Below are 136,368 nucleotides of genomic sequence, written 5' to 3'. Positions count from 1 at the left end.
CTTATAAGAAACAACCAATTAGCAATACAGGATGGGTGGGTGGTAAAAATATCATGTCCTCGGAGACAAGATTCTCTTGTGTCATACCTCTGTTTAATGGTAAATCTGTAGTTCCTCAAAACTGGACAAGTTTTATGTGTCTGTCATTCACTTGCATTTGCAAACTGATAATAGTTGCTAAATTGCTGTGGTTCTTATGTAGCCTCGGGGGTACTTGTTCAGAATGCCAATGGATGCCTCTGATACATGGAGATAAGTCTTTTTCAGCTGTATAACATTGCACTAAATTGCAGAGCAGTTCAAAGGTGTTCAGCAATGCAGCTGTCTCACCACATCAAAGCTTACCTGTGGTATACAGTTCCCTGGGCAATGATGACTAAACAAAACTAAATGCATGGCAGTTCTTGCCCTTGCGAGATGTCTTTCCGCACGTGCATAAATTCCTCTGGATTGGAACCACAATGTAGTTCAGATAAAGAACCTCAACCTTCCATATTTCCCGGTAAAATACAGGTCTCTTTCACCAAAATGCAGCTCTGGTGCTGCATAAACAGCTATAGCCGCGTGATCAAATGACAGCTTTGGATGTTACAGGAATGCCACCAAAATGCTAGAGAAATGTCTTGTGCACATCCCTAGTGCAAGTGTTCTTTTTAAATGTAGCAAAGAAATGTGTTTGGCCACATGCACAAATCATGCAACTGGTACTAGTGTTTCCATTAATATCCAAAGACACACATTGTGGGATGGGGCTAAACAACTAGGAGCCACACAGTAAGTGCTTAAAGGAATACTAAGGAAGGCCAGAAACTGTGATCAGCCTGTAATATGTAGCCTCTGGCATCATATACAATGCAAACATACACCAGCCATAATCCAGTGGTATAGAATATGGTGCATACAGGAGAACCTGGATTCAGTTCTCAGTATCTACTGTTATAGGTTCTCAGATAGAGATGCTAGAATTTTGTCTGAGACTCTGGACCACTGCTTACATCGAAGTGCTAGGCTAGGTGGTCTACTGGTAATATGGTACAAGGCAAGTTCTTATACCTGGAGGAGAACACCAGACTTTTTTGGTAAAGTTTTTTTTTTAACTATTTCATTTTCTAATGTACAATTTATAATAAACAGTTATAATGACAGAGAAAATTTAAAGATGGGGGGGCATACAATGGACACGTAGAGTGAGTAGTTTGCATGAGTTTAAATAACAAAGCCCATATTGAAAATAGTAGTTATATTGTGTATGTCACGCCAAATCACATAAAATGTATCTGGAGGTTCTAGTCCTTGCTGAAATCTCAAATTATGCATAATTTTCTCTATTAGAGCTATATTCCAGAGTGAGTGCTACCAAGCGTCCAGTGTAATATTTTGGGCTGTTTTCCATTGAGCTGCAGTTACTCTTTGTGCTGCCAAGGTCATATATAAAACCAATTCTTTTGAACCATGTGAGACTTTTTGATAAGGCAATCGTGTAGCATGTCCTGACTGAGATCTCTTGTTGATGAAAAGGGAGAGAGGGAGGGAGATGGTTGCTGTAACTATCTTGTTTCACACAAACTCACCTCTTGCAATCTCAGATGCCATATAACTGCGGAGTCAGTAGCAGTGAGGATTAAAGGACAGGTGTACAGGCCATGGTCCATCATGATTGAAAGCTGCCTGGCTTTCTGTGTCTGTTGCTCTATGATCACTTCAGCTAAGCTATCCCGCAAGTCTGCAATATTCTTGCACCGCCGTTGGCTAAACGTTATTTACAATCCGGTGATAGCTAGTCTACTTAAAATAAGGTCTTTCCTGCACACAGTATGCTTGGTATTATCACAGTCTGTGTTTTTACATGCTTCTCTTAAATACCCAAGAAATGACTGCTCTTCTTTATCATGCTTCAACAATTAACACCAAGAGAGTGCATTTATTTGACTACCTTCCTTGAACTAGGAATGACTGATGGGGGCCATGAAAGCATTTTTTGCTGCTGCTCTGCACTTCTGTAACTTCTCTCCTTTCCCCGAAGATTACAGGGTTGGCAGAAAATGCTACCTGACAATCCTAGGATCAATCTCTCTCTCTCTTTTGTTTCAGGAAAAGCAAGCTGCTAGCCCTTATGTTAGGGAACACAGGCTTGAAAGTACTTGTACAATTGCTAATGAAATCTCCAAAGCCCCAACAGAGTCCTTTTCTGTTTTTCCCCCTAGTAGTCAGATGGCAGGACTTGCTCTTCTCCAATGACTAGGAACAGTATGATAAGCAGTTGTTTCTTTCTAGAAAAATAGGTGCCAGTACTCACCATGAAGTTGTTACAGTAAATGCCACACTTTTTAACAACAGAAAGAGGTGCCAGTACTGCATATCCTTGAATACCCCCTGAACCTTCCCCCCCCCCCCCGGCTGATGATAAGGATGTAATCCTATATCCAGCTACCTGGAAGAAAATCCTGCTGAAGTTAATGGAATTTTCTTCTGAGCAGACATGTAAAAGAATGCCCTGCAAATAATGCAAAAGGAGCAAAGGATTAACACAGGTCCCAGCTCTGTTTTCAGGTGACAGACAAGCTGGTATTGGTTGCTTTTTACCAAATCTTAGTTCATTTTATGTGGCATAGTTTTTACCTGAATTTGAGATACGGGCTTTAAATACCAAATATGTTAATAGAACAGCATGCCCTCTTTGGAAGTATCTTGGAGAGCAGGAAGCAATTGAACATGGAGGGACATGATGTATTTTGAGCGGTCGTAGATACTGCTTTCCTAGGACCTTGATCTCGCGCATTAATGCTGAGGGAGCTTGAGATCCCCAGAAATAGCATTGCATCTGGCATAAGTATTTAGAACTGCTCAGCTAAAGGAGATGGGCTCATCTCCTGTTACCAGTAGAAACATTTTAAAAAGAAAAAGAAAAAAAGCTAAATTCAAGTTGGAGGCACTTCTGAGTTTTTTCTTCTTCATGAATGTGCCCTTTCAGAACTTTGTGGTTTATGATTTGTTCTTTGTGCATGGTGTAGGTCCTACATAACCATGTTGTAAATTGCAATATATGAAGGGCATGATCCAGCAAACAATACCTGCAAAGTAAGCGCCTTTGAAATTTTAATGGGGTTTTAAGCATTCAGCTGCATGCCAGTTTCATCAATTTCAAGGTTGTGCTTTATTGTCTCATTTGAAGGACATATGAAGCCCAAATCCTGTGGGAGTGCATGGCTTCCCATTGTCTTCTGTGTGGAGGAGAACTTTCCATATGCATTTATATTCCCCTTTGTACTTGTTGAATTTTCCTTGTTGAGAGAAGTGTCTCACATTGGCCTCTGGACTTGCAGCCCACACTTGCTTCAGAGCACCACCACCAGCCATGGTCTCTCTTGTGCAGATGTGGAGGTATAGGTAGTCTCTGGCCATGATCTGCAGTTGCACATGTGCAAAACTCCCAGTCAGAGCACCAGAAATGTTCAGAGCCTCTTTCACCCTCCATAAATTGCAGTGGGAAAGCCCTCTTCCATGGCCCACATTGCTCACTTTCTCAAGCGATGCCTATATAAGGCAAATAAATTTCCTTTTGCATTTGTTACCGTGTAGAATAAAAATCACCATGCGTACAAAGAATGCTTTTAAAACAAAACTATTTTGTGTTGACCAGTTTTATTGTCGTCTCCCATTTTGTACAATATGTTTTCTCCCGATGGGGAGCAGTCGTCCAAAAGAACAGCTACGTAGTGTTTTGTTTTCCTTTAGCTGGTATTATCAATAGATGCAGTGCTTTTAAAATAATGTTAGTTGAAAAAAGCAGATCCCTGGCTCAAGGAGCACAGAAATGTAAAAGCCCTGCTAAATCTAGTCTAGCACCCTGTTCTCCCCAGATTCCTATGGGAAGCCTGAAGGAGGATAGAAGCACCACATTACTCTTTCCATCTGTGATTCCCAGTGGGTGATACCCAGAGGCATGCTGCCTCTGACACCGAATGTCATGCATGACCATCATGGCTAAGCAGCCACCTAGCTCCAGTAGTGCAACAACTATTGGTCACCAGGTGGAGGTTAACATCCCTCTACATTGAAAGGTGCATCCAGTTAGCTCAATACTGCATACTTCTACTTTTGGGTCTCCTTCGCTAGATGAGAATAATCCAAATTTCAATGGCGTATGAGGCAACAAAGGGAGAGGGGGAAGTTAGAGGAAGCAGTAACGGGGGATATGGAAGTAAGTTTAGCTATATAAATTTCCAGGGATCCTTTCAATGATTATCCAGTATCCTGAGGATAGATAAATGGGGAAATTACATTAACGTAGAGGTTAGTACTTAGGGTTGCCCAACAAATTTGGGCAAAACTGAGAAAAGCTCAACAACTTTGGCCAAAAAAGTTAAAAGCTCAACAACTTTTGTGCCCGGATTTTCACTTTTTGAAATATGGCAACCCTATTAGTACTGAAAGTTTCCTATTCATCAGAGTCTCCCAAGATTGAGCATATTCAACTATTCTGTGGTCACATCATGCAAGCACAGAATATGGAACTTGCTGCAGAAGTAATCCTTTCGAAAGTCTGAGCTTTCCTCTCTTTGTTAAAGACAAAAAGAACTTCAAGGACTTAAGGTTGCAGAGGCAGACATGAATGTTTGGCTCATGCCTGGTGAAATTACAGACACCAATGAAACGGGGACTTGAGCAGGCTTCAAAGCTCAGGGTTCAAGTGACCTGCGGTTGTGCCCTTACCCTGCACCATATAAATGATGCAAAATCGATGAAAACTTGCTTAGTTTAATCAGGACTCTGACTCTAACTCTTCATACTCACAGCCCGGCATAATACGAAAAGCTGCACAGAAGCCTTGTGGAGCTTGGAAGCAAATTTTGCAAGGAAGCAAATCTCCTATCTCCTGCCGCCCTTAATATTCCTGAGCTTTTAAAGGTCCAGAATCTGGACTGCAGCATCTTTACTTGCTGAGAAAGTTCCCTAGGCAGTAACTTTCCCCCGTTGTTCTTCTGTAGCAAAGCTTCCTTGCAAATATTCTTCTACACGGTCAGCTTTATTTATACTTAACCTGCAGTCTGAAGCAGATTTGTCTATGTCACAGTCATTTTTAGCAATGTGTCGTAAGCCAGGCACATCCTTTGTTAGGAAACGGCAGCTGATACATTGCCATGGGGACAATATAGTTAGCTAATTGCTTCCTAGTAGAGCAGTGTTTCCCAACCGGTGTTCCGCGGCACACGAGTGTGCCGTGAGACATCGGCTGGTGTGCCGCGAGATGCCTGGAGGGAGGCGGGCGAGTCGGGCGGCGAGAGGCGGGGCGGCGGCGGCGAGGAGAGGCCGCGCCTCCTGCTGCTGCCTGGCGCTCCTCCTCGCAGCCGGCAGCGCTGCCTGGGCGCCTCCGCGCAACTCTGCCTCGCTGGGTTTGGTCTCCCAGCAGAGACGGGTCACACGCGCACCTCCCTCCTTCCCTCAGCCTGCGCGGAGGGAGAGCCAGAGAGAGGCATCGCTCCTGCGCGGCGGGAGAGGGAGCAGCTGGAGCGATGCCCCAAACGAGCTGAATTCCGAGCGAGGGACTGAGGGGGGAGGGAAAAAACTTTCACTTTTGTGCGTCCCTCCCGGCGTGATGCTGCGCGCTGACGTCACGGGGCGGGGCTTTAATGGTGGTGTGCCGCGAGATTTTTTTTCAGTAAACAGGTGTGCCGTTGCCCAAAAAAGTTTGGGAAACACTGTAGTAGAGGATCATTTTTGGAACTCCCTGAATAGGGGGGGGAAAACAATCGGAGAACGGGGCTGACTTTCTTCCCAGTTAAGGATGATGTAATCTAGGCCTATGTGAAAAATGAACAAAAGGACAGAATTCAGTTTTGAGAGTTCCCTGTGAAGAGAGTTTGATGATTAAACCACTCTGAGAAATGTACCAACAACTCTCAGCACCCTTAACAAGCTATAGCTCCCGGGATGACTGTGGTATCATAGCACTTTCAGTGCATGGTGTGAATGCTTACCTTCCAACATTTCTCCAGTGAAAATAGGGACGTCTGTTCTATAATAATAATTTTACTATTTTTACCCCACCCATCTGACTGGGTTGTCCTAGTTACTCTGGAGGCTTCCAACGTATATAAAATAATAATAAAATATTAAACATTTAAAAAGTTCTCTACACAGGGCTGCCTTCAGATGGCTTGAGGCTTCGGATAACTCCATCCCCTCCAACATTCTCCGATGAAAATAGGGACGTCCTAAGGAAAAGTGGGGCATATAGGGATTGAATCAGAAACTGGCACGGCTTCTGTAAATCCGGGACGGTCCCTGGAAAATAGGGATACTTGGAGGGTCTGCAAATGTGGTCCAAGTCTGGGTAAGTTCTGTGCTCCGGTAACTTCTCACTACTCACAGAGGTGAGATGGGAATAAGTTCAAAGGCAACCGGCCTCCTTTAAACACTGAAGCACCTGAGATCCCTGTCTGGGCCATATAGCTCCCTAACACACAATCTACTTGGACCCAGAGCATAATAACTCAGGGAGGGAGGAGCCCTGAAATGACTTTTCTTGGTGAAATAGAAAGGCCGCAGGGAACCAAATGAGTCAAAGGCCTGGCTCCACAGTCTGGGAGGGGCTGTGTTTTATTTCTTAGATGTAGGTCAGTGCCAAAGCTTCAGGCATCAGCTTCGGGTTTTTGGAAACTGACACCAGATGCTAGATGCCACTGGTGTGCCAAAGCTTGCCAAAGTTTAGAAATGCCTAAGTACAACAATAACAATTGTGAGCATGTGGGCAGCTATGATGGGCTTTGCATTCCCCCACCCAGTCCCTTCAGAACCACCAAGTGTCCCTATTTTCCAGGGATGTCCCTGATTTAGGGAAGCCGTCCTGGTTTCTGATTTGAACCCAGAACGTCCCACTTTTCCTTAAAAGGTAAAGGTAAAGGGACCCCTGACCATTAGGTCCAGTTGTGGCCAACTCTGGGGTTGCGGCGCTCATCTCGCTTTATTGGCCGAGGGAGCCGGGCGTACAGCTTCCGGGTCATGTGGCCAGCATGACTAAGCCGCTTCTGGCAAACCAGAGCAGCGCATGGAAACGCCGTTTACCTTCCCGCCGGAGCGGTACCTATTTATCTACTTGCACTTTGAGGTGCTTTCAAACTGCTAGGTTGGCAGGAGCAGGGACTGAGCAACAGGAGCTCACCCCGTTGCGGGGATTCGAACAGCCAACCTTCTGATCGGCAAGTCCTAGGCTTTGTGGTTTAACCCACAGCCCCACCCGTATTCCTTAGGATGTCCCTATTTTCATTGGAGAAATGTTGGAGGGTATGGAGTTATCCGACCCCCGAACCATCTAAATGCAATCCTGTATAGGGAAGTTTTTTTTAAAAAAAAATGTTTAATGTTTTATTATGTTTTTATATATGTTGGAAGCTGCCCAGAGTGGTTGGGGCAACCCAGTAAGATGTGTAGAGTATAAACAGTAAAATTATCATTATGGAATGGGACATCCCTATTTTCATCGAAGAAATATTGGAGGGTATGGTCCTTTTAGACATCATTTTATTAACTGGACTCAAGATTGTTTACTGTGTGGGGCAATGAATGCAGTCATCAGAAGGCTCCCAGTCAGCCATTTCTGTTTAATGTTTTAGCAGCAGAGCATTAAAAACATTTTTGTCCACACACCCACCCCCTCATCCCCAAAAAGCAACATAGAGCAATCCCTGTGAAAAGCTTGCATTTGATGCTCTGTAAAAGGGGGTCAGGAATGATGTTGTTGCAGCTTGTGGGTTCTGGATAATCTATCCTGGGCTCTTTTCCGAGTCAAAGTTAAAAATCTCTGCCTCCAGCTATGTGGAAATGGAAAAACCCAAGAGGATGAGTGGATAGGGACATGAAAGAGAGAGGTGGATTTTCACCGTCTTTTCATCCGAAGAGACATTGCTTCTTTTTTTGAAAGATGATAAAATTCCTGAGGGCAGTCTGCACACAAATGCTTTTATCTTTCAGGCAGATTTGAGCAGGCTATCAATAGCTGTAATTAATGTGCCTTCAGACAGGAATTAAAAATAACCTTTGTGCTTTGTGCTGTACTGGCTTTTAAAGGAAACAGGGCGACCTTCCTGAAAACAAATAGCCTGCCTGCGCTACATTGCAGATCAGAATTCTCAAAGTCCTTTGCTGTAATGGAGCTTACATTAGGCATTCCAATTTTCAGAACCACACGCTCTCTGTTGAAGAGCTTTTTAGCCTTTTTCAGGCATGGCGTTGGCCGTTGGTGCCGTTGTAGCAGGAAGCCAGCTGCAACCTAACAGATGCAGCATTATTATTATTATTATTATTATTATTATTATTATTATTATTATACTGTATCTCCATTTCAAGGAGCTTGTTAGGGAGGTTTTTATTTATAACATTTACCATCTCACCTGCCTAAGGTAGCACCTGTTGTCCCCCCCCCATGTCATATTATCCTCACAACAAACCTGTAAAGTAGGCTAGGCTGAGAAAGGGAGAATGACTGTCCTAATATTGTTCAGGAAGCTTTGTGGCTGAGCAGCGATTCGAACATGGATCTCACGGGTTTCAGTCCTTGCATCTAACTGCCATTATTGGCATCCATCTGTCTCAAGAGACAACTGAGTGTGCCTCCGGGGGTTTATGGCAACCCTAGAATATACACACTTCAAAATGTTGTGGTACATTTGGGGAGTCAAGAACCACGTTGCAAAATCTGAAGATGGATGAAATGCAAAGGATAAGGACATTCCAAGCTGCTCCAGATGCACAGATCAGGTTAGTTTGCATCAGAACCCACAGAAAATAAAATTCGTCTAGCAACCCTACGCCTGAATTACATTGCGCATTTTTGAGAGGCAAACTCAAGTTACCTACATGTGGGCTATGGTAAGGAAAACATTACTGGACAGAGCTAGTGGGCCATCCCAAGAAAAACTACTGTCATTTTGAGGGTTTGAAATGATCCCTTCTAGAAGTTTCTCCACTGAAGTAATCATTAGATGCATGCTGATTTTATTACAATGTAAACCACTTCACATGGCTCAGAGCTGTGGGATGGCTCGATGTCCGGCTCAAGCTAAAAATAATATTTCCTTAGGCTAACATTTGCAACACATTTTCCCCAGTTCAGTATAATGTCGCCTTATATACTTTTAAAAAATATCTTTAAAAATACTTGTTTTAAACTTGTGGGTGAATGGGGAAGTGATCAGGAATAGAGTACTGTGGATTTCTGTTTCTGATAGGGCACTTCACCAGTCATACTTAAGTAGCTCAAAAAGCTTGCCTAGATCCACAAAAAAGTTGGCTCAACAGAATAAAGTATTATCTGTCAGATGGGTTGTATTTTCTGGTACCAGCAAACATTTGTGCCAATGCTGTACACCCTACAGCTGTATTTCTCAACAAGCCAGAAGACAGAGACAGTGTTAGAAACTGAGATATGAAAGCTAGGAGCTAAATGGCACCTTAAACCTAGGTTATGGGTGCAACAGCAGAATGTCTAGGCACACCTTTTAATGAGAAGAATACAAAGCTGAAAACGAATGAACTTGCATATTATGTTCACTTTTCACATGGTCTAGTCTTAAGAGGGTTTCTTCTCCAGTCTTCAGAGAGTAGCTGGGAGTGGGAAGGCAGAAAATGGCCCTCCTTTCCTTCCACTCTGCAGTTTTAATCTAAAAATCTTAGGCGCAGTATTGCACCCAGAGCTCAGAAACTGCTCACCCTCATGAAATTCCCTGTCGCAAAATGCACCTAGAATAACGTGAGTTTCGAACACCGGACAAAGAAGGGAGAATGGAGGAAGCCCTCCCTCCTCTGAGAAGAAAGCGACAAAGGGAGACGTTGAAGGAAATTAAAAGGTGAGGAAAAGCTGGTATTAATTATCAATTTTTTAAAAATTATAAACAACCAGGAAATAGAATGGAATGAGATAAGAGGGAGTGCAGTATTTTTAGGTGGGTCCCTCGTGCATCTGCTTGTGTAACTTTCTATTAACAATGCACCACAGCAGACTGAAATATTTTGGTTATCAGCTTCATCAGTGAACTAAAAGGCATCAGAAACCTCCCTGTCCTCATGTACAGAAACAGGACAGTCTGGAATCTCTCATCCTTTATATCTGCACTACAAGCAATGATGTACACTTCAAAGCCCTTCTTCAACTTTTTCCAGTTGTTGGCCACATTGCCTTGAAGCACGGGCTTCCCTGGAGAGTGGAATTATCCAAACTTAGCTTTCCTCCATGCTTTCCGTGCTTTAAAGCTCTGTGTCCAAGTGCCCTCCCTCCTTTTTTTCTTTTTCTTTTTGCTCTGGAGCTTTCCCCACAGAAGTCCACTCTTTAAAGCTGAATCAGAGCAAATGGCAATCCATGGAAACTCTAGATTGCTGTTTGCTCTGATTGGTTACGCCAATTCTGCTTCTGTTTACCACCACTGTGTGACTGGTGGGCCTCACTCCTTTTCAGCCACCTCAACTGGGTTGCCCCAGCCAACCTGAGTGGCTTCCAACATATGTTAAAGCTTAATAAAACATTAAACATGGGGGGGAAAAACCTTCTCTATACAGGGCTGCTTTCAGTTGGCTTCTAAAGGTTGTACAATTGCTTATCGCCTTGGCTTGGGGGGTGACATAACTCCGTACCTTTCAACATTTCTCCAATGAAAATAGGGATGTCCTAAGGAAAAGTGGAAACATTCTGGGATCAAATCAGAAACCGGGACGGCTTCTGTAAATCCAGGACTGGAATTTACATAGGGTCACTTGGAGGTCTGGAACACTCTCTTTCTGAGATTTGCATGCTGAGATTGAGGGAAAGAGACAGGAGAATGGAAGGCTGGCTACACATTTGAAAACTAGGGAGAGAGAGAGAAGAGGAGTAGAAATAGCTTCCAGGCACAGTGGATATCTGCGTGAAGAATGTGCGTCAATGGTTCGTAACTCAGAGACCCGCAAAGCAGTGATTATTTAGTTGAGGAGGACATTTGTTGGGGTTGATGTGCCTCAGGCAATTGTGCTACCCCAGATATCACATGAAAGAAGGGCACTTGTTATAAAACACCCTCCTGGATCTTTTAGTTCTCTGTGATCTATAAGCTATTCACATGTTGCATTGTTTTCGTACCAGGGAACTTTCAAATAAGAAATAAACACACTCATGATCTGAAACGATGCAGCCACGAGGCACAAGGAATATAAGGCACTGCAAGCGACCTGACGTAAGGCTTATGCAAGGTCCTGTCTAAAGGGGAGCGGTGGAGAGAATGGAATTTTTAGGTTGGGGTGATGACAGTTAAAACGGCTTTTCCTGAGGCAGTTTTACCCAAGTCTCCTCTGTTCAGATAACATGGTTGGGGAGAGAGTAAGGAGTCCTGGAGGCTGGATACTTTATTTGGGCTCTGTCTTTCCTCCTGATTTAAGAACCTCAAGGCAGTGGATAATAAATATTTGACTGAAACAACTTGAGCTTTCATTAAATGAATACAACCATTCCATTCTAAATTCTCCTCCCCCCTTTTTTGTATAATCTGGGGCTGGGGAACCAGTGGCTCTCTAGACCAGGGTTTCCCAAACTTGGGTCCCCAGCTGTTTTTGGACTACAGCTCCCACCATCCATAGCTAGCAGAACCAGTGGTCAGGGATGATGGGAACTGTAGTCCAAAACCAGCAGCAAACCCTGCTTTAGATGTTGGCTGGGGAACCAGTTGCCCATCAGATCTACCTGGTGATGAGAATTGTAGTCCAACCAGGGCAGCCCTGGTCTAAAGAACACAGTGACTTAGCTAACCTCTGTGAGCAGGAATGGGGCTTTCTTGTTTCTCCCTTCCTGGCATAGCCCCTTGCATCCTATAGGAGGCTGCTTCCGAAGGCTGGGAGACCCTGTAAAAAAGTATAGGATGTAGGCCAAAGGGTTTCAGCATAAAGAGAGAAAATCTGTAAAGTCGGCCATCTTGAATCCAAGCTGAAGCACTGGGGACTTAAGCTATATGTTCATCTTCCTTCCCCCTTCTTTTTTAAAAACCTGATCCAGTTCACTGCTGCACACCTCACAGCATCTTGGCTGCAGGAAGACTGCACCACTTCTGGAAATGAGTGTTTCTATCAACCTGAGTTTGTACTGAACAGTAGTACCTCGGGTTAAGTACTTAATTCGTTCCGGAGGTCCGTTCTTAACCTGAAACTGTTCTTAGCCTGAAGCACCACTTTAGCTAATGGGGCCTCCCGCTGCTGCCGGAGCACGATTTTTGTTCTCATCCTGAAGCAAAGTTCTTAACCCGAGGTACTATTTCTGGGTTAGCAGAGTCTGTAACTTGAAGCGTCTGTAACCTGAAGCATATGTAACCCGAGGTACCACTGTGTATGGTGGGTGTGAAGGGAAGTGCAGCAATAATCTTGGTGTCAATACAGTGCAATACAGTACATGTTGTTCTGGAGCAATTCACTTTCCCAGTGGCCTCCTCTTGACTACTATTATTTGCTATCTTGGGGCAGCTCTTATGGAGGCGACACTTCTTCCTATTAGTTTTGATAGGCTGCTTGTGGTCAACAAAAACTCAATTTTAAAAGTGATGGAAAACAGAATCATAGAAGTGTAGTGTTGGAAGGGAACCTGAGGGTCATCTAGTCCAACCCCCTGAAATGCAGGAATCTCAACTAAAACATCCGTGACAGCTGACCATCTAACCTCTGCTTAAAAACCTCCCAGGAAATAGAATCCACCACCTCCCAGGGGAGGCCATTCCACCGTCCAACAGCTCTTACTATCAGAAAGTTCTTTCTGATGTTTAGTTGGAATCTCCTTTCTTGAAAGTTGAAGCCATTGGTTCGGGTCCTACCCTCCAGAGCAGGAGAAAACAAGATTGCACTGTCTTCCATGTATATTTGAAGATGACTATCATATCTCCTCTCAGTCTCCTCTTTACCAGGCCAAACATACCCAGCTCCCTCAACCATTCCTCACACAACTTGGTTTCCAGACCCTTGATCATCTTGGTCGCCCTCCTCTGCACACATTCCAGCTTGTCAACATCCTTCTTAAACTGTGGTGCCCAGAATGAAACACACGACTTCACGTGGGGTCTGACCAAGGCAGAATAGAGTGGTGCTATTATTTCCCTTGATCTTGACACAACTTGCTGGAATAGGCCAGCAACCTGTAAGAACAGTGGCTAACCAAGTTCTTCTGTGATGTTCTGAGTGCAATTACCAAGTGGTCTTCAGAAGCCTGCTGCTCCCAAAATAATAACAACATGGCATGAGGGTGTACAACTTTCTAAGTCCTGCAAAGTCCTTGGGGGTGATGTTCTCTATTGCAAGAGCAGCTGGAAAAGAGTTGCTGTTCCAACTCAAATAAATGCACTTCTTTGACCACAGCAGCCAAACAATCGCCTCCTCAGCATCCTAAGTAACCAAAGGCCTTGTGAGGAAGAGAACACGAGGCTCACATCATCATTTGTCCTGTCAGCCAAATTGAGATATGACATGCCTATTATTAGTACAGGGCTTGTTTGTTTTTTAAATAGATTGCTGCTGTTCCGTTTATTCATTTTCATGCTTTAAAAAACCGGGCATGTTTCAGAACTGACTTCAGCCACCACAGTGTTGCTAAATTGGTTGAGAGGTGCCATCTTGTGGTGAACCAACACAGAAACCATGGTCTTTTAATTGTAGTGATTTTGCTAGCAGGATCCTGCCGCAGGAAGCCCCTCAGTCATGTTATACATTGTGTGGACATTCCTCTTCCCTTAGAAAATGTGAATCTATCAAGGCGCTTTCTGAAAAAAATTGGCTGACCAGGACACTCTAAACCTACCTTAAACTTTGCTTCACACAAAAGCCAGTTACTCCTTAATCCCTTCTTTACTGATGTCTCAGAATAATCCCATGCCATCTACTTAGAAGTAACTCCTATTGAATACAGGACTGCAGCCTAAAATTCAGAACCCCCATCTGTTGAGTGTCAGGAATGGCAGTCAGGAGCAGGTTGGCAATAAATCACACAACATCAGTGAAGTTAACTCTTTATTCAAGGAAACACAGTCGGCCCAGGGCAGGCCTAGTGAGCATAGCAACTTGTCCCGATAGATCTTGTCCCTGTGAGGCAGTTGGTAGGGACTGAAGGTCTCCATCTTCCCACTGTTGTCTAAGTGTCCTCCTCCTCCAGGTCCTTCCCAAGCAATCTGAGACTGTGTCGCCTGCCTTTGTTCCTCCCTCTTCATAACTCTTCTGCTTCTGGGAGACCAGAGGAAAGGGGAGCTTGTCGCAGCAGGAGGGGAAAGACACCTAGGACTCTTCACCAGCCTGACTCATCCCTGCCTCTTGTCCCTCCCTCCTCTCCAGCCTCTGCTTCTGTCTCTGATTCCGGGCTTCTCTCTACCACAGACCCTGCCCACTCACTAAACCCAGTTATTTCTTCAACTTCCAACACCTCCTCCTCCTCCTATTCGTGGTTGTCCACCAATCCCTTGGCTCTGAGCCTTCTTCCCTTGGGGCCTCCCTAGCTGGCGCCTCTCACCACTCCTCTGAATCCAGCCAGTCCTTGACATTGAAATAGTTCCAGACTCAATTTAAACCTAATTTGTTCCAATTTTAAAAAGGCTTCTATCAATGGATGGTTTTGTTGCGCTCTGAATTTCGTAGTATTTTCCCAGCTAAGCTTTGGAACATAAATTAACAGATAATCAAACAGCAGCCTTCTCGCTCCCCCTTTTTATTAAAGCAGAAGCTTCAGTATCTATGTACATCATCGAAGTAATCCCCCTAGTAAATGTCAGGGCTTGCTAATATTAAATAATTACTGTATTTATTGCTGCCTTGATTTTTTTTAGATAAGGCTTGAGAAAGCATGAAATTAATAACACAAAGTTGAAAAGAGCTGTCTACAGCTAGTCATCAAGTCATTTATATAATTTTCCCTTTATTGCTTCAGGCTAGCTGTGTTTGGATTGCTGTGTGGGGAGCTACTGGTGCTGACTGCAAGCTTGAAGGACGCCGATTATCCAAGGTGCCCTCTTCTGATTTGGCTATTATACAGTAGGAACAGACAGATTTGCCCATTTCCAACCTGTGTCAGTTTGGCAGGCCATTCTGCCAGATCTTTTCAGTAATGATTAAAAAAATGTACCGATGAAACTATGTGGGGGAAGTTATTTGTTGAAATAAAAGCAGTTACTGGACGAAACACTTTCAGATATCCAGAGCTGGATCTGCTCAGTCTTTTCACGGAAGATAACACCCCTAGTGCAAATCCCTAGTAAGGTCTCTCTTAGTGGCAGCCTGGCTCATAATGAGATATGGGAAGAACAGGGAGGGGGGGGGGGGGCTTCTTTGAACAAACCGGTGTAATAAATTAGGGCGAAAAATGCTTGTGGGGGAAAAATAATAAAATAAAGTTAGCACAATGTATGAAGCATAAAGGCTCTTTTGCAACTGACTGGTGCAGGTTTATTATGACTAAAAATAAAAATAAAGGATTCCCCTCACATTCTAAAACTTTTAGGTTAGCATGAGCTGCAGGGTAGGAACTTACGTTATTTTGGATGTGTTGCCTAAACTCCATCTTCTGGGTTAGAGTGGGATATTTTATGTATGATATTGTTATATGTTGCAAGAATCTTTTTTTTTTTAATTATCACAAAATATGCATTTAGAATGTCATCTTGTTTAGAATTGTAGGAAAAACAATTGTTGTGGCCTCTCCTGCCCTGAGATTGCCCGGCCAGAGTTATTCATGCTCCTGTTACATGAGGGTTAGATTACCGCAATGTGTTGCTTGTGGGACTGCCATTTAGCACCAAGACATTCTTTCGGTTGAAATAATGCCATGCTCCCAGCCTCACTGTCACTGCCTGGCTGTCAGAAAGCCTTGCTGATCCACTTGTCAACCACCCAGAGACCTACCAGTAAATCCCAATCTACCTTCTGCCTACCCCAGCTCCAAACCTTTGGAAGTGGGCACGCCATAAATGAATCATGTGTACAAAAAAATCCAGATGCAAAACGTTTGGGCACCCATATCAAGCTGGGTTGTTTACATTTTATTTGTCAAGTTACTGGTGGAGTCAGTTTTAAGTTAAGAAATAATAATTAAAAAAGAGAAAATAGTTAGCATGATGGAGTCAGAACACACAAAAACATTTGGTACAGTATACATATTTAACCAATGAGCACAGGAAACCTCATGTGTTGTTACTGCGGCCATCTACGTATAACGCTGGCCATGACTGATGTTGGAACATCTGCAGGTGTAAACTAATTCACTGCGAACGTCACCGGGAGCAGCAAAACTACTTATCAGCTGTGATGCAGTGAACGGCATATCCCAGAGATCACTGCAACAGCAGTGCTGTGAATGTACGATTCAGAATGTGTTATTTTACGAAGCTACCTGGTGTTTCCACAATGTGACACCTACTAGTTGCACTGCGGTAGAGACAAAGGGGCATTTTGTAAGCAAACGGATCTTAAATGCAATCTTCATTTTGGAGGGGGGAGGAATAATATCTACTATTATTTCTGTTTGTGTCTGCATGCCGAGTGTTTACCCAACTCATCTGCAGAAGTCGTAACGATGTCGACAGCTAGCGGGTCAAACTACTGAATGCCATATTCATTAAAATGGTTGCAATACTAACAGAGGAAGCGACAAACATAAAACTCTCAACTCCCTTGCACGTATTAAAATTCCATAATATTTGAAGAAAAGATGAGCAACAGCTAAAATGGGTTATCTTAAATGGGTCCAGATGAAATAGCTTGAGAAACGGGGGACAAAGAGCAGGCTTGTTTGTTTTTTAAGGCAAAATTCCCAATTGCAAAACACGTGTCACAGCTGGACACTATGTGCAAAGTGACACGCACAATGCCACTCTTGCAAGTGGCAAGCTATATAGAGAGAGCACATGCCCCTATCTCCTATGAAACACTTTCACATGGTCAATTGCCCATGCTTGCATAGGCCAAAAGCTGCAACCCTCTGTTGTTATTATTGAGTAAGCAGCAGTGAGAACGGTGGTAAATTTCCAAGTAAACCTGCACGGAATTTCACTGGGTCTCACATAACTTCCACAAGCCTTGGTGGCGCAATGTGCTCTAAGGTTCTGAAGAAAACCCTTCATCTGCTATAGGTGCAATTTATTTTAACTCAACTGCACCACTTCAATCCACTCCAGCTAGCCTTTGTGGCTAGAACCTGCCTCCACTTCTTATGTGACTGAGTCAACTCATAGTCACTGATCAGTTTAAAGAGTACCTGCAGTTAGGTAACCTTTCTATTAGTCTTTGGGCAAGTCCAAACACTGGTGCAGGTTTGTGAACGATAACGTTGTTGTCGTTTGTACTAAATGCAAGCTTGCGTTAAGGAGAAACAGATCGGATCTGCTTGAGGTTGCCCACTTTGGAGGCAGAGAAGCATTTTGGCCTCTCCCTACTCAACTACCTCAATCCACTGTCACTGAAAGATCTTCAGTCTCTGCTTAGGGGCTGTTTGTGGGCCTGGGAGAATCTTGAGGTCATCACCACCTGCTCTTTAGGGCATGAGTCAATGGAGAGTCCGTGGCGTCACATCTCCCCACCAATGCTTCCATTAAGAAAGGAATACTTCCAGCTCAGGGGAACAGCCCTCCTCCTCCAACCAGACTTCCAGAGATCTTCCCTAGGCCTTTTGGGGGACTCTGACTAACATCACAATTCATTTGAGAACCTTTTAGCACAGGCTGGGGAACCTTGGGCAATCCACACGTCATTGGATTCCAGCTCCCATCAAGCCCAGCACAGCCAATGATCAAGGCTGATGGCAGCCCACCAACATCTGGAGGGCCGAAGGTTCTCCATCTCTGTTTTCGCAGGAAATGCTCATGAACTCAATACACAGCTAACGTGTGTAGCATTTCAACCAAACTCTTCACCACAGCCAAGCTTGACTGGGATGCAGGAGGGGGCTGGGTGGGAAGAGTACTCAGCCTGTAACTGATTGGATAATCCAAAAAGCGGAAGCTACTTGGTGTGGACCAAGCATGTGATGTGCAAACATAGCTAGAAGAGTGCTACATTGTCGGCAGGCGCAGTGCTACTGGTATGAAACAGACTGGGGCAGCAGGATTGCTTAGGGCAGTGTTTCCCAACCACTGTTCCGCGGCACACTACTGTGCCGCGAGATGATGCCTGGTGTGCCGTGGGGAAAATTAAAAAGATTTTTTTTTTTTGGTAAAAGTCAAATTAGGTCCTAATCTATCTCTCGAGCGCCCCTTGTCCGTTATTGTGACGCATGAAGCGTGTTCCCGCCCACTCCCCGCCCTCCTTTGCTTCTCTCTCTCTCTCTGTGGCGCTCTCCGCCGCTTCCTGCTGGGCATGCGCAGCTCGCCTCGCGCTTCCGTTCCGGCCCCTCCTTCCCCCGACTACCCCGCCGCTCTGTTCCTTTCTCTTTCTCGCGTGTCAGAGAGCGGCGGCGCGAGCGCGGCGGTTCCCTCAGGGCTGACGGAGGGCTCGAGGAGGAGGAGGCAGGACGTGGAGGCGGAGAAAGCGGCGGCGGCCACCCCCCACCTCCGGCTCCAGGCCCGTGTAGAAAGCTGAGGGGGAGAGATAGATAGAGGTGGGCGGCGGCGGCGACCACGACCAACCGCCACAGTAGTTGTAGCGGCGGCAACGGCGAGCAGGGACTCCCGCTCTCTCTCCGTCGTGTCTCTCTCTCTCTCTCCCGGGCCCGTCCGTTGAGTCTCCCGCGCGCCTCGGCTACAAGATGAGCATCGAGATCCCGCCGGGTCTGACTGAGCTGCTACAGGGCTACACGGTGGAGGTGCTGCAGCACTGGCCGCCGGACCTGCTGGCCTTCGCCGCCGAGTACTTCACCAAGCCCCGCTCTCCTTCCTGCCTCGCTTTGCTGCCTCCTTCCCCCCCCACCCCCAAAGCTTGGAGGTTCCCCGGCGCCGACCCACAGGTTTGACCCCCTTCTCACACCTGTTTGCGCTCCTTGCACGGAATGGGGCGGATGGGGAGGAACGGGGCTCGCCGCTGCCTCCGCTCCCCCTCCCCCTCCCCCCCTCCGCCGGCAGTCCCGCGATTCTTGGCTTTTTGGCGGTTGGCACAGAAGGAAGGCAAGGGGGAGGGGAAAAAATTGAAAACTTTCACTTTCGTGCGTCCCTCCCGGCGTGACGCTGCGCGCTGACGTCACGGGGCTGTAATGGTGGTGTGCCGCGAGATTTTTTTCATCAAACAAGTGTGCCTTTGCCCAAAAAAGGTTGGGAAACACTGGCTTAGGGAATAGCATTCTCCATTTTCCAAAATGTCAGGAGGAAATGATGACAGGTGTCCTGCTCAAGAAGCAGTGAGCTGGACAAGGGATACCAATCTAGCTAGAAGAGCACCATGTCAACAAGCTTTCCCTGAGCCCTCTGTGTCACACTGCTGAATGCTACATTGAAGGAAAATCTAGGCAAGCAATAAGTCCTCATCAACTCCGAGTCGCTGTGCTTCTTTGCTTTGAAGGCGAGGTCATTACAGCCCTGTACAGCCACAATTTTGCCCACTTCTGAAACTGCCCGGTGGATGATCCATTCCTTGGTTCAGAGGGAACAGACAACAAGCGCTAGTTTTCCAGCCAAGCAGCTATGGTACGGACATTTCACCAAGCTGCAGGAGGAGTGTCTGCTACCCTTCTGCATCTTTGAATGAAATGTATCTTAGCTTCCCCCCTAAGTGAAGCCTTTTCAGAATATCTATTACAGAGAAAAACAAGAGCCATCAGAAACAGGATGAAAACTTCAAGCAGGGGTCACCAACGTGGCACCCGCAGGCCTTCCCAGGAGCTGCTCTGCTTGCCTCCACTGAAGTCTTGAAGGAAGCATTTTACAGGAGCCAATAGAATAGGTTACAGGAGGGGCATGGTTACATTACATGGGAGTGCGGTGCTCACAAGAGTTTCACAAATTTGAAAATGTCTGGTGAACCCTGAAAATCAGCAGGTGCGACACAGAGTCTAATGGGAGATAGGGAACAATCGGTCATTGGCTTTCATGGACAAATAAGTTTTGAGCTGCATTTTTTTAAAAAGCTGATATCATCCAGTGGACTGTTGTTATATAAATCTGATAAGGCAACCATTTGTGGGACGGATTGGGAGGGGGGAGAAAATGAGGCAGATTAGTCTGAAAACAACTGGCATTATTTAATTTCAAGTATTTCCTCCCACCACATCCACCTTAAAGAAGCCAGTTGCAGAAATCTCTTTTGATACGCCAGGGTTTTCATTTGCAACGTCTCCAGATTTAAGAGCATCGGGTTTTTTACGTGCACAGACCCAAGTTTGCTGTCGTGCTGTACATAAAACAGGCCTGTACTGCCATGTTCATTACATGCTCCAATAGGTATTAATTAAAAACAGAACAGAGAGGATTTTCCAAGAAAATAAAATAAGAGCAGGGCAACCACTGCAGAGGGTGGGAAGATAGGAGCCATTGATGGGTTTGTGAATATTGTCATCTTCAAATTGCTTTTTGCTTTTCCAAAGGGTGTACACAGGTAACTAGACAAGGAACAAACAAAAACCCGAAACAAGCAAGGCTCTTGACCCAAATGTTAAAGGAGGTCACTCAAGGTTGCTGTTCAAGATGAGGAGTCTATAGATAAGAGTCTTCAGGAGGGCTTGATTTCAGCTGCTATCAAGCATTAAGACACTTTTCCGTAGTCATTGATGAGCAAAACTGCAAGGAGTTGAACAAGAAGAAAGTCAACACAACTCAACAAGACACATCCTGGAGTTGAAGGAAAAGTCAGCCATGAGCATCCTGGGGGGGGGGGGGCATCATCATCTCTTTCCTACCACTGGTTCAAAGTCAGTATCAGTTATCTTCTACTACAGTTACAGGTGCTAGTTTTATGCGTTTAGCAATACTGAAAGCAGTGTCAATCAAGTGGGGGCTCCCTTTGCCCGAAGGCAAAGCAGAAGCATTTGCTAAACTGATCATTTGTTTGAGGAACAAAAGATGCAAATTTCCCAGTCATACAATTTAGCAATAGGACGAGACTATGGTTAAAAAGCTGCCCCCCAGAGGTTTGTCTGTAACTCGTTTCAATTGATTTTTGGTGCAAAGGATGCAAAAAAAGAAGCTTACTTCAAACCAATTAGTTAGTAACTTAAAAAAAAAAGATATTCCATGAAAGGTTTGTAACAGATACTCCTGTCCTCTCTCTATTATGGAAATAAGAAAGGATTTGACAACACATACACACTCCTGCACAAGCCTGATGAGCTCTTAAGATTAAAAGCAAAGCAGAGCAAGGAACTGCTGTGCATTGAAACTAAAATGCTGTGTTTCATTGCCCACTTATGTTTAAGTCAGTTGTCAAAGCCTCCGCATGAGCCTAACAGCGAATTTAGCCTATGGACAGAGGCACGCTTTTAGGTCACTGACCAAAGCAGAACACCCTTGTGTAAGTGGATAAGGCTCAAGTAAAGACACGCTTCCTCTTTGCAAGACGTAGAAATGAAGGGTCACAAGAGATGCCACCTGCGATGAGTTGCAGTCCTACACAAAAGCAGTCAGTAACCATTTTCAGCTTTGGGAAGCTCATCCACAGATTCACGCTGGGCCTAACCACTGAAGAACAGACCCAGGAGTGGCACTCTCGGCCGACTCTTCTCCCGAGCAGGGAGGAGCCATTTCGGCTCCGCTCTCCCTGTTTCTCTTCGGTCCCATCTTGCTCTCCATTAAAATCTCGCTGGAACCTCTTCCGAAGCAGTGCATTGTTAAATTCCAGGAGTAAAGGAATTCACAAATCCTTGGCTGCCCTCGTTTGGCGTATCAGCAACACCAAACTACTAAGCCACAGAAGAGTCGCCGGCTGCCCATCTCTTGAGGATTGCCCAGGAAGCTCCAATTAAGTTGCTTCTTCAGCAGGCGCCCTTCGCTGCCGGGCAGATCTCCTCTGTGGAGCGGCTGGCACATCCTGGTCTGCTTCGTGCTCAACCACGGCATTATCCCCTTGTTGAGATCCTGTGTCTCCTATCAGCTCTCGTAAGAACCGGAACTGCGACAGGAAGAGGTGCCAGACAACGTACCAACCTACAGAAGGTGCCAGGAAAGGAAAAAAAGTTGTTGTTGTGAACATCTACATAGAAAAACAAGAAGAGGCTGTGCCAGGGCAACTAAACACACACACACACACACACACACACACATTGCCCCATACACAAATAGATGTATGTGTAGATGTTTATGTTACCTTTGGCACACACAGAAAGCTTAAGTGCCAGTGTGATGTAGCTGCTGGACTGTTGGGCTGTGACAGTGAAGATTCAGGTTCAAGTCCCCACTCCACACATCATCATCATCATCATCATCACAACCATTATTGTTTTATATACCGCTTAATCAGCAAAGTGGCTTCTAAGCGGTTTCCAAGTATAAAAGACAATTACAAAATATGAATGCGTGTTAATTGAAAACACACAATAAATACACACAATTCCATCAAAACATCAAATATTTTAAACGTGCAATATTTTAATAAACATTTTAAACATGCACATTTAAAATGCGCAATAAAACAAGCCTGTTAAAATGGAATAACAATTAAAGCAGGAGGTTGGAGTCCAGAGATCGGGGGCATGCTTGTCTACACTGATATGTCTCCAAGTGCCAGTAGGATGATAAAACTTCAGAGGCAGTGCTATTTTCCTAGAAATGGAGGTGCCGGAAATCACTGTGAACAACTCCTTTGTTCTCTTATAATGGCAATGGCACCCAACTGAGAGGTGCCGGAACTGAGTTCCTGGGAGGAGCCCTGTTGCCCTGTTCAGAGGACTGCTGTAAGGATAAAATGCAGAGATGGGAACATGTGTGCTGCCTTCAGCTCCCTGGAGGAAAGGCAAGACAACCTATCTAACTGTTGAGAATCAGCGTGGTATAGTGGTTAGAGTGTCAAACTAGGGCCAGGGAGACCAGAAAGTTGTATAAATCCAGACTGTAAAATCCATAGATTTCAAGTCAATGATGAAAGAAGCTGAAAGGCAGATTGTCAAAAAGGACAGCCATACTGCAAAAGCAAACATAGCGACAGTAAAAGCGAGCAACCTTGAATAAAATAATAATAATAATAATAATAATAATAATAATAATAATAATAATAATAATAATTTATTTATACCCCACCCATCTGGCTGAGTTTCCCCAGCCACTCTGGGCGGCTCCCAATCAAATGTTAAAAACAGTACAGCATTAAATATTAAAAACTTCCCGAAACAGGGCTGCCTTCAGATGTCTTTTAAAGATAGGATAGCTGCTTATTTCCTTTACATCTGAAGGGAGGGTGTTCCACAGGGTGGGTGCCACTACTGAGAAGGCCCTCTGTCTGGTTCCCTGTAACCTCACTTCTCGCAATGAGGGAACCGCCAGAAGGCCCTCGGCGCTGGATCTCAGTGTCTGGGCTGAACGCCAGGGATGGAGACGCTCCTTCAGGTATACAGGAGGCTGGTTGTTAAAGGCTTTCAGGTGTTCCTGCACCTGCCGGCTACATGCTCACATCAATTTTTGTGGTTTTACAATCCCTTGTTTTTCCCTATCCAGTTACACCTCCTGGTTGCTATGTTTTTTTAAAAATAAAAAATCTATGCCACAGATCACTTGTCCGCAGGAAGCAAATACTATATTGTCACAAGACACCATCTAATGTTCAAAGCCTTTGGTGGTTTGGTGGAAAGAAGCTCCTTTTACCCAACACCCAAATGCTGAAAGAGTTAAGCTTGAGCAGGTCACCTGGAAAAGCAGCAAAGCAAAAGTAAACAAAACCCAGCATCTTTTAAAAGCATCTGCCAAATTCCTACGGGGCACAAGCAGCTGCTTTCGGTTATGAAATAATCCGGAACACCTCATCTCAGCATCTGAGGATAAGCAGCTGTATCCATCTCAGTCACAGCAGGACCAGAGCAACACAAGGAGAGGAGGGCAAGCACCATAGAACACAACCCCCGTGACAAGTCTGTGTTCTATTCCTAGAATCAAAGATCTGGGAAGAACCTTGCAGGAAGAGCGATGCCCCCACCACCTCTCAAGGCAGGCCGTTCCATTGGCAAACAGCTCTTGCCACTAGGCTGTTACCACCTGGTGGAAACTCTAGCTCACATGGCCCTTAAATGTAAAATGTATGATGATCTCGGCCAACAATTTCTAGACCATCTATGTATCCAACATGGAAACCAGAGACAGAGGTTATGCGCTTCTTATTACAGGGGAGAGACCAGGAGCTCAACAACACAGTAGCTAAGTTCCTCTATTAGATTTTTTTGTCACCGAAGTACGCTACAGGATCCTGCCCGTGCTGGAAACCCACAGTGATGAGGTGGATTGCTCACCTCTTCTGCCCTTTGGCGGGTGACTGTGTCGTTGGGGGCGGCGGCGATGAGATCACACTGGCCTATCTATTCTGAATGTATTCTGAATGTTCTTATGTGATGCCAATAAAGGTTACTTGACTTGACTTGGTAGTTACACCTAATGTTTGGCCAAGATCAGTTACCCTGTAACATCCACCCACCGGTTCTAGCCCTGCCCTGTGGAGTAACAGGGAACAAGCCATCTTCTGTGTGTGGCAGCCTTTCAGATATTTGAAGGCTGCTCCCAGTTCCAGCCCAAGACATTCTGCTTCCTGCCCATATTCTTTAGCAACATGAATTTAAATTTAAATTTCCCAACGTCCTCAAGCTTTTGTTTGCCATCAATGAAGGCCTTCAGTGAATACAGAAAAGGTCAGGAAATTACATTCCATGCATAATACATACTATACTAGGTGAAAATTGGAAAAGATTTCCAGTTTCAGGTATCAGCAATATAGATTTCCCCCCAAACTTGATGCCATGTTCAAAATGCTTTTTTGGAAGCGACTCTAAAACGTCTAGGATTTGCATTAAAAGGAGAAAATTTCATCTATCACTTGTGTAGATGTCGCAAAAGCTGCACTTGGCAATTTTCTACCCAACTCTTGTTGTGAGAGGAATCTTGCAACTAACGTGGGGGTTACTTTATGGGGATCGCACCTAAAGCCAAAATTGTATATGGTCAAAATTCATCGGCTGCAATGGTAGGTGGGATTGCCAAAGTCATTTTTCCTGGAACCTTGCCCCCTTAATTATTTATTTATATTGCCATGTATGTAAAGCTGAATGCGCACAAATAAATGCATGTAAGTTGCATGCTTACTGTATTTAACAGGTGTTTGTACACAAGCTGTGTGTCTCCATGAATTGTGAGAGTATCAGAATGTGGTGGGGAATCTCCTGTCAAGAAGGGAACCCCTTCCCCGTTCCATATAAAGCCACCTGGACACTTACTTAACAATAGCTACAGGATAGCATCCTTCAATGCACCAGAGGCAGCCATTTCATTCTGTCTAATGATATGGGTCCAGCTCCAACTGCTATCATATAACCCCTTAAGTGTCTTGGAAGTCAAAACATGCACAGCTTTTTCAGCCACTTATTTGCCTCCCTGCCCCCCAATTTTATAAACCATGCCTCCATTTCAAAATAACGCTGCATATGTAACATCTACAGTTGTAAATTTTGTTCTATGAAAAAGTGCTTTCAATTTGACCCACATGGGTATTGAAAGAAAAACATTCACGGCAATTTAGTCATCCAGGCCAAAATCTTGCAAGTGTCTTATTTTAATGCACCAGGTGTTGTGGCTTCATTGCAAATGTAAAAATCCTGCAGGGTTTACTAACTTCTGTCATTGTCACATACCATCACCAGTGATAAGGCAGTGGGAAGGGAGCAGTGATGCCTAGGGGTTGTGAAGGATCCATATTTCTGGATCAAGGAGCTTGGAGCTGCGAGAAAGCTGTTGGTTCAGCAATGAATGTCCAGATCAAATGGCTCTTTCCTGGCAGTGTGGAAATCTGCTGGGGCACTGCTCCCCTTTCTCCTCCTTTTAGGAGACCTCAGGTTTCATCTGGGCAGGACTGAACCCCGACAATAGGCTCATGACGAGCTTACGCAATGCTCACTGAGTCCTAAGAGACTGCAGAATGTGACACCTCTCTAAGCTTCTTAAGTCTTTTTTCAGCACTTGGTTCAACATTCCTTTCATTTTTATGAAGAGCTGCCTTTTACCAGATCAGGCTGTCCATCTAGCCAAGGACTGTCTAACCCCGAGGGCCCCATCCGCACTATCCATTTAAAGCAGCACCATACCACCTTAAACAGCCATGGCTTCTCCCAAAGAATCCTGGGAAGTATAGTTTATTAAGGGTGCTGGGAATTCTTAGGAGCCCTCTAAGTGCAACAATTCCCAGAATTCCATGGGAAGAATGGCCACCTATTAAAACCACCCTGAGAACTGTCCTTCTGTGAGGGGAACAAGGGTCTCCTAACAACTCTCTAGCAACCTTAAGGAACTACAGCTCCCAGGATTCGTTGGGAGAAGTCATGGCTACTTAAGGTGGTATAATATTGCTTTAAATGTGTAGCACAGCAGGGCAGCAGCTTCCCACATTACCTGCTACCTGATCCTTTTAACCAGAGGTGCCAGCAACTGTGCCCCCCCCAGTGGTGCACATGCTCATCCCACTATCACCCCCGCCAGGCAATTTTCTTTCTGTGCTTTGGCCAGCTGCAAAACCTGTATGATTAGAGATAAAACAGGGCAAAAATAAATGGATGCCAGCTATCATAGCACCTGTGACTGTCTTAAAAACCACCAACTGCTTCCATTCAAGCCCAAAGCTCTTAAGGGTTAAATAACTACACACTAGTTACAGATGGGTAGCCGTGTTGGTCTGCCATAGTCCAAATAAAAAAAATTCCTTCCTGTAGCACCTTAAAGACCAACTAAGTTAGTTCTTGGTATAAGCTTTCGTGTGTATCTGAAGAAGTGTGCAACTACACACTGTCATTCAGATAACACAGACTCTTTTTAACTTCATTCCTGGCTATTTTTGGAAGCTGGAGGATGATTCTTTATTGCTGCTGTTTTGGGACTATAAGCTACTGCCTGGACACCAAGATAGACTCCATCTAGCAAACTTCCACGCCACCAAAGTCCTTTTTATCAGTTTGGTCTTTTGAAAAGAAATCTAGATAATCAACTCTGGTGACATTTTACAGTCTCAGTTGGAATTATATTTTTAGTAGGTGTTTAGGTTTTCATCTTTTCTTGATTAAAAAAAAGGGAAAGGTGCCCATATTCTTTCCTCCACTCACCTGCCTCATCACAAATCCAGGGTGTGTGTGTGTCCTAACACACCCACACAATTAGAACAACAGGTTTAACGTGAATCCATTTAAGGGCCTCTTGTCTGACTATTCACCTCTAATAAGAGTGTGGCTTGTTTATTTTTATGTCTATCACTTATATTTATATCCTGCCTTTATTCTAAGGAGCTCAAGAAAGCATATGCTGTTCTCCCCTTCTGTTTTATTATTAGAACAACCACCCTGTGAGGTAGGTAAAGGTGAGGGTCAATGGCTGGCCCAAAGATCACCCAGCGACCTTCCTGGCTGGGTGGGAATTTGAACTCACATCCCCCCAGGCTTATTGCAGCACTTGTGGCTTTCTAGCTGGACCACAATGAGGATGATAATTTAGCATCATTCCCAAAATCAAAGCGGACAAAGAAAGGCTGGGGAAATCATTATTGTTTCATGCTATTGCACCTTTCTCTTCTTTCCACCACAGGAAAGGGAACGGAGAGAGAGGAGAAAAGCAAGACACTTCTGGTTACTGGAAGATAGATCAATAGAAAGTACTCACCGCAAAGCACTAGCAGCAGAAAGCAAGCGAGGGCCGCCACGACGACCAAAAAGGACAGGCCAATGCTTTGCCACATTTTCGCAACTAAGAGCTGGGGCTTTGCTTTTTACGGTTCCCTTGGGTTAACTGCGGGAAAGACGACGAGGAGGAGAGAGGCGACAGCAACATCGCTGCCCGCCAGGAGTGGGGAATCCACCGCGACAAGCAAACGGATGGACTGGAGCGCGCCTGCCCCCTTTCCCGAGGGCTTCGCGCTGGCAATCAAGAGGCAGGGAGTTCCGCAGGACGAGGGTTCCCGGAGACCCGGAGCTCGAAGGGTGGAACAGGGGAAATAAATGAAGCCTAAACTACACGGATTAAAAATTAGTCAGGGTAAGGGGCTCCCAGGGCTTTGCGGGGTTAAGAAAGCAAGAGGAGCGGCGGCACCGGTGGTCCCGAAAGGGAGACGTGCAGCTGAGAGTGGGCAGAGCGCTATTTCCTCCCGGCCCGGAGGCTGAGAGTCGGCAGCTCCATCGCTCCTTCCGCGGGGGGAGGAAGGGCGCCAACACCGTCGCCCCCCTCCACCAGCCGCAGAGTGGTTTCTCCCCCTCCCTGAAAACACCCCCGGCAGCCGCAAAAAAAAAAAAGAGCCGGGAGAAGGAGGGAGGGAGCTCAGCCTCCCATCACCCGGACATGGCTGTCTCTCTCTTTTCTCCGGACTCAACAGCGAGGGCATCATGGGAAGTGTGGTTTTAACGTAGAGGTGAGATCCCTGGCTGCGCACGGAAGAAAGCGAGCGACTGGGACTTCGATTCCCATCGGGCCTTGCGGGTGAAGGCCCGCCTTCCCCGCGCTTGGCGCAAGTTGATTGAAAGACGCGGGGGCGGGGGGGGGAGAGAATTGTCATAGATCCAAATCAGGGCAGTGGTTTTCTAAATCAGGGCAGTGGTTCTCCAAATCGCTTCGGATGGCTGCGGAGAGCGTTTTAGATATAAAAAAATTGAACTTTCACATACACACACATTTAAAACCACGTATTCTTTCTTCCATGTCTGCAAGCTAGCTAGAAGAGCAAGAGGCTCTGGTGTTTAAATGTACACAGTATCTTTGCAAGGGAGGAGGACGGGAGGAAAATCACAAAACAATGCCCCCTGTTAACTTGGTTGGCCACAGACCCGTGTGTCCACCCAGGTTGAATATCTTCACGCAAAAATTAAACTCACTGGGTTACAAACACACCTTTACTAATCGTGAAAGGATAGCATGGAATTTGAGAGGGTTGATGAATACTTTAAAAAGCATCGTATGTAAGCATGAATATCACAAACATAAATGCCACTAACAAGCATAGCATACTACCAAATACAAAAATTGGACAGAGTGCTCCTGCTTATTAGGGCTGCCAACTTACTAAAACCATGCTTAAAATTGAGTGGTTTTGGATATGGTACTTTTCTTGGATCTTAATTATTGGTTTTGGTAGATTTTATGTACTGCATTATTCTAAAGCGGTTAGTCACAGACACTGATGAATTAAAGCAGATTAGCAGAGATTAAATCCTGCCGCCTTGGCTGTGCAAACCTGTTCCCTCCTGAGAACAAGGCACATAGCCAAGGCAGGATTAAAATCCGTAGTTCCGCCGATCAGCTGATGTCACCAGTGACATCAACTGATGGGCAGGTGTGTGTGGTTTGAGGGAAATGGCCTCATGGGCCAAACTGGATCCTCTGGCAGGCCAAGATTGGCCCAAGAACCAGGGTTTCCCTACCCCTGAGTAAAAGCATCAAATAGTAGGAGTGGTATTAAAGGTCTGGCAAATACCTGAATAAACAGGTATGCTTTCAGTTGTCAGTGGAAACAAGCCATAATTGGGACCCATCTGATCTCCATGGGGAGCTCATTCTCAAACTAGGCACCACCGTGGAGAATTAGGCAAGAGTAGGGTTGCCATATTTCAAAAAATAAAATTCCTGACACCCGCAAAGTTGTTGAGCTTTCATTGACTTTTGTTCAATACATGAAGTGTGCAATGTAAATGAGTAAACGTGAACATTTAAAAAAACTATCGGGACTTAACCTGCCAGTGCTATACCTGTACTCACCAGCTTGTAAGTCCCACTGAACACAATGGGGTTTACTTCATAGATATAGACATATGTATGTATCATTTATTTTATTTTATTTGGCTGCTGAAAGAGCTCAGTCGGTAGAGCATTAGACTCTTTATCTCAGGGTTGTGGGTTTGAGCCCCATGTTGGGCAAAAAATTATTGCAGTGTAGGGGGTTAGACTAGGTGATCCTCATGGTCCCTTCCAACTCTGTTCCACCTTTCTCCTAGTACAGGACACAAGGTGGCTCACAGCATGAATTAAAACAAATCCAGCTGCAAATACACAATCAATAGAATATTTTGAAAAGCACAATTAAATAAGTAACCATATTAAAGACAGCACTAGAAAAAAAAAAACACTTAAAACTATTTAAAAGCACATGAAGAATAAGAAAGTAAGTACAATATTCATCCTCAGAAGACCTAGCCACAACAGCCAGTTGGCGGCCAAATACCTATCTCAAGAAATAAGTGTCTGCCAGTGAAAGGAAAGCAAAGCCAATATATCTGTTTAGGAACACACTGCACATGACAGTGAAATGCAACAGACAGCAGGAGGCATACATAACAGAAGGCAAATATGGCTATAATCGTTATGATAATATAAAATGGATAAGAAGGCAGCTGTTAATCCACTCCAACACACTGAATAGACGGGGTCACGTTCAGTCAACAGCCTCCAATGATTCATTGCCAGGGTAGCTAAGGACAGCAGCAACCTTGTTTCTGATTAATGATTTTCCACGGACCAGTTGTTGTCCTTAACCTCAGTGCCTTGTGTTTGTTTAGTATATAATGTGGCAGCAGGATCTAGCAAACCCTTTGTGACCTGACGTTTTCATTTCTATGCCTTGAGGAAGGCAACAAGAATTCACGTTACGTGGTATTTGCAGTTTGGCTTCTGTCCATTTCTGACACAGCAGCAAAGCGCTAGGTCCTCTCTCTTAAAATAATATTCCCTGCTGTGTGCGCCCCAGTCTCTGAGTAGTGAGAAAATTCAGGGGTGCCAGCACATTCCTCACATTTGGTTTCCTTGGAATAAAGGGGACCAAAGATTGTAACACATGCTTTTACTTACACATACATTCCGGCTGAGTATAAGTTGGAAGATCTCACAGCATTAACATTCCAACAAATCTTGCTCTCCGATTGGGTTTCTAGGAGGAGAGGCAAAAGCCATGGCTTTTGTTTCAGCACAGAGAGCAAGACAGGCCTTTACGTCTTCCCAGCTATGTCTTCCCAGAGCAGACAAGACTGGTCCTTGGCCTATTGTTCTCTTACATCTCATATACCTTGGTCTACAGCCAGGTGGGGGAGTTAAGGCCTGCCTCATTTTCTGGAAGTGACACTAAGCTTGTTGTTTCTATGGCAGCACACCCTGTACTTGGACAACTCTTTTTGTTATGTAAAAAAGAGTCTTAACAGGCTTGTCTAGGGCCATTAGCTTAACAAAGAGACTGTCTTAAATGCAATACTTCCCCCCCCTAAAACATATATCTTACATTACATTCCTTTATCGTTCTCATTCCTTTGCTTATTCAGTGGAACCTTGGTTTTTTTAGTGTCTCAGAAGCTGAACGATTCAGAACCCGAACGACAAAAACATGAAAGTGAATGCTTCCATTTTCGAACGCGCCTCAGAAGTTGAACGGCTTCTGAGGCGCGTTTCTCCATTTTCTCAATGGAATTTGCCAACCGCCCATTGCGTATTGGTTGTTGAATGTTTCGGAAGTCGAACGGTTTTCCGGAACAGATAACGTTCGACAACTGAGGTACCACTGTATTTCATGTCCTGCCTATGATTTAATTTGACTATAGTATTTTCTAAAATAGTCTGAGAAGGGTCTCCATTCTTCCACAAGCAGTTTGTCTCTTTGGTCTCTTATTTTTGCTCTCAATTTTGCCATCTCCACATAGTCCAATAGTTTTAAAGTCCATTCCTCTTGTGTTTCCATTTCCTCACATACAGAATTCTGGCTGCAGTGGTAGCATTTTTGTTGTTGTTGTTTAGTCATTTAGTCGTGTCCGACTCTTCGTGACCCCATGGACCAGAGCACGCCAGGCACTCCTGTCTTCCACTGCCTCCCGCAGTTTGGTCAAACACATGCTGGTAGCTTCGAGAACCCTGTCCAACCATCATCCCCTTCTCCTTGTGCCCTCAATTTTTCCCAACATCAGAGTCTTTTCCAGAGAGTCTTCTCTTCTTGTGAGGTGGCCAAAGTATTGGAGCCTCAGCTTCAGGATCTGTCCTTCCAGTAAGCACTCAGGGCTGATTTCCTTAAGAATGGATAAGTTTGATCTTCTTGCAGTCCATGGGACTCTCAAGAGTCTCCTCCAGCACCATAATTCAAAAGCATCAATTCTTCGGCGATCAGCTTTCTTTATGGTCCGGCTCTCACTTCCATACATCACTACTGGGAAAACCATAGCTTTAACTATACGGACCTTTGTTGGCAAGGTGATGTCTCTGCTTTTTAAGATGCTGTCTAGGTTTGTCATTGCTTTTCTCCCAAGAAGCAGGCGTCTTTTAATTTCGTGACTGCTGTCACCATCTGCAGTGATCATGGAGCCCAAGAAAGTAAAATCTTTCACTGCCTCCATTTCTTCCCCTTCTATTTGCCAGGAGGTGATGGGACCAGTGGCCACAATCTTAGTTTTTTTGATGTTGAGCTTCAAACCATATTTTGTGCTCTCCTCTTTTACCCTCATTATACATAAACAGTTTACCCAGATTTTTTGGGGGGACACACCTCTGCCCCTATTATTCACAAAAGAAATTCTTCAGGCCTTTTGTGAAAAACTATTTTAAACATCTTCTTCAATTCCCCAAAGCCTGTTGCTTTTTTACAAGTCCACCACATATGAAAAAATGACCCTTCAGACCCTTCAGCATTTACTTGATAAAAGTCTTATACATCTTGGTCAGTGTATTAGGTGTTAAATACCACCTGTATATCATTTTCAAATAATTTTCCTTGAATGTATAACAGGCAGTGAACTCCATATCTACTTCCCACAACTTTTCCCAGGCAGCCATATCAATATTATGCCCCAAATCTTTAGCCTGATGTATAATTGCTGACTTAACCAGTTCATCTTTCATTTCCCATTCTAATAACATTTTATACATTTTCAAAACCAGCTTTTCTTTACCTTCTAACATTCTTAATTCAATTTCAGATCTTTGTTCTATAAAGCCAAATATCCTATATTTCTTAAATAATTCATTTACCGTTTTTTTGCTCCATAAGGTGCACCTGTCCATAAGGCACACCTAGTTTTTAGAGGGGGAAATCAAGGAAAAAAATATTATGTCCACTTCTCCCAGAGCTTCTCGGGGCTGCCGGGGGAAGCCCAGGTTCCTCCCCCCAACCCCAAAGAGCAAAGCTAGCGGGATCCCGCTCGCTGTCCTGGATTCCTCTTTAGCCGCTCACAACCTCTCCGGCTGGGAGAGGCTGCTCACGGCTATGGCAATTCCTCCACCTCCCGCAAAAGCCCACAGGAGCCGCGCAGCCTTTAAGGAGCGCGCGGCTCCTGCGGGCTTTTCTATGAGGAGGGAGAAGGGACTGACTGGCCACGTCAGTCCCTTCTCCCTCCTGGGGAAAAGCCCACAAGAGCTGCGCAGAGCTTGTGTGCGGCTCTTGGGGGCTTTTCCTGTCTGCCTCCCCCCTGCATTCACTCCATAAGACGCACACACATTTCCCTTACTTTTTAGGAGGGAAAAAGTGTGTCTTATGGAGTGAAAAATATGGTGCTTGGTGATGTTGAAGCCATCGTGTCACCCAATCCTGCACTTCTTGTTTTTTCCCATTCACAATCATCTCCACTAAACCTTAATATATCCCTGTATGTACCCCATTCTGCTTCCAGCATTTTATTCCATTTTCATGACTTTCCCCTAACTTTTAATTTCCCTAACAGGATATTTGAACTTTCTGGGCAATGCATTTCTATCAAGAATCAAGTCCACTCTCTTGTTGACTTCTCCCCCTGGCATGGGAGTTGTGAGAATGCTGTATGGTTCCTGAAACATGCATGGCATGTGTTGGAAGAATCCAAATTGCTGGCACTCAGCCAGGGGTGGGGATGCTGTGGCCCTCCAGATGTTCCTGGACTACAAAGGCCATCATCCTTAACCGTTGGCCACGCTGGATAGAGCTGGTGAAAGTTGGTGCCCAACAACATATGGAGGGAAAGAGTTTTTCACCTAAACATTGACTCAAGGAGGAGAGTGTTATAATTCAAAAGCCCACTAAGGGGCGGCATAGACTCATCAACATTCAACCAAGAAGTTCTAAGTGGCTGAACAGAGCTTGCAGCATGCCTTGGGGTACCCCAAGGTGGGATGTTACTTGTAACTAAATACAGGTTCATTAACAACACACTGCAGGTTCATCAAGTTGCCTCAGCTATGGCCCTTTCGTGGTTTGTCTAGGACAATTTGCTTAAGCAGAGCATCTAAGGTGGTCTGATTACTTCTTCTGAGCCTGTGTTTTGCATATGCTTTTTCTGTTAGTTTTTGCTTCTTTTTTGGTCTTGATTTTGATTGACTCATTATTTGCTTTACTATGCACTCACAGTGAGCTATCGTAAAGGCATACGTTGCATTGGTGAGGTGCAGTCTTGCCCTCGGGTATCCTCTCCTGCAAAAGAAGTGCTCAACATTCTTGCACAGAATTTCGGATGAAGCACAGAGGTCAAACTAGGACAGAGGTTACACATGAACGGTTTGATAAATAAGCAATTCAAGTAGGCTCAATGGAAAGCTGCTTATTTTCAACAGTATAGCAACCCGCATAATTTATGTCATGTGTTCATGCTGGCACAAAAATCATGTGAACAAGCGCCAAAAACCATATCTATAAATCTGTCCTGAGATTGTGCATTGTCTCTAGAACTTGTCCATGCAGATCAGCCTGGGAACAACAGCTTGCAAGTTATTATTTTATTTTTCAGTGGCACCACCCTGACTCCTTATAAGCTTTCCCCATTTCCAGCGATGGCTGATGTTAAAGTTGGGGTGCCTCCCTTCCATAGGTGCCCATGGGAAAACAAGGATGATTGGACACCAGTTTTGCATAGGCACCTTATGGGTATATCAATCCAGAAGTCTGTAAAAAATGACAAGCCACCCTCCAAACCACTGTCCGCAAGTGTTCAGTCAAAATGGAGGGCTGTAAGTACTACGTTGTTGCTGCAGCACAAGTTGTTGCCACTTTGCACAGTTTCACAAGCCAACCACCACACCTACACATAGTGCCAAAACAGATGCCCTCAGGTCCCTTGGAAACACATGTGTGAGGACCAGTGTGTGTTTCCTGAGCACTCCAGTGGTGGTAGTTAATTCTGTCACACCCATGTGCCCCAAAGACCAGCATGTTTGGCAGAGGACCAGCTCTCCATAATAAGGTGACTGCTTACATAAGGGAGCTTCTGTGTCAGAGACTGTGTCCAGAGACTGTGTTCAGTGGCCCTGGAGCTCCTCCAGAGTCCAGCACCAACTGGCAGAAGATTTTAAAAAAAAGTAAAAGGCACAGGAAATATACAGTAGACAGAGAAAGTAGACTGCATTCCTACAGCACCAGGAATGGTTACCTCTCTTTCGCAATAAAATGAATTAAAATGGGCGATATAAGCTGAATGTATATGTATTAATTCAATTATGCATTTAAGCACCAAAACCTGAATAAATAAATAAATAATGAACTGGAAGATGGAATTAGAGGAAGGTTCCACCAGAAATGAACAGCAGCAAAACCAAAAAGGCAAATGAGGAGCAGAGGGGTGAGGCCTTGTAATGAAGGTATGCATAATGCCAAATAGGTGGAATTTTGAGAAGGGCAAAACAGAGATAACTGAAGAACTTTGATATGGCAGGTGCATCCTGTCAGGCAAATTACCATGTACAGTGGTACCTCGGGTTGCAGGTGCTTCAGGTTGCAGAAGCTTCAGGTTACAGACTCCACTAACCCAGAAATAGTACCTCGGGTTAAGAACTTTGCTTCAGGATGAGAACAGAAATTGTGCGGCAGCGGCGGCAGCGTGGTGGGAGGCCCCATTAGCTAAAGTGGTACCTCAGGTTAAGAACAGTTTCAGGTAAAGAATGGACCTCCAGAACAAATTAAGTTCTTAACCCGAGGTACCACTGTGATCAGTTCTGGAAAAAAATCTGCATTACTGCCAGTTAGTTGAAAGATGGATTTTGACGGTGTGGATGAGATCTTGGTCCTTCCCCCCCCCCCCAGTACAATGGTACCTCAGGTTACAGACGTTTCAGGTTACAGACGCTTCAGTTTACACACTCTGCTAACCCAGAAATAGTACCTCGGTTTAAGAACTTTACTTCAGGATGAGAACAGAAATCGCGCAGCGGTGGCACAGTGGCAGCGGGAGGCCCCATTAGCTAAAGTGGTACCTCAGGTTAAGAACAGTTCCAGGTTAAGAACAGACCTCCAGAACGAATTAAGTTTTTAACCCGAGGTACCACTGTAATGATTTTGTAGAAGAAAAATCTTTGGGGGAAAGGAAACTGAACAGACAACAGCAGCAGAACAAAAAACTACCAAACTGCCCAATATCCGAAAGGAAAGTTTCCTTAGCACTGCATCTAAAAGCAAGACCAAATAAAAGCTGGCAGCAGTCGGAAGGCAGAGGTAGAGTACAACAAAAATCAAATGACTACCCCGTTAGGGCTCTAATGGAAACCCATCTGTGTCAATCTGATACAAGCACACAGTTTAAAAGTCATGCCCAGAAAACTGAAGGGAAGATTGCCTTATCCTCTGCCTGGCAAGCGGTGGTAGATAAGCACTTCTCTGATTCAGAGAACATTCACACTAACTCTTCACAGGAAAACTGCACTTAAACTCCCAACAACCCCCCCCCCCAATTGCTCTGTCATGATAAGCTGCATGGTATTTGGAGCAATAATTATCCCCCACAACCACATGCGAACCAGAACATTAACCAACCATTTCATGGCATCAGATCCATCCCAATAACGCATGCATACCTCAAGGAAACAACATTTAACTAATATTGAGATGAACAGAAAACCTCTTGGGAGGTGGAGAGGTGAAAGAGAGAGAGAGAGAGAGTTCATAGGTTATTGTGTGCTTGAGGAGCAGAGGTTTTTCTCTAGACACAGATAATCCCCCCCCCGACACACAGACAGACATAGTTATTACGCCAAGTTACACTTTTATTAAACAAAAAACAAGAACACATTACAGACCATCATGCAACATGTTTGAAGCCTGCACAGCCCCATGTTGAGTGTTCTTTTTTTTTAATAAAATTTTTATTGGGTTTTCACAATTTATATAAACACACACAATACACAATACAGACAATACAAACACAAAGACAAACATATATAATTTCAAATCCTTAATTTCTTAACCACTTTCCCAGACTTCCCCACACCTCCCCTTCTTGCATCCCAATTCCAATAGTTAACTCAGCAAGTTCTTATCTCCAACTTTTACCTTATTAATATTTTACTTAATTCGTCTTAATTAACCAAATTTAACTTATAGACCTCGATTAAACCGCACTACTCATCATTTACGTCCTTTTCTAAGGTCGACCCAAGTTCCCTTCCACAAGTTTCCCAATTTTTATATTATTTACAAAACAAAATAACAGAAAACAACATATAATTTATACACCCTTTGGATTCCAAAACTCTCGCCCCCCCCTTTCCCGGTTTCGATCCCCAAAGAATATCCATCAGTCTATCAGTTCTCAGCCTGGATCCCTCACATCCGAGGCCCTCAAATCTCTCTCAGTCCCTCTCTGCCGGTTTTGTTGGTAGTCCTTTATGTTGGACATCGAGTCTCGGAGAAGCTCTGTCCCAATAGGGTCTATGTTTCTTCCAACCAGACCTCCATATTCAAAAGTGGAGCCCAAATCATGTTTCTTATTCCTTTTAAGTCCAAGTGTCCCAAATGCCCCAAAAGCTCCAACTTTCGTCTTAATCAAATTTGTAATCCATAGGTCTTCCGATCTCCCCATAGGGAGATCTCTCCAATCTTCATTCTCAAATTCAAACCAAATTCTCATTATCCAGGTCTTATTTTCCTTGTAATCCATTTTTACAGGCCTCTGGTTGTCCTTTTTCACCTGCGGCATTTCAGCTCCTCCTTCCCACTCCTCTGAATCAGCGCATATCTCTTCTTGTTCAGCTGCAAAATTTTCTTGAGTCAAGTCCTTGGCACAATCAACAAGTTTATTTGCTTTAGAATTCAAGATCGTAACATCTGTAGCCAAAGCTTCACTCTGATCTTGTAACTTTCCCAAGAGAAAGAACATTCTATCCAACTCAGCCTGTATTTTTCCATCTGCAGCCATTGTAATGTCTCAGAACCCCTTCTAGAGGGATTCTAGTTACTTAGTATTCTTTCTCCAACAGTCAAGTTACTTTGTTTTTGTTTCTTCTTCATTTTCAACAACTTGAAGTCAAATATATCAAAAATAACCAGCAGAAATAACAAAAGGCAAATTTTTCTAACTTTGACAGCTCGTTTGACAGCTGTCAAACTCTTTATGTCTCCTCAGCAGGCTCTCTCGCGGATCGCTCCCGGATCCCGGGGAGTTGCACATCAGCTCCTAAAAATCAATTCTTATCCTCCAGCAAAATACTTATCATGCCAAATCGTGAAATTAATAACTTTTGTCTCACAAAGAGAAGTGGTCTCTCGACCTTAGTTATCCAATTCTTGCTTTAAATTGTCTACAGGACGGGGGGGGTGGGCAGACTTCCTTTTAACACCTCCCCCGGTCGTGCCGAATTAAAAAAAAAAAAGAGATTTTTAAGTCCAATTTCCGTACTACTCACGGGTTGTTACTTTTGCAGTCCAAATGTTCAAAGAAAGAAGTCAGCGCTCTCCGGCCATGGCTTGCGGCTTCACTCCGTAGAAGAAGCGGTCTACTCACAGCACCACGCCACTCTCCGTCCCCCGCTCCGAAGCCTTTAAAAAGGCTTCTTCGCGGGTCGGGGGGGTGCAAATGGTGCCCGCCGAGTCACCAAGTCCACAGGCTTCAGCGCCTGTGTTTTCTGAGGGTCACCGCGTCGCTGCCGCGGCAGGACCCGTCTTCCACGGAGCCGATTCCCTCTGGAGCTTGGAGGGAATCCGCCATTAACCTTTTCGCGCTAACCCGGAAGTCCCCATGTTGAGTGTTCACACAGATACATGGAAAACATTAGCCATCTGTTTCAACACTTTTCCATTCCAGAAATCTACCAAAGAGGTTTTAGTAAACAAAAACGAAGAGAAAACTGGCCAGTTTTCTAAGACGTGCTTCCTTGCAGCAGAAAAAAATTCATCTGGGTAGGAATGCTTCTCTCCCAAGGTGGCTTGAAGGTATGGAATTATTTGGAGAAAGAAATACAGTGATTGCACTACTTAGAGCAGCAATACCAGCCAGGACTGGAGGGGGGTGCAATATGTACCACAAATCTGATTGATTATTAGGAATGATCATCATCATCATCATCATCAAATTTCTAAATTACATGACAATCCCACAATATGTAACTGTAGATTTAAGATCTCTTCTTCTATGTCCTGCTCTGCATGCTGTGTTCCATTTATCACCAGTTTTGTTTGTTTCTCACACTCCGACCTCCACACCTTCTGCCAGCTTCTTCCAATGTCTGTAACAGGTTGCCTTTAATAGGCAAACATCCTCCTTGGAAATCCCTTCCTAACATCCACTGCATAGTTTCACATGGCCTCTTGCATTGGTTAGAAGCCACTTTACATTGGGGTCTCTTCCAACTGTACAAATCTATGATTTCACGGGGCACAAATCCCCATGAACAAACCTCAGTGTGAAGAACAGGCCTTGGTTAAAAATTGGGAATATGAAGCTTGCCTTAAGGGTACCCTTGCTCACTTTGTTCTGGAGAGCTATTCAGAAACGTGTCTCAAAAAATGAGCCCATTTATGGCTCCTTCCTAGCAATCTTAAGTGACAGAAGTTTACAAGTTAAAGTCTTTGGGATTTATTTTAATCTTTCTAAACTGGTCCTTATTACTGGAGCTTGTTTGCAGAGATGATGTCTGGTCAAGTTATTAACCTAAGAAATGAAATACATAGGTTTTGCATATCCCAGCTTCGGGCATTGCAGATTTGGTGCATTTCTTTAAAAACTGCTGGCTCCAAATAATTGGGAGCTTTATAATTATCTTTGTACTTTAATCTTTGGTGATGTAAGCAGGCCCTTTGCTGTCATGAAAAAAGGAGATAAAGACAGTGGGAGGAAAGTCCACATGAAAGGCAAATAGATGCTTCCAACTGGTATTGATGCAAGGTGAGGGTAAAGGTAAAGGACCCCTGGGAGGTTAAGTCCCGTCAAAGGCAACTATGGGGTGTGGAACTCATCACTTTTAGGCCAAGGGAGCTAGTGTTTGTCCACAAACAGCTTTCCAGGTCATGTGGCCAGCATGACTTAACTACTTCTGGCGCTACGGAACACTGTGACAGAAACCAGAGCACATGGAAACACTGTTTACCTTTCTGCCACAGCAGTACCTGTTTATCTACTTGCACTGGCATGCTTTCGAACTGCTAGGTTGGCAGGAACTGGGACAGAGCTATGGGAGCTCAGTCCATTGCCGGGATTTGAACCGCCGGCCTTCTGATCAGCAAGCCTAAGAGGGCTCAGTGGTTTGACCATGGTCACTGCATACATGGAACTGTCCAACACCAGATGCAAAATAAAAGCTTGGAGCTGCAGACGAGGAACACTGTTTTTCTGAGTTGCCACCATCATTTTGCCTAAAGTGAAATTTGTACCATATGTGGAAGCCGTGGTGGCACCCTCAGATGTTTGGACCGCAACTTCCATCATCCATGAACACCAAGTTGCTTACCCCTTAGATAGGTAGCCTGTGATAAATCCAGCACCCCAGGTAGTCTACTAGATTTACTGGATTTGACCTGATATTCTCAAGATTCTATTATGATCACCCAGCTACATTATCCAGTGCTAGGTCTCTAGCTAGGTTCCAATCACATCCAACAATTGATAGTGAACAAGGTGAGGCAGCAAAGATCGTACACATTGAGTCTGGTATTTTGCTTTTCTATAATCCAGGCATACAGGCCATGTGGACAGCAGCCTTGGACCTTGCTTTGCTGAGGTGTGCTCAGTTTTATCAGAAATGAGATAAAACCTTACCCTTCATGTTCAGAGAAACACAGCAGAAATTCCTAAAATGACCACTGTCAGTAACAAAGCTCCCCTACTAAGGAAGGTTTCTAGTTAGACATGGCCATACAGTCTGCTAAAGAGAGATTCCAACAGCTACTACAATATATACAGTATCAACAACAAATCTACTGAAGATGCACTTAAGGCCTGCAAGAATTTGGAAAAATAATTGATGCACTATGGAAACAAATATATTGATGCTGAAGATGTGTGCTGTGAACTTATAGCAATAGCTTGAAGACTTCCAAAGTCTTTGCTGCCAAAAGGAATACTTCTCTTCGTACTACAACAAAACTCCTGGATAACGTGCCTAATGTTTCTGTTGATCTAAGCATCCTTCCCACACTTTCAGTGTCAGTAGAAAGCGGTGAACACAGTTTCTCAAAACTCAAACTTTTACAAACTTACATATGCTCAACAATGTTGCATAAGAAACCGGTTGGTTTAGCAACTATATCCATGAAAAATGCCCAAGCATCAGCGCTCGACTTGAAGGAACCAGTGGCAAAATTTGCAAAGGAAAAAGCATATGCTAAGCGAGATTTTGGTGTGCCTGAAATTGAAACTTATATTTTAACACCACAATTCACAAGATTATTCAAAATGATTTGCATGGTAAAACATTTTCTTTTGTCTTTGAGAAGCTAATAAAAGATTGTTGTATTATTTATTGCAATTTAAAATAAATTTAGCAGAGTCAAGTTTGGTGCTTTTCATTTTTTCTGCAGGACGTCTGTTTTTGAAAATTGAAGTGAGTAATTTAGGATGTGTTTGTGCAAGAAGTTAGCCTTGCCTGGGGTACAAAAGAGTCTCGTACCAGTTCTGCTTCTGTGCCTCAGTGGTACAGTACCAAAAGTTGCCTTTACAGAATACAAGTTGCATTACTTTTGAAAAGGCCAAATATTCCTACTAAAGTAATAATCTTAGGTAACTGTCTGAAGGTAGAAATAAGCCCCATTGCAGACACATCCATACTGGTGCCTTTTTGCAGTTCTGCAACATTTCTTTATTTTTAAAAAATACATTAATATCCCAATTTCAAGGAGGTCATGTGGTTCACACAGTTCTCCCTCCACTGTTTTATCCTAACAACAACCCTGTGAGGCAGGTTAGGATGCTAATGGACCCTAGGTGAGCTTCATGGCGACACATCCTCTCTCCCTCTCCCCAAGTTTGCTGGTGCAAACGGGTGTGGAAAGCGGGGATCGCACGTAACTCCTGCGATTATACCACCACGAGCACAAACCACCGTGAACACGCAATGGAAAGCACGTCTGAAGGGGCCCTAAGTTCCATGGCGCTTACTTCCAGGTACCCACAGGAGTGCACAGGAGCTGCAGGCGAGGGACCCTCGAAGCTGCCGCAGCTTGCTTGCTTGCTGTTGCAACTTTCTCTTTAATACAGAATTGTCTATCTATTGATAGATCGATCGCAATTTGTACCCCCCTTTTTTCTCCAAGGAGCTCAAGGTGCACGGTTCTCCCTCTCCTCATTTACTACAACACGGCGGGGTCGTTTAGGCTAAGAGAAGACAGCCCAAGTGAGCTTCAGGGCAGAGAAGGGATTCAAACCCTGGTCTCCCAGGCAGGTGCCTAACCCTGCTCTCTAAGCACGGCTCCACACTCAGGGAATCTATTGCAACGTTCCAGATCTGCAACTGGAGGTCGCTAAACTCGCCGCCCCTGCAAAAGAAACGGGCTGGCAGCCTTGCAGCAGCCCCGGAGCCAAGTGGGCCAAAGGAGCCCCGCGGAGGGGTTGCAAAGATCAAACGCATCCGCGAAAAGCAGGCGCCGCCGGCTCTCTTTCCCTTGCAAACCCACCGGCTGGCGCGCGCAAGCTGAGCTCTCGGCTCGCGCTGGGAGAAGAGGAGGAGCCTCCGCGCCTCCCCCCCCCCCGGCCGCCCTCGGCCCCGCCCCCTCTCTTTCGCGCGAGGCCGGGGGGCGGGGCGGGCGCGCGGAGCATGGGGAGGCCGGAGCTGGCCTTAAGCTGCAGAGCGAGAGGCGGAGGCGGAGAGAGCGGGAAGCCCAGCACGCCCGGCCGGGGAAGGAGCTGCTACTCGCTCGAGCGCCCGCCGAGCTGACGGAGAGCCGGGATACCCTGGACAGCGCCTCGCTGCGCCGCCTCCTCCTCGCCTTGCCGAGCGCGCCCCGTCGCCTTCCCGCCCAGAGACTCCCTTCGGCGGCGGCAACATGGTGAGTGAGGGAGTGAAGGGACCAGCCTATTTCTGGCGCGCCCGGAGCGGACAGCCGCGTTTCTCCCGCCGGGAGACGCTAAATCCCTCCGAGGAGGAGGAGGAGGAGGAGGAGGAGGAGGAGAGCGCTCTATCTCGCGCGCGCACGCTCTCTCTCTCCCTCTTCAGCCATGAGGGCTGAGAAAGAAGCCAGGAGACCCCACGGACAGGAGCCGGGCTCTCTCCTCACAGGCGCCCACCCACAGCAGCGCCTTTCCCACCCCAACACCTGCCACAGCCTTCGCTTCTCTGTGCGCCCTCGCCCTCGCGCGCGCCATTCATGCTTTCCTCGGAGACGCTTAGCAAGCCAAGGATACACACACAACACCTCTCTCTCTGCCCACGTACACACACGCAGGTGCACACATTCCCTTCATTCTCGTTCACACATGCTTCCCTGCCCTCAAACACACACCCCTCCTCCTTATTCCTCTGCCTCATCCCCTCATTTTCTCCCACATCCGCGGGCACTTTTTCTCACACCTGTACATGACATGCTGCCTCACGCTCCTATACCCCATTTCTCTCTGTCTCGTGCCCACTTTATCCTTTGTCTCATATCTAGCGCAATGCCATCATTTTTTTTTACACCTTGAGCCTTTTCCTTGCACACAAATGTTTGTTCTCTGCAAGACAATGCACCTCGCGCAACATATGCACCACATTTTCTTGATATGCACACTGTTCTTGTTAGCACACCCACACAGCCCTCGCACAGGCAAACACCATCCATTTCTCTCACTGTATCTCATATATATAGCGCTCTCTCGCTCTCTCTGTGTCTGTAGGCAACAAATGCTGTGCCCACATTACTTTATCCTCTCTTCCCTGCCCACACCTGACCTCCCCAACTAATGTTTCCTCACACACAGACAGACACATGTTCTTATCTGCATACAGGTGTTTGTTTCTCAACACAGACAGATTCACAGTTGTTCATTTCTTTCTCTCAGACCCATTAACAAAAGCACACTGAGGACCTCAAGGAAGCCATATTTTACATACTGGTTTCACCAACAGAAGACACTGAGCTCCCTCTTTCCCCTCTTTTTCTGCCCCACAGCTTGTTTTTTCAAAATGCACCCTATGAAGAATCAGGGTGCAGTTTTGGGTTGCTCTCTGTATATGAAGAGCTCCTCTACTCATGCACACACTTGCTTCCTATATGGTGCAATCTTATCCAAGTCTACTTGGAAGTAAGTGCCATTAAGTTCAATAGGACTTACTCTCTGATAAAGGGGTCTATAGGATTGCAGGCTTAAATAGCTGCCCTTGCAGATCTCCTGTCTTTGTGCAGACTTGAACAGAAAACATTCATGGTGCCACTATAGTAAGGGTTAAAAGAAGAAGAAACTTTCCTTTTACCTAACTCTGTTGTAGAAATAGGTGAAGCAGTTAGTTTATACCACTCCATTGTCACAAACTAGCCCTAACATCAGCTTAGGCAAGCCTTGAAGAATTCTAGGAGGAATCCTTGGCTGCCAATAGTACTTCCAAATTACTCCTTCTCCACCTACCCTAGTAGTATGCAAATTAAAGATGAAAGGCCAGTTTAAAGGGACATAAAAAACCAAGGTAGACATGTAGGTTCCTAAACCCCCCCATACATAGTGGGACCATATTTTTATTGGAATCAATCAAAATATCACAAAAGCTCCACACTTTTTTGATGCTTTCGTTGGTCCCAATAAAAGTATTGCCCAACAGATTTTGCACTTTAAAAGGCAGCACTCTGCTCCTTCCTTCCTGCTGCATATCCAAGTTATTTAGAAAATCCTAGGAAATTTGGATCTAGCTACTAGCTTTGGGAACAAATCCATCTGAATGTAACAAATGCATGTTAGAGAATTAGCATTCCAGCTTCACCACCATTATCCTTATTCAGTCGGGTTCTTCATGACCATATTTGGATTAGGTCTTTTATGTGAGTGTTCAGATTGTATATGTATTCTGTTGTGGCAAAATTAAAAACTCATGTTAGGATAACAGCTCAGGGAATGTTTTCAGCCTGTAAGACAAAACGAGGATAATGACATATATATTTTTGGTCAAATTTTGGGTCTTACTGTGTGAAAAGCCCTTAGTTACTATCTGGAAGGTCGGTTACCAGACCAAAGGACCATTGTAGCCAGATGACAGGTATGTAGCCGTTCACCTCTGACAGTAACAAAGCTAAAATGGGATTTGTCTCCCCACCCCATCTATCTAAAAGAACACTAAGCTGTACATAATGAGAAAGAAATAATAAGTATTCCAAGACCTACAATACCTATTCTTGACAATTAGCTGAAAGCCATGTTAATGAATGTTGTAACAGTTTACAGTCACATCACAGAAAAACCGCAGTAAGAATGGAAGGAGAAAGGGTGTGTTTGTGATAAAATTCCAGTTGTATATAGCTTTATCCCTAATAGATTTCATGCCTTTCATAGAATGACATAAAACAAGAATCAGATAAGCTTTGGAAACCCCTTAAAGGTTATCATATACATTTCTGGCTGTGCCAATTCCAAGAAACAAACCCAGTTCTGCACTGTTGATAGCTTTAAAAAGGTACTCTCCTGGGTTCAAATCTTTCTTAACTAAGGCAGGTTTTACAAGTGGGGAGCTAACAGATGAATGAAAAATGCAATCTTACTGGGTGATTTTCGTGCGTGTAATTTTTTAAATTAAAAAACCCTGCCAAGCTTACACCTTTTGAAATGTAAGAGCATGAAATGTAAGGGTGATCCACAAAGGGGATTGTAAGCCTCATGTTAGTCCTGTTAGCTGGGCCTATCAGTCATCTCAATGAATATACAGATGAGAAAACGAAGGTTCAAGGTGGCTCAGTAGCTAACCCAATTATCAGTAATGTGTTCGTGTGTGTTTGTAGTTACACCATTGAGCCTGTGTCCCAGAGGATCACAAGGACTGCACTAATGATAAGATGAAGTTAATGATGTATGATATAATGAACAACCTAGCACACATCAACTGGGAATCAGGTCACATATAGGTGTTACTGAGTTTTTATTCTAACACCAAACCTGAAACTTTTGGCTTGCACCAGTTACTCTGAACTCTCCATACACCCAAGTAGTTTTTGGGAAATTAGATTTTGGACAGCATAAATATATTCCATACTTGTGATTTATCCTGACAGTGTTTTATGTGTTTTATAGAATCATAGAGTTGGAAGGTAATATGTGCCAATCTCCTGCCCATGGAGGGAACTCGCTCCATCCAAAGCATATTCAGAAATGGCAGCATGGCTTTTTGTTTGCAGTTGGTTTTTTAAGTCAGTAACTTATTGGAGAAAATCAATGCAGGGAATGAGATGGACACACTTTTTACACAGAGACACGTGTAGTTGAACTACAATGAAATGACAAAGGAGACTCTTAGTGATCACCGTTATGTGATGGAAAGCAGCTTCCGAGGTTGCAAAGTTCTACAAACCTGGAAACACATACAAAAACAAATTCTCTTGGCCATCTTACATGCTGATCATAAACTCATCATTTGGAAGCAAGTGCAATTTGTTGAAATGCCAGTGATGCCCACGGTCAAGGTGCCAGTATCTGTTTTATTTGGGAAATCGTTAGTTTGAAAGTTGTATACAGTTTCTGTAGTAAACATGTATTATTACACTGTATCTTTTGATATAGTCATGCAAAGTATTTGTGAGAATCGGGATACAATGTTTCACCCCACTCAAGCATGAGAATCATTTTGAAGACATCAGGGTGTTTGTTTTGTTTTGCTGTTTATGGAATGTTGTTTAGTCGTTTAGTCGTGTCCGACTCTTCATGACCCCATGGACCAGAGCACGCCAGGCACTTCTGTCTTCTACTGCCTCCCGCAGTTTGGTCAAACTCATGTTGGTAGCTTCGAGAACACTGTCCAACCATCTTGTCCTCTGTCATCCCCTTCTCCTTGTGCCCTCCAACTTTCCCAACATCAGGGTCTTTTCCAGGGAGTCTTCTCTTCTCATGAGGTGGCCAAAGTATTGGAGCCTCAGCTTCAGGATCTGTCCTTCCAGTGAGCACTCAGGGCTGATTTCCTTAAGAATGGATAGGTTTGATCTTCTTGCAGTCCATGGGACTCTCAAGAGTCTCCTCCAGCACCATAATTCAAAAGCATCAATTCTTCGGCGTTCAGCCTTCTTTATGGTCCAGCTCTCACTTCCATACATACATCTATTATATATACATACATACATTCTATTATGGAATAGACCTCCCATATCAACCAGCGTTCTCAGCCTCAGTTGCATGCTTATTCTGAGCCATGAGCCTGATTTCCCCCAGGATCTCCAGTTAAAACTGGATCGTCTCAAGTAGACATGCATGGAAATACATTGGAAAGCCGCTACCAGTAAGAAGAGACCCTGCTGAGCCAGATGGACCAGTAGAGGCAATGGAGCAGATTTTGGAATTACTGGGGAACTGCAGCAGGGAGGGGAGAGAATAGGCAGGAGAATCTCCATTTATGCAGATTGAATTTTTGTTGTGCAGGCAGGCTGACACCAGTGGATGTCACCCCATATACTGGACTTCAGGAACCACCAATGTTTTCTGCAGCAATTGCAAACTGTGGAACACCCCAGACATGCCATGAGCATTGCCTATCTCTGGCAAATCTGATGATAACTATCGGTTTGTCTAGTGAAAAAGGGCCAATTCACACCACAGGTTTCCTCACCCCCACTGTGCAGAGATTCTTCACAGCTACATAGGATGGGGTGGCCAGATGTCCCCAGGACACACCAAGCCAGACACCCGATTGGCTCTATTTCATGCCTTCCCTGACTGCCTCTGCCTTGCTGGAATGTGACCTTGAACTGTGGCAAGGCCTCTTGCTTGCCTGGATAGAGAGAGAGTGGAGAAGCCTCTTAATTTTGTGTGCTTTTGCCTCCTGCATAAAGGTGAGAGTTGCATCCATTGCTCTGGCCCTGCTCAACACTGGCACAAGCATTGTGCATGAAGGAATGCAGCCCCCACACTGAAAAATGCTCCTCGCCCTAGCATAGGAACCTACCTTATACAAAGTCAAGCCATTCAACCATTTAGCTCAGTATTATCAAAAGTAACTAGCAATGAGTCTGTAGGGTTTCAGGTAGGCATTTTTCCCAGCCTTATCTGGAGATGCCAGGGATTGAACCTGGGACCTTTTGCATGCAAAGCAAATGCTCTTCCACTGAGCTACAGTCCTTCCCTTATGAACATACTGTCCTACAGCTAGAGCTTCATGTTACCTGGAATCTTCATGGAGTTCGGTTCCTTCAGCAAGTGTCATAAGCCAATGTCCTCTTTGCAACCATATAACAATTCCCCCCCTTTTTTTCATTTGGTCTGGCATAATATCCGGAGGTGTGGATAAATGATCTGTGGAGGCCTAAAACTTAGTTTAGGGACGCGGGTGGTGCTGTGGGTTAAACCACAGAGCCTAGGACTTGCCGATCAGAAGGTCGGCGGTTCGAATCCCTGTGACGGGGTGAGCTCCCATTGCTCAGTCCCTGCTCCTGCCAACCTAGCAGTTCGAAAGCACGTCAAAGTGCAAGTAGATAAATAGGTACCGCTCCGGCGGGAAGGTAAACGGCGTTTTGGTGTGCTGCTCTGGTTCACCAGAAGCGGCTTAGTCATGGTGGCCACATGACCTGGAAGCTGTACGCTGCCTCCCTCGGCCAATAAAGCGAGATGAGTGCCGCAACCCCAGAGTCAGCCACGACTGGACCTCCATTAGGTTGGCAAGTCCTAGGCTCTGTGGTTTAACCCACAGCGCCACCTGCATCCCTTAATGGTCAGGGGTACCTTTACCTTTTTAAAGCTTAGTTTGTGGGGGCACGCTCCCAGCTCCTTTTTATTTTGCAGATACATTGGCAAGATGAGAGGCTAGAGCCCTTGACAGTGTAGTGTGCCAAAATTAGGCACTGAACTGGATGCGACACTGGGGTGTATCAAAAAGGACAACCTCCTGGAGATGTGGGTATATCATCTGGTGTTGTCATGCATTAAATAATGTTCAAACAAACAACCCAACACCCAACCATTTTGATTGCAGAGAATTCTTGTGTATCTCAAGAGGAACATCCCTGGTCTTGGAGATATATGATATTGGAAAGTACAAATCTTTTTTAGTGGTACAGTGGTACCTCGGGTTTCAGACGCTTCAGATTACAGACTCCGCTAACCCAGAAATAGTACCTCGGGTTAGGAACTTTGCTTCAGGATGAGAACAGAAATCGCACGGCAGCAGTGGGAGGCCCCATTAGCTAAAGTGGTACCTCAGGTTAAGAACAGTTTCAGGTTAAGAACGGACCTCCAGAACGAATTAAGTTCTTAACCTGAGGTACCACTGTACAATTGTGTTTCTCATTACCACTGATTATGCAGCTCTGTTTCAACCCTTCATGGGAAATAGGAATAAGGAACTGGGAACTACTAACCAACATCAGCCTTATTCCTGATGAAAAGTTATGGAGAACACAAAGGTTTGCTCAATATTTTGTGACACTTTGATTGGTTCCAATAAAGGTATTACCCTACCCTGCCCTGATTCCCCCCCCCCCCCCACCTATGGATCTGGATCAATGATATGGAGACATCAACATTCATGATACTTTGCAAGAGGACAGGCCCCTCCCCAAGGAGCATACAGTCTAAAATTCAACACAGGAAAAGGCAACAGAAGAAGAGGAGAGGAGTGAAGGCAGGGGTGAACAGGAGTAGAATGTGCAATTATTTCAGTTATATGTACTTAGGATTAGTTATAGGCTTAGGCTCTTATTTTGGAAAACCATACAACTTGTGCCAGGGGCTTGTGCTGCACTTAAATAAATAAATTAGTGTTGCTAAATTGTGGATTGCAGCACTCATATTGAACTATCTGGAAAAGGCTTCAGGTATTTGATTTTTCACTGACATTTTCCCCTGTAAAAAGAATGTCTCTGCATTGATTTGCAGCCAGCACGATCCAGTGGATTATTGGCCTTTGATCTTGGAGATTTGGGTCCAAGTTCCACTTCCTCCTCCGCTGCTTGACTCTTGATAAAATTTGTTGGCTTCAACTTCCCCATCACCAAAATGGGAATAACAGAATTCCATTGGATGGGGATAGTTGCTAACATGATGAAGCATGGAAAGCTTTGTGCAACATCAGTGATTAAATTTATAAAAGGGGGGGAAGCAATCTTGCATTCTCTGTTACCTGTTCCTTCCCTTACCCACCCCTTTCAACAGTCTTCCCTGTGCTAGTTTTTTAATGTATACAATAGCCTATGTAATTGTACTTGCAAATCTAGGCTTAAGTAACCTAACTGAGGCCCACTTAGTTTTAATTTAAGAGAGGGTTATTTTCCAGTATTCATTTCATCCACTCAAGTGGCACTGGGTATCTGATTCTGCAGCTTCCACTGCCTTCTTCACACATGCATTGTTCCCAGCCAGTATTAAGAAAAAAGAATCCCCAGCAATCTCTGCTGCAAACTCTGAACAGAATCCTTCCAAAAAGCATCATACTGGCAGCGAGTGAATGACTGGCACAAACCTCCAAAAGGGGGTGGGGAAAATACTGTTTCAAGGAATTGGCATTCTTTTCATCAGAGTACAAGTTCCAAATAATGGCATCCACACCACATTTGCTTTCCAGTTACTTTTTATGTAATGGCTTGCTTTGGTTAGTTGGGTAGGAAGTCGAATAAATTATATTGCGACAGTGTCTTTAATAAGCATTTGCTGGTACAAAGGGACATTTTATTTAGCTCTGTTCTGAGCCAGGGGTGGTAGTTTAGAGGTTGGAAAAGACAGCCAGGTATAATTCTGACTGCGTTTACTCCACTACAACACCATTGATTTTACTAGATCGCAGCAAGAATTGTAACCTTGGGCAGTAGCTCACAATTCATGAATTAAAGTCAATGGGACATCTATGTGAAACTTTGGACCTCTAATGCTTACTGACATTTAAATTTTTAACATTCACTCTCGTAACTAATTATTTCAGAGTGATTCCATTAAAGTTGACAGAGCTCCTCCTCAGACACATAAAAGGAGTCTTGATAGATGTGCGTTTTAATGCATGACACATCAATGGAAGACCATAACATGGTGTCAGAAGTCATGTTGTAAATTTACAGATTCCTAACCAGACAAGGAAAATGACACTGTTCCCTGCACCAGAAGTCTTCAGCTTTAATAATCCTGCACCCTGGAAGAAATAGAAGAAAATATTTGCTTGCTTTTGCCTGGCCTCAGAGGAATAGTGCATATAAAGCTCATCACTTTATGTTATGGGGAAAGAAGCCAACAATGGCTGCTATTCATGTAAACTTTTCTCACAGTAAACCAATTGGATTCAACTGGTTGATTTCAGTGGGTATAGTCTGAGTATGGCTAACATTGAATATCGCCCAATGTTTGCAATTCCTTTATCTTTGCTGAAGAGGGCAACAAGCACAACCGTAGCCAGATTAGATACCTATTTCACTCCCAAGAGGACTGTAGCTTATGAGAAGTCTGATGTCGAAGACTAGTCAAATCCCTGAGTCATTTGTTAGGGCTTTGTCTGAACAAGACTGAATTTACTGTTACAAAACAGAAGACCGCTGGTAGAGATAGATTGGTGGCTGTAATTCTAGAAAAGGTCTCTCCAATCTTTTGCCCTCCATCAGTTATGAACCACAGTTCCCACCATTCCTGACTATGGGCCATGCTTGATGGGGCTGGTGGGTACTGTAGAAGTGGTATTCGGCATTGGGACTGGTAGGGGAGAAAGCAGGAATGCCAACTGTAGGAAGAATCAGAGCCAATTGCAAGCAAAACCTACTAATGCTAGTTTGGTCTCCATCCTCCTCCCTGTTGAGTTCCGCAAGAGCAACATCAAGATTGAGGAAGGGCAGGTGGACAGCCAGTGCCACCCCCCCCTCCCGGGCTGGTTGTGAGAAGGTGGGGGCTGGCTGAAGGCAGAGTGAGGTTGGTGGGGCACTGCCCCGTTCACACCAATGCACCAGTCTCCACTGCACTGTAGACCCAAACATCTGGAAAGCACTAGGCTGTGGAAGGCTTTTCTGCAGAAAGGGTTCCTGAAAGAATGTAGCTAATAGAAGACTCAGTCCTTCATCAAGCCATGGGGATAAGCAAGGGAATCAGAGTACATAAAAAACCCAGAGCAGGATAGGAAAGATAACTTTGGAGCAACTTGGAGAAGGTAACCTTTAGTCCACAAAACATGAGAAGACTTGGTGGTCATTTTGGAAAAGAGTAGATTCATACTGGAAGTCCAAGAAAAAGCAATCCTGCCATTTTAAAAGCATTCTGCAACACAAAGATACCCTTTCAAACAGCATGCACGAGTTGTGGAAGAATTCACAGAGGAGTTTGCCCCAGTGATGGGAGTGCACATTTCAGGATGTGCTCCAAAATAGTTATTTTGCTGTGTTCAAAAGTGACCACAGTAGTGGATGTCTTATTCTTCTTAGGTTCCATATTTTGTAAAGACAGTAACCCTTCCTGAAGAATATATTTGGGACAATCATCGTTCCAAAAGTGATTTATGAGCTGATGCCACAGCAATTTAAGAGGGATGACCTACAGAAGATTCCAGAGCACCCCACCCCATATTTACATAAAGCAGAAATCATTTTACACAGATGCCACTTTTTATGCTTTATGACACAAACAAGCTACAAAGAGAAGCAGATTTTGTTCACTGAGTATGCAATAGTCATAACCTGGATAAGCTCAGTCATGGAGAAGCTCCAAGTATGAGACTACTGAAAACAGCAGGGGGTGGGGGCGGAGATATATTTGGGGACACTGGTCTACTTAAAGGAGATCCTGTGGACATTGCTTTAAGATCTGATACCAAACCATATAAGATACAAACACCCTGAAAGGTAGAAGTGGAGCTGGAACAGATGAAGGAGCATAACATAATGAAGGAGATTATGTTAAGTTTTCAGGAAGCATGCCTCCCAAGCAGTGTGGAAGGTTACTGTTGGAAGTGGGGATGTGGAAGCTAATGTGCGCATGCAGTGCTTAATGCATGGCCTTCTGGTTTCTGAAGCACTTGGCTTATTTGGAATATGACATCTTAGCCAAATGTTTAAATGAGTAAGCAGGGGAATAATTGCATTTCCATCTAGAGCAAGCTCTTTAAGGTGGCAATACTGCATGGTACAGTAAAGGGGATGTGTGGTAGAAAATCCTTTATGACCCTGCCTAGCAGCAAAAGGAGGAGGAGCCCTTGGTACATTAATCCCAGTCTTGGGGACACAGTGTTACATTGCAGGCAGCTGGGACAGCAACCAAGAAACCTCCTTCTTAAACATAGAGCCGCCTTTGTCTCAAGGCTAGACAGGGAGCTGTTGTAAAACTGAAGGCATTCTCTCTCCCTCTCCCTTTCTATTTAAAAAGTTCAATTGCTGAACTAGCATAGATATCCTGTGCACAAGCTGTGCGCCCAGTGTCTGAAATGTGTTAAAATGAAAGATGTGAAAAAGATCCTCAGTGGGGTAAAATTACTCCCACCCTGTTTCTATTCTCCTGCAGTAATCCAAAAAGTGTTTCAAATAACAAGATAATCTCTATTTCAGATAGTTTATCAATGGCATAAATAACACTAACTCATTCTTATGCCTCCGTTCAACAGAAAGCTATCAAAATTGGTATCATCGTCATTTGGAATTAACAGAAATGTATGGACAGTATGACTTTGACATACTCGTTCAAAACTTTTTCTATACAGTGGTACCTCGGGTTAAGAACTTGATTCATTCCGGAGGTCTGTTTTTAACCTGAAACTGTTTTTAACCTGAAGCACCACTTTAGCTAATGGGGCCTCATGCTGCTGCCGTGCCACCGGAGCACGATTTCTGTTCTCATCCTGAAGCAAAGTTCTTAACCCGAGGTACTATTTCTGGGTTAGCGGAGTCTGTAACCTGAAGTGTATGTAACCTGAAGCGTATGTAACCTGAGGTACCACTGTAATTTTTTTGCAATGTCTAACTAATAAAACACATGCATTATTTATGTAGCATTTTAGAGTGCTGAAATGCACCTATGCATTCTTCCGGTAATCCTTACAGCAACCCTACAAGAGAGGACAATATCATCATCATCATCATCTCCATATTGCAGATGTAAGATGGTGGGTGACATAAAGGGGCTTGCTTAAGCCTCGATCACTTAATGAGTATGTGACTGAGAAAAGATTTCAGCTAAACACTTCCTGGATCATGGCCTATACGCTTAAGCCCTAGAGTGCGCCATCCCTATTCAGACATCGATCTGTGTACAAATGAATGTGTGGAGTGAGAGATTTGGGATCCCATGCTGGCCAACAAGTCTCATCATGTGCACATAATCTATACCAGTGTACAGAATTTTGATTCCCCGCTCTGTTGTAGATCTTGCCTGCTTTCCCCTCTTCTCCTCGACCTTCTCCTTCTGTACTTCCTTTTCCCTTTTAAACATTTTCAGAAAATAAGCATATGTACACATAAACATACAAACGGAACCTATATGGAGCATAGTCAGCATAAGAAACAAAGAGATGCAGTTACATATTGCTGTTTTGATTTCCCGTTTAGAGGACCATTGCTGCCTTTGTTCCTGCAGCATTTGTAAACAAAGTATTCACTTTTACTAAAGTGTGCTGAGTTGCATCACTATCTTGAGTGATATATTTAATGAATGAAGTGTGAGTGTATGATTAAAGTGTTTTATATTTTGTTGCAAATGGTCGTGCCCCTCTCGATATTGCATGTAATGAGAGGCAGGATATGAACCTTATAAATAAAATAAAATAATAAATAATAGATGTGGCCATTAGGCTGCAGTTCTTGAAAGTAAGTCCCACTGAACTCCACAGGGCTTACTTCCAAGTAGACACACATAGGCTTGCATGGTTAAAGAGCAGACTTTCCTAAGGTCCAAATCCAGCTAATCTGATTAGCGATGTTTACCGCTCCTAAATGGATAATTACCCTGCATCACATTGACTGGATTATTTTTCTCATACCCCCCCCCCCGGGCGCTCCTTTTCAGTTTTCATAAAATGGAAACATTTTAAAGCATTGCTTCTACCATTAGCCAACTCAGTGTTGTCATTCAGCCTGGCTGCTTAGAAATACTTGGTTACACTTGTATGAGTAAATATAGACTGCAATGGAAAGTGCAGAAATTGATACTAATTTAGATAAGCATACCTGATCTGCTATTAAATTTGAATGCATGGAACTGAACCTGAGCAGTAAAAGTTAGCAAACTATTTTCCATCCGTAAAGATTGCCAGGCCTATTGAAGCTACTCAGGCAACCATCTAACCACAAGATAGCCACAGTATGCGGAATCCAGTATGCGGAAGCCCAGTGCAGTGTAAATCTATGACCAAGCATGGGATTTATATTACAGCACGCATTGGGATGCATACCTCTAACCCAACCCCACCGATGCTTCCCCAAACATGCTGAAAGCTGAATACTGTGTGTGGTAATGCCTCACTACAGACTGGCAGTCATCACAAGCATGCATGCCAAGTGTATGTGCTGAAGTTCCCACATGCCTGCTGGTTGTGTGAATGTGTCCTGGCTGTAGCATAATAGTTTTGTTCTTTGTGCCAGAGATTTTACATTCACTTGCACTATTAGCTAGGAGATACGCCAAAGGCACCATAATTTCCTAAACATCCAGTGCCTAAACATATGCACTAATGTGCATTTGTCTGTGTCAGCAACATAACATGCACCAGCCTACTCTTTTAATATTTTGTTATTCTAGCTGCACAGATGTACGCATACATTATTTCCTTGCAAAACTGATACGATATCAAAATCCATAAAACTATCCAAAAAGCAACTAGCAATCAATTGACTGCTCAGTTTTTCTGATCGTCAGATAATTGTAAAATATTTTAAGAATGATGCTGTGTAGATGTGGGTCAATTAATTTTTACTTAATTATGGTTCCATTTGTCAATAAGGGCAACATGTCTCATAGCCTGCAGCACTCGGGGATAAACCTAGCAGCACAGCAAGACTTCTCCCACCATGGCCCGCTGCTATAACTGTAGGAATCACCAAACAAGATCACAAGCAGTCTTCGGGGGCAAAGGTCATTGCCTAGTGGATGGAACAGAGCCAGGGAATTATTTTCAGCCTAAGGGCTTTGCTCCCTCGTAGGCAGGGCTCGCCCAAACATTTCGTCACCTGAGGCAAACCACAAAACAGTGGCCCCCTTCCCACCAGGGATGAAGGGGTGAGGGAAGATGTTCATCAGGAACAAGGGGCAATAAAGATTTACCATGGAACCTGCTGCCCTTGTGAATCCTGCCACCTGAGGCAATCACCACAACTTGCCTCATGGGTGGGCTGGCCCTGGTTGTAGGCAATTTTTCAGGGGCTTCTTTCTTGAGACTGGTGGGCAGGGCCAGAAGGAAAAGTAACCAGAGCAATTAATGCAACCTTTCCTTGTATAGTAGGCTGCACTGCAGTCACACCAAAGCCAGAGGTTTCTATATGCACATTCCTCCAGCCAGGCAAGCAAGAAGCACATTATTACAATTAAGCAGTACCTTCCACTCATGCAAGAGCACTCGGGGAGGTTGCTGAGCAGGGCCAGTGAGTGGTATGTGGCTTGGAGAGAATCTTGAGGATCAGAGAGGACTGCTGTTTGGCCCCTAGGTCTACACTCCTGGTGTAGTTTATGGGGCTAGGATGAAGAAGACCCAGTTCCAAATTTCTCCCTAAACCATGAAGCTCATTAGGTGACGCTATATAAAACGGTGTTTATGGGAGACAATCTTACTTGGCTACGAGTGATCGCCAAAGGAGAAGAAGAAGATAGAAATATATGCCTTACAAACAGCTGGAGATAAATCTTTACTTGTCATGCTGGCCCCAGTTGAACAACAAGTATTATTTACATATGCATTCATGAATGGAATGCATTTCTCTCCCTTGAGCTCAAGAGAGGATTTAGTCCTTTTTTGCTTTCAAAACTCCTTCATAGCAATGCATAAGTTAGTAAAGGTAAAGGGGCCCCTGACCATTAGGTCCAGTCGTGACCGACTCTGGGGTTGTGGCACTCAACTTGCTTTATTGGCTGAGGGAGCCTGCATTTGTCCACAGACAGCTTCCGGGTCATGTGGCGAACCAGAACAGCACACGGAAACACCGTTTACCTTCCCGCCGGAGCGGTACCTATTTATCTACTTGCACTTCGTGCTCTCGAACTGCTAGGTTGGCAGGAGCTGGGACCGAACAACGGGAGCTCACCCTGTTGCAGGGATTCGAACTGCCGACCTTCCGATCAGCAAGTCCTAGGCTCTGTGGTTTAACCCACAGCACCACCTGCATCCCTAATGCATACGTTATTCACCCATTAACTTGCCTGTCCTCACAGTGTCCTCCAGACAGCATCCCCACAACTCTCACATTCACAGTTAAAGATAGAACTAACAAAATAACCAGCCAACTGCCACCTCCTTTCCCCAATACCATTTGTGTGTGTGTGTGTGTGTGAAATACATTTCCGCTACAAATACACTACAAATAACTAACAATGCTGAGCAAGTCACACACATTCCCTGCCTAAAGAGAGGGCAATTTGTGAAGATGTATGGCAAATATGCATGCTAGTCTAAGCTCCTTGCAGAAAGGGCGGGGTGAAAGTGTGATAAAATAATGTATTCTATTTTAAAACCCATTATTTCATGGTAGCAGCCATCTAACTTGTTTTTTGTAGCTAGCGTAAGCCTCAAACTTGTTGGTAGATTTATTTGATGTTGCACTCAGGTAGAAAGCCAACATTTTAAATTCTAAGAGTAAACAATAGAAGTGATTTATTTATTTATTTATGCATTTACTTATTATACAAATTTATAGCTTGCTTATAAGATAATATTCAGCAGTAAACAACATAAAATCTCATGAAACAATATTTGTTCAATATGTAAAAAACAATACACGTAGTTTTAACTATGCACTGTGTGAAGAAGTACCCTAATTCCTTTTATTTATCTGGAACCTTCCAACATTCCATTTCATGGGATGCCCACAAGAGAGGGAGAAACACTTTTTTCTCTATCCACTTTCCCCAGGCCATTCATCAGTTGCAAATTTCTGTTATGTCACCCTTTCTCTCAATGGAAAAAGTCAAAAATTCTGGAACCTTTCCTCATAGCAAAGTCACTCCATTTCCTTGATCATTTTGGTTGCTTGTTTCTGAATCTTTTCCAACTCTGCAATATCCATTTTGAGGTGAGGTGAGCTAAAACCAGCCTCCCCCAGTCTGATGCCTTTAAGGCGTTAAGACCAGTGGTGAAGCTGCATGCTCTGGCACCCCGGGGACATGGCATGTCACCTGCGGGGGCGTGGCATGCGTCCTGGGGTATGTGGCATGCTGCCTGTGGGGGTGTGGCATGCGTCCCGGGGGTGTGACGTGTCACCCATGGGGGCATGGCATGTGTCCTGGGGGCATGACACACTGCTTGTGGGGGCTTAGTGCCCAGCGCTGTGGGGGAAAATCCACCAAGTGTGTCCAGGGGGGACAGGCGCAATGGTAGTCCCCTCCCCGATGGTGTTGGGGGTGGTGCGCTCCCCCGTTCCTCCGCCAGTGGTTAAGACTCCAATCAGCCTCAGCCCTCATGTCTGCAGCTGATGAAAATTGCAGTCCAAAACATCTGGAGTGCACTAGATTGGGAAAGAAGGCTTCTTCAGATACTCTCCCCAGATAAATCTTCCTTAATTACAAATTAAGCTGATGTTCCACTATGAAGTAGGTAGAATAGAATAGGATTACTTTTAAATGGATTGCACTAATCTCCTTTCCGGGCCAGGCTCATTTTGCAGCGTTAAGAGCAGGGAGATTCCAGAGCTGCAAACATCATATTTTCTTTATTTGGCCAGATTTTATGTGTGATACATATGTTTGCAACACTTCATTATAACAGGTTTGCTTTCCTTTTTTAAAAAAAGACAGTAAAATAACCGTGGAATGGGTACTAGGCAATCGTCTAATAAATACTAGGATCATAGAATTGTAGAGTTGGCAGGGATTCCCAGAGTCATCCAGTCCCCTTGCAATGCAGGAATTCTGCACACAGACACACTGACCACAGAGATGACTTACTTAGTATAAAGGGTACACACAAACCCCTTTTTGTGTTTTTATTTATTTTGAAGGAAAGGCTTTAGTGCTGGGACTCTGGGCTCAAAGATACCAGCGTGTTTGCTTTTTCTTCTTTGCTAAAAGATTTTGATCAATGTCACTTCATTTCAGTCTTTCCAGTTAGAGATGGTGTATGGAATGCTTTTTGTGAAATACCTGGTATCTGTGGATATCCCCTCAGTGCCACCTTCCACTCAAGGTTCCCAGCTGCATTCCCACCATTAATAAAACACTGGATTAGGATATTCTACTAGTTGATTCATAAGTTTCTCCATCTGAGCAGGAACAAGAGTCAACAAAACTAAGCAAATATGCACTAAGGGAAAAGAACGAACGAGCATTTTTCTTTTTCTTTTGCTCAAACTTAAATTAGAGTCTTGCAATTAAATTCCGGATTTGGAAGCAGAATAGAATCAGGATGCAAATATGCACTCTTAATAGCAGGCATACAGAGGAAATAAGCTTATAGACTCACTTGCTTTTGGGTCCCTTTCTCCCAAACAGGTCCAGGGATGGTCAGTATCCATAGAAGCCTACCCTTTCACACTCAGCAAGAAGGCTGGCCACAAGTTCCCAATTTACAAAATTGCAATGTGCAGAATGTTAGCCGCTCTTCCTTCCTCTGAAGCAATATTATTGTAATAGTAATAGGCATATGAAGCTATTAATCTAGTGGACCTTGCCCCATTTTGGTTAGAAGAACACTATTCAGTGTGGGATTTTAATTTATTCCTCTTGACTCAGATCAGTTCTCTTTAAAAACCACTGTATTTTGAAAAAACACAGTTGGGAGTTTGGAAATGGGTTATACAAGAAAGGGTTAATGGAGCCAGAAGTAATCTGTCAAAGTTAACAAGTACCTCCTTTGTTAGAGAGATTGGCAGATTGCTCCCAATAGCAGGATCTTCTTGAGTCTTCTGAATGGTTAGGACAGTGGTGGTGAACCTTTAAGAGATCAAGTGCCCAAACTGCAACCCAAAACCCACTTATTTATCGCAAAGTGCCAACACGGCAATTTAACCCGTATATCTCATTTTTTCTGTGTGTTTCACGTTTCTTCTTGATGACTGCTGTTGTAATAAATAATAATTCATAAAAGTTATTGCATTACATTCTTCATTAAATTATCCTTCCATTGATATATAATTTTGTAGTATAACTCAGCACTTTTTTCTAAATAAATGTTTAGGGGTACAGTGGTACCCGGGTTAAGAACTGAATTCGTTCTGGAGGTCCGTTCTTAACCTGAAATGGTTCTTAACCTGAGGTACTACTTTAGCTAATGGGGCCTCCCACTGCCACTGCCACCACGCCACTGCCATGCGATTTCTGTTCTGTTCTCATTCTGAAACAAAGTTCTTAACCCGAGGTACTATTTCTGGGTTAGTGGAGTCTGTAACCTGAAGCGTCTGTAACCTGAAGCGTCTGTAACCCGAGGTACCACTGTACTCTCATTTTGACTCAAGAAAATCACCACGGCAGCGGGGCGGGGGGGATAAATACAGTTCAAATTGGGAAAAATAAATACAGTGGTTCCTCAGTTTTTGAACAGCTTAGTTCTCAAACTGCTTGGAACCTGAATACTTCAAACCCGGAAATGAGTGTTCCGGTTTTGGAACTTTTTTCAGAAGCCGAACATGCTCTATTCTGAGTATAACTTCCGTTTTGAGTGCCACACTTCTGTTACACGAGCAGGCAAGGGATGTTGCTGCCACACCCTCCCCAGCCTACTCCTTCAAGCAGGCAAGTAGGAGTGGGATCGGGCTACTCTGCTAGGCAGCGTTGCTGCTTGCATGGGAACAGGAGCTGGATCCGGGCTGCTCAGCTGGGGAGATGCAGGCTCCGTCACAATGTCCATTGAGGGGTTCATGGCTGTACTCCCCTCAAGGGAGAAGTTTAAAGGAGCCCCCACCTCAGCATCAGATCCCCTGCAACCCTGTGAAGGCAGCCAGGCTGAATAGTTGCTGGGGTTGGGGTAGGTGGAGGCAGCCCGGAAGCTGCATCTGAGAGTCTCTGCACCACCTGAAGGCAGCCAGGCGCTTCTCAACTGAGTAGCCCAATCCCACTCCTACTTGCGTGCAAGCAGGAGTGGAGGCGGGAATCTGTCAGCACCAGTGGCGTAGCGTGGGTTGCCAGCACCCGGGGCAAGGCAAGTAATTTGCGCCCCCTAACCCGTGGATTTGCGCCCCCTAACCCTAACCCCCAGATGTTGCGCCCGGTGCGGCTGGCCCCCCCTGCACCCCCCCCACACTACGCCACTGGTCAGCACGAAGCCTTCATTCCACTTCTGAGAGATCCCTGCCTCCCCTCCTGCTTGCACGCAAGCCCTCCTCTCCTCTCCTCCCACCCCCAGCACAGAAGCTACGGCCCTGCATGTGTGCCCACAGAGAGGCCTCTGAGTGCCCTTTCTGGTTCACATGCCATAGGTTCGCCACCACTGGGCTAGGAGATACCTGAAACAGGGCCTGACTTTCTCCCCCAACTCCTAGGTAAAGATTATGTCATCTATGTCTGTATATAGGAAAACACAGACCACAGTTTTGGAGTGCGGAAGAAGTTACAGGAGGAGCCTTCACACATTACATTCAACATCTGTGCAGTCTGTGTCCCTCTGTACACAATAGTCCAGGAGTACAGTGGTACCTTGGGTTACAAACGCTTCAGCTTACAGGCTTTGCTAACCCGGAAGTAGTACCTTAGGTTAGGAACGTTACCTCAGGATGAGAACAGAAATCGCGCGGCGGCGGCAGCAGCGGGAGGCCCCATTAGCTAAAGTGGTACCCCAGGTTAAGAACAGTTTCAGGTTAAGAATGGACCTCTGGAACGAATGAAGTCTTAACCAGAGGTACCACTGTACAAATCAAGAAGTGTTACACTCTTGTAAATGTGTAGAAACAAGTTGTGTTCAGTGTAACCCTAGAAAAAGCTGTGTTTGGGGGCTCGGTAAGCTAACAGCATTTAGGGCGCCATCTCTGTCTGGGGAAACGGATTTGGCCCTCTGTTTGACTGCTTAAGCTGGGGCTCAACCTGCATATTTGTAATTAAACACAAATATTAGAAAACTCCATAAGCCTCCAAAGTTAAATTAGACCTGGGCAGCAAGCAGGCATCAGGTGAAACAATGAGGGAACAGCAGTGAGGAATTGAAGGATAGATCTCCTTGGGAACAGCCTGCCCTCCCTAAGTTAACCTGCTCCCTGCCCCCCTGGGTGATAGATGAAGTCAGATTCAGCTGCCAGTCTGGTCAGCATTTTTCTGTGGAATGGGGTGGTGCCACTATGTTGTTCCTCAGCTCGGGCAACTAAATTTCTTGGGCTGGTCCTATCTCCCAACATTGCTGTTCTATTAGTGATATGGCCATTAGGGTTTAATTACACCCATTTGTATGTAACATGTAGATTTGCCATCATGCACAGCAGATGGCCAGAAGGTGTCAGACAGCAGAGTTGGGGAGTTTTTCAAGAGAAAATGCACACGTCCTACTTTTTTGAGCTCTGATTAATCACTAACGTGGAACATCGTAAATCCACTTTGTTGTATTCAGCTTAAATAGCATAACTGAATATGGTTCCCTTTTGGGTTCAGGGAGAGTTGAGAAACAGAAGCACTGTGTAAAAACCTAGACAGAAAGTGGTTAGCTTTAAAAAAAAAAACAGTTTAAGAAAAGCTTTTAGAGTACAAACAAATTGAGAAGCACTGAATAGCTTGATCTTAATTGCATGTGACACATTTTGAGTTAGAAAAGCAAACTTTAAAAAACCCCCACATCCTTCTTACGTGATCCTGTCTCTTTTTTCTCCCCTCATATCTCAGGAGATATTATATGCTCAGTCATGTGGGAAATAGTTCTGCTGTTACATAACTTTTCCTTCCAATGTGTATAAAATAAAAACTCTATATAGTAAGTTTTCATCTCTGAGATTGAGGAAATGACCTGACTATTCCAGAATGGAGGACACATCTCCCTGCACCTTACTTATACTAAGATTAATGTTTTCGTTTCTCTGAGAGCTGGTCTAGATGGAGGAGGGAACTTTTCAGTGAGAGATTTTGCCATGGTGGAATACTGCCAGATCATATAACGCTTTTTCACACATGCACACCTGTCATTTGATAACTGTGCCATCAAGTGACAACTTGTATGTGTGTGTGAATAGACCATCACGGATCTGAAGCCATACCACATATAGAACATTATTGTGATCCTGTGTCAATTTAAATGCAATATTTTCAGATGGAGTTGGATCACACATTCAGCACCAGCTGCATCAAGTGCTGTTGAGTAATCAAATAATGGGAAATAAAGTAATAATTCATAAGATAGCTGCAATCCTTACAGCAACATCACAAAATGAATCAAAATTGTTCGTATTCCCCATATTGTAGAAAGGCTGAGACAGAGAGAGCAGCTTGTCTAAGGGCACCTAATGAGTTCATGGAAAGGTGAGAAATGAGCTGGGGACTTCCTGCTTTGCATCTCAGTCTCTTCGCTGCTGTGCAATGCCAAGTAGCTTAGTATTGCAGTCACAGCAATGACACTAAATTCAACAAGTTCACTCATTAACAAGGACTGAAGGAAAAGCAGCAGTTGTATAGATTTCGTTCACACCAAAAGAAAAAGCTTGATGAAAAACAATTTCATGTGGTTAATGTGCACAGCAAATGAAAACAGCAATTGTACAGGAAAGCCTCTTAGATGCAGAAGTTTTTCTTCCCAACGAATTCCCCTTTTGCATTTTCCAACCTTCATCCACCGCTACCAATAAACCAACATGTCCCTCATATGTATTAAAATTCAGCCTTGGGCAGAGATTTGTCCACTGGCATTAGAATTCATGTTAATAGTGATAATTGTTCCTATTTTGTGTAAATACCACTTGTGTCAACTAATAATAAATTCAAGCTTTTGTGCTTTGATTTTCCATTTGTTATAAGCCACATAGAGATGAACAAAATATTGTTACATTTTTAAAATGTCATGTTAAAACTTGGGACAATGGGATCTCTGTGAAACAGAAGCAGTAAGAGAAGGCTAAAGTTGAGGTTCTCTGTTTTCTCACACTCCACGTTTCCTGACTCAGCTCCTCATCTGAAACTATTTTTTGTTGAAACCAGCTAGCTTTGTGAACACAGTTCCCTGATAAGTTTTAGTATGATAGACATATTTGGAAATTTGTATTTATCACATTTGCACCTTACATTTCTAGATATACATTTTAAATGTTTTAATAGTAATGTAGGGCAGCTGCAGGCAAATGTTTCAACTCAAACTATTCGAAGATATATTCTTATGGATATAGGTTAAATCATCTTAAGGTAAAAGGTAAAGGACCCCTGGATGGTTAAGTCCAGTCAAAGGTGACTATGGGGTTGCGGCACTCATCTCTCTTTCAGGCTGAGGGAGCCAGCGTTTGTCCACAGACAGCTCTCCAGGTCATGTGGCCAGCATGACTAAATCGCTTCTGGCACAACGGAACACCATGACGGAAACCACAGTGGTACCTATTTATCTACTTGCACGAGCGTGCTTTCGAACTGCTAGGTAGCCAGGAGCTGGGACAGAGCAACAGGAGCTCACCCCGTTGTGCGGATTTGAACCGCCAACCTTCTGATCGGCAAGCCCAAGAGGCTTCAGTGGTGCCACTCGCATCCCAAATCATCTTAATAAAGCAAGTGAAAGCAAATCATCTTAATAGAGCAAGTGAAAGTATAGTTTTGATTGAAACGATTTCTCTTTTTCTGTTAAATCAGTAGCACTTTTGTAGAAACAGGCTGGTATTTCCAACCAGATAATGGTATTAAAAAGGAGTCTCAAATTAACTACTTAGAATATAAACAGAGCATTCTGATATACAGGAGGCCCTGGGACCAATGGCATGTATACTTTGTAATGATGATTAACAGCCCAAACATGAGCTGAATGGCAGTACAATTAAATAAAAAAACTAGAAAATATACATGGGTCTCAAAATGCAACAAACCATGCCGCAATCACTATACCTTTCAAAGGTACTTTAATGCTTCCCCATCTTTCAACCCGAACATATCTTCAACAGCATCTTTGGGGCATCTATCCTGCCTTTGCTTTTGTGCATGCAGATTTCACTAAACAATGTAAACTGTGTATGTAGATTCTCTGCAGAATATGGTCTTCCCTAAGGAGTGTTTGAAGAACGCATTGATCTGGCAGAATTTGCACAGAAGCTTACTATGCTGGCAACCCTTGTGGAACAAGCCTGCCACTTATAACATGTTACTGCAGTACATTAAGTGCATAGGGTTGTGTCCTCCATACAGGTGGTTTCAGTAGAAGCTGAAAGGCCTGTAGGATAATGTATTAGGAGATCGTCTCAAGCTTTGCCCCCATCCTCTCGTGTTCTGTCTATTCTGTGATCATTTTTGTGCTGTTGCATAATCATTTCGCAAATAGCTGCAGCACCTCATTGGCTTATCTTGGTTTGTAGTATCAACATGACATTGGTGCAATGTCCTGGGTCAACTCCTGTTATGAACCACTTGTTTGCTTTTATTGATTTGCTCCCCACCCCCTCCTAACTTGCAATTTTCAGCTGCCAGCCACAGCAGATCATGCATTTGAGCCTACATGATGCCTTGCCCGTTCCACCCCTCCATAGTGTCAGCCTGTGTTGGCAGGTACTTTTGAGGCTCTTTTGCAGAAAAGAATCTCTGCCAGTTTCATCTGACCTCAGAAGAGGCAACTCCTAGCAACTAGCAGAAGAACATTTCAATCTCTCAGGATATTTTGCTACTCGCCTAAAAGTTGCCATTCTCCTATAAAGGAATTTCAGAGGGAAAGTGTGAAATACCTGAATTATAACAGTTTGTTTCTATTCATTTGGACTTGAATAGAGACAATTGTTTCCTGCTTTTACTTAGGAATGATAAGGTTATTGTGGAATCACCAGATACTGCTTTTGTGGTCATTGTGATTATTGCTCATTGGGGAGCAGTATTCAATTAAGCTTATTCAGAGTAGACCCACTAACATGACTAAGTTACATCTATTAATTTCAGTGGCTCTACTCTGAGTCTTCCTTGGAGCTTTAATTCTCACAAATAGCACCTTTTGCATTTCACTGCCACAATCTCACTGTTTACAATTCCTCCCCTCTGTACTAGTGGATCCATATATGCCTTTCAACTGAGGTTAGCACTTCATGCATAAAATGGAGATGTTTCTAGATCGTGAGGGTTTGTGCCATAATAAATCTGTTAGTCTTTAAAGTGCTTCAAGTCTCTTTGTTGTTTCCCGCCAATCTTACGCTTGCATTAAGATCCTATGAAGAAGATCCCTTTTGGATCAGCCCAAGGATCCATCTTGTCCAACATTATTTTTCCAAAAATGACTACCCAGATGAAGAAACGCAGAAAGGCAACCTCTCCCTGTTGTTTGCTGCTAGTATTAGATACCCAGATGTACGTTGGTACTCCACGTGGAGGTCAATTTAGCTGCTGTGGCTGTAAAAAGGTAAAGGACCCCTGACTGTAGGTCCAGTTGCAAATGACTCTGGTGTTGCGGCACTCATCTCGTTTTACTGGCCGAGGGAGCCGGTGTTTGTCTGCAGACAGTTTTTCTGGGTCATGTGGCCAACATGACTAAGCTGCTTCTGGCGCAACGGAACACCAAAACCAGAGCAGCGCACGGAAATGCCATTTACCTTCCTGCCAGAGCAGTACTTATTTATCTATTTGCACCGCTGTGCTTTCGAACTGCTAGGTTGGCAGGAGCTGCGACAGAACAACGGGAGCTCACCCTGTTGCGGGGATGTGAACTGCCAACCTTCTGATTGGCAAGCCCAAGAGACTGTACATCTCTGTAAATGAGGACATAACAAACCTGACCCTTGTTTCCTTCTGCTTTCTTTTTAGGAACATCTGAAGGCATTTGACCATGAAGTAAATGAGTTTGTGGACTATATGTTTGGAGCTAGAGGTAGGTGTTCCTTTCATGGTGCTACCAGGCTCTCCTCACCTGCACCAGCTCTGCTGGAGGGTCATTATAATATGTGTACCATGGTGATTAAAGAAAACTGGGAGATAAATGCATTTAGTTCAAAAAGAATATATAGCTGGTTCTGATAACTCCTAGTGGAATGTAAAACAAGCAGCATATCTCATCTGTTTACTCCCAGGGAATTCTTTTACATGACACTTCATACTCTTTTAAGCTATATATATATATATATATATATATATATATATATATATATATATATATATATATATATAATCTCCCTCTTATTTCCTCATGTAGTATTTTAGTTAAAGATTTGGAAGCTAGCCCTTAGTTTAAAGAAGATAGTGACAATTTTTGCTCTCCCAATTGCCTGTGCTTAAAAAAAAAACCTTTTCTATTCAGAAATGCAGCTGGAGCGATTGTTCATTGTGGCTAATAAAAATCACTTGTTATAGCTCCCAAGGGACTTAAAGGTACTTAAATCTAATGAATTCTACCTGTGCCAATTTGTTCAATTGATGAAAGGGGAAGCTTGCTTGACAGGAAGAAACCAGTGTTTCCAGTGAAAGCAAGTTGATGTGAATGACTTTTACCTGGTCATAGGAGGATACAATTGTGAAAACATTTGCTTTGTTGGCTACAACAAAAAGGGAAACTGCCAGGATTTAGTAGAACCATCAGGATTTCATTGTGGGAAGAGGAAACTACGTATTTCTTATCCAGCCATTGACTAGTCCAGCTATTGACTAGGTAAGCATAGAGGGAGCATTGTGCTGTGTTGAATTTTGAGATAATTCGTGTTCTTGCAGCTTTTTAGGCAACTTAAAGAGCTTAAACAGAATATAGTGTGAAGCTAGAAACGTGAATAGGCAAAATGCTTTGTTGGGTGAGGATAAAAGTTTATTTCAACTGGAGCATTGTGTTTCAAATAGTGGAAATTCAGATGCCCCTGAGAAGCGGGGCTTGGAAGCAATAGCCCTTTGCTCTTTTTTGTCCTTATCTTCTGGTGCAGAGAGGGATACCTCTGCAGATCACAGAGTTCTGTTTTGATACACTTTCTTAAAGTACAGGGTCTTGGTTTGCAACACACTTGCCTCTGTTTCCTCCTCTTACTTTTAAATAGGCTAGTGTCAAATGTGTAAAAAAATAATAGCATAGGATGTTTTGTTGTTGTTTGTTTTAAAAGGGTGCTTCCTTATGGGTGCTTTTACCTGGAGCTGTTACCTAGCAGGTTCAGAAGTGCAAGGAATGATCGTTGCAGCATTGCAGTCATTAAGCCACAGCCACAGCAACGATGGTATTATCCAAGTTGATTGCTGGTATAGTTAGTGGGCTTTGCACAAATAGTCACTCATTTTGGGAGACTTTGAGGTAGTTATGCTTGGCATTCATCAGAGCCCGATAAAGAAAAGGAAAATGCAGCATGGATAGCAGGAAGGGATGAGTCACCTTTAAAAAAATGATAATAATCCCTAGTCATCGAAAGCTTCACTTGTGCAAAAGCTTCAGGTCAGCTACCTTAAGAAAGCGCCAAAGGCATTTAGTTGATAATGTAAGGACTTATAGCTTTACAAGGAAATGCATAAAGATTCAGTGTGAAATTCCAAGCTTAGAATGGAAATGAACTGATGCTTTGCCACAGCTACCCAGGGTGTGTGCAGGCGACAATATTTGTGGTTTGGGGACAATAAATAATGGGGATCAGATACTGGCCAGGTGACTCTGTAATAATAATGATTAAACAGAGACCCACTTGCTATGGTCAAAATAAGGTAGGATCTTATTTTTCTGATTCTAAGCTTCCTTCTTGTTCTCTTAGAGTAACTTCTAACTCAGGCATGGCCAAACTTGGCCCTCCAGATGTTTTGGGACTACAACTCCCATCATCCCTAGCTAACAGGACCAGTGGTCAGGGGTGGTGTGAATTGTAGTCCCAAAACATCTGGAGGGCCACGTTTGGCCATGCCTGTTCTAACTGAATCATCACACACAGGTGTTAACTCTTGCTTTGATTTGTGAAGCTTATTGGTTTGTTATCTTTTGTTGTACCAATTGTCAGCATCACCCTAGAGCCAGTGCGCCAACTGGACTCATGTACCTCAGCCCCGACTGGGCTAGGCGAGCTGGAAAGCACCACCAGAGACCTCCTTCTCACAGGAACAGGTCACAGTGCTGTGGACTCACAGCTCAGAGCTGAGAGCACCGGATTCACTGTCTCAATAATACAGTCGTTGCGCAGCAGAGTTTTGCAGAGTCTTGCAGAGTATAAACCACTCGGAGAGCAGCTCTGTAGAATATCTTCCTTTTATTCTGTAACTACAACTATGATACAAAACTATATACAGAGCTGAGTATTCTAAGCATAAATCAATGCTACACTGAGAGTCTGCAGCTGCACTTAGCAGCAATCTTATCTCTAGGATCTCTAACACTCTCACTTTCTCCGATACACTGACTGACTGTCTCTCACTCACACAGATTGATATGTTGCTGGGCAGAATAAGTAGATAGGCAGGACACGCCTCCTCCTCTCTGGAGAGTCAGCAGAGACCATCAGGAGATCATCAGGAGATTCTTGGGTATGGGAGGGGTGAAATCTCCTCACCAATAACCTTTCAATTATTTTTATTTATTTATTTCCCGCCCTTCACCCTAAGTTCCCAGGGTGGGTCACAGCATTAAAAGACAACATTAAAAACAATGTAAAACTACTTACGGGCATAAAAATAAGGTGGGTCTTACCATTCACCTGTGATTGCTTTGACTGAAATTGACAGCACTTCATTAGGCCTTAACCTGCCTACTGGAAGGCATTACTGCCTATTTAGGACATACTTATGTTTGCATCCAGGAACGATGAATGCCTTTTATGGTTTTTAAGCTGTTCTGGTTCTGGACAGTGTGTGAAAAAAGACATTGTAGAAGGTGACTACTTCTTCTAACAAATGGCAATGATAAAAAAATCAAAGGCTTATATTATAAGCATTATACAATCTGATTGTTTATTGGGGTTTTGGTAATATGCAAATATATTGGATGACATCCAGTGATGTCTGCCCACCTCCACAGCAGAAATCTGCTTGTGCGTTCTCTCTTTTCTCTCCTCCAACTCCCTTTTGTGCCCCCAAACTCTGCTCTGGATAGTCCTTCAGCGCTCTGGAGCAGATTTTGGGGGCACGTGGGTTTTGTAGGGGGTTGAGAAGCAATAGAAGCCCTGTTGCACAAGAAGACACTTGGTTGTGCTATTTCAGTTCTCACCCATTAATTTTAATTGAATAATCAGCTGTTGTTATTTATTAAAAATTATATGTACCACCCTTCATCCATAGATGTCAGGACAGTTCACAACATAAAAGTACTGGAGGGGGGGACATAATAAAAACAAGAGCAAGAACAAATTAAAAACCCCACATTATATATTTTTTAAATAATTTTTATTAGTTTTCCAATATACATTTAAACACAATTTAACATCCCAATCTCAACAACTACTTCTTTTGGACTTCCATCAGCATGTCTGACAATTCTCCGTATTATCACATCTTCTCACATTTCTCAATTTAAAATTGCACTTTATCATTGTTAGCCTTATCATAGTTTTTAAGCAATATTTCTACCATTACTTCTCACAGAGCTTCTTGAAAGCTTACAAACGTTAACTGTTCATCACATACATTTTTAATATATTCTGTAAATTTATTCCAGTCTTCAGTGAATCTCTGGTCTCGTCGGTTCCGAATCTTCCCTGTTAATTTGTCCAATTCTGCGTATTCCATCAGTTTCAAAAACCCCCACATTATAAGAGCATCCTAGGAGGAGGTTGTAAAGACTGGAGGCTGGGTATTACTGGGAGACTGAAAAGGCGTTGGTCGCCCATTGAATGACTGTATTGAACAAGAAATATTTATATGTGCTGATTTCATGAGGCTTTTTGCTTTGCTTTGTTTCTTCAGATCCCAGGGTCAGAGGATGGCTCATGCTGGATTCTTACTTGCCCACTTTTTCCCTCACTGTTGCGTATCTTCTCTTCATATGGCTGGGTACCACATTTATGAAGAACAGGCCTGCTCTGTCACTCAGGGGTCTTCTCATTGTATATAACCTTGGAGTCACCATGCTTTCGTTTTACATGCTTATAGAGGTGAGTTTTTTCAGTGTTGGCCCAGTTTTGTTGTTGGTCTCCAAGTTTAATAGATTGGGCAGTTTGGCAAAATTGCTTTTCACAGGTCATATTTTCTGGGAATACTAGTGTTTTACTTTCTACATTTTGCATTTTATTTTATTTTATTTTCAGGCAGTATCACATGGCTCACCTGCCTGAGCCATCCAGACATGCACAGTTTGAATTATTCCTTGCTCTACATTCAGGGTGCATCTATTGCTCCTATTTCCATAGTTGATCTTCTGAGATCTCAGTGATCCTATAGGAGCTTTATTGAATCATATGTGCAAAGACTGGACTGGGTGACCTTCTGGTGACTTCTAGAAATGAGTCTGTAATGAACTATATTTTGAAGCATGAACATAAGAGATGCCTTACATTACCAATTTTTAGCCATTTATTTTACAAAAGAGAGGAAAAGGGGGAGGATCTGAAGCACTATCACCGAAAGGCACACATGATACTCAAATTATGTACAAAACAGCCCCAGTGGATACTTTCCTGCTTTGGGAGAAGCTCATTTTGAGCAGAGGGGCCATGCATAAGTCGCTTTTTTTCTCCACACTGCAAAACAAAAGCAAAAACAAACCCACACAATGCTTTCTTCCTCCCTGCATTCCAAGCATTTAAATTTGACTCAGGCAGGCGGTGTGTGTGTGTGTGTGTGTGTGTGTGTGTGTGTGTGGAATCTAGCACTTCTCTCCAGCCTGAGAGTCATTATAACGCACCTCGGCCAGAGTAATAATATCTTCCTGTTTAGCTAAGGCTGCAGTCTGAACCCCATTTACTGGTGGAGTAAGACCCATTGAATTCAATAAGGCTTACATTTGCGTAGGCAGGGTTAGGACTGTGCTGTACATCTGTGCTAATGGTAGTGTATTTAAAAGGTCAACCACTAGTCCAGTTAAACTCTGATGGTTGCCTTCAGAACATGTGGGAAGTGGCAGTTCTCATATGAAAACCCATGAACGCATGAGGAGGAGTCTCCTTTCCATAAATCCCATTATTCAGGTTGCCAGAGACAAATACCTCTGGCTCAGGTGTGCCACTGGATGCCAAGATGTTGCAAATCCTTCAGGCAGCTTCTGAACATATAAAGGCAGACCAAGTGAATGTGAGCAACTACATAATGTTTATTGTCCACATTTACTTGTCTAGCTCCATTTGGTTTTTTCAGGCACCCCCCTCACTTCTTGGCATGGGACTGTTTCCCCATGTTTGACAGTCACTACATTGTCAGTATTGGACCATCAACCCTATTTTGGATATTTACTGTAGCATATACAGTAACTTCCGCTGTGTTCAAGTATTTGAGGTCTCTGGGGCACGCTAGCTGCAGTCTTTAAGTACGGGCTGCATTATATCTCAGCAGCCCATCTAAAACCACGGATTAAACAGTGGCTCTTCGAAGATCATCTAAAAATAGGCAACCTACATAGAAAGCAGGGCTTCAGTGAAGCAGGAACTCTGGAGGGCTGGGTTTTCTCTAACTTCCTGAACAAATGGAAATGTGGGGCCTTGTCTCTCTCCCTGCCCTCCACCTCTGGCTGTTGCTTGCAGGATCTGTCCTGGTTCTTTCCTTGGATCCCTCCTAATCCATCTGAAAAGAAGCAGACTTCACCTCTTAGCCAAAACCCAAGGCTTTGGTTTCAATAAACCCTTTGCTTATGCCAAACAGAAGAGTCTTGCCTCATCCTCAGGTTCTAAGGCAATTCCTACAAGGATCCAAGCTTAGTACATAACAGGAATAGAGCTGACAGGGAATAGCCTATACCAAACCTTTCTTGGGTCCTCAGCCAGCTCAGATCACACCTGCTGTGCATGGTGTAATAAACAAACATCTGCCCTTATTCCCTTATGGGGAACACAAGAACCCTTAGAGTCCTTTGTAGGTTCTCCAGAGGCCAACCAGAGAATATTGAGAAGCAAAGCAGCTCGTAAGCCTGATGTGTTGCAACAGGGTGCTCTCCTCACATGCAGGAAAGGAGAAGGACCCCGAACAAAGGTGTGCCCACCCTTATATAGACATTTTAAATTGCCCGCCCTGGAGTCCAAGACTACCCCCAGAAACCTCATACATCACAGAAGGGGTGTAGCTCAAGACCACCCCCCAGATGCATCATACCTACATCACAGAAAGGGCGGTCTACAACAGAAATCTGAGTGCGTTGTTTATATCCTGTCTGGCAGACCTGTTAATGGTCACTTGATTGGATACCCTGGGGAGCCTGGCCAGTCTTTTGTAATGACAAATACTTAGTTCCTGAGTATTTGGTCACAGGCACACCCTATTCATACACAGACATACCCTTAAGACAGGATTTGTGAAGGAAAAGACAATGGGGAGGCTTTTCCATTTTCCTTCAACCTTGCAGAGAAAACATTTGGTCAGTTTGGGAGTCAAAATGGTTTCAGGGCTGTTTTCCTGTGCTGCTTCAGACATGTGGTTTATATATTTATGTACGTGTTTGCTTGGTACATTTATGAACATTTATTATAGAAGACCTTATTTTTTTATTTCAATGGCCTCCAATGTGGTTGCAATGTGGAGCTTCATTTACATATGCAGACACACTTCCATCAAATTCAGAGAGCTGTGAAGCAGTTGCACATGAGGGTGTTTGTATTCATATGCGGTACTTGAGTTGTATGCTTGGATGGTTGTCATGGAGTTCTTGCCGGGTTGCAGTGGCTATTTCGGGCCTGTTCACTTTGCTTGAACTTCTCCTTCAGATAACTTTGCCAGGTCTTCTTTCAAGCCAGCCAGTAAAAGTATATATACTGCCATCTTCAGCATAGTTTCACTTCCCCATGTCAATATTCGGATGTGACTTCAAATTAAGAGTGTTTTCTTTCCCATATTCCCACATATATTCAAACAGGCAGGACAATTATGCTTAGAACAAAGCTGCCATTGTGAGCAGAGTCTATTTATACTTGAATTGTCAAACAGAGGCCATTTACTCATATTACAATGGAGATTTGTTCATTAGGTTATGCGAGTGGAGGTAATTTGTCCCCTAAAATTAAATATCAGCATGTTTTGCTGTTGTGCAGAATTTTGTAGTATTTCATTATTCAGGAACTAATGACAAAGCATAACTTTACATTATGATAGCTGAGACAACATGCTACAAATATGCTTACAATTATTATTATTATTATTATTATTTGCACCCTGCCCATCTGACTGGGTTTCCACAGCCGCTCTGGGTGGCTTCCAACATACATAAAAACGTAATAAAACATTAAACATTTAAAAAGCTTCCCTATACAGAGCTGCCTTCAGGAAATAATAATAAACATTTATTATGGATTGTGTGCTACAACTTATGAAGGGATGTTGTCACAAAACAAAACACGGTTCTACCATTGAAGGGGTGTTAAGATAGCTTTTTAGAAACAGACAAATGTTTAGAACTGGATACTTAAGATGCAGCCCTGAATGTACTCTTCTGATGATTTTTCTTCTACAAAATCACTACAGTGGTACCTCGGGTTAAGTACTTAATTCATTCCAGAGGTCCGTTCTTAACCTGAAACTGTTCTTAACCTGAAGCACCACTTTAGTTAATGGGGCCTCCTCCTGCTGTTGCCGTGCCGCCGGAGCACGATTTCTGTTCTCACCCTGAAGCAAAGTTCTTAACCCGAGGTACTATTTCTGGGTTAGCGGAGTCTGTAACCTGAAGCGTATGTAACCCGAGGTACCACTGTGTAGGTATTCTGGGTACCAAGCAGGATCACAAGATCACCCACACGGTCACAGCTAAGAAACTTGGACTGGGATGGTTGAAATTAGGATGCAGGGAAAGAGTGGGAAGAAAGACTGATGGGAAGGCAAGCAGAGAATGAGGCAAGAGAACCAGCCACACAGGCAAGGGCAGAAGGTAGCCTCTAACCTGGAAGCATTTATATCTTGTCCAGCCTAGGAATGCACAGTGGCAAGTTCGATGCACTTCTGGGGGAACAGGGAGCTTTAGTTTCCTTTCACTCTCTGAATTATCCAACCAGTATAGCTTGAAGTTTGGCAGACTCTTAATAAACTGCATGCTGAATCAGCGCAGGTATGCAGCCTTGCGTTAGATGATGGGAAATAAATATTACTGACTCACTGAGTCACACTCTCTCCAACCGCTTGCAAAAGACATAACTTTTGCAGTGTTCTAGGGCTGTGGTTATTTTTGCAATGGTTCCTATGGTGAATTTTGCAGGTGGCCTGCCCCACTTCGTTAGTGCATGGAGGTATTTTCTCTGGTTTTAGTGGGGAATAAGTAGCTTGCACCTCTTTGTGGTATGCAAAAGCAATTTGCCCAAATAAAAAGGGGTAACACTCAGACAATTCAGAAGTGAAGACTTGCTTGTCTATTTAACCCTCCCAAATAAATTCTGATGCAGTACATTCCACACTGCAGCCTTTGCCAGCTGGGCACCAACCAGGTGTTTTGGACTACACTTCTTTCAACCTCCAATCCAAAACCTCTGGAGAGTATCAGCCATCAAATTGGCAAAGGCTGTCTTACAGCCACAGAAGATGCATCCCTAGCATGGAGGAAACTGGTGGGATGTAACAAATGGGGAGAGAGCAGGTGTTTCTTTGTAGAATTAGTTGATTGTAGCTTTATCAGGCCCTTAAATGGGACCTCCTGGCTCTGTTTTGAAGACAGAGTCCCCAGCCTTCTTGCCTGCCTTCGTGACCTCACACCACCCTGCAAGCAAGTGAAATGATATGCAGGCTGCTCTAATGAATAAGAAATCTATGCTCCTTTAGTTTCCATCAAATATATTTGTAAGTATGCTGTGGTCACGTTACTCTTCCCACCTGCCTCTCCTGCACTCAGCTGGGTGCAAGCCACTGCTCTCCGGATTATTCTGACTGCAGGCATGTGACATTTCAGAGTTAAAGGGACTGTGACCCATTTCATTAACTCCCTGGATTGGCAGAGTAAAGGTATAATTCCTTTAAAAATTGCTGCAGTCCAGTCCACCCTCAGCTTGACTTCAGCAAACCTCCATTGAAATGAATAGTGTTTCCACATCTGCAGTGCTGAATGGATCCTTTTGACTTGTCATCTTCTAAGTTGGAACATGAGTTACCAGAAAGTGAGTTACTTTTGTAAAGAAAACAGGGTTGTTTGCCTTTCAACTCTTGAAACAGAAGTCTTGGGGTTTTCCCAGACACTGGGGGGAAAAACCAACCTATTCACCCTCCCACAATGCTCTGAGCAGGCAGTATTTAGAATAAACTTAGATTTAGAATAAATGTTAGATTTAAAAAATAAAATAAAATAATGCCTACAGCAATACAAGGTGATGATGAAGGGCAAAAGAGATAGAGTTGTTGAAGGTTGCCGCTTCGTTTTATTAAGTGAAAGTTTTATTAAGTGAAAGTTTGTGAAATGTGTTAGCACGTAGTGTGCCTTTGAGTAAGGATATCTGTCTTCTGCTTCCAAAGAGAGGACAAGTGAAAAGCTGCTCAGGCAAATAGCCAGCGTAAGGAATTACTAATGGGCAATATCAGTTTCAGCTCTGGCAGCAGAGTAAGTGCAGTGCTCAGTTATGTTTGTCATGCTATTACCAACTGGAGTTCAGCAATTGCACTGTTGTGGAAAGTGATGAGAGTTGGAAATGAATTGCAAGCCCTTGGCAATTAGTAACTGGCATTGAGCTTTGCAATTAGCATCAAGAACCTGGCTTTCAAGAGCCCTACAGGCCTAAAAAAAAGGAATACAGTACCTTGCTTTAGTAAAGCATGGTTTGGCAGCGCACACCTATACATGGGAAGTCCCATTCTTTCCAATGGGGCTTACTCCCAGGTAAGTATGTGCAGGATTGCTGCCAGTAAGGCATCTATACATACATGCATCCTTAAAAGAAGGATGCTATGGTTAAAAGGGCTCTGTTGGCTTTCTTAGCAGTAATAGCGGCAGGGGCGGGCACTGCAGCAGCAGAATAAAGCCAATCTTTAGAACAGGGATGAAGAAACCTCAGCCCCCGGTGGGACCGAATGCAGTCATTTGAGTCTATCTAGCTAATGCTTCCTCCTTGCCTTGATGGAAGCTAGAGAGGGGTGTCTCAGCATGTGCATAGATGAGCCTGCTATGCCAAGGTAAAATTTACATCTGTTGCTCTCTTTTCACTTTGGTCCCACCTTCCACTGGCATATGCCCCGCCCTGGGTGACAACTCATAGGGGCCTTGGTCCCTTCCCTGCCCCCCGTAAAATATTTGAGAGGGCCAGGCCCTGCTAAAGCTGATGGGAATTGTCATTCAATTGGTGTCATAGCTGTAAACTTTCAGATTTGAAAATAAGGGATCAGCAGCCTCACCTGTCCTGGGGACAGTCTACGGGATATCTAACAATCCAGGATAGCAGCGGGAAACGGCGCTGGAATAAGGGAATTTCCCGCCAAAAAAAAAGGAAGGTTGACAGCTATGATTGGTGTGTGTTCGCTGCATCTTGTGATCGATTATGTGGGTCGGGGCTTACCTGCCCCCCCGTTTTATTCAAGTTGGCACCCCTGCCCCCCACCGTCCCCGAAGGTTGCCCAGAAAGGAATGTGACCCAAGTGGAATCCACACATAAAAAACACTGTGAAAATGCTTTTTTAAAAAAAGTTTTGAAAAATATATTGAATTCACTGTATCTCGCCATCTAGTTTCACATTTGTAGAATGCACTTTACAACACACTTAAAACATTTATTTGCAGCTGCATAGCTAAGTCCTCTCAGTCTGGAAAAAGGTTCCTCACCCCCTACTTCAGAGGCCAGTATTTAGAATTTCATCCATAATGTTATAAAATGCCAATGAAGAAGTTTCAGAAGTCGTGTAGTGGCTGGAGACACATATTTCCCTTTTCTTTTTTCTAGACAGTTAAATGTGTGGTGACAGAGAGCTTCTTACGCTGCAGGCATTCACCATTTTGTGCCTCATTCCCATTGAAACTGATTTGCAGGGGGGTATTTTGCATTAAACGTGCATTCAACATTTCCCACTTCTGCTCCAATCTAGTCCCGCTCTTTGATTGTAAGCATGTTTTTTTCCTGTTTTTCTGGGCAGGCAAAGGAAATGAGTGGGAACACTGTGGGCAACAATGGCTCTGTCACAGAAATTTAGGGAGAGTCAATGGTTATGCAAGCTGCCTTAAAAAAAAAAAAAATAGAACCCTGCAACATGTTGTAAAGAACTACTACGATTCCACCAAGGGGGAAGGGGTTCATGCCTGTCTTTCATACCTTCTTCAGCTCCTTTAATAACTATTGCTTGTCTTTTAGATGAATGCCCATTTTCTTCTGAGCTTACAAAGCTGAACTTACAAAGCAATATTGCTTTTTCTAATCCTGTATACTGCACATGGAAACACACTTCCTTAGGGATCAGGTTCACACATGCAAAGTAGTTCTTCATGTAAGGGGGGGAATCAAGAGTGCAGAGGCAGTTTTCCAGCTTGTCCGGAGTTTTGGGCTGAGTTGCCATCAGTATGCTGATGACACCCAACTCTATCTGTTGATGGATGGCCATCCTGACTCGGCCCCAGACACACTGACCAGATGTTTGGAAGCTGTGGCTGGATGGTTACGTGGGAGCCGGTTGAAGCTAAATCCTTCGAAGACAGAGGTCCTGTGGCTGGGACGGGACGATATGGGATTGGGGGGGCAACTCCCATCTCTTGCGGGGGTGCAATTAGTGCCAGCACCGTCCGTTAAGAGTTTGGGTGTAATCTTCGACACCTCCCTTTCCATGGAGGCGCAGATTGCAGCTACAACAAAGGCGGCATTTTTCCATCTCCGCCAAGCTAAGCAGTTGGCTCCTTACCTCTCTCGCCCTGACCTAGCCACTGTGATCCACGCGACGGTCACCTCCAGACTGGATTATTGTAACTTGCTCTACGTGGGGCTGCCCTTGAGACTGACCCAGAAACTCCAACGGGTGCAGAATGCTGCAGCGAGACTCCTTACGGGGTCTTCGCTGTGAGATCACATTCACCCGGTGCTATACCAGCTGCACTGATTCCTGGTGGAGTACAGGATCAGGTTTAAGGTGCTGGTTTTAAACTTTAAAGCCCTATACGGCCTCGGACCCTCGTACCTATGGGACCGCCTCTCCTGGTATGCCCCACAGAGAAACTTACGGTCTTCAAATAAAAACATCTTGAAGGTCCCAGGCCACAGAGAAGTTAGGCTGGCCTCAACTAGAGCCAGGGCTTTTTCAGCTGTGGCTCCGATCTGGTGGAACACTCTGTCACAAGAGACCAGGGCCCTGCGGGACTTGACATCTTTCCGCAGGGCCTGCAAGACAGAGCTGTTCCACCAGGCCTTTGGCCAGGGCACAGCCTGACTCCCTCCCTCGGCAATCTTCGCGGAGCTCTGGCCCAATGGTTGCCAGTGGCTTGAATTAATTAATTTTATAATGAATGATTTTAGAGTGCTGTTTGTGCTGTACTTTTGTACTTTTGTACTGTTTTATTGTTGTTAGCCGCCCTGAGCCCGGCTTCGGCTGGGGAGGGCGGGATATAAATAAAATTTATTATTATTATTATTATTCCCCACATTGGGTCCTGACATGAAAGCTGTGACAGGGTCCTAGAGTTCTTTCTCGTCCCCAAAACCTACTTAGCTTTTTTCTAGCTTTGGGAAGGAGCAGGGAGGGCTCTAGGACCCTGCCCGAGCCCTCACACCTCCTTCCCAAAGTCCAAACAGCAGAAGGCCTGGAGGGGGGCACCAAATTTTGGCCTAGCTCAGGGCACCATAGTACCAAAGGCTGCTCCTGGAGACTGGGATGATTCCTGAATGCAGGTAGACACATTCAGTCTACTGTTACATGCAGGAATCTCTAGATCAGCACCATTATTTTGAGTGATGGGTAAAATGCTTAATACGAATAGTTTGAAACATTGCTTGTAAGTCGAAGGTTGGATTAGATCTGAGCAGAGCTCATAGTGGTGATTACCCCCCCCCCCCGAAACTGAAAATTCAGACTTAGTTACCTTTAATTAACCAATGGGACTTCAGTAATGAAGAAGTCATCTCATTAATTTCCTTGGGATCTAAATAAAAAAATTCCTTCCAGTAGCACCTTAAAGACCAACTAAGTTAGTTCTTGGTATGAGCTTTCGTGTGCATGCACACTTCTTCAGATACACAGTGTATCTGAAGAAGTGTGCATGCACACGAAAGCTCATACCAAGAACTAACTTAGTTGGTCTTTAAGGTGCTACTGGAAGGAATTTTTTTATTTTGACTATGGCAGACCAACACGGCTACCTATCTGTAACTTGGGATCTAAGACTGACTTAGTCTGGATCAGACACAAAGTAGATATTTATTTAGGGTGTTAGTAGTGAGACTACATTTGAAATTTTTGAAGATACCTGCCATTTTGTTCCTGGTGATTTTTGTTGTTGTTCTTTCATGATTTTAAATTCCCCTCCCATACTTATAATTTTGCACATCTTTATTTATGAGAACAGGGGTTTAAATTTGTTACCATGCATAAAGCAGAAAGCTATTTACCCTTCAAAACCCCACATGCTTGCAGTGATTAATAATTATTAACAATGGGAAATTCTATCGGAGTAACAGAATCTGTTTTCTTCTTTTCCAGCTAATTCTTGCCACTTGGGAAGGAGGTTATAACTTACAATGTCAAAACCTGACCAGTGCAGGAGAAGCCGACATCCGGGTAAGAAACAAAAAGCAACCCAAGAACTGAAAGGTGGTTGTGAGGCTGGCAGGAGTCATATTCCAAAATATCTTGAAGACACCAGGCTGGCAAAGACTAGGCTAGCCTCACCTTAATGTCTCACAGTTCTTTCTTAGGCTGTATTCATGTATACACACTTAGCTTAGGGGCAAGTCCCACTGAACTCAATTGGGCTTCCTTCTGGATAGGTATATAGAGGACTGCACCATTGCCACATTTCTATACCTTGGTAGAATTTTTTTTTAAATGCATTTATCATTCTATGGCTAATCTTTAACTCTGCCTTTTAAATTTTGTCCATTGGGGTGGGTTTGTTTGTTTGTTTGAGGCTGTTTTTCCCCATGACCATCTCTTTGGTGTACAGCTTACACTGGTGCTTTTTAATGGGAAAATTCAAGCATTTCCTAAAAATAGTTTTTCAAAAGGAAAAAGCTTACAACCTTCTGCAGCTAAGAGAGGCTATTCCACCCCCCTTCAAAATTAAGAAAATGCTTCCTACCTCTCCATGTATCTCTTCTCATGCTGCGCCTTCTTCAGCAGCTGTCTGGATTCAGCCAGGACCCAATTCTAGAAAAGAAGCTATGTTTTTCTTCTCTTTCCCTTTTTGCACTATTTACATGCCTGGTAGAGAAAGCGGGAATCGGAGAGTAGCCATAAAGAAACTGCCTATCAAACTTGTATGTGTATGTGGGTCTGTGTATATCTCTCTCTGTATACTCTTTATATCTTTAATCTTAGAGTTCTAAGTGAGACAAGAAAAAGAACTGGCACGAAAGGTATTCTTCTAACTGCAATTGCCGATTTCACTTCCCTCTGAACTTTCCTCCCAAAAGCCTTGGTGCTGAATTCACATTAGATGCTTTTACTCTTGGCTTGCTGTTTCTGCTCCTCCAGATTCAAAGGCACTATTCACATGCATAGAATCATAGAATTGTAGAGTTGGAAGGGACCCCCAAGAGTCATCTAGTCCAGCCCCGCCCCCTTAGCAATGCAGGAATCTCAGCTAGATCACACGTGAGAGATGGTTGTCCAACCTCTGCTTAAAACCTCCAAGGTTTTAACCTCCAATTCTGCCTATTTCCAGACTCAAGAATTGGCATTGAAGACAACGCTCCTGGGTTGAGCCTGTGTGAGTCTTGACACAAACAAAGTTGTAGGAGAGGGGTAGGGAATTAATTTATAAGATGAAAGGGAGTACAGTTGTTAGGGTGGGAAAGCATTTTTATGAAGACTAGTTGGAGGGGAAATGAGGGCAGGGGGAGCTAGGCATAGACTGTTGCATAGACAGGAACAGAGCCATAGGTCAGTGGGTAGCACATCTGCAATGCATGCAGAAGAACCCTGCTCCAGTCCCCAGCATCTTCAGGCAATGCCTGGAGACTTCAGCCTGAGACCCCCGAGAGCCACCGCCAGTTAGTGTAACTAACATTGAGCTAGAGCAGGGCTCCCCAAACTTGGATCTCCAGCTGTTTTTGGACTACAACTCCCATCGTCCCTAGCTAGCAAAAACCAGTGGTCAGGGGTGATGGGAATTGTAGTCCAGAAACAACTGTAGACCCAAATTTGGGAAACCCTGAGCTAGAGGAACCCACTAGTCTGGTTCAGTAAAGGTAGCTTCCTATGGATTTTCTAGCAACAAGTGGCGTCGGGGCTGGCCCTACCGTTAGGTGAAGTGCTTGTTTCCGGCGGCAAATGATCACCCTCCCTGCTGCTTGCCCCCCTCCCCCAATTCAGCTTCATTGAGGGCAGAGTGCAGGAGTGCAGCTGGTGATGATGAGGCTGGTGGTATCGCTGTACCTTCCCCTGGTGTTGCTGGTGGCAGTGCTATGACTGTATTATGGTGGGGCTGCGGCTGTAGGCTGTAGGTCTGGGTGGCGCAAGCACCGAGGCGCTATCTGTGCTGATCTTCTGCCCACTGTGTTTTGAGGAAGTGCCTGTGACCTGTGCTGTCCCCCCCCCCAAAAAAAAGTTGAGCAACTAACTCAGTTGAAGTTAAGGTGACCCAGATGAAAGGCAGTGTTTGGCACAAACAAAAAACAAACGAACAACCCTCTCTGATGTTTGCTTGCCTGTCTGTGCTCTTAACACATCAGTACTTGGCCTCCAGGCAGTTGGCTTAACTGAATTATGCACTCAGGGCACAGCTAAACTCTGGAATTTGGTACCTGCAAGAAGTGATGGTGCTTCTAGATGGATGCTTATTGTGCAAATACATGCAGGGTTGTTGTATCTGCCCCCCCCCCCAGCATTCAAATGAGTTAATACAAAGGACGGTCCCTATTATCTCTCACTCAAATTCCCACTCAGTCATGGGTAACCTTGGGCTAGTCAATGACTCTTAGCCTTAACCATACGTGCCAAGTTATGCTTGACGTTGGGGGGCTTTGTCACGTGTGTGTGATGTCACAAGTGCAGCACACACGTGTGACATCACAAGTGTCGGGAGGAGGCCTTGGGGCTGACCATAGAGAGGCCCAACATCACTGCAGGGAGGCCCAGCTGGATCCTCTTCCACTGCAGGGAGGCCTGACAAGGCCTGCAGCAGCCAAGACCCTCAATATTGGGGGGGAGGGTTAGCCCCATCCCCACATATTTCAGGGTTGCTCTGGTATCTTCAGCCCCATAGAGTTGGGACCTATGGCCTTAGCTCCCTCATGAGACTGTTGAGAGGATAAAATGGGGAAGGGGAGAACCTTGAGCTCCTCAGAGGAAAGGTGGAATATAAAATCAATTAAATGCCATAGTAGAGATTTAATGTACTTATAACTCTCCTTTCTCCCAAGCTGGGATTCAAGGAGATATTCCCCTGTCAAAATATGGTACACGACACTCTTGTAGCACAGAAACTTATTCTGGCAGAACAGAGAGAGAGTAAGTAAATAAATATTGCACAAACGATTTGCCCCAACATAAGGGAGCCTCTGATTATAGCAAGCATGTTCTTTGTAAGCCGAGAACATTGTATTTACTCCCACCGTGTGTAAGAATTTCTCCACAGTCAGTGGCATGCAGGGCCATATGTAAATGCCTCGCACAATTTACTTGTTCTGCTCAATTCATTATCCATTATTAGAGCCTGATACCCTGTTGCAAAGCCCACCATGAATTGCATAGTTCTGCTGCTAGATCGTGATTCTGAGGAGTAATTTGGAAGCCTTGCTGAGAAAATGCAAAGGAGAGAGGGCATTAATAAACAACAGCTGCTCAGGGACTCAGCATTGCATACTAAGTAGGTTCCTTTTCTAAGACAGGAATTGTAGTTGCTCAGAATTAAATCCCACTGGAATCTACGAGGATTACTTCCAATGGCTTGTGTTTAAGACTACCTCTAGGAACGAAGTCTGAATCTGTTGCATTCTCTGGGCTTGTGCACACTGCTCTTTCCAGACATGGTCCATGCTTAAAAGCTCTGTGTCTGGGAACCCTTTTGTTTACTCTTTAAAACCCACTCCTTGAAGCTCAATTGGCGCAAACAGCAACCCAAAGAAAACCTGAATTGATGTTTGCTGTGATTGAGCACTAAAATGTGAGTTTTCATGGAGAAAACGCCAAGGCAAAAGGCAAAGCTAGGACACAGAGCTTTTAAGTGCAGACCTGTGCCTGTAAAGAGTAAGCTCCATGGAATACGGGGGGGACGGGACTTGCATCTGCATAGGACCAGGCAGCACCCAATTTTGGATTACTTTAAGCCACAGATGGAAAATCTGAGGCAGTCCAGATGTCGATGGACTACAACTCCTCTCAGCCAATGGCCAGGGATGGTGGAAGTGGAAACCCAACAACAGTTTGAGAAGGGCAGGTTCATTGCCCCTGTTTTAAGCCATAGGAAAATACCTTAAATCTGAGTTTTGCCTGACTAAAGGATTATTCAAGGATAGCAGAACATGTTCCTCCAAGAAGAGAGGTATTAATTCATCTGTCTTGTTCCTGCAGGTGGCCAAGGTGTTGTGGTGGTATTACTTCTCCAAAGTCATTGAATTTGCTGACACGATGTTCTTTGTTCTGCGGAAGAAAAACAGTCAGGTTACTTTCCTTCACGTTTATCATCACGCCACTATGTTTAACATCTGGTGGTGCGTCATGAACTGGATACCTTGCGGACAAAGTTAGTATTCGGAGACGCGGACTTAAAATGTAACCAAGCAACACACCTAGAGTACCTTCATATATGATAGATCTAACAGCAGATCTATGCAGTCCTGCCATTTGGGGGAAAGTGGAGGTGAATCTCATTTAGTAAACATGAACAAAATGTTGAGTAAGCTTTTAGGTTCACTCTCCGCCTGAAGTAAACACACAGCAGCAACAGCAACTCAGTTGCCACTTTGCTCTGTTGAAATGTTCTGCTGCATTTAGTATATTGTAGAATCGACCTCAGACACCTCCTGTATCCTGCAGATGGTGTGATGGATTAAAGTGCGCAGAACAGCTAGAATGCTGCAGCACATTCCTTGAGATCACTAGTTCAAAACTCACATGCATACCATCCCGATCTTGGTTTGTGAGCATTGGGCAGAAGCCCCTGCTTCTTCCTTTTTGAGTCTCTTTTGTGCAAAGAGAAATACTGAGGATGCAAGAATTTTCTGTAGTCCTCCGGCAGAGCAAAGGTTGGAGGGGACTCATAGATCTATTTTCCCCTTGTAGTGAAGTGAAGTAAAGGAAATGACTCTGAGCTAATTAGCCGATTAACACAGGAACCGGTTGCAGTTTTAAAAGGATAGAGCAAGGGTGAGAAACTTTTCTTTTTTAAAAAAATATATATTTTATTTTTCATTTTTGAAAATACCATTTTTTCTTTTTATATATACATATAAATATATATACATATCTAATCCAAATTTTCATTAATTTACTTCCCCCTGCCCCCCTGGTTTCCATCCCCCCCTTTTATTCTCCTTGCATATAATTATATTGGGGTGAGAAACTTTTCAAAGGCTAGAGCAAGGTGCTATCTTCCCCATTGAGTCTGACAGGTGGGGCAGTCTATCTGTCAATCATTTGACATCCGAATGACATCAGATTGCATGTTTTTGCCTGCAGTTTGGAATCGAACCATGCTAGCAAATAAACAGCCTGTGAAGCCCGATTAATCACCAGTGTTTGCAGAGAACTATTCACAGAACTTTGCAGGCACCACCCACTTAGTGGTGCTTGCAAATCCCCTTTTGGTGGAGCCACATCTCTATGGCTTCAGGTGTAGGGTTAGGCTCATCCTACACCTGATGCCATAGAGATATGGCTTCACTGTCGCCTCCCCAGTCAAGCGCCCCAAACCAGCTGCCTGGATTATCTGTCCCTTAAAGCAGCTTTAGCCACCCCAGCAGCAGTTGTGAGCCAGCTCACCACCAGAACCAACACCACTTGAACAAGGTTAGAAAGAAACCCATATAGTCTACAAGAAGGAAAACAGCATAAACTCAAAGAACCATCATAACACTCCCATGCCATGGTAGTAGAGGCTCTGAGCTCAGCTGCCAAAGGAAACCCTGCCAGTTCCTTACATTGCCAGTGAACCATAGTATTGATTCTCAGAAGCAAGGTCTTAACAATGTGTTCAATTCAATCACAGGTTTCTTTGGACCCACCTTGAACAGTTTTATCCACGTCCTCATGTACTCCTACTATGGACTGTCTGTCATTCCATCCATGCGCAAGTATCTGTGGTGGAAGAAATACCTCACTCAGGCACAACTGGTACGCTTACAACATTTTGTCATTTGTACTGACCATAGTTCTTAAAAATATAAATCCTGTGTAGCAAGGTCAAGCTAGCAATGATCCAGTTTGCAATGGAAGACAAAGTTGAGGGTGGGGAAGCTTTTAGTTCTTCAAGGCAGATTATGTTCCTTCTTTTTCCACTGTCCAGGGACACTTGCACAATGGCAAGGACCCACAGCCCTATCCCAGCTTCCAAACATATATATGCGCAACTACATCATGCATTACACATTCACGCTGCATGTGGGAATCAGCGTGATGTAGTGGGTTTGTCTGCAACACAAATCTTCTAAGATGTGTATGCCTAATTCTACATAGAATCAGGCTTGGGGCCATCTCAGTCTAGCTGCTCCACCAGGAGAACCATGAAGAGACCTTATGTCTTGGAAGAAGGAAGCAAGGAACATACAGCCAGGCAATGAGTTGCTCAAGGCCAGTATTTGGGAGAAGTGTGATGGATGTAAATCAATTTGAAAAGCCACAAGGATCTTATAAGAACTGGGTGTTTTGTGGGTGGGGTGGGGGAATATGCTATACTGGAGCAACACCAAGTGCTGGCAGGAATAGAAGTAGCCCCAGTGTAATTGTAGTTGATCCCTCTACTCATTGACACTGCCCCATGTTTTAGTGTGAGCCTTGCCTAGGTTCAAATTCGAAGGACAACCTGTGCTGAGACGATGTATGGGCCTGTTCTTTGATGTGCTCTTGAGGGATAGTGTTATGCCCGTCACATTGACACTGTTGCAGTTTGGAGCATGGCTGCTCCATGCTCCTGTCTTGACTTGTAGAAAACTCATGCAATAAGTGACACTTCATCACCCAAAGAGTTTCCAAGCTGGTGCCATCAGACATCACAGCTCTCCTGCACTAAGCAGGATTCTTGTGGCAAACTATTCAAGATATTAAGGCCAGGTGAACAGAATATGTAAGAACCCCTAAAACATTAATGGCCTTATTTTTGTTGGTGTTGCCACAAGTGTCAACAGGTATGAGTAGTCAACACTGCTGCTATGGTGTCAAGGTGTGACCTGTAACTTTCTGAACAGAATTGATGTGGAGTCACCCTGGCTTTTCTCTCCAGCAAAACAGCTATTCCAAAGGGAAACTGCCATTTTTTTAACATTCATTAACAACTTGGGTATTAAATGTAGGTGAGCGGTGGTAGAGCGGAACTTGTAGATTGACAACACAACCATCAGCCATGAGAAAGGGGTATGAATTTCACATGGGGAAGGCCTAATCCTGAAAAATGATGGGCATTGATGTTTCTTTTTTCAACAGATCCAGTTTTTGCTTACCATTACACACACGCTCAGTGCAGTTGTGAAGCCATGTGGATTTCCATTTGGTTGCCTCATCTTCCAGTCTTCATACATGGCCACACTGGTCATTCTGTTTGTTAACTTCTATGTTCAGGTAAGTTGAACAGGGAATGGATCGCTGCATATGCTTAATGATGAGTGTCTTGAAACTTGGCATTCCTAGCTTTAACGGTGTCAAGCTTGGTTTATGCCCCATGCTTGTTTTTAAAACAAACTTTAAGTATCTTCCTCAAATTGCTCATTGAGTTGAACTTGAAGGGGGCACTGAGGTGAAGGAAGCACAGTCATGCCATCAGCAATTATGCAACATCCACTGCAGTGTGATATAATGTTTCTTATTGGCGTGTCCAATTCTGCAATGTTAAGAGCCTTTGTTGCAAGGCTCCTTGCCGGTGTTCAGTTCCCGAGAAACGTGGGGGAAAGGAAACGTGACAGCAAAATCAAACCAAACCTTCACTTATAATGAAAAGATAGGTGTCCACTAGTGTGTCCACCAATTCAGCAGAATCCAGCAAACTCTATACTACAAAGCTTCAGCAAATACAGGCAAAAATTATGCTTCAATGGCTACAGTGGAGTCCTAATGGAAAATGATGGGCAGGCCGAGTTAGGAATGTGCATTTGTCATCCACATCAAAAGAAAATAATCTGGCCGCTTCACCCAGGCCCAGCTGGGCTTCGCAGTGCAGGCTCATCTGCTGCAGATGTAGAAGCTGTTTATGTGGGCAGACCTTTCTTGGTGAAGCAGGGCTGAAATATTTAATCCAGTATTAGCTTTATTATTAGATTTACATCCCACCTTCCCTCCAAGAGCTGAAGGTAACATGGGTTCTCCTTCCCATTCCCCCCCCCCTCCCAGGTTGTGCTAGGGGATAGTGACTCTTCTCTCTCCCCTCTCCCCGCTCAAAGGACACCAAGTGAGCATCATGGGCTCAGTGGGGATTTGAACCCTGGTCTCCCATATCCTGGTCCAGCACTCTAGCCTAGGCATCCCCAAACTCAGCCCTCCAGATGTTTTGGGACTACAATTCCCATCATTCCTGACCGCTGGTCCTGTTAGCTAGGGATGATGGGAGTTGTCATCCCAAAACATCTGGAGGACCGAGTTTGGCAATGCCTGCTCTAGCTACTACACTACAGTGGCTCTTATCCCTTCTCCGGGTGCAGAATGGGCCAGAATCAAGGGCAACTTTAGTTCCAGCGACAGATTCTTAAGCGAGAGAGCACAAGCACCTTTTCCACATCACTTTTCTGTGCAATAAATTTGCTTTGCTAGTAACTTGTTTCACTCGCTCCACTTACTTTTTTCTTTTTCAAGGCTGTTCTTCTGCTAAGAGTTACAGCGTTCTTCTTGTACTCAAAGCTACACTATATTATCATCTTTACTTGTTTTATTATCTAAATTATTTGAGATGGTAGCACATTCAGTGCTGCTTGTAAGAGCAGCGCTGTTCACATTTCAGCAAATCTAGCACTCGAGTGCTTACCCTGCACTTTCCAAAAAAAAAAAAAAAAAAAGGTGGCAAAGCACATCCCTCCCCTGCCTACAGTAATTTCATGAACATTATACAGAGGTCTCCCAATTACGTATCTATGTGCCTATTTATTTATTTATTTAAAAAAAGAACAGCAGCATGGCTAACCCCTTTTATCCTTTACATACAGGGTTGGAATTTTATGCTGTTGTGTCACAGAGAAATAGCACACCAATGACAGAATGCAACTACTGTGACATACTCTATTATTATTATTATTATTATTATTATTATTATTATTATTATTATTATTATTATTACAAAAGTTGAATAATTTATTATTTATACCCCACCCATCTGGCTGAGTTTCCCCAGCCACTCTGGGTGGCTTCCAATCAAGTGTTAAAAACAATACAGCATTAAATATTAAAAACTTCCCTAAACAGGGCTGCCTTCAGATGTCTTTTAAAGATAAGATAGCTACTTATTTCCTTCACATCTGAAGGGAGGGCGTTCCACAGGGCGGGCGCCACTACCAAGAAGGCCCCTCTGTTTGGTTCCCTGTAACCTCACTTCTTGCAATGAGGGAACCGTCAGAAGGCCCTCGGTGCTGGATCTCAGTGTGGGAAAGGATCAAATGAAAGGACTTTCCTATGAAATCTTGCACAGCAATGCTTAAATGGGAAAAGAAACTGGAGCAACAGCCTGGGGTGGGGATACACTACAAAATAGCTCTAAATTTATTGCATAGCGCAGCTCAGCAGTTCTTCCTGCAGTCAGGTGTAGCTAAAATCATTTCTAGATGCAATAGATCTACATCTAAGATTGTTGTAGGTGTTCTTCTCTGTAGCAGTTGGCTGGGTGGTCAGCAGCATTTCTATAGCTTGCTGAGGGGAGTGAGGCTGGTGCACACACACTGGCTGAGCCAATGCAATGTGGCCTCTGATGGGTTTGCACTGCACCACCACCCCTCCACCTTTTTCTCCTGGTAAGCCACAGCAGGGCTGATGGTGAAGTCAGTGGCGGGCAGTCGGGTAACTGCTGCTGACTTGCTGACCTCTAGTGGTTTTGCTGATCCGTTTCTTTTTAGCCCTCTATAAAGGATGTCTATTGAGTTTGTTTAGGTAACTTATAAGGAAGAGGTTTTGTTAAGAGAGAGTTGTTAAGTAGTGGCAAAAGCAAACACATACAAAAACAGAATTTCTCCAACATGATACCATGTATTTCAAACAAATGCATCTGCAATGAATTTCTCTGTGTAAGTTCAGGAGCACATTTCTGTTCTTCTGAACTGCCATTCTGTTTTCTGGGCTTCTGGAAGAGATTTCTCTGTGGATAATGAATGCATTTTCTCCATTCTGTTGAGTATGATATTCTACAGCCAGCAACAGTATGTTATAGCAGTTGCCATAACACCAGCTTGATGAAGGCTAGTATTCAATTGGGGTTGCATCAGTTGTTAGTCCTGTTCACGGTAGACCCATTAATGGCTTAGGTCCATTAATTTCAACAGGTCTACTTGATGTGAACCTTAGTTGGATACAGCCCTGTGTATGTTTATTTTGTGAGGAGAAAAATTAGTACATTAGCCTTTGGAAAAAATACTGGATAAGGAGGCACTATCAATAGTGGAAACTGTTAAAACAGAAGTCATGCTGTTGTATGCTTTTTAACTGCAGGAAAAAGAACTTTGGCTATGGCTGAAAACATTCAAATCTACTTAGAAGAGGATGGCCCTAATTTTGATTACTTCTGTTTTTCCTTCCAGACATATCGGAAAAGACCTTCAAGAACCAATACAAAAGAGGCCTCTCTAGTAACAGAAGTCAAGAACGGGTTCCATAAAGACTACATAATGGCAGCTAATGGTGCTCTGAACAAAAAAGCACAATAAGAAATATATTTTATTATACTGTAGTGTACAAAATCCTTCCTCTTTTTTTTTTTTTTTTGCTAAGGCCCCCCCCAAAACACGAGTTGACCAGGCAGTTGTGCACAGCTTTAGTACAAGATTCGACTGTTTTGTTAACGTTTAGCAATTTTTACTCCCTTGTTTAACTCACGATTGATGACTTGTTTTTAACAACGTAGTTTCAAGTGTTTTGATAAATACCTCCATTGAAATGGTGAGGACATGCTGTCTCTTTCACCCAGCCAAAACAAAGCCACATTTTGTAAATTTTAATCATGGGCAGAATGCCTGACAAGAGTTGTTCCTTGGGATGATGAAGGTTTGGGGTGGTGATGCTTTCAACAAAATCCTACCTATTGAAACCAGCGGCAGGTTCACAGGTATTAGTTGTGCAGACATACAGAGTATATAATCTCTGTCTTAGGAAGAAGTGTGTGTTTTAGTATGGTTGCATGGTGACACTAAATTTGTTCCCCCCTTGGATTCCAGGAAAGAAAGTGACTTGTATACTAAAAAACTTTGTTATTATCTTCATGGGGATAAAGAGAGGTAGAAGGATTACTCCTATTCCAAGTTCTAGCAAGAGGCAGTGTAAGGTGCTCCAGAATTTCCTCCAACTTCACGTGCCAACTAAGAACACCTGAACTGCATTGTCCACCCTGAAACCATCCAAATGCTGGTGTACCTGCTGCCACCCTTTAAAAATGTGCTGCAACAGGTATACCAGCTGCAGATCACCTTGCAGAAAATGTGTTGGGGCATAACCCGTTATGATAAGCAGCGATCGGTCACCTGACAGAGCCGACTGCAACCTTGCTATTGTCTTTTCCCCCTTCATAATGCTTCCTTGGCTAACCAAGAAAGGTATGGTTTATATCCAACCCCCCCCCCCCCCGGTTTTAAATCTGTGTGACTGCAGAATACAAGTTCACTAGATGCACCATAATATGCTTCCTATGAAGCAATAAGGTGGAAACCAGGAGGAGGGGCTTGTTTACAGGCAGGCATCATCATTACTGCAGCACAAAAGTGCACAGCTGATAAGACTTTTAAGGCAACCCTATACAGGTTTGCTGAGAAATAAATCCTACCCATTTCAATGGGACTTAGTGTCCTGCATGAGGGATTGCAGCCTCAGAGTTTTAGCATTAAAATATGACAAGTCGGATCACTTGCACCACCAGCAGCCCGTTCTGAAAGCTGAACCCCTACTTCATGAGCTTTGCACCTTCTTAATTTCTTGCTGTGGGTTCACAAAGCCCACATGCTTGAGCTACCTTCTCCGACATTTAAGTGCTTCTCTCTCTACTCTATTCTAGCAGCCACCATACCTGTTTTAGGTGTGGTCTGTTACCAGCGGATTAAGCCTGTTCGCCACTCGGATGCTATGGCCTACCGTTACAGTGGTAAGAAGCTAGATTCTGCCACACATAAGTGTCATCAAAGCATATAGTCCCCTTTCAAACAGTTTTATATTGTGGGACACTTAACATTTGCTGCTGATGGACATTGGTAGTGACAGAGCTTGGTTTAATGCAGCTTTTATTCCCAGTATGAACCTAAGAAATTCAGCCTACCAAGCATCTGCTTGATTCTGTACTATGACAAAACATCAGCAGGAGGAAGCAGCACTGCAGCTAAGACAGCTCAGCCTTGCTGCCTGCAGTTGGCGTAAGAAAAACACTTACCATTCCACACATCCATTATTTCATTCCCATGTTGGCCACCCCTCTCCCAGTTGGTGCAAGCAAGACTGGCCACCTTAGACAATTTGGCACCCTAACTTTGTACGACTGATGGCTCCAAATGTAATCGGCACACATTAAAACCTGGAGGCAGAAGTGTTGGGAAAAGGAAAAAATAGTTGTGTCTGGAGTCCAGGTGCAGGACACAACAGAATCCTAAAAGCTCAGCATTAGCACAAGGACTATGACCCTGAGCATATTTACTTGCAAATGATTCTCACTTAAATCAGTAGGACTTACTCTGGGGAGAAAAAAAGCTTTGCTAGAAGACGGGGGGGGGGGCGGGCGCAGCAAATATATGCACCATGCCTTTATGAAGGTGAACTGTTGCCACTGATGGGTAAAAACAGTATCACATTGGGTGTAAGAAAATAAGATTCATCAAAGCACCCTAAGCATTTGATTCTTAGAAACCATCAACCTTTAGGAATTCAAGTGCAAGCCAGGAAGCAATGACAATTTCCCCCTCTAGAGGGTAGTACACACAGCACTACATGAAACCAAATGACCACTTGAGTGTTGCCAGAAAGATCCTTGAAGTGACTAATTCCTTGCCTCTATTTTACTCAAATAAAATCCACTTGAATTTAGAGTTCTGGCATAGAAATTCTCACCAGCATTCCATAATGCCTGAAGCAATCCCCATTTGTGTGAGGAGCAACCTACAGATATGTAACCTGCTGAAGCCGTGATGGGTGCTTGATTCCTTCATCTCCGGAAGACATGGTTCCACTTGACTTCCAACACTTGATGACTGCTGAAAACAACTCTTGGAACAAACAGGTGTTTGAATTTTAACTTGAGACAGACACACTTTTAATCCAAACACAGCCTGAAAACCTTTGCATCGGGAATGTGGAATTCATCCAAAAATGACAAGCCATTCCAAGGAGCTCTCAGATCTCCTGGTATTTGTTAGTTCAGGTATGAGAGTGTTCTGTGCAGCGAACATTCACAGCAGGGGTGGCTGACCATTGCTGGTGTTGCTGAAGCCCCAACTCCCATCCAACTTGGTCAGGCTGGCAGGCACTGGAGGCTGTTGCGAGTGTTAGCCACTGCACACCTCACCCCTGGGTTTAAAGGGTTTTCGTTTCATTTTTTAAGGATGTGTTGGGGGGGCAGGGAAGGGGAGGAACATTGCCTTACTCAATCTTTCAAAGGGCTGAAAAATACACTGTAGATTTAAAACCACTTGATAAAATCGTAATCAGGTACATGTCTGAATACGCAAAAACTAGTAACATGCTGCTATTCTGAACAACCATCAGGATAACAACTTCTGAAATTATTTTCCTGTATCAGTGTTTGCTGTTGAAAATAAAACACGTTTTACAGTCAATGCGTTTTGCGGTCTTCTGTTCTTCCTATGTGACAGTGCAATAGCTTGGAATATGAAAATACCCAAGATTTGGCATACCGGGGGTGGGGGAAGGGTGTTAATTATTTTTTCCAGCACTAGGTTGGGGGGGGGGAGGAGCCACATTCTATCACCCATTATATGCCCTATTATATTCCCATTATATCCTGCCTCTCCCCATATAAACTGACCCAAACTCTTGTGTTCATCATCTTAGGCCCTCCTTCATGTGTCCCCTCCCCCAAGAGGTCTGGAGTGTGGCAATACGAGAATGGGCCTTTTCTGCAGTGGCTCCCTGTTAGTGGAGGAGATTCGTCCGCTACCTTCATTAAATATCTTTAAGTGCCAGGTGAAAACATTCCTCTTCAACCACACCTTTGGTTGATTAATATTCTACAGCCTTTTAAATGTGTTTGTGGGAGCGGGGGTTATTATTTTGATTATTTCTGTTTTAACTATTTGTGCTTTTACCTTGTATTTTTATCTTGTGAACCGTCCTGATATCTTGCAATGAAGGGCTGTATATAAATCTAATAAATAAAATAAGTAATTTGGAAACTGCACTCTGTCAGGTAGAAGTGCAAGACAACTCTTACCCATTTCCTTTTGAGGTGCTGATTAAATGTGAAGTCATGAGGCCCCCTTAATTGTTTTCTACCTATGTTGCCAGTATATTAAAACCTGGCAGTTACGGCTTTTAAGAACTGCGCTGCCCTACCTTCTGTGCTACACGAATCCCTTTCATGGGCACTTGAGGCAGGCAAAACTGAGCTGCGATTTGGGCCACACCAAACACTGCTAGATGGAATCACTAGTGTCCAACAGACCACACTCTTCAAATACATTTTTTAATCTGTTACTCCCTTAGACAAGTCAAGCAAGAGGTAAATCATAATAAAATAATAAAAAGAGTTTTCATCCAATACGAAATTGGGGGGCAGGGGACACTCAAACAATTGCTTCTTGTTAGAAGAAGGTTATCTTTAATTTGTGTTTACAACATTTCTAACACAATTGGCTGCATATAAAATATAAATGACAGATAAGGATGGGAAGGAATGATATCAACTGAAATATCAGCTATGCTATGCATTTCACAAATTGTTGGCACCAGAAACCCCTCAACACTACCCCCTTGTGGGAAAGAGAATGAGTAAAACTTATTTAAGCATCAAGTACATGTTAACAGACAATTGCTTATAATTACGGACTGAAGGCATTTGTCCAGCATATTTTAAGAAATGATTCAGACATGTCAGCATCTGATCAGAGCTCTTTGGGTCAGCTTAAATTAATTTTAATCAGTCGGAGGCAATGACAGAAGTCTTGCTTCTCTCCTCATGATCTTCTGCTTCCTCAAACTGTGGGGGAGAAAAAAAGCATGCAGAATCTATTAGTGCTTTACAGCACAGTCCTTACCTATATTCACCGAGTACTACTCAGAGGAGACCAACTGCAATAAATGAACCTATGGCTTGTTAACTTCAATAGGTCTACTCTGAGTCCCACTGCCACTGATTACCACCCTAAGTATTTTCATACATTTGGGACCAACAAATCACAGGAACGGACAAAAGCCATTATGACTGCGGGAAGCCTCATTCTACAAAAAATGACCGCGGCAAACCCTTTATGGAAAGGGATAAGGAAATAGTAGTACTCTCAAACTTACATCCAACCTATTAACTACACCAAGACTAAACCTTGGTTACAGGCTGCGATCAGTCTAAGCTTCAGATGGCATGCTAAAGCAAGCCACAGTTTATACCAAAGCAGCCACCACCTCCTCTCAGGAAGCCTGTGGATTTGTCCCAAGGCATGGTTTGGCTCAGAGATGTACTGACTATAAATGAAGGTGTTAAATAGTTAGATAAAGAACTGCCATCTTGCCTGCTCAATAAGAGCCTTTGCTTCTCCTTGTAGTTCCTAAGACTCACACCTGCTGTTCAGTATGCAATGTGTGGCAATCTGCCCAGCGACAGCCCTTACCTTTCCATTTGGGGCTGCGTCCTCCAGGTTCTTTGCTGCTCCCTCCAGCTCTGAATCCATGGACTGTATCCTATGAAAGAAACCAAAATGGGTATAGTTGAATTTGGTGCAGCTAAAGTTACTGCTCATGCTCCCCCAAGCTGCAGTCAAAACTCAGGGTGAAGGCCGAAGCAAGCAGGAAAGAGAGAGAGGGGGGGGGGGACACAGCTCTTCCACAGCTCATGGATGCTGCCTGATGACTTTGGTTGCCAATAGAATTAAGGCAGCTCTTTGTATGGCAACAGCTGTAGCCTGGGATGGGCAATCCTGACATCTAAGACAGCGACGGGCTGTTGAACACTGCACACACTACATTAAGTGGCCCAAACATTTCAGCCTGATTGACCCTAAACTTTCTTCTCTGGTGGAGTCTCCTTTCCCAACAGTTTATCCATGAATGCAAGGATGAGATCCTCAACTAAGAATACAGTGGCCACATGGATTTTGGAGATCAGGGAAGGTTTAACCTCCTCCTCCTGCCACAAAGTCCTAACCATGAAAGAAACAGAGATGGGGACGGAACTACAGAACTAGCCCCTACACAAGCCTCAATCCAAACTGGGGGGGGGGGTGCACCATGGCTGTTATTTTTAAAAAGAAAGAAAACGACACCCCAAACCACATGCACAAGCAAAACTAAAGAAGCATTTCATGTAAGACACAACTTGGCCCTTAGCATCACCATTATTATTCGTCCTTTTTAAATTTTTACAAAATAAAACAGGAGCCAGGAAGCCAAGATTCGGTGAATGTTCTGTGGATTACTGGTTCTGCATGGGCTGTGTTGTTTTTTTTTTTTAATGCCATGATATTATTTTTCATAAATGCCTTTTGAAATTGTGGTGACGGATAAGGAAATTGACATTTACATTTTACACAGGAGTTGGGCTGCAGACTTGTTGGAGGAGGGGCATTCAGCCTCTCCACACTTACAATTTATTGTGGCTTTGAGAATTGCCGGGGGGAATCCAATGTCCCTGGCAGCAGAAGCACATCTTTGTTCAAATAAAATAATCTGGAAAAGCATGAGCAGATATACACCCACCCACCCACCCACTCACTCCAGGGTGGCTGTGTGAAAAGAAAAGTACAGTAGAAGGAACACCCGGTCAACTGGGCTTGCTTCTTCCAGCTGTGCCATTTGGAGACACCGTCAGTGATGTGGAGGTGCATGTGCTAAAGTACCCAGAAGATAGCAAGCCCAACAGACGGAGGAAAAGAGTGCACAATTTTTTGAGCGGTGTACTTTGGACAGACAACAAGATGATAAATACCTCTGCATTTGACGAATACAAAAATTGTTCATTTTGCTGTTGAGTTTGTTGGATTGCTTAGTCCAAAATTCCTGAAACAAACGTTCTCAAGGTGAGTCGTTAAATCAATCCACAGACAACAAATAAAATGGAAAAGAAATACACACACCAAAGTATCCTTCTCAAGGTTAGAAAGAAACCGAGTTCTCTTCTCCAGATTGGCAAGTTCCTGCGTAACTGTCTTGTGGAAGTGCTCCAGTTCATTCAGCCTGTTGCGGACAAACATAAGTCATTTTACTGTTTCAGGAAAGCAGCATTTGACACTCATCTCACTAATGCGAATTGACAGAGCTGGGGGGAAAGATGCAAACACAACATGGAAAACAGTATAAGGAGAACCATCTACTACATCAGGCAGCTGGCTTGCAGCTAGGTCCTTCGACATTGTGACTCCCTGATGGACACCTCTTGGGCTGGTTTAGTAAAGCAAGCCTAATAAAATGCAAGACACAAGCTGGAAAACAGTTTTCATTGACTGAGATAAGGGAGGAAGCAGCTTAGATAACAATGCTCCCAAGCCTGTTTCATTAGCTCTAGGAAAACCTCTGTACAAAAAAGAATAATCATCTTCACTTCAAGTGAACAACACTGTACAGCAGTCTCTTCTTGCAAACCTCCTGCAATTGTACTAATAACAAGTCACATGCATGATAAGGCTTGAGGCTTTTGACAGCAATTACCATAGTGCAGAAGAGATGCCACACAGTTATTTGATGGATGCCACGTACCGGCCCTGATGAATCTGATTCAATAATGCCAAAATATGCCGTTCAGATGTCCTCAGAACATTTTGGGTATAAATCGCCATCCTCTTGTACCTAGACTAGTCACAATGCCAGCAAATTAGAATGGGGAAAATACTTGGGGCAGGTGAAGATACATGTTGAAATATTCATGCCAGTCTGTAAGCAACTCGCGGTGCACTTAAAATAAGCATGATGTTGCAAATTATTAGTTACCCAAAACGTTTTCTTCAATACGTGTGTGAAGCTTTCAAACGCAGCAATGACCTCCGAATCACCAGCTCCTTCCTCAAGTATTTTGGAGAAAAATACATCTTCCTCTAACTCTTCTAAATTATGGCCTGCAAGAAAGACACCCCACACACACACACACACACACACACACACACACACACACAAAATATAAGAACTTTGTGTATGCTCAGTATCTTGGGGAAATCACTACTAAACTGCAGCATTTTTTAAAGGAATACTCTGAAAGCAATTCAATGTGTTTTGCTGTCCTGGGCTTCTTTAGGAGGAAGGGCAAGATATAAATTTAGTTAAATAACACTCTCTTTCTCTCTCTCTCTCTCTCTCTCTCTCTCTCTCTCTCTCTCTCTCTCACACACACACACACACACACACACACACACACACACACAGAAAAACCACACAGCACATCAAATCTAGCTTGGCCATCTTTCCAGAGAGCAACTGATAATAAAAGCCAATCACAGAGTACATTAAAAAAGCATCAGCATCAATGGCTGCTAGAAGCCAGAGTTACTATGAAAACAAAGGAGAAACCTCTGCAGTGGAATGTTCTGGAAAACAAAGGTAGATCTTCACTGTCAACAAAACACAGGAAGCAGGGGAATTAGGAAATGTGAAAGGAATTCAATTCAGTACAGCTGCAGCAAAGGCTTGCTGGTTTCTGTTTAAAACTAGTCACCTTCCCGAGTCTCCTCTTCCATCTCTGGGGAGTTGAAGAGTTTTCTTGGCACAAAAGGAATGGTAGGGGAGCACTCATCCCTGGGCTGCCTCCTGATGAGCTTTGAGCACTTTCCACTGGTACCAGCTGACAAATCTAGCAAAGACAGAATCCCAAACCCATTTCTTTGTTGCCGGAGGTTCTTATAAGGCTTTGCTTGCTGACAGACAAATGCTAACATGCATTCTCCTTGAATTAAGTCCCAAGGAACTTCAGTGAAACTTCTCTGTTAAAGCAAACTTAGGTCCATACCACGATGAGATTCCAAACTTTCACCACCAGGAAGCGTCTCCACCCCCATCGTTCAGCCCGGACACTGAGGTCCAGCGCAGAGGGCCTTCTGGCGGTTCCCTCACTGTGAGAAGTGAGGTTACAGGGAACCAGGCAGAGTGGTTCTTGGTAGTGGTGCCCGCCCTGTGGAACGCCCTCCCACCAGATGTTAAAGAAATAAACAACTGTCCAACTTTTAGAAGACATCTGAAGGCAGCCCTTTTAAGGGAAGTTTTTAATGTTTGTAGTTTTGTTCTGTTTTTAGTGTTCTGTTGTGAGCTGCCCAGAGTGTCTGGGAAAACCCAGCCAGATGGGCGGGGTATAAATAATAAATTATTATTATTATTATTTGCCTTGCAATAATGGCGGCTGCTCATATCCCTGGGCTTAGGATACTGTAAATGCCGGGGGCGGGGTGGGAGACCCTTCCTCTACCTGAAAACTTCCGCTTGGATTTGGAGACTTTGTCTTCCATGGGCAGAGTACTAGAAGCAGCTTCATGTTTCTAAGAAGAGCAAAAGCAAGACAATACGGCAACTGCAGTATGCACCATGTTTTTCGCTCTATAAGACGCACCTGACCATAAGACGCACCTAGTTTTTTTAGGAGGAAAACAAGAAAAAAAATATTCTGAATCCCAGAAGCCAGAACAGCAAGAAGGATTGCTGCACAGCAATCCCTCTTGCTGTTCTGGCTTCAGCGAAAGCAACACTCTCGCTGCCCTGAAGAGGCTTTGTGTGGCTATCCCAGAAACCAGAACAGCAAGAAGGATCACTGCGCAGCAATCCCTCTTGCTGTTCTGGCTTCAGTGATAGCTGCACAGCCTGCATTCGCTCCATAAGACGCACACACATTTCCCCATACTTTTTAGGAGGGAAAAAGTGTGTCTTATAGAGCGAAAAATACAGTGATAAAAAAGGCATATGATATCCCCATACAGTCGTACCTTGCACGTCAAACGTTTGACTTCCAAAGCTCCTGCATCCAATAGGAAGCCGCAGAAGCTCCGTCGGACGTTCATCTTCCAAAAATAGTTTGCAAACCAGAACACTCACTTCTGGGTTTGCGGCATTTGGGAGCCAAAACATTTGAGAACTAAGCTGTTTGAAAACCAAGGTACGACTGTATTACTACTGGGAATTACAAAGTCAGAGATAGTGCAAAGCAGAGAGAAACTCATTTTCATTCAGCCCATTTGGGGCCATGAGTGCACTCTTCAGGAGCAATCTGAAATCTTTCTTCAAATTCTGCAGCTTGTCTGCATATTGCTTATCTGGCAAATAGTGCTACCATGATGCCAGGAAGACAGCAGCAGCCATTCATGTTGTTCCAGCTACCCTACAGAATTGAATGAAGTTTAAGATTGTTCCCAAAGAAGAAAGCTGGGTTTTGAAACATGCTGAGCCGCAATAAATCTGTCTGGTGAGCACTTCTGAGATCAAGTTTCTTCCTTTTTGCATTCTTTCTGGTTTCTATGGCTCCCTGTTTGTCTGTTTGCAAATAACAAGTGCAGCGTTTCTGTTTCCACACACAGCTTTATTATATTTCATGTGCGAACAGGTGAAATATCACAAATACGTCACCCACACATTCGGGAACTGTACCTTGCTCGCTCCAGCTTCTGAGCTATTGGGCGAAAGGTGACTCGGCAAAGTGTCGTCCGCCATTTCCAAGTCATCTAAAAAGAAGCAATTAATCTGTGAGACACATCTGCAGGTCCTTGAAGTCCACAGAATCTCACCAAAACACAACAGCATAAAAGCATCAATGAGAAGTGCTGCTCCATCTACCTAGAAGTCTGTATATCTGGACAGACAAGCCACTACCCAAATCCCCCCCCCATTCTGTCACATTTTGCTGAGACCACAGCCTCCCAAACTGCGGATGAGGTGACAAACCTTTAACCACATAAAACTTTGCACTACTGAGGTGGGGAGAGGAATCACAGAATCGTAGTTTTAGAAGGGATCACAAGGCTTATCTAGTCCCACCCCCTCTGCAATGCGGGAATCTTTTTGCTCAATGTGGGGCTCAAATCCACAAACTAGAGATTGAGAGTCAGGGTCCAATCGAGCAAGGGGGGACTTGTAGGATGGAATGTTGTTTCCCCCACAACTGAATAAAACAATACAATAATAGGAAACTAATATGCCAAGAAGGCTAGACTACAACTCTTCTCCTTGACATGCTATTTACTATCTGCAGGGATTTTTATTTTTATGTGTGGAGAAAGTATTCCACCTTTGAAGGTGACTCAGAAACTACAACTAATCCAGGATGTGGCTGCTAGACTGGTGACTGGAAGTGGCCACTGGGACCCTATAACACCGGTCTTAAAGGATCTACATTGGCTCCCAGTATGTTTCCAAGCACAATTCAGGTGCTGACCTTTAAAGCCCTAAATGGCCTTGTGAGAAGCAAAGTTACAGGGAACCAGGCAGAGGGCCTTCTCAGTAGTGGCGCCCTCCCTGTGGAATGCCCTCCCATCAGATATCAAGGAAATAAACAACTGACTTTTAGAAGACATCTGAAGGCAGCCCTGTTTAGGGAAGTTTTTCATGTTTGGTATTTTATCATGTTTTTAGAATTCTGTTGGGAGCCGCCCAGAGTGGGGCAGCCCAGTCAAATGGGTGGCATACAAATGTTGTTGTTGTTGTTGTTGTTGTTGTTGTTGTTGTTGTTGTTGTTGTTGTTGTTGTTGTTGTTGTTGTTGTTGTTGTTATTCCACTGTGGAACAGTCCAGTTAATCCAAGTGGTACAGTCCAGACATAGGCTTGCCAGCTCATCTGTTCTGAGAAACAGGCCTTAGAAACAGATTTTCGGATTGTGCTATGCAGATGAAGAAGGAGGTACAATTCTTAGCGACTGAGGGTTGCCATGGCATGGGCTTTCCCCACTGTTGAGAGACTTCCAAGTGCATTCAAGTGAATACAGGCCGCCTTCAGTCGTTACCACTCCACACTCAGCAGCATCCCTAGGGACTAGCCAGGTTGGCCCCTGCCAAGGGCCCAAGCCCAATGGGGTGGGGTGCAAGAAGAAAGGCAAAGAGAGCTGGTGGTTGCCAAAGGACAGAGTGGGTGCCAATATAGCTCATAGAATCATAGAATCATAGAATCAAAGAATCATAGAGTTGGAAGAGACCACAAGGGCCATCGAGTCCAACCCCCTGCCAAGCAGGAAACACCATCAGAGCACTCCTGACATATGGTTGTCAAGCCTCTGCTTAAAGACCTCCAGAGAAGGAGACTCCACCACACTCCTTGGCAGCAAATTCCACTGTTGAACAGCTCTTACTGTCAGGAAGTTCTTCCTAATGTTTAGGTGGAATCTTCTTTCTTGTAGTTTAGCTCCTTGCCAAGGCCGCAAGGGAGCCTAAAGGGGCTTAAAAAGCTATTTCCGCACAAGGTTTTTCTGCCTTTGCCTCGCTTTCCGGGCTCTGGGGAACTCCACAGAGATTTTGTGGGATCTCAGACAGCCCTGCGAGATCTTGTGGGAGCCTCCCAAGACCTTGCAGAGCTCATATGCGACCTCGCCAGAACCCAGTAAGCAAGATGGAGGGCTTAAATCTCAGTGTTCTGGTCTGGGGGCAAAGGCCCACTCAGCATGCTGGCATCAGTCAGGTTGGGATGGTTGCACAGGGTCAGTCCTGGAAGTTGTCCTGACTTAATGCAATTTTGCTGTAACGTGCAAACCCCCGGAACGTGACTGCTCCCCCATAAGTTGCGATGATGCTGCAGTGACTGATAAGGACTCAGCTCTCAATCAAGGCAAGAACTACTAAGAGAGGATATAGAACGAAGCTTATGCTTTCCAGAGATCCACTGGCTTATTTTTTCCTCTCAAAACAAAAGCCTGAGAATCGCAGAGATATATGGTATATTAGGGGGAACCACCTACTGTGTCTAACATGCGATATAGGGGTTGAGGAAACCATTGGTGGCTGCACTGCGGCAAAGTCATACAGCTCTGTGCTTGCCTCCATCCTTTGCTCCCCCCTCGGTGAACTCCCCACCTGGAAGAGAAGGCAAAGGCATCAAGTCTACTATGGGAGAAAGGTCTAGCAGCAGAGTATTGAATGTGCAACCCAGGCTCTTAAGAAATGAAAGTTATCTACCCATGTAGCTCATGAAACATACTCTACTGGGAAGGTCGCAGAGCTCACTAGTGGAGCAGATAGTTTTTATGCAAAAGGTTCCAGATTCACCAGGGCTGGGATTGATTCCCATTTCAAACTCTGCTTAAACAATACTGAGCGAGGCAGACCAATAGAATAAAGGCAGCTTCTGCAGTAGTAAGAAAGAATTCAAGTTAAATGTCACTGTGAGGATGCATTTTGTCACTGGGATACATGGATGAGTTATAGACTTGTGACTGAGAATCTTTGCTATCCCTTTAAGTTTGATTAAAATTCAGCCATATTATTTCTAAGAATCGGAAACGGCACATGAAGATTTTCTTATGTAAGCAGATCTAGATGATTCAGGAATGATAGGCTTACTGACACTGCAAGAGCCTGGTCTCAATAAAAAATATAAATATTAGAATTGAGCATTTCCTTACCTTCTTTCTACGGTGATCGCTGCCACTACTTGGAGAAGACAGTGGCAATACTAAGTGAGGGAGGGGCAGACAAAAGGTATTCATTAAGAACAGTGGAAATGCAAGATAGCTTTTCTAATCTGCTAAAGTTAACAAACTAGAAATAATACTTATGTATGGCTCTTGCCGATTAAGGCTTCCTATACAGTGGTACCTCAGGTTACATACACTTCAGGTTACATACGCTTCAGGTTACAGACTCCGCTAACCCAGAAAGAGTACCTTGGGCTTAAGAACTTTGCTTCAGGATGAGAACAGAAATTGTGCTCTGGCGGTGCGTCGGTAGCAGGAGGCCCCATTAGCTAAAGTGGTGCTTCAGGTTAAGAACAGTTTCAGGTTAAGAACGGACCTCCGGAACGAATTAAGTGCTTAACCCGAGGTACCACTGTATTTCAATAACTGAAGAACCTCAGCATTCTTGGGTGATTTCAGAGATCGTTAGTGCTAGATTAAAAGCGGTTGAGCTTTGTGAAAGATAAGCAAAAAAAACCCCCAAAACAAAACAAAAAAACAACCCCACATGGACAAGCAAAGGATGTTACTTCATTTTGTGGCACACAAAACATATAAACCACTCAGCTAGTTTGAAAAATACGTTGACTTCAAGGTAGTTGTATGCTTTGCTGCCTCGGCAAAAGAGAACTTAACATGCAGCAACCCAGCCTCACATCAATCCACAAGGCACATTGCGCCACCGTCATGTGACTGCAACTCCATGGCAGCAGACACATCTCTTCGCATGCACACATATAACACCGGCCGCTGAACTTTCACTAGCTATCACCACCATGCTCTATAGATGCTCTAGCTAGTGCAGTATCTTTCTTCAGAAAGGAAAAACTTGGAAGTTTGCAAATGAGACGGGTATCTACCAGCCAGGCAGGATACTAAAAAAAGAGGGCCGTAGCTCAGTGGTGAGCGCATCTGCTTTGCATGTAGAAGGTCTGAAATATACTCTGAGTCGAGAGTGGATTTCATGCTCTTTATTCAGCTCATAGTTGGTGAGGAGGAATGAAAGTTCCCCCCAAAGTATCTGCTTTATATACATTATTTACACAAGGGGCTGCACGTGATTGGCTAATTCTGGAATTCTCCTGTAGGCCAATCAGGTTGTAGATTCACTTCCATCTGGAGCTGGGTTGGGTGGCTCCTGCGGACCAATCATACTGCTGCATTGTTCCAGGACCAATCAGACTGCTGCATTCTGAATCCTATTGTTCAAGGACCAATCAGACTGCTGCCTTTTGGATCCTATTCAACTCAGTACATAACAAGGTCCCAGACTTAAAGCCCTAAAATGTAGGACATCTTGAGCTAGATTATTGAGCTGTTTCATTATTATTTGCTGATGTTTAATTTTACTATTTACTATTAGATTCCGATGGATTGTTGAATGTTGCTTTGTTTGATGTAAGTTGTTTATTTTAAAGTTATTGTGACTTTTAAAATCTTGCATCAGGTTGTTACTGTTCGATGTTTTATTATGTTTGTAAATGTGTTGGAAGCTGCCCAGAGTGGCTGGGACAACCCAGCCAGATAGGCAGGGTATAAATAAAATTATTCTTATTGTTATTAATCAATGGCCTGACTAGCTCTGTGCGTCATATAGCTCAGCCAGTATAGAGCAAGAGACTCCTGATCTCAGGGTTGAGGGTTCGAGTCCCACATTGGGCAAAAGATTCCTCCATTGCAGGGGGTTCGACTAGATGACCCTCGAGGTCCCTTCCAACTCTAACAACTCTATGGTCAACTCTCTATATAGATGCATGCTCTGTAAAGCCTAATGGAAGCAGCTTATTTAAGAAACCATGGCTTCAGAAGTTTCCTTGATTGGGCAGCCCTGTTCCATACCCCAAAATTGATTGGATAGCCCTGTTCCCCCCACCCCAAAATGCAACAGTCCTTTATAACCAAAAAAAGAGGAAATAGACCAGTCTCCCCACTCCAACCCCCTAACACTAACTGGAACGCGAACTACCAATCCACAAACTGTCGCATTTATACACACTCTCAAGTCACACTTTGCATTCTTCCTGCTTTTCTTATTTTAGCCACACCCAGACAGGGAATAATATGAAGCCTAGAGAGCCACAAGTGTCTGTCGTTACAGGCTCTGGCTATAGCCCCATCCACATTTACTTGGGTGCAAGTCCTGCTGAAGTTTTCAGGGCTCATTTCCAAACCAAAACGGAATCTGGCTACATCTCTCATTTAGTCTGCATCAGGTGGCTAATTCAAAATTGTGCTGTATACCCCATTTTCACCTTTTAACTTGCTCCTGATCCTCTTCTTTTTCCGAGTATAGTCTGCAGATTTTGACACCAGCTTTTTCTGAGAGTCAAGGACCCAGCTTTTCTCACTCCCACTGTTGCTTGGAGTTTCTTGGTTGCTCTCTGAAGGGAGATTATTCCTGTAGCTGGCAGACTTGTAAAAAAAGAGGTGAGGATAGAAGTTAGTTCAGTCTACCAATCTTTTGCAATAAAGAATGGGGATGTCACATCAAAACATTTTAAATGCATAAATCATCTCAAAATCAACATTAAACACAGAACTAGCTTTAAAAAAAAAGTTATGCCAGCGACTCTAGTTTCAGACACAGTGTTTCACAATACAGGGTGGAGGGGGGGGACCTTTCCAAGCAGAGGGACTTCTCGGTGGTGGCGCCCGCCCTGTGGAACACCCTCCCACCAGATGTCAAGGAAATAAACAACTATCTAACTTTTAGAAGACATCTGAAGGCAGCCCTGTTTAGGGACATTTTTAATGTTTGAAGTTTTATTCTGTTTTTTAATATATTGTTGGGAGCCACCCAGAGTGGCTGGGAAGGCCCAGCCAGATGATGATGATGATGATGATGATGATGATGATGATGATGATGATAAATGATTCCAATTCAGAAGCCAAGCAAGTGCTCAAAAAGCCCCACGGCTGATCACACATTTAAAGAACTACTATTTCTTTCTGGATGCCTGACAACTATGCCCCATCCATTTCTGATATCCCTATTCCCATGAAGACTTAAGAATGGGCCATGTTACCAGTCTTCTCTTAGACTTGCTCCATTCAAGGTCTCCTTTGCTGGAACTCCTGTGCACAACACAAAAATCAGGATGTTAAAGAGATGGCAGAAGACGCTTCCAAAGGATTTAGGATGACTCTGCAGAGTCCCGAGTTACACATACTTAGATATTGAAGGCTACAGTTTTAGAAGTCTCCCAAGCTCAGCTCATGCCCACACTTCCCTGCTAATTACAGCAACTTTACCTTCAGGCGTTAAAATATCCTGGTTGAGAGCCAGAAAGGGCGAAGGGGTGGACAACGCCACAGACTTGGACCTGATCCTACGCTCCCAAGCAATTTTCCCCCCTGCCCCCTGTATGCTCACAAGACACCTTTGATTGCGGCAGTGCCAAGCAAAAATAAAGAGAAAACCAAGCAGGCAGTCCAGTGCTGAGTGGGTGGAGAGGTCTGTCCTCTCCCATCATCAAAACAAGCATCCCCACCTCAGCTGATCGGTCACTGGTAAGTGGAAGAGGTGAGCTGAGGAGGTATGCATGTGAATGTGTGAGGTTGCAACACCCACTTTGGGCTGCCAGTGATGGCTAAGGGGAAAAGTGGCCCTCGGGTTAGAGCAGTGCTTCCCAAACTTGGGTCTCCAGCTGGTTTTGGACTACAACTCCCATCAACCCTAGTTAAGAAGACCAATGGTCAGGGATGATGGAGGCTGTAGTCCGAAAGCAGCTGGAGACCCAAGTTTGAGAAACACTAGGTTAGAGCATCAGACTGGGGGAGACTTCCGGGTTAGCGCGATCAGCTAATGGCGGATTCCCTCCGAGCTCTGGAGGGAATCGGCTCTGTGGAAGAGGGGTCCTGCCGCGGCAGCGACGTGGGGACCCTCAGAAACCACAGGCGCTGAAGCCTGTGGACTTGGTGACTCGGCGGGCACCATTTGCGCCCCCTCCGACCCGCGAAGAAGCCTTTTTAAAGGCTTCGGAGCGGGGGACGGAGAGCGGCGTGGTGCTGTGAGTAGACCGCTTCTTCCACGTAGTGAAGCCGCAAGCCATGGCTGGAGAGCGCTGACTTCTTTCCTTGATTATTCGGACTACAAAAGTAACAACCCGTGAGTAATACGGAAATCGGAGTTAAAAATTTCTTTTAATTGAATTCGGTACGACCGGGGGAGGTGTCAAAAGGAAGTCCGCCTCCCCCCCCTTGCAGGCAATTTAAAGCAAGAATTGGATAACTAAGGTCGAGAGACTGTCTTTCTTCGAGACAAAAAAATTTAATTTCACGACTTGGCTATATAAGTTTTTTGCTGGAGGATTAGAATCAATTGTCAGAGCCGAAGTGTAACACCCCGGATCCGGGAGCAATCCGCGAGAGAGCCTGTGAAGGATATATATAGAGTTTGACAGCTGTCAAATGAGCTGTCAGAGTCAGGAAATTTTGCTTTTTGCTACTTTTACCGGTTATTTTTGTTACATTGGATTTTAAGCTTTTGAAAATAAAGAAGAAATAAGAACAAAATAACCTGATTGTTGGAGAAAGAACACTAGTAACCAGAATCCCTCTAGAGGGGGTTCTGAGATATTACAATGGCTGCAGATGGAAAATTACAGGCAGAGTTGGATAGAGTGTTTCATTTCCTGGGAAAGCTGCAAGAGCAGAGTGAAGTTATGGCTACAAATCTTACAACCTTGAACTTTAAAGTAAACAAATTTGCTGATGCTGTTAAGGACTTGACTCAAGAAAAGTCTGCAGCTGGAAAAGAAGAAACACGTGTTGTTTCAGAGGACTGGGAAGGAGGAGCTGAAATGCTGCGGGTGAAAAAGGACAACCAGAGGCCTGTTAAGATGGAATATAAGGAAAGCAAGGTTTGGATGATGAAACTTTGGTCTGAAATGGAGAATGAAGATTAGGGACTTTTCCCTATGGGGAGTTCGGAAGACCTATGGATTACAAATTTGACAAAGGTGAAAACTGGAGTGTTTGGGACATTTGGAACATTTGTATTTAAAAAGAGTAAGAAGCAGGATCTGGACTCCTTCTTTGAATATGGAGGTCTGGTTGGAAAAAATATAGATCCTACTGGGTCAAAGGTGCTCCGAGACTTGATGTTCAACGTAAAGGACTGTCAACAAAACCGTCCGAGAGGGACAGAGAGACTTAAGGGCCTCGGACGTGAGAGATCCAGGCTTAGAACTGATAGACTGAAGGATAATTTCTGGGGATCGAAACCGGGGAAGGGGGGGGGAAGCTTTGGAATCCAAAGGGGTATAATTATATGTTTATATTTGTTAGGTTGTTTTGTAATTATTATAAAAATTGGGAAACTCGTGAAAGGGAACTTGGGTCGACCTTAGAAAAAGGGGTAAAGGCTAAGTATTAAAATGAGGTTTAGAAGTATAAAATTTGTTAATTAAGATGAATTAAGTAAAATGTTAATAAGGGATAATTTGGGGATAAGAACTTGCTGAGTTAATTATTGGAATTGGGATGCAAGAAGGGGAGGTGGGGGAAGTCTGGGAAAGTGGTTAAGAAATTAAGGTTTTAAAATTATACCTGTTATTTGTGTGTAGTGTCGTTTGTAGTTGTTTATGTGTTTTGTGTTTGTCTAAAAAAAAAAAAGTGAAAACCCTAATAAAAATTTTATAAAAAAAAATAAAATAGAGCATCAGACTGGGATTCCAAGATACACATCCTTGGTTAGCCGTGAAGATCACTGGAAGACCTTGGGCCAGTCACTTGCTCTGTAAAATCTAATCTTTTTTTATATGAGCTGGAAGCCACCCAGAGTGGCTGAGGAAACCCAGCCAGATGGGTAGGGTATATAATATAATATAATATAATATAATATAATATAATATAATATAATATAATATAATATAATATAATATAATAATATGACACCCCTATTTTCATCGGATATGTTGTTGTTGTTGTTGTTGTTGTTGTTGTTGTTGTTGTTGTTGTTGTTGTTACTATTACCTCCCAGGGTTGACCCAAACAAGCAGAATTCATTAAGCAGCAGCAGTGGTGGGTTGTAAGGGGCGGAGCCACACTCTTGGCCAGCAGGCCATAAAGTCACAGCACAAGCAAAATTTAATTCAGTCATGACAACACAGAGTTGGCTCTCACCCCAGAACCCTTTTCCATAATTTCAATGACCAAGAGCTCCTCAAGTAAGCAAAGGCTTACTTCTCACTGGAAGATTCCAGACCGCTCAAACTGGATCACAACTAAAATACTCTCAAGTCTTTCATTCCCCACTCAATTCCATTTCTCAGGCAGCATCTCTCTGATTTTGCTTCTCATTTCCAGCATCTCATCTGGATATACTTTTATAATTAAATCTGTACAACAGCCCCAAGAGAATTTCAGTGCAAGATTCCAACTATACCTGGGTAAAGCAGCCTTCTGGACAAATACTTTTTGCTTCATTTCAGAGACCTGAAAACAAAGTGAACTGAAAATACATTCAAGGTTTTTTTGGGGTTTGGTTTTTTTAAAATGAAAAACACTCCCAACCCCAGCACAATAATTCTACTAGGTCCTGTAGTGATCTCACCAAATTTCCTCCAAGGCTGCGTTTGAAGTCTCAGCTATGAATTCATTTCTAATTTACTACTGCCAGCAAGTGTACCTAGGGCACAAAATCTTTCTCTTTAAAAAAACACACACCAAATTCAGGATGTCTGTGAAACACCACTAACTACTAGGTGTGTGGGGAAGGTGGAAGAGAAGGGCACAATTTATATTAACTATTCACGATATAATTTGTTCACCAAAAACTCTATTCAAAATATTTCTCCAACTTAAGTGTCTCACCATCTCATGTGTGGCAGGATCAGACGTGTATTCAAATTCGTACGCATCCTTCCTGCAAAGTGAACATTTCCAGATAAACAGAACTTTTTACTCCTGTGAAAATAACCTAAAAGCGGGATGCATTTTCAAAGTCGCTATGAAAATTCAAAGATGGGCAGCTCAACGGAGCTGCAGCCATAGCTTTCCAAATCAATGGCTGAACTCAGGTACCCGCTACACCACCTCCAGCATGATGGCCTCTTAGGACAACAAGAAGCTGCATATTGGGCAGACTATTAGTCCAGGCTTGCTTTGATTGACCAGAAGTGGTTCTCCAGGATTTCCGGTGGAAGATTTCCAAAACATCTGCTGTCTAGTTCGTTTTAACTGGAAGCGTCAAAGATTCAACCCGGAATTGTCTGCTTGCAGGCATGGGCTCTCCCAGTTCCTGCCCTTATGCTTCTCAATAGACTGACATTTATTGTGTTACATTTTTACACGGTCAACACCAGATTTAGGGTGGTGTGGGCGGACTGCCCACATAGGACGCCAAGCTGAGAGGGCACAACATTGAGACAATCCATAACTGAGAAGATCCATTTGTTTGTGCCAGATTTTGGCCTCCCTTAGGGCACCATATTAGCAAAGATTACCAAAGTCCACCCCAGTCACATAGGGATTTATACCAATTTAGTGCTTCTTGGTATCATTCATACCAGGCCATGGCAGATTCCTGTGGGTTTCTCTGATGTGCAAAATACTTCTTCTCATTTCACAGAGAACAAATATGGATAGTTTGTCACCATGCGAAATGAACATGAAAAATCACCTCATGAAACGTATTAAAAAAGGTAAGGTAACCTCTGATCCTTAGGAGCTACTTTAAAAATATTATACTTCTGCCATGAACAGAGTATTGTGGATGTTTGAAACAGAATTACTTGCCCTTAATCAATGGATAAGATGTTAACTTAAATTTTTTGCCCCAACTGTTTAAAACAGGGGTCGGCAAAGTTTTTGTGGCTTGGGCCGGTTCATGGTCCCACAGACGCCACGGTGGGCCGGACTGTGCGCGCGCACACACGTAAACGCTATTTCCCTCGCTCCTTCTGGCACGGAGGCGGTGTGTGCAGCTTCCCATTGGCTGCAGGAGCTTCCTGCGGCCAATGGGAAGCCGGCCAGCATCGTGGAAGGCGGTCCCTACTCTGCTCTGCGCTGGTTTAGCACAGTGCATGGGAGCCGACCGAGCGGGTGGCAGGGGTCCATGGGCTGATTAAATGACCCCCATGGGTTGCTTGTGGTCCACAGGCCTTAGGCTGTCAACCCCTGGTTTAAAACATACCAAACAAAACTTCCTTACTTTGCCTCTGTGATCTGTCTGGCTGAACTTCTGACTGCATTTGTCTTCTCCAGCAGAGCATCCTGGAAAGGAAACATGGAGAGCCAGATAATCACAAATTCAAGAATGGGAACCTAGTCTGCTTTGTTTTAATTAAAAGTGGGTACAATGAAACAACAGCAATTACCTCACACCGGTAAAGGTAAGTCTCTTGAGTTACTTTTTAGAAAAAAGAATACTACCGAGCAAAAGTAGGGCCAATTATCAAAGGGAATAACAGTGTTTTAACTGTCAGAAATCAATTATATACAATTTCTTCCATTCCAGCCCACTGCACGTTTACTGTATGACTGGCAGTGCTAAGTCCCCCCCCCCCCGGCAAACCTGTCAAAATGTGAGGTGCAAGTCCCTTAAATAAGAAAAAAAATCAATAAGCTAATCAAGTGAAACAGAATACAAGCAAAGAATTAAAACCTTTGGAACCTGCTAAGAAAACCAAGTTTAAAAATGCAAGTTACCTTCACTAAATCCGTACTGTTGCAACCGGGTGACAGCGTTAAATCCACGTCTACGGGAAATGCTTGTATACCTTGCAGAAGGGATTTGCCTTCAATGCTTGGCTCACTAAAAGCAGCAGAAAGAATGACAGGCAAGAATTATATGCCAGAGCTGTCATCACAAGGCCAACAGAACCAAATAGCATCTGTGGAAAGATCGCTTAAATGTCAGTCCTAACACAAGTTTGCTGGGAAGGAAGTCTAGCCAGTTTCAGTGTGATTTTTCTCTGAAGTAAAGATACCGTATTTTTCGCTCTATAAGATGCACCAGACCATAAGACGGACCTAGTTTTTGGAGAAGGAAAACAAGAAAAAAAAATATTCTGAATCCCAGAAGCCAGAACAGCAAGAGGGATTGCTGCGCAGCGAAAGCAGCGATCCCTCTTGCTGTTCTGGCTTCTGGGATAGCTGCGCAGCCTGCATTCGCTCCATAAGACGCACACACATTTCCCCTTACTTTTTAGGAGGGAAAAAGTGAGTCTTATAGAGCAAAAAATACGGTACTTATGTCCAATGTTATTGACTTCCAAATAGGGCAACACACAAACGTACATTCTTTTTTATTACCAGTGGCGTAGCGTGGGGGTGCAGGGGGGGGGCCCGGCCGCACCGGGCGCAACATCTGGGAGTTAGGATTAGGGGGCGCAAATCCATGGGTTAGGGGGTGCAAATCCACGGGTTAGGGGGCACAAATTACTTGCCTTGCCCCGGGTGCTGACAACCCACGCTACGCCACTGTTTATTACAATCCCCGTGAAGTAGGTTAGCTGAGTGACCATGCTAAGATGCCTCGTAATTTTTCCTGTACAAGACACAAGTTCAAACCCAGGTCTAAAAATTTGCCCCCCACCCCCTGTGACACTTTCTGTATAAACTGATGAAGCTGCAAAGCAGTCAGATGGACTGTCAGACATTCCACAAGAAAACGGTCTTTTAATAGAGATCTCTACGGCTGCACTTACACAGCCCTATCCTTTCGACTCAGCGGAGAGGCTTTCGATGCACTTGTGTTCAATGGCGGAGGAGTTTTCAAAGCATTTGTTCCAGGAACTGCACCTACATCACCAGAAGCTTTCAGTTGAAAAAGGGAGAGAAAACTAAATCAGCAGAGTTTATAAACTCTGAAACCCAACCCTAAATTCATTTACTTTCTGAAGCAAGTCCTACTGGTTTAAATAATAACCTTCTTGTTAAGTAATCATACACAGGCTGCAATCTTAACCTCATTTATCTGGGAGCAAGCCCCACTGAATTAAGCGGGACTTACTTCTGAGTAGACATGGTTAGGATTGCAGCCTTGGAACAGGAAACAGCAAGAACCATTCTGACCTTGACTGTCATTTTGTTTTCCTGTCAGCTGACTCTCTCTAGTTGCAGGGGCATCTGCAGGAGCAATGGTTTTCTGCTAGAAAGAAAAAGGTAGTGGATGAGCATCAACAGAGGACATTTATAAATGTCTGTTTGGGAGATGTAAGAAAATAGATATTTACACCAGTTAGAAATGTATTTTTCCAGGCTAGAGATGGAAACAGGCTTTTAAGCAGACTTGCCTTTGGGCAAAATCAGGGAAGTCCTACATAACAAGGTTTTCTTCTTCTTTCAGGTGATGAATAACTAATACAAGCATTTAAACGTTGACTAATTATTATTAACTATTACAGTGGACGCTCGGGTTGTGAATGTGATCCGTGTGGGATGCATGTTCGCAACCCGCAGCGTTCACAACCCGCAGCAACGCGTCTGTGCACGTGCGGGTTGCGATTCGGCGCTTCTGCGCATGCGCAACTGCCGAAACCTAGAAGTGTTCTGGCGGTCCATAACACAAAAAAACACAACCTGAAGCATCTGTAACCCGAGGTATGACTGTACTACTACTACTACTATTTGTACCTCGCCCATCTGACTGGGTTCCCCCGGCTACTCTGGGCGGCTTCCAACAGATTTAAAAACATAATCGAACATTAAAAACTTCCCGACACAGGACTGCTTTCAGATCTCTTAGGAAAACTAATATGTCTGACAGGAGATATCTGACAGGAGAGCGTTCCCCAGAGTGGGAGCCACTACCAAGAAGGCCCTCTGCCTGGTTCCCTATAACTGCACTTCTCACAGTGAAGGAACTATCAGAAGGCCCTCAGAACTGGACGATGGGGGTAGAGACATTCCTTCATATATACAGGGCCAAACAATGATGTGCGGTAGCATTTGTATGGACTTACTGGGAAAGCTAACCAGGATAAACAAATATTATACTACTAGCAGGTTCATACCTGGCTTTGCTCAAGAATTCTAAGAAACGGGGGGAAAATCAGTACCGTTTTGAAAGGTTCGGGCCGTAGACTTGTTTCAAAATGGCTCCCACTGTATCCAAACATAGTTGAAAACCTGTTCCTTGATCTCAGGAACCATCATGCAAAATTGAGGCATACAAATGCATATCAAACAAACAACTTTCTGAAATATACAGTGAATTAATTATCAAGATCCTCCTCCCTCCCCCATCTGTCCCAACAAATCCTGTTGGGGTTTGTTTTTTTTGCCACCCTCTTTGCAGCAATGTACTTTTTTGGGAACTTTTAAAGTAACTTTTCAGACAGTAACACTCCAACCCCATTTAGGTGCCCTTGCTTCAGCTACTGCAGTGCTTCTTCTGACACACAGCAACTTTTTCCAACACCTTCTTTATTTTCTCAGTTCCCACCTTTTCACCTCTCTCATTCATACATGGCTACTGAGTTGACAATTTTACAGCAGCTGTCAGTTGAGGACATTATGAGGGTTGGGGATACTGGATTTTGATGGGTACTTCATAGAACGGAATAAGATAATTGTAGAGTTGGAAGAGACCATGGGGGTCATCTAAGTCCAACCCTCTGCAATGCAGGAATCTTTCTGCCCAACAAGGAGCTCAAACCCACAACCCTGAGATTAAGAATCTCATGCTCTGCCGACTGAGCTATGATGTCACATGGCTCTATGTAATTTTGTATTCACTTGTATTCAGCAGCAAAGGAAAGAACAGTAAGCTGGGCAACCCAGCAACTGCGACAACCCCATCTGGCAAATGTTGTCCCCAAATATGCTCACGGATGTAGCTGTAACCGACAGTAATGTTGAAACATTCAGTAAGGAATCTGAACCCACAAGATCTTTTCCACTCTCCACATGTCTGCTTACCACTGTAAAAAAATGATAATAATTAAAAAATCAGCAGTCTAGACGAATTTTCTAGGCCAAACATGGGCATGCTGTTGCCTAAGGGTGCAAATGCATTTTATTCCACACACCCCAATACCTCCAGAAGCTGCCCCATTTTACCATCCTTCCAGAGTTCCCATTTTAAAATTCCTCTTTCTTTCCCCCAGCTTTTAAAAGCATTTCCCTCTTTCTATGCAGTTTCAGAACTATCAGAAGTAGCCACATTTAATTTGAAAGAATATAAACATTTTCATAATTGTATGGTTTGGTTGGGAAAAAGCCTCAACCCCAGCTGCCTACCATTTATATGAAGTGTAATGCATATATGTGTGTGTATTCTACATTCTATGTCACACTATAGTCTCAAACAGTGCCCCCCCACCCGAAAAAAGGTGCCAGAACGCACTTTCCCCAGCAGACCCACCCCAGAGCTCAAAGAGGATAATCTTCTGGCTCTGGGTGTCTCCTCGCCAGCCAGAGGCTTGTTGAGGCTGCTCAGCTGAGGGGAGGGGAGGCTTCCATTCTGGATAGAAAAAAGCCCTGGTCACAAATGATTAATTTCACTTGCTTTCCAGTACTGCAGTTGTATTAGTTACTTGTAGTAAAGAAGAAAAATACTTGACATGAACCCCACCAAACTCAGAATAGGCTTGAACGAGGCTCTAAAGAGGCAGCTATGGTGAAAATCAGGCATAGGCAAACTCTGGCCCTCCAGATGTTTGGGACTACAATTCCCATCATCCCTGACCATGAGTCCTGTTATAGCTAGGGGTGATGGGAATTGTAGTCCCAAACATCTGGGGGGCCGGAGTTTGCCTATGCCTGATGAAAACTAAAAGAAGGAGGCATTTGTTCCAGATCAAGACTTTTTTCTTCATGATTAGCTCTGGTGCCACCCATACAGCCCCTGATGTAAACATACTCAGGATGTAAACAGAAGAGACATGAAGTCTCCAACCACACACATAGACCCCTCACTTCTGGCCCCTCTTTGCCATGGTCCATCTTGACTTGTCAATGACTTCTTTATTGAGAAAACCGGCTCAGTCGGGCATGTTCAGTTGGGATGCTTCGGATGCACAAACTATTTCTCTCATCAGAAACATTTGCACAAGCCATGTGTTTAAAAAAACACCCTTGACCCCAATACCCTGGAAGAGAGATGGCTCTTACTGCAAATGAAGCGTGGCGCCAAGACCAAGGGAAAGCCCAACCCAAATCTCAATTTACCCTTTGTTTAATTCTCCCTGTGAAGATAGGGAGGCATAACTCTAAAAAGGAATGCTTCTGGAATGCCAGCTGTGGAAAGGCGAAGGGGAAGCAATCTCAGTGAACTCCGGTCATGGATAAAAACAAGGGCTGTATTCTGTATGTGTTTATATCAATAAGTGTGTGTGTGTGTGTGTGTGTGTGTGTGTGTGTGTGTGTGTAATATTAAAAAGAATAATGATGCTTCCACACTCAAGTCTCCTGAAGCAATAGCCAAGAGAGTGCAAGGAAGAAGCACACGACAGTTGTGAAATTAAACCAACACAAAAGGGGGAAAGGCCTAGAAAGAGTCCCTTTTTTTTGGCTAAAATTGCTGCTGTTGTACAGATGGGGATCTTTATATACAGGATATGGCAAAAGGTAAGATTGAGGACATGTACATACATGGCTGAGACCAGTTAAGACTCTATCAGTAAATTTACAGGCTGCCCTCCAGTACAAAACTCCTCAGAGTGATGAGCAACAACAAAAAAAAGCATTCAGTATAAATCACAGAAGCAACAGCCACAGTTAAAATCAGTAAATCTGTAAGACACACGTAATTGACTGGCTATTATAAAGCATGCTGATTGCCTGAGCAAATAAAGACGACTTTGCACAGCACCAAAAAAGTAATCACAGTTGGCACCAGGCAATCCTCACTGTGATGCACCTGGAATTACAACCACAAGATGCCACAAGGAAGAGCACCCTCTCCTTGGGTACCAGACATCTAGCATCAAATGACCGGAGGACCCAGGAAGGCTACAATTAAGCATCACATCTGACTTGGATACTAATACTGGCGCATTCAAAAGACACTCACCTATTGTACTTTGCTGTGGCTGATCTCCACTGCAGTTATCGTCATCTTGGTCAAGCACTATCTGTCCAATTAAGTTATTGGAAAAGCAGAGTTTAATCCAGGAAAAGCACTCGCTCATGGATAAAAGTTGTAGGAAATGAAAAAATGCTTGCCAAGTTCAGAATCTGCAGCTTTCCAATCTTGAATTTTGTTGTTATTATTAAGCAACCAGCCAATGCTTTATAACATAAGGCAAATGGAGCAGGTATTAGTTGTGCTTATTTAACAAATGACCTGAGCACTTGGCTATTATATTAACGTCCATAAAGAGAACCAACATGACACACAAAATTCAAGACCACAGAAGGGTCAAATGAAGGGAGGGGGAGAAATACTTGCCATCACTTTATCCTTTCCCATTACATTGAAGAGCTGTGTCAACACATCAAACTGGCTATCAAAGTGAATTTGTATCTTTTTTACTTCTTTTTTGTTGATGGCCGTGGGATCCTTCAAGACCATTTTAAGAATCTTTTCTCCCCTTTCCTCTTAAGAAAAAAAGAAAAATGCATGTTTTCTAGAAGATGCCAACACTTTGTTCAAGCAGCATAAATAAGGCACCACAAAGGCAGACCACAAAAACAATTGCAGCTGCAATAATGGTTTAACCTTTCTCCAAACCCAAGAAAACCTCATGGTGCTTTCGTATCTGCTATCTTCTCCCTACATGTCAAAAGTTACCATTATTTGCCTGTGGCAATATGGCCGCTCCTGTCATCTACACAGAGTGGGATAACTAGGGGGAGCAGAGCAAGAAAATTCCAGGAAAAGGCTCTCTTGAATCTGAAGCCACTCATGTCTCCCCACAAAACACCTTAAGAATCTAAAACACTCTTCCTGCTTCACATCTGGATTCATACAGCGAGTGTCTATTTCCTGTCAACAGCAACTAAGATTTCTCTCCATTCACACAAGCTCAGTTTACACATATATGTTTCCTTTGAGCATATGAGGAGTCTCACCTGTCAGACGATAGCTACTAACTGCTTCCTTTGCCAACCTCACCGACTCCCAAAGACCACCCTGAAAGGATATTTGAAGTAAAATTGTGTCCGTTATTTTAGTACAGCTAAGAGCAGCCAAGGGCAAAGGGGCTCATTATCTTTTTCTTTTCTTTTTACCTCAAGGCTGTCCACGTAGAAAGTAATGCTCTCACTTCCAAAATTGAAGTCAATCCAAAACTCCTTTAGCTTGTCATCAGCTGGTTTCTGTAACTTGGAAAGAAAAAGGAAACTTTTCTGCTTGTTTTCAGAAAGGAAGGAAAAACTTAATAACCTGTGGACTTTAGTACATGAAAGCTTAAGCCACATTTGTTCATCTTCAAGGTGTCGTCGTAAGACACTGATGTTTTTGCTGCAACTAACATGGATAGCCCTCTACAAATTGTAAATATCTTGCTTAATGGTTTAGGGAACACAAGAAACAAGCCACATACGTTACAAAGCCATGACTGTCCCCCTCTCCCTTGCACGAGTACTGCTTTGACCACCATGGGGGTCCCAAAACCAATTGTCAGTGGTAGTGCTTAAGCCGTCCTTTCTCCATCTCTCCCAAAACATCTCCCCCAAAGGTGGCTTGCAAGAGAAACAAGGCCACTTAGCCTTTGCTGCACATGGACAGCTGCAGTGTAAAATGCAGGTTTTCCCAAGTTAGCCAGCTTTAATATAGTTAAAGAATTGGCTGCCTAGAATAAAAAAGGCACTGACAATTCAACAAGTACAGTAGTTTTTTTCTGATTTCAGGCAGGATCAAGGACTCTGTTCTTGTGGTCTTTTGTGAGATAGAAGGGAGAGCCTCCTGTACATTTTAGGTCCCTGGAAAGATGAGAAGTCTAAAAACACTCGGGGAGCCTCTAAAAGGACAGGAAGCTTCTAGTTTCAGAAGTCTGCCCTCCCACTTGTAGACAGCAACCAAGACAATGATGGAGGTGGCATGCTGCTCCCCACCACCTCCCTCTCATGTATTTACACTGCTCAGATGCAGAATACCTGAAGAAGGCCATAGGAGCCCTATTAAGCATTATCGAGCTTAATGCAATATCACAGCGATTTTTAAGCATTACCATGTTCGTATCAGCAACAGCAGCTTTGCATGGAACTGAATAAACCCTGAAAAAGAACAAATTCGCCACTAGGATATCGGTCTCAAATACAATCTGCTCCGACCCCTGCTTCCCCCATCTCATAGCTATGGAAATAGCTCGTCTCCCTCCAAACTTTCTCTTTCTCTACTTTCTCCCCTCTCCCTCCCCACCTTGCCCCCACCCCACATTATCTACAACAAAAAATGTCTCAAAATGACTGTCACTGATTTGTATGAAGGATGACACCGAATGTACTTTTGTTACCTATGAAAAATCTTTCAATAATAATAATAATCAATGCCTTTCGCAACGTTTTTATTTAAAGCAGACAATGCTACGTACAGCCCAAGCAGGTAGAAAATGCCCCACAAGCAGTGTTGGCAAGCCTGAGCATGGAAATGGATGAGTACAAACATGTCCGAGATGTGTAACTGTATGCATGCCAGGGGCTAGTCAGTTTGGTGTCCTACAAAAATGTTACTGGACTAAGATTGCTGCCACCCCTGACCACAGGGCATGCTGGCTGGGGCTGATGGGACCTGAAATCTAACAATATACAGTGGTACCTCTGGTTAAGAACTTAATTCGTTCCGGCGGTCTGTTCTTAATCTGAAACTGTTCTTAACCTGAGGTACCACTTTAGTTAATGGGGCCTCCCGCTGCCGCCGCGCCATTTCTGTTCTCATCCTGAGGTAAAGTTCTTAACCCGAGGTACTACTTCCGGGTTAGCAGAGTCTGTAACCTGAAGCATTTGTAACCCGAAGCATTTGTAGCCCGAGGTACCACTGTATGGAGGGTGACCCGTTGACTCCCTGTGATCTACGTGCCCGTGCTGTTCTCTCACAGCATCAGAAGCCGCTTAATGTACAATTGCAGTGGCAGGCCTCCAAGTTAGCAATGCCCTACAGCAAGACTGAACATGAGAGGTGGTGATTGAGCCTAAGCTAGCCCATCTGTTTGGAGAACTTCAAGGCAGGTCAGCACCAGCTCACGTCAGCACCATCTGCCATGGCAAACAAAGTGGGCCCGCATCTCTTCCCATGCCCCATCAGCAATTCACACTTCATTAAGTAAGGTCCTTTCCTTTCCACACTACTACCAAGGCAATCATATCAGCGTATCAAGTGAAAGAGGTTGCCAATATGGATACTTCCTGAGCCAGCGTTGCACTGGGGGACAACACTGGAATGGGAAGCAGACACGCACACATGACTTCCAGCTTCTGACGTGGCCACATAGCCCTTTCCATGCCGCTGGGGAAACACCCAGCAGATTTTGACAACAATGGAATCAGGGCAAAAAAAATATTGAAAAACAAATGAATAAACCATCTCCCATCTCCTCTGAAAGAAAGTTTGCCCTTTCAAGATGTTTAGAAGCTTGAGCAAAGCGAGACTTGTATGTTGGGAAGCAGACATAACTCATAAGTAAATTTATTTCACATCTATGGCCTTAGCCTACCGTCAAATTTCAGAAATCATTCCAAGCATGTCAAATGCGCTACTTAATGTGAAAATGCCGTTCAATAGCCTGAATATTCATCATTGTTTTTTAAGTTGCTTAGAGTGTGGTGCTGATAACGCCAAGGTTGTAGGTTCGATCCCTGTATGGGAGGGATGCATATTCCAGCATTGCAGGGAGTTGGACTAGATCAGCCTTTCTCAACCTGTGGGTCCCCAGATGTTCTTGAACTACAACTCCCACCACCCCTAGCTAGCAAGGCCAGAGCTCAGGGATGATGAGAGTTGTAGTCCAACAACATCTGGGGACCCACAGGTTGAGAACCGCTGGACTAGATGATCCTCAGGCTCCCTTCCATCTCTGCAATTCTATGATTCTAAGTATTAATAATAATAATAATAATAATAATTTTTTATTTATACCCCGCCCTCCCCAGCCAAGGCCGGGCTCAGAGCGGCTTACAAGCAATAATAAAAACAAGATGAGTGATTACAACTTAAAAACAAAAATAAAATACAACATTAAAATAATGGAACATTAAAATATTAAAATGGAGCCTCATTGCAGGAGAAGGAAAAGAAAAAAGAAAAAGGGGGCGGAGGGAATCAAATTGGCTCCAATCCAAAGGCCAGGCGGAACAACTCTGTCTTACAGGCCCTGCGGAAAGAGATCAGATCCTGCAGGGCCCTGGTCTCATGAGACAGAGCGTTCCACCAAGTTGGGGCCAGTGCTGAAAAGGCCCTGGCTCTGGTTGAAGCCAATCTAACTTCCTTAGGGCCTGGGACCACTAGGGTGTTGTTATTTATGGACCTTGAGGCTCTCCGTGGGGCATACCAGGCGAGGCGGTCCCGTAGGTACGAGGGTCCTAGGCCGTGAAGGGCTTTAAAGGTCAAAAGCAGCACCTTAAATCTGACCCTGTACTCCACCGGGAGCCAGTGCAGCTTGAAAAGCACTGGATGAATATGCTCCCATGGCAGAGACGCTGTGAGGAGCCTCGCTGCAGCATTCTGTACCCGCTGGAGTTTCTGGGACAGCTTCAAGGGCAGCCCCGCGTAGAGCGAGTTACAGTAGTCAAGCCTGGAGATGACTGTCGCATGGATCACTGTGGCCAGGTCGGGGCGGGAAAGGTAAGGGACCAACTGCTTGATGCGGCGAAGGTGGAAAAATGTCGCCTTGGCTGTTGCTGTGACTTGCGCCTCCATGGAAAGGGAGGCGTCAAGGATTACACCCAAACTCTTAACGGAAGGCAATGGCACTAATTGGGCCCCCGCAAGAGAAGGGAGTTGGTCCCTCATCCCCATGCTATCCCGACCTAGCCATAGGACCTCAGTCTTCGAAGGATTTAGTTTCAATCGGCTCCCACGAAACCATCCAGCCACAGCTTCCAAGCATCTGGTCAGTGTGTAAGGGGCCGAGTTGGTGTGGCCATCCATCAGTAGATAGAGCTGAGTGTCATCAGCATATTGATGACAGCCCAGCCCAAAGCTCCGGATAATCTGGGCAAGGGGGCGCATAAAGATGTTAAAAAGCATTGGGGAGAGAATTGCGCCCTGCGGCACTCCACACACCAAGGAGTGGCGTGACGACATTTCCCTCCCTAGTGCCACCCTCTGTCCCCGACCAGAGATAAAAGAGCACAACCAGTTACGGGCTATGCCCTGTATCCCCACGTCTGCAAGGCGATGGTCCAGAAGATCATGATCGACCATGTCAAAGGCTGCTGACAAATCTAAAAGGATCAGCAGTCCTGACCAGCCTCGATCCAGTTGTCTACGGATATCATCTGTTAGGGCAACCAGAGCCGTCTCCGTCCCAAAACCAGGACGGAAACCGGACTGAAATGGATCTAATGCCGATGTTTCCTCCAGAAACCTACCAAGCTGTTCAGCAACCGCTCTCTCAATTACCTTACCCAGGTATGGAAGATTTGAAACTGGGCGGTAATTGGATAGGTCTAAGGGATCTAATGAAGCTTTCTTTAAGAGTGGACGCACCACTGCTTCCTTCAGTTCCCCTGGGAATGTCCCCGTGTCAAGGGACAAATTGATAATTTCAACCAGGGGGGTCCGCGCAACATCTGGACACTCCCTAATCAGCCAAGACGGGCATGGATCAAGGAGGCAGGTGGTGGGCCTACCAACTTGGAGGAATCTATCCACATCAGTAGGGAGTATCCGATCGAAATGGTCCAACACTGGACCTGAAGTCAGTCGAGGGGCCTCCAGTTCAGTCACTGTATCTAAATTGGCAGGGAGGTCACGGCGGAGCAACAGGACTTTCTCCGCAAAAAAGCTCGCGAATGCCTCACAGCTGTGGGTCGAATTTGTGCTTAAATTTGGTTGTCCTCCTAAGGACGTTATTGACCTAATTATTCTAAAAAGTTGTGCCGGGCGAGAGCTAGCGGATGCAATAGAAGCTGCAAAGTAAGATTTCTTAGCAGCTTTCATAGCCATCTCATAGGCTTTCATAAGCGTCCTATAAGATGTTCTTGAGGCTCCGTCACGAGTCCGTCGCCATACTCGCTCTAGCCGTCTGAGATCCCGCTTCATTTTCCGGAGCTCCTCAGTAAACCAAGGGGCCCGGTTTCGACGGGGTCGCAGAGGGCGCTTAGGCGCGATTTCATCAATGGCTGCCAAGAGCCGGTTATTCCAGTCCTCAACAAGGTCATCTAATGAGTCGCCAGGAGGAGCAGGGTTCCGCAAGGCTTGTCGGAATCTATCAGGATCCATCAGTTTTCGCGGACGAGCCCAAATAGGCTCGCCACCCGAGCCGGGGAGGAGCGGGAAGTCAATCTTGGCTTTTAAAGCGTAGTGATCAGACCATGGCACTTTCACAGCGGGGAGCATGATCACATCTATGCCAGCCCCAAAGATCAGATCCAGCGTGTGGCCTGCTTGATGAGTGGGGCCCAAAACAAACTGGGAGAGCCCTAGTGTTGCCATGGAAGTCACTAGGTCTAGAGCCTGTGAGGAGGGAGCGGCATCGGCATGGACGTTGAAGTCTCCCAAAACCAGTAGGTTTGGGAACTCCAAGGCCCAGCCCGCCACCACCTCCAGCAGATCTGACAGGGTGGCTGCAGATGTGCTGGGTGGTCGGTACACCAGCCAGACAGCCAAGCTCTCCTTGGTGCCCCACACGAGACCAACACATTCAATGCCGGAGATTGCCGGTGATGGCAGAGCTCTGAAAGAGCAATCCTCCCGGAATAACAACGCTACTCCTCCCCCCCGACCTACAGTCCGCGATTGATGGAGGACAGAGAAACCTGGGGGTGTTATCTCATGTAGGGAGACTACTTCGCCTTCCCGTACCCAGGTCTCCGTCACGCAAGCCAGGTCAATCCCCTGCGAGACAAAAAAGTCACGCATGGTGGCAGTTTTGTTGCCTATGAACCTGGCATTGCACAGCACCAATGACGGAGGTGTGTAATCCTTGTTCTCCCTACCCTCATCCCTTGGGATGGGGCGTAGATTGGAAGGGGTTCGAGGATCACTGCATCTCGAAAGACCTTACTATCCAAAATGCCCAATACTGAAACCATGAAATAATATTTCTACATAATTAGCTAAACCCCATGATTGGCAGGGCCAGCTTCAAAGATGACTTCCCCCACTAAGCTGACCCAAGATTTGTACATGACTAAGCCCTGTACTTTTGGGCTCAACTGGATAAGCCTTCCACAGGAAAATTCCACCCCAATGTCTCCTCCACGTGTGCATGAGCAAGATCAACCGAAAAACTCACCATCCAGATTGTCTCCCATTTAAGTATCAAGGTGACAGCATGCTGATTCTTAGCTTTGTAACTTTTGAAGCTTTTAAGACCAACTCTGCAAACTACCATCCATTCTGAAGCTGAATTTGTATCTGACATGATCTGTACTGCTACATCTTTCTACCTCCATGCTTTCAGTGCTCAAGACTGGTGTAGTTCTGCAACATAACTTCACATGCCTAGACACTGGAGTTTATGCCTTACTGGCCTGAACGGGAGAACTTGGACTCCTCGTAAGCTTGCCTCAGCAGCACCTCAGAAGGGATGTGCCTACATTGGGTGGGGAGGAAAGAGCCTGGGGTGCCCAGTTACTTCTGTGGATAAGCCCAGAAATAGAGCCAGCAAACAAAACCTGCAAAAGCCTGTGATAAATGGGTGCTCAAACCCTCTCAGGTGAGCATGTTCGTGGCAAGTCCTTACCTTCTTTTATCTCCAAGTCTTTCATTCAATTTGTTAAGAAATAACCTGGAATCCTTCAAGGTGGGTGGGAGGGAAGCAAAGCAGAATGTGACAATCATTTTCAAAAATAGTTTCAACGCTAATTCCATTTTTTTTAAAAAATAAACATTGCATGCTTTTCCCAGTGGCACATAAGCCACCGTACAAATGCAAAATGCGTTCAGAAGGCCTGAGTATCACAAATCAATCAGCTTCAGAGTTGTTTTAAAGACAACCAGCCATGCTTGATTTTCTTCACTGAGAATGCACCGTTAGCAGATTACATCCATTAATTCAGTGAAAAGGGAGAGAAACCAGTTGCTATACTCTTTCACACAAAAAATTCCGCTGTTGCTATACATTTGAAGATTAGCAAAAACAAGACGCCAAAGAACAAAAGCCCTTACTGTCTCAAAATCTCTTTCTTTGATTTCTCTAAAAGCCTTAGCAAGGTATTGATCTTCAAACCAGTTGTGAACAAGATCGTCTCTCAGCTTTTTCAACATTATCCTGAACAGGGCTTCCACAATAGCAATCTGGATATCATAGTCTGCACAAAGAAAAGAGTTCTTGAAAACAATATACTCAGCACCCATATGCAAAGTATCTTACCAAGTGATGAAGAACTTCCTTCCATCCTTCCTTGCGCTACAAGTTTAGATCAAGAACTATTCCGCTTTATATTCAGCCTTTGCCCGAGTCCATTATTCCAATATTTTAAAATGCAGCATGCTTTCCCTCCTGGGAAGTTTGATGCTATTGCTACACTATTTATCTTGCTAAAGGAAAATGTGATTTATTACTACAGTCTTATGACTTTTGCATTTCCGAGAATAGTCATGTGCAACCATTACAGGTTCATTGGCTACGACTCAACAAAGGTTTGCCACTTTTGTCCCATAAAAAACCATGGGAATTAGAACTAGCGCCACTAATGCACCTAATTAAATTCTACTGCTAGGGAAGAGATCTCACCTTTCCAAAGAACCTACTGCTTAAAATGTCACTCATATCAAAATACTTGTTTGCACATAGCATTTCTGAAGAAGAGCTGCTTCAGATTAATTCTTGTTCTTTAGAGACAGCAGTTTAACCCATGCCTAGTCAGTATTCCCTTAACATTTTAACACAATACCGGAATAAGAAGAATGGGGTGTATCAGATATTAGAGCAACTAGTGAGGGCAGGGAAGCTACAACACTCTCACCCTAGCATTCCCTGGGACTAATCAGGCCTACCAGGTCTTTGCATTTGGCCCATGAGGCTGTTTTTGCCCACCTGGCATCATCTGCGCCATTAGATGTGAGGCAAGTAAAAGTGCTTTGTAAGTCCTGATGATCAGCTGATCATCTGAGTGGGCAAAAACTGGTAAGGACATTTCACTGGGACATCAGGTGACATGTGGTTCACTCAGTTCTTAAGCAGCAGCTTAGTTTTACAGCTAACATCAGTTGAAAAGCACCACTCTACACAGGAGTTTCCGTATTCTTGGATTTTAGCACCAGATGTCTAAGGCCTCGTCAAAACAGGTACCTGGACTTTCCCCAGCCCCAACCAAGATGCTACGTTTTTCTTACCACCAACATCCAGAATTGCTTTTGCAAGTTCTTTCCTGAAACGACATAACCCATTAATGAGCTTTAAGCCTTAGAGAGCGAGAGAGAAACAATTGGGGATTAAATATTTAGACATAAGGTATGAACAGTCAAAACCAAGAAACAAAACATGCATAACAGGAGTGGACTGAAAGGGAACTTTTGCCAAGACTGTCCAATTTAATATTTTCAAAGCAACGTGGCAGTTTAGGGCCACAGCAACCAAATGCCTTTCTCCCTAATATTCAAATGCACCATTCATAAAAGGAAGTTCTTCACTTGAACAGTCATATGGATCTTCAGCTACAGGCACAGTGCTGTGGTATACAAAAAATTAAAACTGTTTCCATATGTTTCCCAGCAGTAACTGAAGCAGGACTATTTATGGAGTGCTCCTGTGCTCCTGTTCTGCTTTCTCCACACAGGCATCTGGTTGGCTACTGGACTAGATGGACCATAGGCCTGGTCCAACAGACTAGTCTTCTGTTCTTAGGTAGCCAGTGGTGCGTTTGGTCTAGTTGAGTCAGGGATAATGAGAGTTGTAGTCCAAAAACAGCTGCAGGACCACATAGGCTAGCCACACTGCACAAATGCAAGACATTATTGGATGCAAATGTCTCCTCATTTACTTCAGCAAAAATTCAAACTTTCTCTTAAGTAGATAAAATAAGAAATTCTGGGAAAGAAGAGGGGAAAGATTCCTTCCTAGCACCTAACAGAGCACAGAAGATACACAAGGATCAAGTCCACAGGTTACAAAGATACTTACATAAGCAGACACATCTCTTCAGACCCGGCAAACTTCTTTTTCTCCTCTTTTCCGGTCTTATCCAGCAGAGTGTTTAAGGTTCTCAAAGCCTTTGATACAGGAAGTGTAAGAAATATAGGAAGACAAGAATAAGTAACTAACGACTTTGTTTTACTTCCTAGAAATCATTCCACATATTCCTTGTTTGAAACTGACCTCCTGTCGAAGGAAACAGCTCACATGAGAATCAGCAGCTAGATGTCCTAAATATGGTATGAAAGACTCCAGCAACTGTTTTTTCCCTATAACAGAGAAGTTGGGAGAGAAACACACATTTGTTACCAGTTCGGCAGCGAGACCTCTAAGTTTCAAAGCAGTGCCACAGTCTCCCTTATTGGAATAGCAATCTTCCCAAATCAGTGTGACCTGCTTTTTGTAATATTGTACAGTGGTACCTCGGGTTACATACACTTCAGGTTACAGACTCTGCTAACCCAGAAATAGTACCTTGGGTTAAGAACTTTGTTTCAGGATGAGAACAGAAATCATGCTCTGGTGGCGCGGCGGCAGCAGGAGGCCCCATTAGCTAAAGTGGTGCTTCAGGTTAAGAACAGTTTCAGGTTAAGAACGGACCTCTGGAACGAATTAAGTACTTAACCCGAGGTACCACTCAGGTTTGCTTTTTGCTCCCTCATTGTAGAAGTTTAAATACCTACTGCATTTTTACTAGAGCTGTACACAGATTAGATTTTTAGCTGATCCATAATTTGCTTTTTAGTCAATTAAATATATTTGTGCATTACTGAAGTGTGTGTGACTTTCACAATACAGAAGACAACAGAAGGAAAATCCATTTCTAGTGTGTCCCCCATTCCAATTCCTTACTACAGCAAAGCATCAGAAACAAAACATCAGAAACAGACAACAGTATCCTAATCTCTCAGTCTGATTAACTGGAGGGGACCCACTAGAATGATCTAAACAGTGGTTTCCAACTGGTGGTCCGCAGACACCAGGGGGTCCGTGGCACCATTCACATAACAAAAACTACCACAGAGATATCAAAATTTTCCAAATTAGGGGGTCCATGGCTTTTGAAAAACAGGGGCTCCTCAGTACTTAGCTAATTGGAAACCACTGATCCAAAGTATTAATTAGTTGTCTAATTCAGTATAAATAAACCTGACAGCCTCACTTCTTTTGTTTACTCCTATTCTCCACAAGGACTCAAAACAAATTAGAAAGAAAGCTCAATAAAAACATTGCATGTTTATACAGTAGTAAATCTCAATGTGTTCCATTGGATTTACTCCTGGAGAGGTATGCATAGTATTGTAGTCACAAATCATATGCATTTAACAGCCATAAATTCTCTCTACTTCAAACCGCCATTTCTTTTTTTAAAATGTAATTTTTGTATTTGTCTTTTGTCATATTGCCTTGGGACTGCTCTGATAATAAATCATCATCAGATACATAAAGGTATTTAGCGACTGACCTTCAGCGTTGCTTTTGCCAATAATCTGAAAGCAAGATGTTGTGGGGATGGGAAGAGAAACAGAATGGATATAACTCAAAGGTAATACCTTATTGGCATGCATCAAAATGTAGCACATTCAAAATACTGCCCAGTTTATAAAACTTACATACCAGTACTGGTATATCACAGCATTGTAAAGTGTGCTTAACCGTAATACCGGCCAGGTTCAAACAGAACAAGTTTCTGCTCCTCAACACTGAGTTTTAGACTCGTCCTGAATTATTATCATTGTCATTCATGCAGTGCATTTCAACCATGTACAGATTTTCACATGCATTTTCTACATTCCCATTTTTCCATGCAGGTTTTGTAAAAAAAGTACATAGTATGATGACAAGTTAGGGCCAACTGCTATGTACCTTGAACAACATAGGTAAAGGTAAAGGAACCCCTGACCATTAGGTCCAGTCGTGACCACTCTGGGGTTGCGGCACTCATCTTGCTCTATAGGCAGAGGGAGCCAGTGTTTGTCCGTAGACAGCTTCCGGGTCACGTGGCCAGCATGACTAAGCCGCTTCTGGCGAACCAGAGCAGTGCACGGAAACACTGTTTACCTTCCCGCTGGAGCAGTACCTACTTATCTACTTGCACTTTCGAACTGCTAGGTTGGCAGTAACAGGGACCAAGCAATGGTAGCTCACCCCGTTGCAGGGATTCGAACCACTGACCTTCTGATCAGCAAGTCCTAGGCTCTGTGGTTTAACCCACAGAGCCACCCACATAGCTTCCAGCAAAAATTGCATGGTTGGGTCTTCACAGGAAAATCTGAAGCAGCATCCCACATTTGTCCCACAGATGTCATGGATCCCACAGATGTCATGGATGCTGGCCTCACTAGCATTGCCACCCTGTGGTGCTGGCATGGGTACTTGCTACAATGCGGATGAACCATATGGGAAGTGAACATAATGTTCCTGCAAGCACATGGGGCACTGAAAGCCCAGAAGCAACTTCCATTGTCCAGTTTGTCACTGGGAGCATTTATCAAAATCAGCCTTAGCTTGTACAACCACACCCTCCAACATTTCTCCAATAAAGAAAGGGACATCTTATTTAATAATAATAATAATAATAATAATAATAATAATAATAATAATAATAATAATATTTATACCCCGCACATCCGACAGGGTTACCCCAGCCACTCTGGGCAACTTCCAACGTATATAGAAACATAATTAAACTTTTTTTTTAAGTCCCTATACATACAGATGCCTTCTAAAGGTTGTATAGTTACTTATCTCTTTGGCTCTGTGTGTGTGTGTGACAAAACTCCATACCCTCCAACATTTCTCTGATTAAAATAAGGAGATCTTAAGGAAAAGTGGGACAATCTGGGATTAAATCAGAAACTGGTACGGCTTCTGTAAATCCAGGACTGTCCCTGGAAAACAAGAACACTTGGAGGGTCTGCACAACATCCACATGCATCTTTGCATCTTAACAGGCTCACAGGATGGCTTTCCACATTACCATGATGTCCTAGTGTTGCACAAAGCTGCATCCATACGGTCCATTATAAACAAACAAGGAAAGCATTAGCTTACCGCTGAGCTGGGGAACTTGTTCCTCCAGATGTTGTTGGACTACAGCTCCCATCATCCCTGACCTTTGGCTATGCTGGTTGGGACTCATGGGAGTTGGAGTCTGACAAATTCCGGCAGGCCACAGGCTCCCCCATCCCTATGTCCATGTGGGAAAAGGTCAGGTCCAAAAAGCACTTTTTCAAAATAAAGGTCACAAATGGGCATGGCTACAGGGAGAAGGGAGATTTGTGGGGTTCATAACCAGCCGCTTCGTGGCGCACAAATATGGTTGCCAAAAGGCCGCAACACAGCACGTTTGTCTCTGTGCACTTACCAAGGCAGTGTCGAAGAAGTCTTCAACAAGGTGGACCAAGAATGTACTTTCACTTGGTTCTATCAGGCTCAGAAATTCTCTGGTTCTTTCAAACCAAATGACCATGTAAAACAAACAAGACGCACACAAGCAAAGTCAAAGGAATGTCTCAAAGCTAGTTTTCTACTTACAGAAATGCAGCTAGGAGAAAGAAGACAATTATACAGCTATGGGGACCCACGAGTGTTTTCATTATACAGGGAGGGATGAAGAGCTAGATAAAAGCTGCCCATGGATATTGCCTGCCCGTCTTATGGAGGTTATTCCCAATTTATGAAACGAATTTCTTCTTTCAATGAAATAACACAAATCTTCACAGAACCATTCCTAGCTGCATAAAACAAAAAAGGAAGGTTGTCATCCTTGTCCACAAGTAACAAAATGAGGTCAAACAAACTGACTGCAAAAAAATTAAATGGTTTGGGGGGTTGCGGTGGGGGGGAGGGGAGATAATCAATCCGCAATGGAAAGGAGGGCTATTTAGAAGTTTGGTTTGGTCAGCTCTGGGCTAAGATCACCAGTTCTTAGAACAAGGAAATTTCTGTTTCATGCAGCATTAGTATGGTTTATACACAGCATAGCGCTTAAACAACCATTCACGCATAGAGTTACTTATCTTTGGTATCAATCCCTCCTGAAGAAGCAAATTTACACCATCTCGAGGATCACTTCTACAATACCGCTGAATGCACTTCAACAATAGAGATACATTTGTGAACTCATTTTTGTCCAGTTCCTAGGATGGAAGGAAATCCCGCATTACTGCATAAACAAGCAATTCAGTGGACTGAATTTTAAGAGATTAACAGTGCAGTCCTATAAATGTCTACTCAGAAGCGAGCCTCGTTGAGTTCAGTGGGGCTTACTCTTCAGAAAGAAGCTACAGAATTGCAGCTGAAACAATGGAGCTTTTTCCTACTTGCCTTTTTTAGAACTTTGTCCAGTTGGTTTAACAGTTGCTTGCTGTACTTCTGAGGATAAATATCATTCCCTTGGATTATTTCTTTTATTTTCTGAAATCCTTTTCCCTTGAAGGCATCACTCAGTAATGACTCTAGCTAGAATAAAACATGCAGAAACAACTTTTGGGGAAAATTATCTCAATTATGGACAGATTACGGTAGCTTTCCCACCACTGGTCTATCCACTTCCTGGTCCATACCAACTTTGAAAACGGAGTGAGAAATTCAACATAGCGCTATGGAAATGGCTCCATCAGCACAAGCATTTTAGCTTGCTCCTCACTCTTCTCCCTACACTCTTCTCTGGTGCTTCTCCTGAAACACACACAAGCCAATTTGGAAGAGTGGGGGGGGGGGAGGACAATGGTGGAAGTCTTGTGTGAGCTTTTGTGAGTGGGGCTCATTTGGCCCTCAATATGCTGAAAAGATGAGTGTTTCTAAAACAAAGACATCTGATTTTAAGCTGACTGAACAATGTTGTGCACATGGTGATATTTACATAGTATTCAGATCTGTCCGGCATGTCACCATCATTTTCTCTACTCTCTTCTTCCTATACGTGAGGGGGACACACACACAATCATTTCAAACATACAAATTTTGATTAGAAATATCTCCCCAGAGCTCAAATTGTGGGCAGAAATGGCAGGGGGCCCTTAATGGAAGCTCACTTGCCCAGCTGCTCACATGCACCAATTTTGCCCACTAGGCCCCCACCCCAAGACCATTAGGAAAGGTAGAGGTGATGGCCCTCTCCGCAATGCCTCCCCACCCACCTCAGTAATTCCAGTACTTATGTCGATCGCTGCAAAAAAGACTGGAGATGTCCTCAAGAGCATCAGTGAACTTGTGCCAGAATTGTTTTTAAGTGAACATAAGAAAAGCATCAATGGAAAGCCCAGAAACAGGAGCAGAGCACAGGAGCTCTCTCCCTTCCTGTGATTCCCAGGAGCTGGTGTTCAGAAGCAGCTCCTCCTCCTGCAGGGTATTTCATCTGCTATAAGCCACTCCTGGTAGTATTTGATTAAAAGATGGGGCATAGATTTTCAATGTGTCCCCAGCAGCAAAAAAAATATATCACCACCCATTTGCAGCCAAGAAAAGTCAGCCAAAATCCCAGAAAAAAGACCTTTGAGGCTCATTGGGTAACCCCCACCTTGAGCGTTTTGCAAGGTGACCCTATGCATCTCCAAGAGGTTAATCTCAGGTCAGCCTAATCAGACGCATGTGTACTTGAGAAGGATCCCCCGCGGGGAGGGCCCATGGGGCACACTCTCCAAACAAAAGCCCACAACAGGCTTGCCACCCCAACTGTCATGAGCACTATGCTGGAGACCCAGTCTTTACACCAGTCAACAGAGCCCCTCCCGCGGGCCTGCAAGCGGCCCACCGACCTGATCCTGCATGGCCGGCTCTAAATCCTCCAGGAGAGAGTGGCGCGCGCGCCAAGCGCGGCCTTAATAAGCGTTCGGGCAGCGTCTGACGCGCGTTCCACGCGCAGCTGATGCTGCCACCTGCGCCCAAGGGCGTGAATTGATGGTAGCTGAGCGCGCTCGGAGCCCGATCCACTCTCCCCCGCCCCCCTTGCGTCGGAGGGGTTACTTTAAGAGGCGATTTCCTGAAAGGAAAGCTATCTATGCATCCCTTCCTAGTAGGCATTGATTCCGGGTGTGCAGGGGGATTTTATTCCCTGCTGCTGCGCATATGTACCTAGGACTGGTTTATCAATTATGCGTTTAGGATGGGGACATTATTTTGTAAGTAGGAGGAACGAGAAGAGATGGAGTTCCGTGCCACGGTTGCAATCCTGTACGCCTTATAAACCCCGCCGAATAGGAAGTCTTACTTCTGTCCCCGACTTAAAAGGGAGAGGAAGGAAGCGGGATCGCTGAGTCCCGAAAGAGTTGTGCGCCTTTCATTCTGCCTGGAAGACGAGCCTAGAGAGCTGGATTTAAAGGGTCACTTCGGTGGAGGTGTGGCAAACGCAGAAGGGATTTTCCAGTACGTTTACGCAGACCTACTGGATTTAATGACTTCCTAAGTGAAGGCGTGCCTATATATGATTGAAGCCCAAAGGTTAATATTTTCTGTATCCAAGGCAGATTAAAATCTCCAATCACAAAGGAAAATTGGAATTTCATACTCCCTTGAGGGCACCACTACCAAGAACGCAGTTTATAGGGCAAGTCTAGACTTGTCTGCTCAAAAGGAAGTTCCATTGTGTTGGAGACCTTAGGATCCTGCCAAAAAATAAGCCTACCGCAACCGGATTTTTCGCCCATTATAGCCATCTTGTGAGCTTTAGGTTTAGCAATCCTATACCCGTTTCCCTTGGAGCAAACTACAGTGACGTATAGGACTGCTCTTTTACAGAGTAGCTATAAAGGATGGTAGTCAACTAAGTTTTATGCATGTTCATTAACGAGTCTACTCTGACTCTTGAGTAAAACTTAGTTAAATACCAACCGGCGCATGTAAAACGGTGTTGTGGATGCGTCATGACCAGTTCAACAGGTGCCACTTATTTAGTTTTGCTTCACAATAACTATGGAGGTTAACATTAAACAAACAATAATCTACGCCTTAAAAAATGTTTAGGAACATATTTCAGAAAACACGCCTCCAGGGTCATTATTTTATTCATGCTTTAAACAGACAGACAGATGGAAAAGCGGCCAATGAAATAAAAACATACATTCATAAATCGGGTCTAGCATTGATAAATCCTGGTCACAAAAAATTGAAAGAATGTAACGCAAAGCGAGGGAAGTAAAGACAAAGGAAGATCATTGTCAATATGATTCTCGTTCCAGTAATCCGAAAATAAAATAACTGGCATTTTATTGTTTTTATTGGAGAACAAAAATCTATAAAGTTTCGCGTCATATATTTGCCAAACGGTCGAGGGGTGGCGATTTCTTTTATTATTGGCCACAACAAAATACAGTAGATCCTAGCAGTTCATAATTTTAGAACAAACTCTGTCGCAACTATTACGCTGAGTTTATTTAGCATGCTTGTTTCGGGGACAAAAATCAAAAATATATATAAAAGGCAGAATATACCCCGTGATATATTTTACCGTATTAACAGAATGATCCTTTTCCAAGAGGTTTGTGCTAGGCAGAACCAAGTCCGCTGAT

At 44.0% G+C, this 136,368-nt stretch overlaps 3 protein-coding genes across 3 annotated transcripts; 1 reads left to right on the top strand and 2 right to left on the bottom strand.

Annotated features, from left to right (window-relative positions):
* Positions 1 to 15,984: 15,984 nt before the first annotated feature.
* SMIM13 (small integral membrane protein 13) lies at positions 15,985 to 28,412 on the bottom strand. Its single transcript, XM_081205772.1, has 3 exons — positions 27,726 to 28,412; positions 19,229 to 22,040; positions 15,985 to 18,084 (listed from the first exon to the last, which is right to left on the bottom strand). The coding sequence occupies exons 1-2, from the start codon at positions 27,799 to 27,801 to the stop codon at positions 21,856 to 21,858; spliced, it is 261 nt and encodes an 86-aa protein (XP_081061898.1). The 5' UTR covers positions 27,802 to 28,412; the 3' UTR covers positions 15,985 to 18,084; positions 19,229 to 21,855.
* A 14,554-nt stretch (positions 28,413 to 42,966) lies between these two features.
* ELOVL2 (ELOVL fatty acid elongase 2) lies at positions 42,967 to 94,767 on the top strand. Its single transcript, XM_081206601.1, has 8 exons — positions 42,967 to 43,227; positions 67,307 to 67,370; positions 71,348 to 71,535; positions 81,158 to 81,235; positions 85,190 to 85,361; positions 86,826 to 86,950; positions 88,256 to 88,390; positions 91,540 to 94,767. Exons 1-8 carry the CDS (start codon positions 43,225 to 43,227, stop codon positions 91,663 to 91,665), a joined length of 891 nt encoding a protein of 296 aa, XP_081062727.1. The 5' UTR covers positions 42,967 to 43,224; the 3' UTR covers positions 91,666 to 94,767.
* A 1,141-nt stretch (positions 94,768 to 95,908) lies between these two features.
* On the bottom strand, positions 95,909 to 133,748 carry SYCP2L (synaptonemal complex protein 2 like; the record flags this gene model as incomplete). The annotated part of the gene is made up of 35 exons (XM_081206070.1): positions 95,909 to 96,146; positions 96,775 to 96,844; positions 98,088 to 98,158; positions 98,236 to 98,335; positions 98,855 to 98,949; positions 99,086 to 99,210; positions 99,804 to 99,938; positions 100,548 to 100,617; positions 101,717 to 101,790; positions 104,010 to 104,124; positions 104,673 to 104,722; positions 106,976 to 107,135; positions 107,750 to 107,798; positions 111,112 to 111,161; positions 111,540 to 111,591; positions 112,879 to 112,940; positions 113,376 to 113,481; positions 114,377 to 114,485; positions 114,744 to 114,819; positions 115,685 to 115,703; positions 116,467 to 116,593; positions 118,687 to 118,743; positions 119,061 to 119,213; positions 119,688 to 119,748; positions 119,847 to 119,939; positions 120,788 to 120,833; positions 126,464 to 126,516; positions 126,889 to 127,031; positions 128,059 to 128,093; positions 128,846 to 128,934; positions 129,041 to 129,126; positions 132,200 to 132,325; positions 132,876 to 132,999; positions 133,187 to 133,321; positions 133,719 to 133,748. The coding sequence occupies 35 exons, from the start codon at positions 133,746 to 133,748 to the stop codon at positions 96,087 to 96,089; spliced, it is 3,006 nt and encodes a 1,001-aa protein (XP_081062196.1). The 3' UTR covers positions 95,909 to 96,086.
* Between the last annotated feature and the right edge of the window lie 2,620 nt (positions 133,749 to 136,368).

This window comes from Podarcis bocagei, assembly GCF_964188305.1.
Source record: "Podarcis bocagei genome assembly, chromosome: 8".
Lineage (NCBI taxonomy): Eukaryota > Metazoa > Chordata > Lepidosauria > Squamata > Lacertidae > Podarcis > Podarcis bocagei.
The sequence above is the reverse complement of the archived record's forward strand: the minus strand, read 5'-3'. Positions and strand labels throughout refer to the sequence as shown.

Bases quoted from the DNA above. Each gene is read 5' to 3' on its own strand.
- SMIM13 (XM_081205772.1), bottom strand. From the start codon at position 27,801: ATGTGGCAAAGCATTGGCCTGTCCTTTTTGGTCGTCGTGGCGGCCCTC. The intron at 22,041-27,725 runs GTGAGTACTTTC...CACCTTCTGTAG, and splicing joins TCTGCTGCTAGTGCTTTGCG to GTTGGTACGTTGTCTGGCAC.
- ELOVL2 (XM_081206601.1), top strand. The intron at 85,362-86,825 runs GTTAGTATTCGG...ATTCAATCACAG, and splicing joins CTGGATACCTTGCGGACAAA to GTTTCTTTGGACCCACCTTG. The intron at 88,391-91,539 runs GTAAGTTGAACA...TTTTCCTTCCAG, and splicing joins TTGTTAACTTCTATGTTCAG to ACATATCGGAAAAGACCTTC.